This window comes from Urocitellus parryii, chromosome 8, assembly GCF_045843805.1.
Source record: "Urocitellus parryii isolate mUroPar1 chromosome 8, mUroPar1.hap1, whole genome shotgun sequence".
NCBI classification, from domain to species: domain Eukaryota; kingdom Metazoa; phylum Chordata; class Mammalia; order Rodentia; family Sciuridae; genus Urocitellus; species Urocitellus parryii.
The window spans coordinates 121,578,207-121,720,268 of NC_135538.1; the positions used below are offsets into that span (position 1 = coordinate 121,578,207).

Sequence of the window (142,062 nt, forward strand, 5' to 3'; positions counted from 1 at the left end):
ACAAGTTCATAAAGAAGTCAGCGCTTGGGCTGGGGATATAGCTCAGTTGGTAGAGTGCTTGCCTCAAATGCACATGGCCCTGGGCTCAATCCCCAGCACCACAAAAAAAAAAAAGAAAAAGAAGAAGAAAAAGTCAGCTCTGTTCCTGATCAATTTAGTGTCTGTCCTTCCTTTTTCTATTTCTTTTTTTTTTAATTTTATATGTGCAAAAAATAGAAAACCATATAAATTATAAATGAAGTAAAATATGGCCATAATTACCAAAAAAAGAAGAAAAAAAAAGAAGGAAGAAAAAGGGGAAATCAATAGCAACCCCCAGATCAAGCATGGTGACATCAATACCATGGCTGCTGTTAAGGAAGGTGACTATTCAGGAGGACTGTGCTGGTATATTATGATGCAAAAAAGAAAAGGAAAAATCTGGCATGCCATTTCATGGACTTAGAACCTGTTTAAGAGAATTCCACACTTCATTGCGGTCATAGCTTTGGATACCAATAAAGACTCTAATATTTAGTTACCACTTGCCCTAATCACCCATCTTCATCTTTAAAGGTTTTATATTTTTATTTCCATAAGAGTTTCTCCATAAGACATAAGCAGGAGTTAACAGCAAATGTACTGTCATGTTTTAATGGTTGATTTTTAAATTTGCAAGACAAAGTCTAGACAAATTATGTTCTAAAAACCTGGAACAATAAGTGTGGATTTTTTTTCTTTTGGTTTTATGTAATTTAGTGTAGAGAATGTCCTTTACATTTGATTTTGCAATTGCTGCTGAAAGTGAAGTTTACTGAGGGCTATGGATGTAACTCAGTGGTAGACCACTTGCTTAACATGCTCAAGACCCTAAGTTCAATCCCAAGCACCAAGAAGGGGAAAAAAAATTGAAGCTTATTAGTAAAAAAAAAAAAAGAAAAGAAAAGAAAAGAAAGAAAGAAAGAAAGAAAGAAAGAAAGAAAGAAAGAAAGAAAGAAAGAAAAAAAGAAAGAAAGAAAGAAAATTTTAAAGATTTTTGTTTTGGAAAAGAAATTTATCCCCCATGATATTGAATACTGCCTTAGTTAGCTTGCACTACCATGGCAAATTCCACAAACTGGGTGGCTTATACAACAGAAACTTATTTCCTCACTGTTCTGGAGACTAGAAATCCAAGATCAAGGTGTTAGCACATTTGGTTCCTGCTCAGGACTCTTCCTGGTTTGCAGATGGCTACCTTCTTGATGTGTCCTCACATAGCAAGAATCTTTATCTCCCTCTCTCCCTCTCCCTCCTCCTCCTCCTCCTCCTCCTCCTCCTCCTCCTCCTCCTCCTCTCATCCTCCTCCTCCTCCTCCTCCTCCTCTCATCCTCCTCCTCCTCCTCTCATCCTCCTCCTCCTCCTCTCATCCTCCTCCTCCTCCTCCTCCTTTTCTCTCTCTCTCTCTCTCTCTCTCTCTCTCTCTCTCTCTCTCTCTCTCTCTCTCTCTCATCTCTGTCTCCATAATGCCACAGATTAGGGCACTACTTATGCCTTTATTTAACTTTAATTGCCTTCTAAAGATCCTGTCTCCAGATCCAATCACAATAGTGTAAGACCTTATCATATGAATTTCAGAGGAGACACTGTTCAGTTCATAGAAGATACATTTAAATTATTAAATAAGAGACATGAGTGAAACAGGAGACTACTTTGAGCTTTACAATATACCACCCCCCCAAAAAAGATGTATTTAAAGTCTTTTTTTAATCCTATGAATCGTAATATAATATGAGCATTACATTTAAATCTGTAGATGCAAACACCAAGAGAAAAAGCTAAAAGTTGGAAGTTGTTCCCTCTGGAAAGCAGAAATCAGATGTTACAAGGAGTGGATGCATCAGAGCTGGCCAATTTTTATGAGGCTATTGGACTTTTTAAACTACTTCTATGGATCGCTCTGGAAAAACTTGGGGGAGAATATGTACACAGGCAGTGAGCAAGCAGCAATGAGGAAATGGAGACAGGGTTTATAGGGGATTATTCCAAGAGGCTTGGTGATGAAAGGAGTTGAAAGAGGGCAGAGCTGGGAAAGACAGGGAGATGGAAGCTGTAAGAACAGTTGTGTTCCAAAGTGGGGCCTCTGAACCGTGGGATCAGGGGATCCTGGGGAGCTTGTCAAAATCCAGACCCCAACCTCCACCCAAACTTACTGACCTGACTCAGGGACCCTACAGGTAAGGCCCAGGCACCCATTTTCTAGATAATTCCCTCCAGATTCTTCCTGTACACATTTCTTTGGCTGTTGAGGGGAAAGACCCTGGAGACAGAGAAGTAGAAATTGTGGGAGGTTGGGAGAACCCCATTGAGAAAACAGGAGGAGCAAGATGGAAGCCAGCACTCAGTTGTGGGACACTCCTCCAATGTAAGCAGGGGAGAATGGAAGGTGACAAGAGAGGCCTTCTAGACCTGGTAGTAAGATAAGAGAAGGCCGGCTGGCACTTTTGCACAGCTGAGGCTCTTTTTTCATTATGTGTCTTCTTTGTGGATGCCTTTCCCAGTAGACTATGAGCTGCCTGTCACTTGTTCACTAAAGTATCTTCCGACCTAGCACAGGCCATGACATAACAGGAGATGGCATGACATCCTAGTAAAGGTGTTATTGAAAAACAACTGGAAATAGAAACCTGGACTTCAGAGCAACGACAGGCTAGAAATGAGTGTAGAAGTAAGACATCTACTGCAGCAATAGCCAACAGGCTCTCAGAAAGGCAAGGAAGAGGAGAACAGGTACGTCTCCTGGAGTCCCTGGGATACAGCAGAGGGAGGACCCAAGAAACAGACACTAAAGGGGAAAGAAAAAGCATAAAGAATCATCCTCCCATTCATTCAGCCCAGACCTGTTTCTATCCATTCCATATCTCCCTCCCCACTCCCTTTTTATGGCAGTCGATGCTATAGTGGAGTGAAGGAGCCTTCTAAATTGTTTGGGGTTTTTTGTTTGCTTTTTTTGCAGTACTGAGGATTGAACCCAGGGGTGCTCTCTCCATGAGCTACATCCTCAGCCCTTTTTATTTTTTAATTTTAAAATGGAGCTCTCCAAGTTGCTGAGGCTGGCCTTCATCTTTCAGTCCTCCTGCCTCAGTCTCCCCATTTGCTCAGATAACAGGCATTGGCCACCATACCCAGGCGTAAATTGTTTGATATTGGATTTAAGTAATTAAAAAGGGAAACTTGTGCCAGGATTTGGGAGGCTAAGGTAAAAGAATCGAGAGTTTAGAGCCAGCCTCTGTAACTCAGCGAGGCCCTAAGCAACTCAGTGAGACCCTGTCTCTAAATAAAATATAAATAAGGGCTGTGGATGTGGCTCAGAAGTTAAGCACCCCTGAGTTCAGTCCCTCGTACCAAAATAATGATGATGATGATGATGATGAAGAGGAGGAGGAAGAGGAGGAAGGTAAACTTATAATTCTGGAAGAAAGAAGTCAGATTATAACTTAGCTTTTATATCTCTGCAGGCTAATTTCACTCATAGTCCCTGTAGCCCTTGGATCTGGGTGGTCCCTCCATATGTGTTTCTATCAAAGATTATGAAAACTGACTGATATTTAAATCTAGGCAGCATTTCTGGAAGGCATATTTTCATTGACTTGACCTTAGACTTGGAACCTAGCTCTGATACAGAAGTAAGGATGATATTGAAAGTAGGATTTTCAAGTTTGATACAAAACATTGATAAAGCAGCCACTATAGCCCTGGATTCTAAGGGAAAGAAAGTACACCTGCTAGTTTGTGTCCATGCTTATAGCTGAGGGTTGAAGGAAGAAGATAAAGATAGACTAGCTTCAAGGTGAAAGTTGAGGTCAGACTTATGGTCAGTAGGGACTATAGCAGTAGTGACTTTCATAGAAGTAGGGGTAGGGAGAGTTCATCTTTGCTTCTAGGGAAAAAAATGAGAATATACAAGCAGAGTACCTGAGACAGGATTCTTCAGACCTTTTGTGACTTCCCTGTCCTCTCTGAATGATTGGTAGATCATTCACTTACCAAGTCCCAGGATTCCAAAGAGAAGCAGTACCCAGAAGGAGGAGGTAGGAGATAATTTCCTTCGCTTCATCTTGAAATAATCCACATGAGAAGTTGTTATCTGGAATGCCTGGGTTCTAGAGCCAAGATGAGCTGAAGAGAGTAAGTTGATGCCTGGCCTCTCAATGGGACATGAAGTTGCAGGAAGAACTGAATCTTGCCAGGACCAGGGCTCTGAGAGGGGTAGGTTCTGTGGTAGCAGGGCACTGGGACAGCTGGACTCCTGGGTCCCAAGGTTGCTCCCACATGTGCCTGGCTTACTTTCTTTTCTCACTTGACTATAGCGGTAGCATTTATAGTTGCTACTGAGCAGGGAAGGCCACAACCTCTGGGTCCTCCTCCCTCTCTAGGGAGGGGCATTTCTCAGGCCATGCTTCCTGATAATATGTGGGGAGGAGAAGGGCTGGGGAGAACAGGGGGATCAAATCTTTTATTGGACAGGAGACACCCTCAGGGCCAGATGTCAGCAGAAACCTGTTTTGTCTGACAGTGTCTCATTTCTGGGACAGAGGCCTCTGTACCAAGCAGGGGGAGAGAAATGAAGTTTCCTGGATCCTAAAGCACTGGGTCTTGGTCCTAATATGTCAGCATTCACTCTCCAGGGGCAGCTGTAGGGAGAGCTAGGCACTGGGAGGTTAGGATGGAGAGCCTGCCATTATGAAGCCTCTTATTTGGTCTCAGAGGGCAATGAAAGCTGGCAGGAAAGAACCTGGCCTGGGGTACTGCTGGGTCAGAACAGGACTCTGGATGCTTATGGACTTGAAAGGGGAAACCTGGACTCTGGAAGCAAGGGGCAGACACTGACAGGAACCCCAATTTCACTGTTTCTTGGGTGATCCCTGTCACCACCCATCCACCCAGGTCATGCTGCAGTCTTACATGAAGCCTATTCCAAGGAGCAGAGCAAAAGGAGGGCATGGCGATGAACAACTCTGGCCCACAGAGACCGTGTGGTACGGAGAGGATCTGAACAAGGTGCCTGTCTGGGCATTGGCTTTCTCATTCATAAAAAGAGCCTATGAACAGGGAAGGATTGACAGATGCAGTGTCCGCGAAAGCACAGCACATATGCTTAGTAGTTTTCTTATGAATTTGGTGTGGCATTGGGAGCGAAGCCCAGACCTATCCATCTGGCTGATCCAGAAATTTTGACCCAGCAGAGCATGGGCCTGAAGAAGGAGGAGACCCGCGGGAGCCGCGGGAGCGCATGGGGTAGCAGGATCTGCTGCCACTCAGAACCGGATTCCAGCTAATATGCCAGTGCCCACAGAGGAGGTTAAGAGTCTCCAATCTGCTCTGCTAGGGAGAGAAATCTGAGGTGCGCTGGCCAGACTCAGCCTAGAGGGAAGGAGAGAACTCAGAGCCCCGGCTTCTCTGGTCCCCTCTTCCCAAGGACCGGGCTTCGGGTGTCTCCTTCCCAGATCCTGACCTCCCAATGCTCCCGGTCTTGGGCACTCACAACTGGGTGGTGACCTCCCCGCGTAGCAGGGAGCATAGGCTTATGAATAGCCAGTGGATTCCCTCTTGACCTACTCATGAAGTAATTATCCCTAGTGGGGACCCAGCCCAGAGCTTATTAAAGGATTTTCCTCTGGATTTATTTCACAGTGATAATTAGCAGGAAAGAGAGAGGCAAGAGCCTTGGCAGAAAACACGGTTCATAGTGGTGAGTGCAAAACTTCTGCTTCCCACCCTCCCTCTGATTCCCAGAGCTTCACTGGCACCTGGGCAGGAGATGGGGTAGGATCAGGTTGAATGTTTAAGACTCTAGGGCCAGAGGTGATTTAATTTAATTTAATTTTTTAAATTAGGGTGCAGACCAGAGGAGTTCAACGATTAGAGGCTAGGGTCAGGGAGTCTCTGCATCCCTCCCAGGTTGGTGACACTCCTGTCCTGACAGCCACCACATGCTGAGTCGCTATCTGCCCAAACAACTAAAAAAAACACATTCTCCCTCCTTTTCTAGCAGGCTCCTCAGCCCTGTCCCAGAATCCAGGTGTCCCTTTCTGCCTCAGGCCTTCATCAGGGACTGGCATGCCTCTGAGTCCCAGAAGGTCCAGTTTTGCCCTTAGCAGAGCCAGTGAAAGACTGAGAGACCCTCTGGTCTGAGGGAATGCTCAGCCCAGAGCTGGGTTCTGGCTAGCAACAAGGCCAGATAATTCATTGGCATCAATGTCAGGTTTAGGATTATTGTCCATGACAGAATTCCAGTTTTTCACAAATGGGGATGTTAAAAATAGCAAATGGCCCTATTGTTTGATTCTGAAAGGAGTTAAGATTAAAAACAGGTGTACCTCTCTTGTCAGCAAGGATGCCATCTTCCTCCAGTGAGAGTAAGAGCAAGGCTACACAGATGATGGCCAAGGCTCCACTGGGACTGACACATGGGCACAGAATAGTTTTGGAGCAGGTCCTAACATAAGCATGGGTATGGTAAATGCTTATAAATATTGGGTTTAATTCATTCGGTGTTCTTTTATAGTAATTTAGTTTTTTTTATTTATTTATTTATTTAATTTTTTTTTTAGTTTTCGGTGGACACAACATCCTCTTTGGTATGTGGTGCTGAGGATCGAACCCGGGCCGCACGCATGCCAGGCGAGCGCGCTACCGCTTGAGCCAAATCCCCAGCCCTATAGTAATTTAGTTTTTATAGTTGTGTTATAGTAATTGTCATGACAACTCTTGTGGAATTATTTAAATTTTTTAAAAATATTTTTTAGTTGTTGGTGGACCTTTATTTTATTCATTTATTTATATGTGGTGCTGAGAATTGAACCCAGTGCCTCACACATATGAGGCAAACGCTCTACCACTGAGCCACAACCCCAGCCCAGAATTATTTAAATTTTTCTGTATTTGTGTCTCAAGTGGGAACTATGTCTTATACTTCCTTATATATTATATATCCTCAGCAGGATATATAATGAGAGCTTTAAAATGCTTGCTTGTTAAACATCACATTTTTCTCCTCATTTTGTCACCATACAAGTAAACCCAGTGTGAACTGAGGCTCTCTTATCCAAACCCAGAAACAACCATTTTAGAAACAATAGATATTTGGCCTCTCCTCCTCCCCTCTCTCTCCAGCTTCGAAAAACTCCTGTTCTGCCTCTATCCCCTCTACCCAGGATCATCTGTAAGGTCACTGCCAGAGCCACAAAAACCAGCCAGTTCTCCCAACTGATAGTCCAATAAGTCTTTACTTTATAAATATGTTGCACTTTATTATAAAAAGACTGAGAGAAGGAAAGTGTCATCTGTCCACTTGTATTATTCATTCTTTTTGCTCTTTCCCCAAAATGCATCTTTCTTGCTTATCATCTCATTCCCAAACCAGTTTCAATTAAGAACACTGTGGATGGAGTGTTATTGCTGTCAACTGTATCTCTTCCCTTCTTGGAGTCCAGGAAATAGGAATTGTGAGTCTAATTCCTCATCCAGGAAAGAGATAGGAATGGATGCCTTCTAAAAAAAATCATGGTATGGAAGGTATTTGGCTAATGCCAAGGTTCTGCTGCTCCATCAGGTAGACTGGGTAGGAATTCGGGCCCTCATTTTCTTCTGGGTCATCGTTCTCCATGTTCTGGGTCAGTGCACGGCGTGTTCGAATCACAGAGAAGATCTGAGATTGGAACAAGAAAGGAGGAATGAGAATGATCTGCCATTCCTTCTGCTTTCCTCAATACCCACATCACAGGTTCTCCATTCTATTCTCCCTCAACCTGGACCTTTGGTTTCCTTCTTCCCCATGATTCCATCCAAGCCTCAGTCCTTATTCCAGCCCCAGATCCAATATACTAAGTCCCAGGTCCCATCTCCATATCTCCCCTTTGCCCTATTCTCCTTGTCCTTTGGTGCCCTATTCTTAATACCCAAGACTCTATCTCCAACCCCCCAATTTTTTGTGACCTTTTCGTCTCAGCCATAGCCTATTTCCTAATTCAAACTCTTCACATTTTGTGCATTTATTGCCTTCTCATCCCCACCACTTCTCTTTTCCTAGTTCCATTATTCCCTTTAACTCTAGCTCCTAAGCTCTCCTCAATTCCCTATCATATGCATTCACTTTCCAAGGGCACCACTGCCCCTTACCAAGAAGATGAGGCCAAGGAACAGCAGCAGAAGAATCACAGCCACCAGGACCACAATAACTATGGCCCATGGAGGGAATGAACCATTCTCTCCTGTCTCTCCAGCATGGAGACCTGCCTGTGAGCCACCATTATTCTGGGTTGAATGGCTCTTATTGCCTGGGGCTTCTGACAGGATGGAACTCAGGCGCACCCCAGATGTAGGGGATATCAAAGCCATAGGTGTGACATGGGCCCCTGTGGCCTTCTCATGGGCTGATGTGGTCTGTCCTCCATGTTCTATAGGTGTGACATGGGCCCTTGTGGCCTTCTCATGGGCTGATACAGTCTGTCTTCCATGTTCTATAGGTGTGACATGGGCCCCTGTGGCCTTCTCATGGACTGATGTGGTCTGTCCTCCATGTTCCATAGGTGTGACATGGGCCCTTGTGGCCTTCTCATGGGCTGATACAGTCTGTCTTCCATGTTCTATAGGTGTGACATGGGCCCCTGTGGCCTTCTCATGGACTGATGTGGTCTGTCCTCCATGTTCTATAGGTGTGACATGGGCCCCTGTGGCCTTCTCATGGACTGATGTGGTCTGTCCTCCATGTTCTATAGGTGTGACATGGGCCCCTGTGGCCTTCTCATGGGCGGATGTGGTCTCTCCTCCATGTTCTGTAGGTATTATTTGGGCCCCTGTGGCCTTCTCATGGGTGCATGTGGTCTGTCCTCCATGTTCTGTAGGTGTGACGTGGGCCCCTGTGGCTTTCTCATGGTCTGATGTGGTCTGTCCTCCATGTTCTGTAGGTGTGACGTGGGCCCCTGTGGCCTTCTCATGGGCTGATGTGGTCTCTCCTCCATGTTCTGTAGGTATTACTTGGGCCCCTGTGGCCTTCTCATGGGCAGATGCGGTCTGTCCTCCAAGTTCTGTAGGTATTACTTGGGCCACTGTGGCCTTCTCATGGGCGGATGTGGTCTCTCCTCCATGTTCTGTAGGTGTGATGTGGGCCCCTGTGGCCTTCTCATGGGCAGATGTGGTCTGTCCTCCATGTTCTGTAGGTGGGACATGGGCCCCTGTGGCCTTCTCATGGGCTGATGTGGTCTGTCCTCCATGTTCTGTAGGTATTACTTGGGCCCCTGTGGCCTTCTCATGGGTGGATGCAGTCTGTCCTCCATGTTCTGTAGGTATTACTTGGGCCCCTGTGGCCTTCTCATGGGCAGATGCGGTCTGTCCTCCATGTTCTGTAGGTGTGACGTAGGCCCCTGTGGCTTTCTCATGGGCTGATGTGGTCTGTCCTCCATGTTCTATAGGTGTGACGTGGGCCCCTGTGGCCTTCTCATGGGCTGATGTGGTCTGTCCTCCATGTTCTGTAGGTGTGACATGGGCCCCTGTGGCCTTCTCATGGGCTGATGTGGTCTCTCCTCCATGTTCTGTAGGTATTACTTGGGCCCCTGTGGCCTTCTCATGGGCAGATGTGGTCTCTCCTCCAAGTTCTGTAGGTATTACTTGGGCCACTGTGGCCTTCTCATGGGCGGATGTGGTCTCTCCTCCATGTTCTGTAGGTATTACTTGGGCCCCTGTGGCCTTCTCATGGGCGGATGTGGTCTGTCCTCCATGTTCTGTAGGTGGGACATGGGCCCCTGTGGCCTTCTCATGGGCTGATGTGGTCTCTCCTCCATGTTCTGTAGGTATTACTTGGGCCCCTGTGGCCTTCTCATGGGTGGATGCGGTCTGTCCTCCATGTTCTGTAGGTATTACTTGGGCCCCTGTGGCCTTCTCATGGGCAGATGCGGTCTGTCCTCCATGTTCTGTAGGTATTATTTGGGCCCCTGTGGCCTTCTCATGGGCGGATGCGGTCTGTCCTCCATGTTCTGTAGGTATTACTTGGGCCCCTGTGACCTTCTCATGGGCGGATGTGGTCTCTCCTCCATGTTCTGTAGGTATTATTTGGGCCCCTGTGGCCTTCTCATGGGCAGATGTGGTCTGTCCTCCATGTTCTGTAGGTGGGACATGGGCCCCTGTGGCCTTCTCATGGGCTGATGTGGTCTCTCCTCCATGTTCTGTAGGTATTATTTGGGCCCCTGTGGCCTTCTCATGGGCGGATGCGGTCTGTCCTCCATGTTCTGTAGGTATTACTTGGGCCCCTGTGACCTTCTCATGGGCGGATGTGGTCTCTCCTCCATGTTCTGTAGGTATTATTTGGGCCCCTGTGGCCTTCTCATGGGCGGATGTGGTCTGTCCTCCATGTTCTGTAGGTGGGACATGGGCCCCTGTGGCCTTCTCATGGGCTGATGTGGTCTCTCCTCCATGTTCTGTAGGTATTATTTGGGCCCCTGTGGCCTTCTCATGGGCGGATGCGGTCTGTCCTCCATGTTCTGTAGGTGTGACATGGGCCACTGTGACCTTCTCATGGGAGGATGTGGTCTGTCCTCCATGTTCTGTAGGTATTACTTGGTCCCCTGTGGCCTTCTCATGGGCAGATGCGGTCTCTCCTCCATGTTCTGTAGGTATTACTTGGGCCCCTGTGGCCTTCTCATGGGCGGATGTGGTCTGTCCTCCATGTTCAGTAGGTGTGTCATGTGCCCCTGTGGCCTTCTCATGGGTGGATGCAGTCTGTCCTCCATGTTCTGTAGGTATTACTTGGGCCCCTGTGACCTTCTCATGGGCAGATGCAGTCTGTCCTCCATGTTCTGTAGGTGTGACGTGGGCCCCTGTGGCCTTCTCATGGGCAGATGCGGTCTGTCCTCCATGTTCTGTAGGTGTGACATGGGCCACTGTGACCTTCTCATGGGAGGATGTGGTCTGTCCTCCATGTTCTGTAGGTGTGACATGTGCCTCTGTGATCTTCTCATGGGTGGATGCAGTCTGTCCTCCATGTTCTGTAGGTGTGACATGGGCCACTGTGACCTTCTCATGGGAGGATGTGGTCTGTCCTCCATGTTCTGTAGGTGTGACATGTGCCTCTGTGATCTTCTCATGGGTGGATGCAGTCTGTCCTCCATGTTCTGTAGGTGTGACGTGGGCCCCTGTGACCTTCTCATGGGCGGATGTGGTCTGTCCTCCATGTTCTGTAGGTGTGACGTGGGCCCCTGTGACCTTCTCATGGGCGGATGTGGTCTGTCCTCCATGTTCTATAGGTGTGACTTGGGCCCCTGTGGCCTTCTCATGAGCTGTTGTGGTCTTTCCTTCATTTTTTGTAGTGTTGTATGCTGGCATCATGGCTTCTGTGGCTTTTTCTGATGAAACCATAGTTTTTTTGTTCATCTCTGAAGTGACTGAGCTATGGGAAGGAATTGTGGCTTCACGTGGAGTGGTACTTTTCTTATCTAAAGTACTGATGGTTGTCTCCACAGGTCTTACAGTTGTAGCTCTGTTTGTTGGATTCCTCTTTGTGGTCCTACAAGTTGTTGTTCTCTTGGGTGCTGAGGTTGGGTGTCTTCCATCAGACAGTCCTTTTGGTGGGTTGGCAGAGTCAGGATTGATATCCCGTCCATTTCGAATAATTGAGTCTTTTCCCTGATTAGTGGTGTTTTGTTCAGAAGTGGAGGGACCTTTGTGATGAACTCCAGAGCTTTCATTGTCTAGAGTTTTGGAGTTGTTTGTAGGCTTGTGAATTGCTTTGGAAGGGTGTGTGGTGTTGCACTTGTGTTTTGGCTTATGGGTTTCTATAGATTTAGGGAAGTCTGGAGGCCTTTGTCCTGTATACGGAGGATTGTGGTTAGAGGGAGTATTATAAGTAAGGCCTGGATTGAGGGGGAATAAATGATCAGATGTTGGTGATTCACCAGTTTTCTGAAGTTCTTGAAATGAAGCACCTGTGGAGGAAGAGAGGCAAATAAGAAATTTCCCATGAGTTCTTCCCTGTCTCCCTTCATTTCTAGGGATTCTTGGTTCCTCGAGATATGTCTCCCATCTAGTCTCCTCAGAATACCATGCTATCAGCCAGTTACAGTGGCACATGCTTGTAATCCCAGTGGCTCAGGAGGCTGAGGCAGTAGGATCATGAGTTCAAAGCTGGCTTCGGCAACATAGCAAGGTCCTAAGCAATTCAGTGAGACCCTGTCTCTAAATAAAATACCCCCCAAAAAATGGGATGAGGGGTGCTGGAGATGTGGCTCAGTGGTTAAATACTCCTGGGTTCAACTCCCACTACCACAAAAAAAAAAAAAAAAAAAAAAAAGAAGAAGAAGAACACTGTGCTATCTAATCCCCATTCTTACCTCTAGCTTCAGACTCTTACTCAGGCTGTGCCTCCAGCAAAAATGCCACCTTACTCCTTTCCCACGTTTGTTTCTAGGCCCTCAATCACACATCCTTCTGGCATCTTTTCTGGTTCCTCTAAGTGGATAAGATCTAGCTTCATTTAGCTTCTCAAAATAGTCCATTACTCTTTCCAGTTACCTTCAAGTTGTTATTACATTTGCTGTATTTTTAAAAATTCATCCTTAGGGGAGGGGAAGGGGGGATAGGAAGGGCAGCAGAATAAAATAGACACTAGTATTGCTGTATGAATATATGTTTCTGTATAACCAATGTGATTCTGCAACCTGTACACTTGGAAAAATGAGAAATTATACCCTATCTGATTCAAATGTATGATATGTCAAGATCATTGTATTATCATGAGCAACTAATAAAAAAAATATAGTAACTTAGGTAAAGAAGTTAAGAGCTGCCTAAGGGTTAGAATGCATTCACCCATGAAGGCTTTCCTGCCATGAGACAACAAAGGGATATGGGAACAACTAAAATTATGCACCTTTATATAACCCAATAGGACACTGCAAATAAAACTTAGGTGATGTTAGGGAAGACTGTATACACCCCATAATACTCAGACAATGAGGAATTGGGCAAGGGACCTTGAACTCTACAGGTAAGATGCTGGATACATCCAAACTGTGTGTGCCTGCTCTCTCTGAGACACCTTGTCTTGCAAGACACCCAATCTTGCAAGATCATCATCAAAGTGAAACATCACTATTTGCTGTGTCTCTTGTCTCTTGATCCATTCTTTGAGTTTGGAGAGGTGAGCATGTTTCTCACATGTACTATTTTTTTAAATAAAGAATCCACTTTTACCAGTCAAAAAATAAATTCATCCTTTTATGATCATTTGTGATTTTGCCATTATTTACAAATTACTCCCATTTTTAAGATTTCTTATATGCATTTCTATTTTTCTACTCTTCTATATTTTGTAGTCTTTAGATTCTTTAAATTAGCTACTAGAAGATCAATCTTTTTATAACTTTTCCTTTTCCTTATTTGAAGCTTCCTAAAATTATCCCTCCAGGATTCACTAAAAAATAATTGCCTCCTTCAGGCATTATCTGAAATACTTCAAACATTAAGACTCTCAAAAGCATAAGAAATCCCATTAATATATTGAATGCTTACAGCCCAGATGAAATAGCAACCATATATGTATACATAATTCAAATGCCAGTTAACAATTTTTTCCATTGGCACTTCATTAAACACATACATCACACACATAATTAAGACAAAAATAAAATAAATTTCTTATTTTAAAAAATTTTCTTCAATCTGAATTTGTCTTGATTATGGTAGTATGTGATATAGTTGAAGAACCTCTATAAAACTGAAAGAAGAGAATGCTTTTATTAATTACAACAGAAAACTGACATGTAATTCTATTAGAATTGAACCTGGGCAAATAATGCTGTTATAAAATTTACATTTCTCACATTCAATGGGGAAATATTATATATTAGGGCTCTTCTTGGTGCTAATAACTAATTTCAGCAAAATTTTATTTTAAAAAATAGTAAGTAGCAATTAATATATATTCTTAAACTGTGTAAGATAAAGTTAGAAAGGCAACTGGTAACAACCAGTAGAATTAGAATCATTTTGTTGAACATTAAGAACAATATTTCTTTTTTAGCTGTTATATCAGCATACCTTTTTCATTGATAAGGCAAGTGCTGGCTATGGTTGCCACATGATTAGTAATTTTCTTCTTAAGTAACAAATACTTGACTGATCAAGATTCAAGTGAATTTTCTTTCTTAATTTTGCTGTTTGGCAATAGAAACATATACCTTTATCTTTTGTCCCAAGGGAGGCAAATAGGAAATACAGCTTGTAAATTTTCCCACTCACCATTAAACAAGGGCAATGAATTATTAAGAATGTCTCTGAAGTATTTCCAGTATTTACAGTAGTAGGCCTCGGAATAATTTTCAAAACTAATTTCTCATTTTAGTATAGGATTTGATAATCATAACACATTTGATTTGTATTTTCTTCTATCACCTACACTTTGCCCTCAATAAAGGTTGGTGTTATAGTTTCGAACTATTTCTGCATCTAGAGCATCTTTACATAAGTTTCATTTTCACTGAACTGAAGACTTTTTTTTCTCACTATGTGCTCAAGAAAGTTAATGAGCATACACATGCATATACTGGCACACATATATATGTCTATGTAAGTAAATTACTTTACCATTAGAATAAAACCAGACACTGGGGGGACAACCCTGAGGAACAGTTGGTCTTCTGTAGAAATGGTCCTCTGTGCTGAGGGAGGCAGGTATAGTTCACTAAGGGATGTGAGAGGCTGTAGGAAGTTTTATCATCATCTGTCAATCCTGCATTGCCAGCTGTCACCGCTCCGGCTACATGCACACCTGCTTCTCCAGCAACACTGGCTTCTAAAAGTCACATGTCTTAGAAACAAGATGTGGTTGGTTGGACCTCCAATGCTATTTGCAATCTTTCTATAACTTTGACTCTCCACTCTGTCCAATCTTGGTGTCAAAGTGACCATCCAAAAGCTCAATAATATTTCCCCCTGTAGAATGCCCACATGATAGTTTTGGAGCCTCTACAATTTCAGAAGAATAGATGAACACCTTCATTCCAGCTTCCCTCCACTTCCTGACTGCTGGAACTACAACTTCAAAAAACTCCGCTTTCATGCACCCAGCTATAAATGCTGCCCTCCACAGGTGGCCCTGCAGTTGTTTGAGCGCTGTGGTCTTTGGGTCCAAAGACATCTGTCAGCACAAGTTATCTACCCCATTCCCAGAAGCTGCAGATATTGGAACAGCCCCATCCACATGGGCATTTTCTTCAACCTGTTTTCTCAAAAGATTGGCACTCCTCCTCTTCCCAATGGGTCTGAATATACTCTTTAACATTTTCTTTAATGTAAGGAAATAAAATGTTCTTCGATATCTAACAAGATCACAATGACTTTAGCAGGCACCAAAAGCTCGACCATTTTTCCCTTCTAGCTGTTACCATGGAAATCCATCTGCTGCTAGAGAAGTTGGAGGACAGCGCTAGATGTGCCCCCAGGACAGTCTTGGGCTTCCAAGAGCCCCATGACAATCTCAGAGGTGGCAACCCCTGGGGCCTGAAGCATGCAGGAGAGGATACCTCTGCCAACTAGCAAGTGGAGAGGACCACCGCCCAGGGGTCAGAACTCAGGCCCAAATCTACATTTGTTTTTGAACCTATTAACATCTACTTCCAACCATGCCTATCAACTTACAAGGCTTTGAGAGCAGGGATTGACTGTCACTTGGCCTCACAGGTGCTCCTTTACAGACTTATGAAATGAAATCCTCTTTCCAAGGAAGGGGAAAGTAGCTCCTTGGGGGTCCTGACAGGAGTGAATGAGGTACCTGTATTCTGGGAGGAACTAACTATGTTTAAGGACAGGGTGTGAAGGAAAACATCCCTATCAATCGGCAGATATGGACTTTAATTCTATGGGAAAACAACCAGATGGGGACAGAGGACACGTCCCTGATATCTGACCAGAAAAGCGAGAACCAGAGATCACCAAAGAACAAGGGAGATCATGCTATTACATAACTGAGATTTCCAGTGTCTGTTAGCTCAAGGCGGTGACCAGAACCTGGAGCTGTTCCCAGCCATAGGAGACCATTTCCACCCACCTCTCTGCGATGAGGAGAATCAGGGGTTGAGGAACTCAGTCTTTGAATAACAGGTGGGACAAGAAAGGGGCAAGAGATCAGAGAGAAACCCAAGCCCCTAAAGGGAATTAAGGTTGGGAAAAAGGAGAAGGGCTGAATTATCAGGCTGTCACTCCCCTTCGCCAATTGTATTCTCATTCCCTTGGCAAAAAATTTAATAATAGTTATCATGTATTGGGTACCTTCTCTAGGTGCCATAGCTTGGATCTGGAGTCCCCCAAGGGTTTGTGTTTCGAAGGCATGGTCCCCAGCTTGGTGCCCCAATAGGACGTGGTGAAACCTTTAGGGGTGGGGCCTGGTGGAAAGTCTTCCATTCATTGATGGTGTACCCTTGAAGGGGATCGTGGGACCACAGCCTCTTCTTTGTCATTCCTGGTAAATGGTTTTTCTCTACCACATGCTCCCGCCACAATAGGCCGCTACAGGCCCAGAGCGATGAATCTAGTTGGTCTTTACTCAACCCTTCAAAACTGTGAGCCAAAATAAACCTTTCTTCTTCATAAGTTTATTATCTCAATTTTTTTTTTTTTTACAGTAACAGAAAGCTAACTCACTAGGCCTGGTGCTTGACTGGTTACACCACAGATCTTCTCTTTCGGCATTCTCTTATGTGATGATATATCTTCCAACCCTTACAGGGTTTCTTACATGCTGACAACCTCTCCTGTTTTACATCTGAGAACCAAGAGTTTCATGGAGGACAAGTGACTTATACACAGCCCTCCCAGCAATAGCAACAGCCAAGGTTTCTTGAGCATTTACTATGAGACATACATGGCCTACTAGCAAGAACAAACAAACACTAAGTTACTTACTTTTCACGAGAATCCTTTCATGTTGAGAACTATTTAGTATTCTCCCAAATTTATACATGAAGAAACAAGGTTCAGAGTGGTTAAATAATCTCTTTAAGAACACCCAGGAAATAAAAAGTGCAGCCAGAATTTGAACACACATTCTGGGCTCCCCAGCATAGTCTCTTACTGGTTACAACCACAGTGCACAACTTAGACATCAGTACAAGCTGTCTCTAACATTTTTAGAACCCCTGAAGTATAGAATCCACATATTTGTTTATTTAATCTTTCCCACAAACCCATAAAGTAAGAGTTATAATCTTACAATTTTACAGGGAGGGAAAAGCAATTCAAATAGGTGAGGAAATTGGTAAAGACTGATTTTCTACTATACCCCAGATGCTTTTTAACATTATAAGGAATGAATATCTGTAGAATGCATACAAGAAAGAGCAGGTAGCAATGCAGAGTGACAAATTTCACTGGCCTTAAAGAATTGGAGGACAGGGTTGGAGTCCAGGCTGTGTCCTCATCAGCTTTGCATCCTTGATCAAGTCACTTACATGCTCTGAAGTCTCATGTCCTCAACTATAAATAACAATGATGCTGACTGCACCAGCTTAACATGAGAGCCAAAGGAAGCATGGAGCATAGCAGTCTCTTTAATTATGTATTGAATTTGAGTTGTTGTCTGTAAGTCTGAGCCTGTGGCCCTGCACACCTGCCTGCAGCAGCCCAAGTTTCTCCTCTGACCCACCTGTTCCAAATACTTCGAAGGCCAACCCGGACCACCCTCTCCACAATGGCAGTGGCCTGCATTCCTGAGCTACTTCTCCTGCTGCATTTTAGCAACCTGGCACTTGTCCCTCTCCAGTACACAATAAATGCAGTTTAATTCCCACTGTGGCAGGGATTTTGATTTGTTTTGTTTATCACTATAGCTGAGTGGGTATTGACTAGTCCTGAAGATAAATGCTAGGGGGGACCCCAGAACTTTGTGGCAAGGGCTTCACCCATCCCAGGAGTCTCCCCCTCACGCCACATCCAGTATGGCTGCCAGACACAGCCATGGCCTTGAGACCTACTTGATCCCTATGCCACCCTGATACCAGTCTCAAACCCTCCCCATATCACCCATTGCTCTACATTCTAAGACCCCATCTCCTGCTTCCTTCCGTCTTCACTCTCCATCCCTCCCAGACAAGCTGTAGCAGGCACCTCCCAGGCTGCACCCACAGAACCCAGAGGCTCAGTTGCTGCTCCTCTGACCTGCGCCCTGCCTCCTGCCCTAGAGCAAATTTTCCTGCCAGGGCTGTGTGTCATTGATTCATGACTCAATCCCCTGTGCCCTATACAGGTTCCTCTTTTTCTCTGAGCTGCAGAAGACAAAAGGTATAGAGAGCAACTGTCTCAGAATGGGAAGACAGGTAAGCAGGATGGGGACACAGAAGCTGAGGGCAGCTCTGGTGCTTCCTAGACCCTTCAAGTAAAGGGGACAGGCATGAAGTCAAGGCATGGATAGAGTGCACTGTGGAACCTGTCAGAGGCAGCCCCTGCCCTCTCTGGCCCTAACAGGACACTGAGCTCAGGGAAGGAGCATTCTCTAATATCATCCCCAGTCAAACAGTATTAGAGGAAGACACTGCCTGCTGTGCCCCAGAACCTGCCTGAAGCATCTCAGACTCCACATCCTCAGCCCTGGTTTGGGGTCATCACTGCCTCCACCTTTGCTGACTCTATCCCAGATGTAGATACTCTCTATGAATTGACATATTGTCTCCCGTCTACCTCATAAAGTCCCTCCTCCTAATCACCCAAGGCCCTCCAAATCACACCTGGGTTTGGCATCTCTGCTCCCTGGTCCAGATCCAGAACTGTTTCTTAATTAAGGCAAGTGAAACAATTTAGCAATTTCATCTTATTCCATAGGATCTGTTTTGCTCATTAAATATTTTTCCATGCTCATTTTCTCATCAAAGCCTTGGGATGCTTCCCAGCTGTAAGATAGGGACAGAACCTTGTTGAGTTGCAGTGAGAATTAAATAAGTAAATACGGATGAAGTGCCTAGAACAATACCTGGTGTGGAGCAAATGCTGAATAGGCACCAGCTCAGGGTATTGACCAGCAGTGTCCTTCCCATTTTACAGATGGAGTAGAGGTCCAGATGAGCTAAGTGACCCAGAGTCAGGACAAGAACCTAAGTCTGCACATAACAGCATTCTCAGGAGAGAAATTCACCCCACCTCCCACCCCATGCAGCTGGCAGTGTGGAGTGGTAGAGTTCCTGCTTGCCCCTCTCTAGTCCTGTGACCTTGGGCAAGCCCTTTAGATCTCATTCTCCTCAATTAGAAGCTAGAATGTTAGTAAATCCTCTCCTCATGTTGAGAAGGTGAAGTGAGATGAAGTATCATGAGCACCTGTGAGTTGCTTGTGTGAAACAGGTACTCAATGAACGTCAGGTCCCTCTGGGTACTGTGACACATGCCTATAATTCCAGCTACTCAGGAGACTGAAGCAAGAGGATCACAAGTTTCAGGCCAGCTTCTGCAACTTGGTGAGACCCTGTCCCAAAATTAAAAAGGACTGGGAATGTAGCTCAGTGGTAAAATACCCCTGGGTTCAATTCCCAGTACAAAGAAAAGTGGGTCCACACTCCTGCCCCCTTTGGGTAGGTGCAGCTCTGTAGGCCAGGTCTTAAAGAGCAGGCTGGATTTCATTTCCTACACCCCTTAACTGGCAAACTTGAGCAGTGAATGCCCCAGACAACTGTACACAGCAACCCATCCCCCACATCCCTCATTCATTTATATGCTTATTCATCCAACCTTATGAATCAAGAGACAATCCCTCTCTGAGTTCCATCCCACTGTGTAACTGTGACTCCTTTTAACCTTGCAGGTATCTTACCTGCCTCCCAAGGAGTTAGAAGAAAGAGAAGGCAGCACTGGAAGCCAAAAGTGAAATGGAGGCCACCGGCTGGCTGGGCCATGTTAGAGCTGGGCACAGTTTGGGGACCATGGCTGCAAACCTGTTATATGAAGCCAAGTCTGACGTCATGGGGGCTGGGGCCCCTCAGGACTAAGCCTTAAACAAATGGAGCTACCGCACCCCACAGAGGTGGCCTGATAACAGGAGACCGCAGCAGTTGCGTCATAGAGCCAGGTACCAGGGTACTGTGGAATGGGTGGGATCCCAGGGCAGGCAAAAGGACCCAAGAGGGGCAGACTCCTGACCCAACCCCAACAGAGGGGAGGGGCTATGGGTGAAGGTGAACCCCACCTGAAGAGGCAGGGAGCAGATGGCTGAGTTCTAGAAGAGCTGAGTTCTAGCTGGGGACAGGATGGTTGGGGCTCTGGGAGGAGGTTCATGTTCCAATCTGTCCCCAGCTTTACACTCACCCTCCTACATCTCTCACGTCAGTAAGCTCCACACCCCTTGCTCACACATGGTCACTCTGTTCTGGGTGGAGCTGTCTCCAAGGACCAGGTGAAAGAGCAAAAGGGAGAGAGCACTCACATGGTCCACATGGTGATTCGAGATGTCCAAGGCAATACAACAAGCTGTGGGGTCAGTGGAGAAGTGACAAGGACAAGATAGACATGGAGTCCAGGGACCCACATCACACAGCTCTCCAGGGATGCATACAGCTCAGGCCACCCAGAGTGACAGAAGCTGAACTCTTTGACAGGAATGTTCAACCTATGGGGGCTTCTGCCTTTGCTCCACCCCTTCCCCTCTCTACCACCCCAGCCCAACAGCCTCCTCTTTGCTTCAAAGCCTCCATCTATCCTGATCAGAAATGCAGACCTAGCCAGGCATCGTGGTGCATGCCTGTAATCTCAGCAGCTCTGGAGGCTGAGGCAGGAGGATTGCAAGTTCAAAACCAGCCTCAGTAACTTAGTGAGGCCCTAAGCAACTCAGTGAGACCCTGTCTCCAAATGAAATATAAAAGAGTGGGGTGTGGCTCAGTGATTAAGGTCTCCTGGGTTCAATTTCTGATTAAACACACACACACACACACACACACACACACACACACACACACACACACACACCACACACAGAAATGAAGAACTCTCATTTCTAGGAGTTCCCAGGAGTTCCTCTTCCCTCTTATTCTCTGCCTAAAATAAGCGTTAGCTCACAGATAGTCACTTGTCTCCCCAATGATAGTGCCCGGGGCTGGACAGGAGCCACCACCTCTTCTATTGCTTGTTGTGGGTCTCTGCTGAGGGGAGATAAGTACCCTGTGGGCATCGTCCATGCCTCCATCAGTGCCGTATCCCCAGCACCTGGGACAGCGCCTGGCACACAGGAGGCCGTCAGTCAATACATGCGACTCCTGGGTGGAGTGGGAGCCGGGCTGGCTGCCTTTCTGAGGGAAGTGGAGCAGGCAGAGGGAGTGAAAAGGGCTAGGACCTGGAGGGCAGGAGGCCAGGCCTCAGGCAGCAGGGCTCCCGAGAGGACTGAGGGCTAATCACGTGGACTCCTCACATTCCCTGGCATGACTGGTCCCTCAGCCCCAGGCAGGACTGGAATGGGTGGGCAGAGGAAAGGTCAGCTGCTCACAATCAATTAATGGGAGATTAATGAGGCTCTGTGGAGTCAGGCCAAAGAATGACTGCTCAGAACTGGGCAGCCTGCCTCTCAGGAAATGCATCTCACAAGCTGAGATTGAGGCAGAGGCAGGACTCCCCTGGCAACTCCATCTGGACTTGGGGGTGATTGGCAACCCTCTGTCTGCTAGGCCTCTCACCCCACCATTTCTCCAGGGACCCCCAACCTCTAATACAGTGGTTCTCTATAAGGAACAATTTGCCTTCCAAAGGACATCTGGCAGTTTCTGGAGATATTCATGTCACAATTTGGAGAGGGCCCTACTGGCATCTAGTGGGTAGAGGTCAGAGAGGCTGCTAAACATCCTATAATGCTCACAACAGCCCCTCAACAAATAAAGATCCATCTCAACACATCAATAATGCAGAGGTTGAGGATTCCTCCTTCAGAATAAATTTTAATCAGCATTTATAAGTAAACACTCCCTCCCTTCTTTCTTAGCCACAACTCCACCCAGAGGACCTAGGCATCTGGAGAGGAGGAACCTAGAAGCAGATGGAGACCCTGGATGATCTCTTAAAGTCAGTGTCTAAGCTGGAGGCTGAGGGACCAGTCACTAAACAGACTGCCGATGGCGTGGCAGTTCTGTTGATAGAAGCACCTCACCTATGAATTACAGCCATGAGGTTGGCAATGTCATCCTCATTTTCTCAGGACAAACAAATCTTGGATCAAGGAGTGTCTTGCCCAAGATCCCATACATAGTGAGTGGCAGAGACCAGACTTGGCCTGTTCCTAGGGACCACAAAGCCCATGCTGGGAGACCCGTAGAGGGAGTGCCATTTTATTTAGTAAGGATTGTGGCCACCACCCTCCCAGAATGGCCCAAGGGAGCACCACAAGGCAAGGTTCCTCATGGGTCCTGAGGGGAGAGAAACAGGGGGTGCAAGGGGGTCAGGATCCAACCTGAGGGAGCTCCCTAAGAAAGGAAGGGTGAAAGGGAACCTCCCCCCCACCTGCTCCTGTGTCCCCAATGACTGGATCAAATTGTCCTCAGATAAGGACCTTGTCTGATACCTGGTGAGAGGGGTGGGGATGGGAAGAAAGGGTGAATGGTGAAGTTTCCAGCTGCCCTGACCCAGACTCCATGAGGGCTGGAAGCTTTCTGACCCTTCCAGCCCTGGCCCTTCCTTCTACAGATGAGAAAACTGCCACTGTGGGTGCCTTTCCCCAGTCCATGGGGATGGCAGCAGGGAGCAGGGGGAATCAGAAATGGAATCCCAGCTCCCAGTGGTGACTGACTGCAGACCTCCCTGGGCCTCCTTGGCACTGTTGGTGGAAGAGACCTGGGACCCAGTGACCTAGGAACCCACCTGCAATAAATGGCCCCAGAGAGGGGAGATGGGACAGGGGCTCCTGGGAGAGGATGAAGATTGCAAATCAGCCAATGGGGTAGGGGTTTTCAGCTATCCTGGCGCATCCCTTCATTTGATGAACTAGAGATGGCTCATGGTCATATCTATAGAAGGTCACAGAGCCATCACCACTCCCCAAATTCAGCTCCCTGTGGAACTGGAAAGCCTGAGATGAGAGATGAATAGGATGACTTAAAAATCTTGGGTCTGCATTACCTAGAATTATTTAGCACCTCCAGGGACTGATCAGCCATTGGCACTGCCCAGCCTCTTTCAGTGGCCCCGAATCCCTACCCCTGCCAGGCCAGTGCTTCCTCCCAGCCCCTCGGGTCAGGTTCCTTGTCCCCTCCACACTTCTAAGCTATCATCCTCCTCCCTGAACCCCTGTTCTTCTCAGAGTCCTAACCACCAGGTTCCAGTCCCACTGGACTTGGGGGCAAAGTTGGGCCACACTCATCCTTGATTCCATACATTAGGTTGGCAACTGCTGTCACTAGAAAGAGTTATCAGCATGATGTCCCCAGTCGATGACAGAGCCCTTCTCCTGAGCCTTCATGCCTGAGGAACAAAGATAGGGACAGTGATCAAGGCAAGAGGGTCCTCTAGTTCCCACATCTCTACTGCCCCCCTGACTTTACCCCTTTCTTTCCATGTCTCCGAAAAGACATCATTCCCTCTGCCATTCTCTCCTATCATTTTGGCATGAGAACTGCAATGCCGTGGGGGTTAAAGGACTTAAGTACAAGCCCCCGTCACCTCTTCCTCAACATCTGGAAACATGTCTACTTGTCCCCAGACTTTTTTGGGGGGGTACTACAGATTAAACCCAGGGGCACTTAACCACTGATTCTATTTTATTTGGAGATAGGGTCTCCATGAGTTGCTTAGGGCCTCACTGCTCAGGCTTACTTTGAACTTGCAATCCTCCCTGTCTCAGCCTCCTGAGCTGCTGGGATTACAGGCATGTGCCACCTTGCCTGGCTAGACAATCCCCAGACTTCTTGCTGATATCTGCCTCTCTCCTCTTTCTGAACCCTCCTCCTTATCTCAGGCTCTGCTTCTGTCTCTCTCAAGCTTGTGCCTTCTCTGCACTGAGAGTCCCCAGGTGGGCAGTCTCCTTCTCTGAGCCCCAGCCTTCCTTTTTCCTCTCTCGATTCTGGTCCCTCAGGGATACCACAGCCTGTTGTCCCATCTTCCCTCCATTTATTTCCTGTCCTCAGATTACTTGGGTGATAGACTCCTCAAGCTCACCAGGAATGAACAGAAGGAAAAGAGGAAGACAGGGGGCAGAAGGAGAGCAAGATCTCTGGAAGGGTGCCTCCTGCCCTGGGCAGACAGATTGGGCCATGAAGAAGAAAGACCAGCCGGAAGCAGTGGTGCATGCCTGAAATCCTAGCAGCTTGGGAGGCTGAGACAGGAGGATTGCAAGTTCAAAACCAGCCTCAGCAACTGAGCAAGGGCCTGAGCAACTTAGTGAGATCCTGTCCCAAAATAAAATATTAAAAGGGCCAGGGATGTGGCTCAGTGATTAAGCACCCCCGAATTCAATCCCCAGTACCAACAAAAAAGAAAGATAGAAACCTTTCAGGTACCAGACATCTGCTCTTAATCTGACCCATGTTGGAGGAAAACTGTGATCCCTATAAGATAACAGGTATTATTTGTCTGAGGAGACAAACTCAAAATACAGTGGAAGGGAGGTGCTAATGGCTATTCTCATTGTTAGAAATACCAAGGTGCTGCAAGAAATCAAACATGTGCTGGAAGGTGGGCGGGCAAGGTGTTTACTTCTGACAGAAGGAGGGGCTACAGAACCTGGCTAGCAAGTGCATCTGGATGGGAAGTCCACCGGTTTATATCCCTAACCTAATACAGTGCTGCCCTTCACTCTGATTGGAGGCATTCAGGGTTTCAATTAGCAATTGGTTGATTTTAAAATTGGATTGGGCAAAGGGAAAGGCTATAATTGAAATGGCCACAACTGGATCCAATTAAGATACTATATTCTGAAAATGGATTGTGGACTTTCTATTTCTCATACCATAGTCCTCTCCAGAATCCAGAGGGTGGCTGCAGGGGAATAAGAGAGAATGGGCCTGATGATTATGTACAACTATAATGATCCAATTTAAAAAAATAGGGAGAGTGGGGGAGAGAATGGTCCTAACATTTTACTGGAAGAAACAATCACCTAATACCGGCACATTATGACATTTTGGTTAATGACAAACCACATATATGAAGGTGATCTCATAAGATTATGATAGAGATGAAAAATTCCTACCACCTAGTGTTGTAAGCATTGTAAGGTAGCACAATGTATTTGACGTGTGTGTAGTGATGATGGCATAAACTACTGTCACACCACCACTTATAAAAGCATAGCAGGAGTCAGGCACTGTGGCACACACCTATAATTCCAGCTGTTAGAGAGGCTGAGGCAAGGACCACTTAAGTCTAGGAGTTCAAAGCCAGCCTGAGAAACACAGCAAGACCCTGTCTCAAAAAAAAAAAAAAAGTACAGCACATACAATTATGGTTAGTGCATAAGACTTGATAATGATTAGCAACAACTGTACTACTGGTTTATGCATTTACTATATTTTTATCATCATTTTAGCATGTACTTCTACTTTATTGTAAAATGGTCTGCTTTGTTTTGCTGGCAATAGACATGTACATCTCCAATTTACTGCATTTTTTTTGAACCACTGAGCTACATCCCCAATCCTAACACATTTCTTGATTGCACCAGGAGGCCACCTCAAGTGATTGACCCATACTATTTAGGCTTGCATAAGTACACTCTATAAAGCTTACACAATGATAAGATTGCCTGAGGACCCATTTCTCAGACTTATCCCTGTTATTAAGCAACAAGCAGATGTGAGAGTGCCTCACTGGTCCGGACGCTGAGAGCGGCAGATGGGGTGGCCACTCCAGCCACTGTGGAAGTGTAAGCTTCTGAGATGACCACACTTGACGCAGAAGTCCCTGGCATGATTGGGGCAGTTCCACGGTCTGTAGGGAGGAGACAGATCCTAGGTGGGCAGAGGGAAAGAAATGATTAGAAGAGATCCAATCTAGAGCAAAGCAGAAATCATCTCTAGTGCATTCTCTCTCAAGATCCTAGTGAGCTTTGGGTAGTAATTGAACTGATTTTAGCCAGGCATGATAGCGCATGCCTGTAATCCCAGAAACTCCGGAGGCCCAAGAATTTAGCAAGATGCTGTCTCAAAATAAAAAGAACTGGTTAAGTGCCCCTGGGTTCCATCCCTAGTACCAAAAAGGGAAAAAAGAAAAGAAATTGAACTGATTCTATAAAAATCTAAGGACTGAAAATAGCCAAGATGATTTTAAAGAAAAACAGAAGTGGAGGGCCTACATTCTCAGATCTCAGGGTTTGCCACAAAGCAGTCACTAAACACTGTGGCACTGGAGTAAGAATGACCAGATAGAGGCCAGCACAGAGCCCAGAAATAGAAGCATACAGATCTGGTCACTTGACTTAATTGAAGTACTCTTGCAACTTGAGGAGAGGAGAGGGGAGAGTCTAAAATAAATAGTTCTGGGTGCCTGGATAACCAAAAGGGAAAATTCATGAATCTTGCTTTTTCTCTACTTCACTTCATACACAGCAATTAATTTGGGATGGATGGTAGACTTAAATTTGAGAATTAAAATGATTTAAGTTTCAGACTGAGGCTTAGTGGCCGAGCACTTGCCTGGCATGTGTGAGGCATTGGGTTCGATTCTCAGCATCACATATCAATAAATAAAATAAAGGTCCACTGACAACTAAAAAGTTATTTTAAAAAAAATGGTCAAGTTTCTGGAAGAATGCATACGTCAGTGTTTTCATGACAGGGGATGCTGGGGGGCAACTTAGGCAAGTACGACATTCACCAACATAAGAAAAAGTTGATGAATGGAAAAACAGAAAGATGGGCCTTTGTTGGTTTTGTTTGTAGTTTGTTTTGGTTTGAGTTTGGGGGGTTGTTTGTTTGTTTGCTTTTTTTTTTGTACTAGGGATTGTACCCAGGGGTTCTTTTCCACCAGTTTCATCCCTAGTCCTTTTATTTTTTATTTTTAGACAGGGTTTCACAAAGTTGCTGAGGAAGAGAGGCTTCTGTAGAGCCACAAGAAGCCCTGGAAAACTGCTGGGCTCCACTTAGAGCACAAGAATCCCCACTCTGAGCCACCAGTTGAGCCTAAGTTCTCTAAATGGATGAGCTCTTCATGTACTAGCAACCTACCCCCCACCCCAGCCAGAGTTGGTCCTCAGCTCAGCCCTCCTCAAAACAGGCAGTCCCAATTATACTATCCTAAGGTTCTCGTCTCACTCCTAAAAATACAACTACTGAGGGTCAGAACATAGGGGTCCCTCAGGAAAGCAGGATTTGGGAATTGATGCTGCAAGGAGAGATGGTCAGGCCTGGGGACTGTGCACCTGACCTTCAGGAGACCCCAGGGTGGAGTGGGAGACTGGATACCTGAGGTATCTTGTTATTGCACTGGGTGGGTGGGACCAGGTAGGTTTTACCACTCACCTTGCTCCACAAATACTTGCAGTCAAATTGGCAAGAAAATAGTTTTATTCAAAGCCAGATCTAAAGAAAGATAGAGGAAACTTTTATGTTTCAAATCACCATCTTCAGAAAACTTAAGAGCCAGGATGGGGCTGGGGATGTGGCTCAAGCGGTAGCGCGCTCGCCTGGCATGCGTGCGGCCCGGGTTCGATCAAAAAAAAAAAAAAAAGAAAACTTAAGAGCCAGGAAAGCTTTTATAAGCAGAGGCAGCAAAGTAGAACAAACAGCAGGAAATAGACATATGTAGATTAGCTAGACAGTGTGACCTAAGAGTAAGTCGGTGGGGCGCACGGTAGTTTATATTCTCAGTGTAAAGAATTTTAAAAATTAAAACAATTTGGAGCTTTAATTCTCCATATGAGAGATTTTGAGTCTGTTTCAATCTCTCACCTAGTCAGCTGCAGCCTGCAAAGTTTCCTGTCCCCTTGGCAGAGAAGGGGCAAAGGAAGAAGAGGCACACCAGGGAAGGCACTTGTCATGTTCAGGCACAATGTACACATCCCTGAATTCCAGAAGTTCAGCTTTGGGGCTGAGTCTGCGGTGCGGGCATTTACCACTGCTGAGCTGTGGATCCTCAGGCATCCTATCTATGTCTTAGATTCTCCACCTATAAACAGGGGTGATCTGGGACTCACTACAAAGGGTCATTATAGAGTTGAGGATATAGCTTAGTGGTAGAGCACTTGTCTAGCAAGCACACGACCCTTTCCCAGCACCACAAAATAAGTCAAAGGGTCCTTATAACTGTTAAAGGAAATAGTGTTTGTAATAAGCCTAGCACACAGTCATTTTGTCTATGGTTATGTAGAAAGAGGGGAACACCGGCTGGGAAAGAAACAGGGTGCTTCTCTCTCAGGAAGGTCCAGACACCCTAGTGCATCTGTGTCCACCCTTCTTCCCCTCCTGTGTCTGCTGCTCTTTTTGCCCGTTTTCCTTCCCACTGGGTCTTCCTGCTTCCTCAAGGAAGCATGTGAGTCCCTGGAGGTCTCACTGCAGGTTTACTCCAACTCCCTGGTCTTGCTTTGCTTTTGGCTTCTCTCCCTGACTCTTCCCAGTGGTCCCTCTGCCTCTACCCCTCAGCACTCAGTCCCACTGTTTTTGGAGGAGCAAAGGGTGACACAGGGAAGAGACAGAAGATGCAGAACCTGTGCCCCTGTGTGATCAAGTGGGTTTAGATGTCACTTGAGTGTCAGTCTGTTGAGCATGTTCCTGTGTGTCTAGCATCATGAGGGACTAATCCCTCTGCTACTGACCTGCTAGGTGACTTTGGCAAGTCATTAACCCTCTCTGGGCAGTTAGTTTCCTAGTTTTTAAAGAAGGGCAGTAAAATAGATAGGCCCCCAGCTCCCTCTGTGCTTGCCCTTCTGCCTGCGTGCCTGTGCCCCTGGGTCTTGGTTGGAGTATGTAGTATGCCCCAGAAATGGGGGAGGATAGTGGATGAAATGTGTCTCCACCTGAGTATCTAGGATGCGTTAGAGCAACTAACTCAAAACATTCAAAGATGAAAGTTTACACATTACCCCATTATCCTCACCTAGAAAGCAGGATACCTGGGCTTAGGAAGAAGCCAGGTTTAATCCACCCCTCCCTTTGGGGCCCACATTCCTGAGCCCTTTGGTGGCAGGAATGATGACAATTAACAGTAGTTAATAATTAATCCCTAATGAGAGGCTGGACCTGGGTGGGATCCAGACACCTGCAGGCAGGACACCTCCCTAGTTCCCTGCTTCCCTCTCCATTTCCCTCTTCCTGCCCCCCAAGCTTGAAGACATGGAGAAGGGGTGGGACACAAGCTGCACTGCACACAAACAGATTGCACCACTGGATCTCCAAGGGGACCACTCTACTTTCCCCAAGAGCCCAGTGAATGGCCCTCTCCAGGGTCCTCAAAACCTTACAGAGAGAACTGGAAAATCCAGTTGCCCAGACCCCCACACCCTTTCTGCCAAACACAGGTGCTAAGGACTGAGGGTAAGGAGAGGCCACCTGGGACTTCAGATATCTCCTTACAATAGAGTTGTAAGGTGGCTACGATGAGATCTGCGCTGCCCTTCTTCCTCCTCCTGGCCCTTCTTGGCAGCTCATATGGAGCAGGTGAGTGCTAGACGGTGAACACCTGGGTCCTCAGGGCAAGGAGAATCAGAAGAAGGTGAGGGGGACTTCTTGGCCTCTGGAAAAAAAAAATGGAGGCATATCAGTGCTGAGCTTCTGAAAAATCAGAATGAAACCCTGCCCCAAGAGGGAAAGTGTATCACAGGAGGGTGCCTGCCTCCTTAAAAGTTCACTGCTCTGACTTCTGCGTCCTTTTGGATCCCCAGGGCCAAGCGTGACTTTGCAAATGAAGCTGAAGGCATCTTTTCTGGCAAATGTCTCCCATGACTCCAGCTTCCCGGAATTGCTCAAGAGGGTAGAATCTGGGGAGGGGAAAGTATGGGGTTTGGGTATCTCTGCAGGGGTCTGGCTGTCTCAAGGGTGAGAGTAAGGAGCCATCCTAAACCTCATCCTCTATCCCTTTCTGTTCCCCAGCTCTGCCTTCTTCTCCACCTCCCATCAGAGACCAACGTCACCCTCCATCATGAAGGAACCCCGCACAACTTCACCTGCAAAGCCTGAAAATAACTGAAGCCTGTGTTGGCTAAGGGAATCAGTCCCCTGGGGTGCAAGGTCATATCCTGACCCTGTCTTCCAACAGATTCTTGTCCTGTTGTGTGCCAATAAAATGCTATATCCAATGTCTTGACTTGACAAATCCATGAACAAAGGGCGGCAGAAAGTGGGTGTTGGATGCCCAAGTCTCTGACCCTCCCCACTCCTAAGCAGAGTGTTCCAGGATGAACTCTCAACACCACAAAGGTCTAGAAGGAATCTGAGGAATTAATTAACTATTAGGCATGGGCACATGCACGCATACACACACACACACACACACACACACATTTCCAGCAGAAGTCTTCAGAACACCTGGGAATAAAGGAAAGTAACAGTTATCAAATTATTTATTCCAATTGTTTATTCCAGGCCTCATGCTTTCCCATCTTAATGCCTGTGACAGTCTCAAATGTAGCCTAATAGGTATCATATCCTATTTCACAAATGAGCAAAAAGAAGCTCAGAAAAGACAAATCACTTGCCCAAAGTTTAATAGTAATGGAGAGTTCAAGCATCAGCCAGATATCTTGGTTTAAGCAAAATTTAAATTTCATCTCCCTTGGCTTAAGCTTTTAGGGCCCAGGAATATCAGACAGGTATGTGGACAGAACACCCCCCAGGACATGGTCCCCTGGCCCAGGGATCCACACAAGCCAATCAGGGTGAGGACAGGGTGGGAGGCAGCTAAGAGAGGGGCAGGGGCTTCAGCTCCAAGAGGTTGGCCGGCCTGGCCCAAGTTGTGGGACCCTTGTTAGGTGAGCTTGTGCCAGATAATCACATGAATCTGTAGTCACACAGGACTCCCTGAATCCTAAAAGGTTTTTATTTTCTGTGAGCCTCCAATTCTTTACCCATAAAATGGGGACAACAACAGTGCCTGTGCCATAGGACTGTTGTGAGGATTACATGGATAAGCTCCCTGGGGACATAACAGAGCATATCACACAACCATGCCCATGTGGGTATAGTCAGGAAGTACTGGTTTTATGGTAGAAATACCTAGTCACTTCAAGAGTTCAGGTACCTTTACATTCTATTTTCTTGATACAGGCATTCACATAACTCCTCTCAAAATGATTTGGGTTTTGCCTAGAGCAATGTTACACACCGGTAATCTCAGCTACTCAGGAGGCTGAGGCAGGAAGATCTCATGTTGAAGGCCAGTCTCAGCAATTTAGCAAGACCATCTCTCAAAACAAAAAATAAAAAGGGCTGGGGATGTAGCTCACTGGTCGCTCAACTGGGTTTCTTACCACTTCTCAAGACACAAGTTTGAAGCCCAAAACTGACCCCTTATGGGTGTTATGATTGCTTCCTCTCTTCCCCAGTACTTGCCTCTGCCCACCATCTCCACCAAGTCACCATCACCACCATATGAGAGGAGAGTCTGGCTTCCCTAGAAGGTGGTGGGGAAGACAAGAGTTGAATAGTGAACATACCTGAATGTGATGAAGCATAGAAATGGAAAACAAAAACAAGTTCCTCTACTATCCTTTTTAACTGTCCTGAGACAGCCCTGAGAAGAGGTAGCCAGGGGGTCCCAAAGGAAACCAGTGTTTCATGACTTGCCCCTAGTCTGAACTAGTGAGCAGGTGACCCCCATGGTCCAGATGTGCACATCCCCAGGCAAGTTTGGGGACTGGATATCTGAATCCCTCTCTTGGAGAAACAGATAGCAAACTATTCCCCAACCAGGTTCCTAGATCTCAGGGCCTGGAATCACCAGGGCATGGTTTCCAGATTCTTTTCTTCAAGAATTATCTTCCTAGATTGGAAACAGAGCAGTTCAATGAAGAGAATGCTTTGGATTTCACTGGAACTGGGGGTGACAGAGATGGCTAGCCATCCCCCTAATAGTCATTCTCATTTTGGACATTCACATACATCTTAGTTCGGGCACATAGCTCATTATGTTACATTTCCCAGCCTCCCTTGCCAATAGGTATGGCCATGTGGTTAGGTTTGTCCAACAGGATGCAAATAGAAAGGAAGTGTGTAATAAGTTGAAAGAAAAGGGCTTCCACTTCAGAGAGAAAAAAACTCAGGTTTTAAAACTGCCTACAATACAATGTTTTTTCCAACAGAACTTTTTTTTTTTTTTTTTTTTGGAGGAGGGCGTACCAGGAATTGAACTCAGGGGCACTCAACCACTGAGCCACATCCCCAGCCCTATTTTGTATTTTATTTAGAGACAGGGTCTCACTTGAGTTGCTTAGTAACTCACGATTGCCGAGGTTAGCTTTGAACTTGTGATCCTCCTGCATCAGCCTCCTGAGCCACTGGGATTACAGGCATGCACCACCACACTCGTCTCTAAAGAACTTTCTGTGGTGATGGAAATGTTTTATAACTATGCTGACCATGTAGTAGCCACTGGCCATCTATGGATATTAAACAACTGAAATGTGACTAGTGTGACTAAGGAACTGAATGTCTCATTTTATTTCATTTCAATTGTATTAAATAGTCAACCATTTTGGACATTACAGCCTTGAAAGATCCTGAGCCTTCCCTATTCCTCACTGCCTCCCTCAGCTGCTGACTTCACCTCCCTGAGCCTCCCTGAGCTGGCTGTGCCCCACACACTGGCCTCCTTGCTACTCTGAGCACCCCGGGCATGTCCACACAAGCTCTGGCTTTTCACATCATCTAGAACATTTTACCTGAGACATTCACTTGGCTAATTCCCACACCTGCCACAAGTCTTTGCTCAAACTTCACTTTCATAAGATCAACCCTGCTCTCCTATTTAATATTACAGAGTTGCCTCCTACACAACACATTCAAGTCCCCTTACCCTATTCTACCCTTTCTTCCCCTATTAGCATTATAACTTTCAAAAAATGCTTTATCATTTACTTATTGACCCATGTTACTTATTTCTGATAGGTACCAGCACATAGTAGGCATCAAGAAAAACTTGTCAAACCTGAGGAAAAGAAATAGGGGACTGCTCACCCCTTCTTTTTCTCTTTCCTCCAGGGAGGGACACAGACATGGTGGCAGGAGCTGGAGCAGATCTTGGACACAGTTAGAAAGCATATCAGAATGGTAGGAAAATAGGATTAAAATGGACATGGACTCCCATTATTGCAAAACTCTCCTCTACTTATGCCCAGAAAGAGAAACATCCATCTTATCTAAATCCCCATTAGGAGGTTTGATTCCAGCATCCAGAAAGGACCTGCAAGTTATAAGGTTAAATAAATTGGGTTAAATCCCCATTGATACCTTGGATAAGTTACTTTCAGTCTGAGCACGTTTCTTTATCTCCAGAATGAAGCTAACGCCCACTTCATGAGGTGTTTGGTAGGATTAAATGGTATTATACCTGGAGCACCATGGAGGACCCAGCCCATGATCAACTTGCCACAAATAGCAACTTAGAGCTGCTGAATAGAATGGAATTTGGGTGCAGAAGGGCTAGTACTTCTAATTCCGCTGATATGAGACAAGGGTGTTTGGGGTGGGTAGGGTGGCTAGTTGTGTATCTGCACATAACTCAGTCAGGGTTTGAGCACTGTGACTGTGGTGCTCAGGTCTCAGTTGCACAAAAGGCACATAACTCCCAATGCACCCTATAGCCCTGCAGGCTGAAGGAAGTCCCTGCAGCAGCCAGGACACTGCCAAGGGTTGGGCCATGGTCATTGAGCCTGTGCCCTGCCCCACCACTGGAAAGCTTCCCTCAGCAAGACAGGTGCCACCCAGCACCCATACTCCCATGCAGTCAAAAGACCCAAACTAACAGGTAGCCTTCGTCTCCAGACCAGGCTATCAGGGAATAATGGACAGGCAAGAAAGTCACCATTAAGGGAAAGGGAAAAAAGGACCACGGGCAAATGTGTTTGGGATTTTATTTTATTTATTTATTTGTTTGTTTGTTTGTTTCAGTACTAGGGACTGAACCCAGGGGCACTCCATCACTGAGCTATATCTATAGCTCCTATTATTATTATTTTTTATTTTGTGACAGGCTCTTACTAAGATGCCCAGGCTGGCCATGAACTTGCAATCCTCCTACCTCAGCCTCCCCAGTAACTGGGATTACAGGTATGTGCCACTGCTATCTGACTCTTGAGATTTTAAAAGTTTATCTGAATTCCTCATTCCCAAATGTCCTGGCTAATCCTGAGCAAGTGTAAGGCTCAGGGGGTAACCAGTGCATCTTGAGGATACTCATGGTGACCAGGCCAGTCTGCTTCCTCATTTACAAAATGAGAAAAGTGGACCACTAGTCTGAGTTCTCATCAGACCCTAACCACTGACAGATCTGCTGTCCCCAGATACAGGTCTAGGAAGAAGGACTGACAGGGCTGGTGAGTTAGAGCTCAGAGCTCCTGGGGCTAGGAGACTCATTCATCAGCTGCTGGAGGTGAAAGGCTGCCTGGTCCAGTTTTGACAATTCCAGGCGGAGGGAGGAAAGCTGTAAGAGGAGAAGGTGAGGATACAGTTCATCCTCCCAGCCCAAGCTCCCTCCAGAACTCAGGTTTCCAGGGTGGCCACCCCAAGCCTCACCCTTCGCTGCCTCTGGGTCTCTGCCTCCCCTTCTGATGGGGTCCGGGCCATGAGGCCATCAAACTGCTTTTGCAACTTGTGCCTTCGGGCAGCTAGCAGAGGTAACTGGGTCTGGGGGTCCACCAGGCCCTGGGGAAGAACAGGGAAAAAAGGCTGAGACATCTGCAGCTTGCCCAGGCCTCCACCTTCTCCACCTCTTCCTCAGTTGTTCCCTTCCACCCAGCATTCTCCTCAATCCCTCCAGGCCCCTCTGATCACCTGAAGCTCCATGTAGACCTGGATGGTGTCACTGAGTGAGGCCTGGGCCCAGCCAGAGGGAGCTGCTGCATCTGGTGGTAGGAGACCAACAGCCCCACAATGGCCCAGGGTGCCCAGGGGCTCCAGGAAGGCCTGGAAGAGACCCTGCTCCCCTGGCTCCGAGCTCTGCAGCAGCACTGGAGAAGGAGAGAATGACATGGCTCCAACATCAGCTGCTCCTGCCTCACTTTCCATCCTGTACATCCAGACCCTGGAGTCTGACCTCCAGGCTGTTCTCTTCCCCCATTAATCCCTTCTTCCTGCAGACACCCAGGTATTCAGGAGCCACCTCACCTCGAGGCCGGGCTTTGGTGAGCTGGTAGATGGCTCGGAGAGCCCTCAGAACCTGCACAGCATCCTGCACCTTGGAGAAATGTCGCTCAATTTCGGGCTGGCGCCATTGTTCCTGGCAAGGGGGGATCCAGCATTGGCAAAGGGGCTCCTGGGAGACTCAGCATCAACATTCCTGGCTGTATCCTCACCCCATCCATGCCCACCCATCTCCTTAGGGCAACAGATCTGTTCTCAACAGCACATAAAATGCTCCACTTCCAGGAATATGGTAGCAAGTGAGGAGCCATCCAAGGTTTGATGACTGTTTAGTTGCTCTGACTGAAGACAGCCAATAACCAAACCTAAATTAAAATTTAAAACACTATTCAAAATTCCAAATAAATACCAAAATAAACAAATAAACTTTAAAATAATTTTTGGGTGAATCTGTGGTGCTTATCATTCTTAAGTTATGAAAGCTACTGAGATAGCTGATCATGGTTGTGCACGCCTGTAATCCCAGTGGCTCAGGAAGTTGAGGCAGGAGGATCGCAAGTTTAAATCAGCCTCAGCAATAGTGAGGTGCTAAGCAACTCAGTGAGATCCTGTCCCAAAATAAAATACAAAACAGGGCTGGGGATGTGGCTCAGTGGTCGAGTGCCCCAGAGTTCAATCCCCATTACCCAAAAAAAAAGCTGCTGAAATTATGTTGATAATCTATTACTACCTCATCTAACCTTTATCACAACCAAGACATATACTATTACTATCACCAGTTTAAAGATAAGGGAAACTGAAGCAGTCACATAGTATTAGTCTACCAAAGGTCCTGCTCTTGACCATTATGTTAACACTGTCCTCAAGACCCTAGAGTTTTACCAGCAATCTGGCAGTAACCATCCTCCCAAACACCCACAGAAAGAACAAACCACACAGCAGTAACCCCACAGTGAACCCTATAAGGCTGCTCCCAACTTTGATCAGGAGTCCCATTCCAAGGTACCATGTCTGTGACTCACCAAACTGCAGGCACTGGGGTAAGGGGCCACAGAGACACTGGGGGGAGAGGGACTGCCAACCCTGGGGGGCAGCCTCTGCCAGAGCTCTTCAGCCAGGAAGGGCATCAGTGGGGCAAGGAGGCGGAGACCAACATCTGCGCAGGAGAACAGGACCTGAGGAGGCTCTGAGGGGCGGGGTATGTGTGACAGCACTGGCTTCACAGCTTCCTAGGGAGGAAGTCAAGAGATCAGAGGATAGGCCACAGACACATCCTTCGCCCACAGATGCTAGCATACCCGTGGGGAGCTCTGGGAGCCAGCAGAAACAGTTTCTTGGAGAGAGGGACAAGCAGGAGCACCTAGCATGTCTGAGACCACTAGCTATCCCTAGACATATACTAGAGAACATGAAGAGGGGAAATCCAGGACAGTAATTCTCACCAGTGGGCAAGAATAAGATTTCCAGGGAGATGTGAAGTTTGGGGAAGGGGGAAAATCAGTTTTTAGCTTATTCAACCTCATTGTATTTTAAAATTTTTCTTATTTTCTCATTTATTTATGAGGTGCTGGGAATTGAGCTCTGAACCCTGTACAAGCTAGACAAGCACTCTACCACTGAGCCACATCATCAGTCTTAACCTTATTTTAATAATGTTAAGAAATAGTAAGCTACTAATTGGTCCACAGCCAGCAGCATCCCCTGGGACAAGAAATGAACATTTTCAAGATCCAGCCTAACCCACTGAAGGAGCAATGCTGGGTGTGGACAGGAATCTGTGGTCAACAAGCCCTCTTGGTGAGGTGGGACACTGAGGCAGGAGCCCTGGTCTACAACTCTCTCCTCCCAGGCCACTCACAACCTGCCCATAGTCTAAACAAGGCAATCATGGGGGGAAAAAAATTCCCCTTGCCTTCCATCACTGATTTGTGAAACTTTTTTCTAGAAGTCTCCCTTCCTCCTGTCTTGCCACAACAAGTGCCTGGCTTGACAGTGGCTGTGCTACACAGGCCAGTTCCAAGGAAGATGTGAGCTAGGAACCCCCTGGACCTTCCTTTCCTATCTAAGGAAACAGTAAGAATTTGTTAACGCATTTTTGGCCACTGGCCCCAATTTCAGCAGAAACTAGCAGGAGTGCCACTCACTGGAGTACTACCATTGGCCAAGCCTTGAACTGGCCACTCACCAGGTAGACATCACAGAGGTCATGGAGCCAGAAGTGGTGCAGGGTGTGAGTGACGAGTGAGAGCTCCCTCGTGAGGAAACCCCGCTCACACTCCTGGGCAGCAAGAGCCAGGCGGCTGAGCATCCAGGTGTCCATGGGAGAGGAGGGAGAGATCTGTGGGCAGAGGGAGATCAGGAGCCAGATGGATCGACCTCCCACTCCCCTACTTCCTCTCCTTGGAGGTGCTCCTTCAGCCTTTGGATATGAGACCTTCCCCACTCCAAGCACCACTCCTGTATCTCACATGCTCTGCAGGCTGAGGTACAAAGTTCTCCCCTAGGGCATTGAGGATAAAGCGCAGGGCATTCCAGATCTTGTTGCAGAAATGGCGGCAGCTTAGGACCTCAGAGACAGACAGGTGCAGGTCGCCCCCTGGAGGGAAGAGAACAAAGGAGTTTTTATGTGGGCAGCAGTATGGGAAATCCTAGATCCTGCCTGCCTCTCTTGCACAGGTATTTGGCTACCTTATGCCCAGTCCACCACCCCAGGCTCACCCAGGGCTCCATGGGAGCACAGTGCAAATCTCAGGGCATCTGTCCCACACTCAGGGATCCCATGAGGAAAGTCCTTTTTCTGCAGAGGAAAAAGATGGTGACAGATGTTTACAGGGCTAGAAGTATGGGCTGCAGAGGAAACCCTTGAACTAGAGGCTCAGATGGGCAGGCGTGGCATCTCACCTGTGCTGCAGCTGCAATGGCCAGCTCTGCAGGATCCAAGTTCCCATCTCTCAGCTTCTCCTGTAGCACCTGGGGATGCATGAGGAAGCCACTGACCTAGGTCAAAAGCCTGCCCCTATTAAGACTCACACCTACTGTCCCTCACCCCTCTTGTCCCTTCCAGCTGGCCCCTCTCCTCAGATTCCCCCAACTCCCAAGCCAGGGCATTCATTCTCACCTGTAGCTCCACCCCACTGATGATGTCCCGTGGGTCCAGAACATTCCCCAGGGACTTGCTCATTTTCCTGCCCTGTCTGTCCCGAACCATGGAATGAAGAAGTACCTAGGGGGATAGAAGAGGTCAGCAAAGGAGCTCAGATCTTTCTGGCCTCTATACTTTATGGTTAGAGTAGGCAGTGGATCAGAAAAAAGGGAACACAGAAAATGTATCAGGAGCTAGAAGGAAGGAGAGGTTTGGGGAAACCTGGGGATCTACAACAAGGGAAGGGCATTGAAAGACTGTTACCTTGCTGAAGGGGAGCTGCCCAGTGAGCTGGGTCCCCAGCATAACCATGCGGCCCACCCAGAACAGCAGGAGATCACTGCCAGTTTCTAAAAGTGACAGTGGGTAGAAACGAGCAAGGTCTGGGGTCTAGGAGGAAGAGATAAATAGTAAGAAGCCCAAGCCCTTGCCTGGGCTCTTCTCAACTCTGTGGGGGCCCAGCTGTCCACCTTCTTCATTATCTCCACCTCACCTCTTGGGGCCAGCCCAGGGCAGAAAAAGGGAAAAGAGCTGAAGAGAACCATGTGTCCAGGACATCAGGGTCTGGGAAACAGAACAGGGTTTGGGGACAATTGGAACCTCAGCATCTAGCACCTCAAACCACTGATGCCCACCCTTGCAGGCCAATACACCCCAGAGACCAAGGGGCTTACTTGTTACTCCATTTCCAGCTTGCCCAACCCCACCTCTCCAGCTGAAAGACCCAGCCATCCTGCCCTCCCCTCAGGCTCAAGCACTCACCCCTCTCCAGGGTCAGCTCTGCGCCTGGTCTCCCTGTCAGTTCTGCTGCTACCTCTCTGGCCTCAGCCTCTGAACGTGCAACCACCCAACAGTCCTCCCTGTCATCCTGAAAAATCAGGGGGTGGGGGAGAGCGAGGACAAATAACAATAGACAGGCATAAAATGTCTCTTAGTCTTCATGTTCTCTCCAGTGTCTTAGAATGACTGGTCCCCTCTGGGCGGTGAGAGGAAGAAACTCCGGTTCAGGGAGCCTTTGCCACATGAGGCTACATGACCAAGACCATAAAACACATCAAGAGGCAGGTGCTGGGACTGGCAGTCCTCTGACTCCTGGCTATGGTTCTTTCCTCCACGCCCAGCTTCCTCCTACCAACCTTCACATGCTCCCCGATGACCAAGTAGGCTGGAATCTGATGACCCCACCACAGCTGCCGGGAAACACACCAGTCTCTGCCAAGAAAACAGGACATCAGTGATGTTTCAGCATATGAAGAGGATCTCCATCCATCTTCACAAGAGCTCCTCTGACCCTTACCCAATGTGGGCAAACCAATGCTGCCAGCTCTTCTGGTGAAAGGAGGGAGACAGCTCCAGGGCCCCTGACTCCACAGCCTAGAAGGGAAAAGGCCTTTAACCAATGCTCCCCTTCCTGTATGCCCACACCTCCTGGGATGAGACAGGTTGCCTCTGAAGTGTTTTTAAAACTCAGAAAGGACCTCAAAAGCTTTCTAAGGAGATTCTGGGCTTGAGTGAGACTACAAGCCAGCCATCCATGGGCCATCTTTTCTCTGTCCCACACATCACTCCCCTCAATTACCACAGCTCTAGATCTTTGGGGCAGGAAGTTCTCTGGCCTCTAGTTTCTTTTTCCCAATTATCAGAGAGCTCCCCATTCCCAGGGCCAGTTGTTCCTCATATTGCAGCCTCACCTTGGCAGCTCGGTCCCCCATTTCCCGGCAGCGGACAAACCACTGGCTCTTCAGTAGGTATTCTACCACGTCCCCAGAACGGCTGAAAGGTAAACAGTGATCCCATCATTCTGCAAGCCCTGCGCCTTCTCCCAGGGACTCTACTCCATGCCAGGCCCTCATTATTGAGGATGCAGCAATGAATAAAACCAACAGAGTACCTGTTTTTTGTTTTTTTACTCCAGTACTGGTTGGGGGGGAGGGGTTCTACCACTAAGCTACATCCCCAGACCTTTCTGTTTTTTATTTTGAGATAGGGTCTTAGTAAGTTTCTTTCAACTTGCAATCATCCTGCCTCAGCCTCCTGAGTAGCTCAGATCATAGGAGTGTGCCACCACATCCAGCTCAAAACCTGTATTCTAACATAGGGTGCAGGGCCCATCCCGTTGACACTCTTAATCTTCATCTACTCCCTTTTGGGCATGGCCCTTAGTAAAGGAGTTAAAGCAGGACTACCTGCAGATTGGCAACACCATGGGGTGTTCCTGGAGACCCCGGAACAGGCCCTGCTCCCTCAATGCAGACATAATCTTTTCCCGGGCCACAAATCGGTGAAGACCCTAGGGAGAAAATGGAGACAGCAAACATTAAAGGCCTTAGAGAAACAAGAAAATGGGAAAGGAAGACAGGGCAGAGAGTGCCCCCAGAGGATGGATTAACACCAAGATTAGTCCCACCTGCAGCCAGTCCCCACAGAGAGAAGTCATGGTCCCATCCTCCGCAATGACACTCAGGGGACTCAAGCCATGTCGGGCCCCCATCTCAGCATCAGCAGGACTATGAGCAGGAGTCACCTTCACTGCCCCTGGGGGAGCACAACTGCAGTGAGCACTGATCCTGACCTTGGCCTTTGGTTTTCCAGATGCATCATCACCCACACCTCCCCATGCCTCCCATCTTCTGTCTACCTCCTGTTCCTTCCCCTCTACCCATTCATATTTCACTCCTCTACTTTCTTCCTTCTCCTAGTTCACTCCCCTCTCCCCCAGGGCACCTCCCTCCGAACCCCTGGCCTCTGCTCACCTGTGCCCATATGTGGCTGAACAGCAGTGTCTGTGATGAGGGGAAGAAGATGTCCTGTCAAGGGATGGCGAAGCTGTCGTCCATGTAGATGCTGAAGGGAAGGGATAAAGATAGGCAATCAGGAACACGGATGGGCACATGTTACAGGAAGGACAGATCTGGGCATGAGAAACTTGGGAACAAGAGGGTGGAAACCAGAAGGTAAAGAACTAGAGCAAGGTCAGCCAACTTTTCTTTCAGGAGCCAAAAAGTAAATATTTTAGGCTTTGGAGCCAAGAGGAAAATTTAGTCTCTGAGTATCAGTTAAAAAATTTAGAAAAAGGGGAGAAAAAAATTAGTCTCTGAAAAATTACTCCATGCTGTCACTGTCAGTGTGGCAAAATTAAATGAAACTAAATACAATTAAACACAACAGAAGCCATAGATAATACATAAACAAATGAATGTTGTTCATACAAAAATAGGCAGCAAGCTGGGCACAGTAATGACCTGGGAGGCCAAGACAGGAAGATCACAAGTTCAAGGCCTACCTTGACAATTTAATGAGACCATTACCAACTTAGTGAGAACCTGTCTCAAAATAAAAAATAAAAAGAACTGGGGGTGTAGCTCAATGGTGAAATGCCCCTGGGTTCAATCCCCAGGCAAAAATAGGCAGTAGCTAGATTTGGTCGATGGGCCACTATAGTCAACACTAAGAGCTGAGAAAAAGCACAACATGAGAAGGGAACAGGGTCACAGCCACTGCTGAGCTGGGATGAAAGAAAAAGTCTTACAAACAGAAGTAGGAAGAGGAGAGTAGAAGCCAGCATCTTCAGAGAAAGGAGGGTGAACCATGGGGGCAGGAGGGCTATTGTGCAGGCAGCACATTTTGTATTAATTACTGTGTATCTGGAGTCCTCAGGGTGAATGGCCACAGCCACATCTCCAGGCAATGTCTCTGGCCTCGTGGTTCCTACTATGACCTCTGCATCTAAAGACAAAAACATTCAAGCACTTACAGTTGGTCATTACCCTCACCCTTCACTCCCAATACAATTAAAGCCAGGAGAACTGGAATTGGCAAGGGAAGGAAGCAGACAAGGTCAACAGGCCCCTCGAAATAACAGAGAATTAGAAGGCATGTCTACATGGGCCCAGGTTTCCTGTAAGCACATGACCAGAGGCCTGAGCGGTATTGGTACAAAGGAATCCTCAATAACTAGACAGGAGAAGTGGGGATGGCATTAATAAAAGCAATCAGAATCCTGCTGGGCACCCAGAGGACCCAAGGGTGTCTCAGATCCTAACTGCAAATGCTGTGCCTTCTCCATGGCTAGGGCCAGACCCCCTGCAAAACACTTCCTCAGATTATTCTGCTCATCTCTCTCCCCCTTTTCTGAACTACAACTGATTCTTTGTCTCTTTCCTGAGTAGCAGACTCCTGCAAAATTACACTAAGTTCCCAAAAGGCAAGGCCAAATATGCTTTTCTTTTCTCTTTTAATTTTTTTTGTAGCTGTAGATGAACAGCATGCCTTTGTTTTATTTCATTTTTATGTGGTGCTAAGGATTGAACCCAGTGCCTTACATGCTAGGCAAGTACTCTGCCACTGAACTACAGCTCCAGCCCTCTTTTTTTTTATGTTTTTTAATTTTTTTTTAGTTGAAGAACACAATATCTTTATTTTATTTATTTATTTTGATGCAGTGCTGATATAACCCAGTACCTCAAATGTGCTAGGCAACTGCTCTACCACTGAGTTATACCTCCAACCCCCATATATGCTTTTCTTAATCCCCTAGGTAAGTGTCCACAATGGTGCATACTCTACTAGGCCACTACACAGCCCAACATGGGCTAGAGGAAAACAGGAAAGTGGGCAACCCTTCAGAGGAGCACACTCACCAGCCTCTCCATCCACAGGGAAGGCGACAAAAACAAGGAGACCAAAAGACACAGGAGTGGGGCAGCCGGGCAGTCGGAGCTCCGTGCGGCCTGGGAGGGACCGACTCTCCACCTGGAGAGGTCAAGGCAGCCTCTCTGTAAAGCTCACACCTAGAATTCCTCTCCCCATTGATATTTATGCCCCAACCTCCCTATAATCCATCTAAATCCCATTCAGAAGAGCCACCTCCCTTTACCCTCACCCAAATTTTGTTAGAGTAAATATTCACTGAGCACCTAAGCACAAATTCTCATCTAAACTTTACAACAGTCCCACAAGGCAGGCATTCCATCTCTCTGATTTATAGGTTAAGGAAGTAGAGACTGAAAGAGGCTAAATAGCATGCCAAAAGTCACATAGCTGGTTGTGGCAGATTTGAATCCAAGCAGTCTGGCTCCAGAGTCTGAGCTCTTAACTACTTGCCTACCCTGCCTCGGAGCTCTCACAAACCTGCTTGTCTTCTTCTGCCTCACCTCAATATCCGAGATAGCTGATCTTAAAGCACACGACCAGTTGACAAGCTGACGGTTCCGGTACAACAATCCTGCATTGTAGAGTCGCACAAAAGCTTCGGTCACAGCCACTGAGGAGCCCTAGAATGACCTGAGTGTCCACATCTAGCAGCCCCTTCTCAGAATGTCTCCCTTCAGGGACCTGGTCACTTCTACTTCCCTTTCCCAATATATTTAATAAGCCCCCTCCCACACAGATCTCTAACCACACTCCCCTCCAACATCCACAGAGACCCCAGTGTAGGACACTCACAGCATCCATGGTAAAACACTCTCGATCCCAGTCCAGGGAGGCACCCAGAGCACGCAGCTGCTCATAAATCTCTCCTCCTTTCCTGCACCCAGAGAAATACCTGTCAGCAGACATATCCCAAGCACCTTCTAGGTACCAGGCCCAGTGCTGCCTCCACCAACACCAAGTATTGGAGGAAAACAAAAGTGCGTATAACACAAATCATCTAGCCTCTAGAAGCTGATGGAAACAGACCAACAAACCAAGTGGAGGGCTTTCTAGGACATTAAAAGAAGCATAACAGAGGAGGGGAAGCCAATCTGTGGAAAATCCAAGAAAGCTGCACAGAGAAAACAGCAAGTGATAAAAGACCTAGAAGAATGAGAGAAATTTTAAGGGTCTGGAAGTTGGGAATGGGCAAGTAGGAGAGGTGATGAAATCTAAGCAAGAGAAAGTGAGAGAGTGAGATAAGTAGACAGAATACATATATATACACACACACATACACAAACATCTATACAAATATACACACAAACACATCTTTTTTTTTTTCTTTTTGATACTGGGGATTGAATCCAGGGACACTTTACCACTGAATCACATCCCTTGCCCTTTTTATGAGAATGGGTCTCACTAAGTTGCTAAAGGGCTGCTAAATTGCTACAGCTGGCCTTAAACTTGCAATGCTCCTGCCTCATCCTCCTGAGTCACTGGGATTACAGGCATGCTCAGCTCAAACATATACATTCTGATGTATATAAAATACATACATATACACATACAAAGCTAAGAGACTTCACCCAATACTAAGGGGCTTCAGAGTTCCCATCTCTGAAAAGTGAGAACTGTGTTGAGATGAACTGAGGTCTACAAGTTAGGAGAGACAGTAGTGGAAAACCAGAGCTCAACCTGCCAACACTGGGGTGGCCCCTGCAACCCAGATCATCACACTCACGCCTCCTTCCACTGCCACACCACCCTAAGGAAGTCTTCTCGGCTCAGCTCGTGTCTCCTCACTCCCTGCTCCTTCCACAGTTGTTTCTCCACCACAGCCTGCAGTAGGTGTAAGGCAAATGCATAACAAAGCAAGTTGCTTTTGGAGAAGATACCACTTTTGCCTGAGAAAAGGAAAATGACAAAAAGACCTACTTGTGTAGCAATTCCTGCATGATCTGAGCCAGGAACCCACAGCACTTGATCTCCCCGCATCCGGTGCCTGAAACAGAAATACCCTCACTTGAGACCCTGAGTTCACATGGTTATTTTCATTCATTCCTGCACTTTTTATTTCCCCTCCAAGAACTGCAGTCCCCATTCCCCTCACCAGCGCACGAGGGCATCCTGTATGGCCACTGTGAGTGCATGGCCGATGTGCAGGGAACCAGTGACATTGGGAGGTGGGATACACATGGAAAAGGTCTCCCCTGTAGCCTGGGGCAGTTGTGCCTAGAAGAAAGTCAAAGGAGAGGACTGGATATTACCTGGGGCAATAGCACCCTCTGGTGCCTCCAATGCAGAAAGAACTTCTAGGAAATAACAAGAAAATGTGAGGCCATAAAAAGAAAGCTATGAAATATGAGCTCAATTCAGAGGCTATTGTGCCCAACCTCAAAGGCCACTCTGTCCTGGGAACCATTTAGTAACCCTCTCTTCAAGACACTAACCTGGTATTCTGGTTTGAAGAAGCCCTCTCGCACCCACCACGGGTACCAGGCAGCCTCAACATATCGGGGGCTGTAAGCAGGAGGCAGAGGCCCAGAAACATCTGTGGAAGCAGAAGGGCAAAAGACTAACTATTGAACTTTCTTCCAGGCTGCATTTCAGCAGACCAAATGGGCAACAAAAATATGAGAGATGGCCTTCAGATCCCCTGGTTACCTTTCTTTTCACCAGGTTTTGTAGGGATTTCATACAATAGTATCTCTTTAGGACTCCAGGCTTTAGTGGATTCTGCAGATGACTGGTGGGATGGAACAGAAAAAGAGTTTGTAATTTCCAGTATACCTCAGCCATTTGGATCCCAGTCGTCTCCTCCAGCCCCCTTCCAAGTTTCAAACCCAAGGACAGACTGACTTCTAACCTTGCTTTTCCCTGCAAGTCCAGCCTCCAGAGCCGCCTGCTTCTCCCGCAGACGCTTCTGTTTGGCTTCACGGTTCCTCCGGGAAAGGGAAGATCCATAGGGCTCTGACTGTGTAGAAAGGGAATGGGGCCTAGGGAGGCCCCATGAGGGCCTCAGGCCCCACAGTGGTGGTCGAAAAGAGGCCAGAGGCAAATGAGGCATGAGGAGTGTTTGGGAAGAGGTCAAGATCTGTTTTGGATAGACAGAGAGCACATAAGGATTCGGGATGCTAGAGAGTCACACCCACCAGTCAGTCCCTTATTTCCTGCCTCCGCCTAGCAGTGCTCCCTCATTCTATCTCCTTCCACACAACTCTGCCTCCTTAAGTGCCTGAGTACATTGTATCGGGAGATATCGGACCCTGCAGTCAATGGAGACTAGGGCGCTTCTGGAGCAGGGTCGGAGAGTCTCTGCCCCTCGACATCTGCGACACGACGCTGACCGCTGTCACAAGGAACAGAGAGGTTTCAATAGTTTGAGAGGTGATGAGCATCCGCGCGCCTAGGAGCGGGTAAGAAGCCCCGCCACAGACACTAGGCTCCCCGCCTGCCCTGGAGCCACCCATAGATCCCCATCTCCCGCGGACCAGTCCTTCCGCTAGGCCCACATTGTGCGCCAGATCCCGTTGCCCCTCCCACCTCCTGGGAGACACCCCATTGCACGCTTACCCCCACGATCCCACCGCTATCCCAGGGCGCCCCGCGGTGACAGGCGCCGGCGTACGGACCTCGGAACGTGGCCGGCAAGCCCCGCGCACTAGGAGGCGGGGCCCCGCGAGGCGCATGCGCGGAAGCTGTCCTCCCGCCACCTGCAAGACTTATGGCAGCCGGAGCCAAGGAACCGGTACAGTGCGTCAGGGGAAGCCCGCGAGAAAGCGATGCGAGCCAGCCGCAGAGCTCATTTCCACAATTTTATTAAACAAGATAAGCCCTGGCGTGTAAATAAAAAAGCACCTGAGTTGTGAGGCCGCGCCCTCCGTCATACGGCCGTCTTGCCCGCCCAGCCCGGTCCCGCCCGCCCAGGTCCATGGTGGATTAAGCTCTTTCAGGAGCTGTGCTTCTGCCGCTTCCAGAAGCGCTTCACGTCACTGTGCCCGGCGGGGGTCACCACCATGAGTCGTTTAGCCGAGTTCTCGAACACAAGCACGCCCAGCTCCCGTGCATGTGCCAGCAGCAGCTCAAAGTCCACTTGCGACAGGAACTGGTTATACAGGACACCTGGGGTCGGCAGGACAGGAGGACCGGGATGAGGGGAAGAGAATGAGGCTGGAGACCCTTTATTTAGCCCCAGGAGTCTTAAGGCAACCTCTGTGCTTGCCCCACAGCTACTTTTAAAAACAATTGTCTATCCTTGTCTGCCCAGGGCCTTAACACTAGTGTTCTCCAGCCATATTCAGAAAGTCAGTATAAAACAATAAGAAAACCCGTGAAGGTCCCTGAAACCCAGGAAAATGACTGAATTAAGCCCCCCCCCCCCCACTTTCTCTCTCAGTCTAATCCACACTGCACTGATTTGGATCAATTTTTTAAAAAAATATTTATTTTTTAGTTGTAGATGGACACAATATCTTTATTTTATTTATTTATATGAGGTGCTGTGAATCGAACCCAGGGCCTTGCACATGCCAGGCAAATGCTCTACCACTGAGCCACAACCCCAGCCCCTGGGTCAATTTTTTTTATTGCTACTAATTCACCCCTGCCACATTCCATCCCCCAAAAAAGTGTCTTGCCAGATTTTCTCTCCCTTTCTGTGCAGTGCACAAAAAATGAAATGCACAAAAACTCCTCTGCTCATCAAGACTGCCATTCTTTTGGCCAATGACTTAAACTCAAGAAGCCACTCACCCTCAGTGAACCGTAGTCTGTCCCTTTCTAGCTCCCACAGACGAATCTGGTCAGTGATGGTAGGGGGCAACACAGGGGTCTGCAGGAGCAAAGAGTAGGCTGTAGGGATTTAAAAAATACTGCCCCAAACAACTCCAGCCCTCTAATCATGTCCAAGATTTGGACCCTTTTTCTTTTCCATCATCTGCCAGGTGCCAGCCCCCTGGCTTATTGGTACTTGTCCATACCTGTTTGAGCATCACTGGGTGAGCCCTTGTCCTTAGGAAATGGATTATCTAGGAAAACAGACAAAAATGAGATGAGGGCTCAAGCGAGAGGGCAGAAAAGTCATCAGAGTTCTCACCTGTCTCGGAACACTCTTAACTCTATTTAACTCTACTCAACCCATTTCTGTTCAGCTGTTATCCCAAGTTGCTGCTCCCGCTGATCATGTCTGCTATTCCTTCTCTGGCACATTTGCTCTTTCCATAGTCTTATTTATTCTTTCTTTAAAATAGCAGTAGCTACTATATTTTGAGCACTTACTGCTCAACAGACTCCAAGTTAAAAGCTTTACCTCTAGTCTTCCACTGAATCCTCCCAACAACCCTGTGAGCTGAGAAATATCACTTACCATCTGAGGAGACTGAGACTCAAAGGTAAGGCAACTATGATCAGTTTACACAGCTAGAAATAATGGTGCTGAAGCACAAATCCAGAGCTATACCTTCTCCCTCCATGTATTTCTCCCTCAAGGGTCTCCCTATTCCCACAACTAAGGCCATGATTTCTCCTTACATTCCTTGTGCTCAAACACAGACAACTCATCACCACAACTGTGACAGACTTGAGGCTTGCCTTCCATGATGGGCCACTCTATACCCCAAGGCCCACACACAGCCCATCTTCACACCTCTGTTTCCCCCAAGTGGGGATACCTGCTGGGCTGTGATGCCACTGGCAATGGCCTGCTGCACACTCTCCCGGGTCACCTGTGCCACAACCATGTTGGGGAAGCGGTAGAGCATCTCAGAGAAGAGGGCAATGAGGGCAATCTGCAGCTCCGACTCTGACCCAGGGATAGGAAGGGAAGATAAGAAAGCTACCCTCATATTCGGACTCCCCTGAGCCCTTCCCTCAAACATGAGGAGAAATATCAGAAAGCTCTGTAAACCACCAGTAAATGTAAACATAAACTGCATCCCCTCCCATTTCCTTCCCCTCCCACTCCCACCCTTAATCTGCTCTCCCTCTGTCCAGTCTCACCCGTGTAGGCATATAGTCGGTAGTTGGTTTCCACGACAATGAAGCCTGGCTGATGCACAGTGCCCCCAGCCCCAGAGACACCTGATGAGAGATTGATGGCCAGGCGTGTGGGATAGTAACGTCGAGATTTCCTCTGGGAAGGACAAAGGGAAAGACAAAGGTCACCTGTCAGTTGCCCTACATCTTCCTGCTTGGGACATCAGATCCCTCCCAGTGCACAGAGCCTCAACCTTCAACTTCCTCCCCAAGTGACCCAAGTACTCAGTCCTGGCAACTGTTTCCTGCTGGTGCCAAGACCCAACTTCCCTAGAAGCCATGTATCTGGATGTTCATACCTTCCTCTGGAAAACAAGTCCAAACTCTCGTAGATGTTGCAGGAAATTCAACAGAGAATCACTCATACCCTCCACAGAGTAATCCTGGGGAAAAGGTAACTCCTTTTCAAAACACATCCCTTCCTCCCTCCCTCAGTACCATAGACTCATTCCCTCCTCCCCCTTCTCTGGTCATTCTATGTTCCTTCTTATTTTCTCACTCTACTGCCCCAACCTGACTTCCCCTTCCCATCTCCTTGTCCTCTAGCCCCTTACTTACCTTGCCCAGAGTAGAGAAGCTGAGCTGAAAGAGGAAGGAAAGAATCTCCACTAGGTCCATACCCCGGCTCTGGGAAGAAAAGGACAGAAACAAATGAGAAATGGGAGGGGGAAAATGAAGGAGAAAGACAGGGAAGAAAGAATAGAGAACAGCCTATGGGTGGTTATCTCTCAGTGGGATGTAAAAAGATCAAAGCATGCTGGCAAGGAGCCCTGGCCTCCTCACCTGGGCTGTCTGCAGATACTGTAACATAAAGTACCAGAGTTGGGCAGGTGTGTCCAGCAAGAGGAATTGGAAGCCAGCAGAGGTAATGCAGGGCGGCTCTCCAGGTTCAGTACTAGACACAGAAAGGGACAATGACAAAGATATGCATAGAAAGACTACCATCTCCACATGTCCTCTTTTTTTAAATATTTATTTTTTGGTTGGACACAATATCAATATCTTTATTTTATTTATGTATTTTTATGTGGTGCTGAGGATCGAACCCAGGGCCTTGGACATGCTAGGCAAGTGCTCTACTGCTAAGCCACAACCCCAACCTTCCATGTGTCCTCCTATGCTTCTTCTAGGTATCTCTGGATATATTCAATCAATTCCCTCCAATCCTGACTCACCCTGGACACCTATTTTATCAGGGCCCCAAGGAGATGGCACAGCAGCTCCCTCAGGCTTCCTCACCTCTTCATGAGCCCAGCCTGGCTGAGGAGCTGAGCCAAATCCTGGCTGACAGCTGCACTGGGAGAGCCCACCATGAAGTGTAAGACCACCTAGAAATGGAAGACAACAGAGAGACCAAAGTATCCACAAACCACAGGAAGTAGAAACACAGTAGAAATACACTTAGATGCCCATGTCCTCACCTCCCATCGCTCCTCAGCGTACTTGTCAAGTGAGGGAACATCCCGGGCATGCTTGTCCGGTCCCAGTTGACTTGTGTCATCAGACCAGGCCTTCCCCCTATGGCCAGGATATGCCAAGAATAAGGAGGCCTATCTCTTTCCTGCTGCCCTTCAATCTTTCACACCTTTAACCCATGGGTCATACATCCTACATCCTACAGCCATATCTGGTCCAACTTATTCCTGAATGAGCTCCCAAAGGTCCCAGGACCCTAAGGTTCTGAGGCGGCTCCTCAGAAGTTCTCCTCCAGCATGTAATTAGCAGTTCCCCGGCCTAGTTTAGGAAGAGACGGAAGTAACATACCCACCCAGAAGGGCAATGCGGAGATTCTGGCGAAAGATGGGGTTGAGAATAAAGCCCTGAAGACCACCAGGGAGCAGCTGGGTGTGCCAGATGCGGAGGCCACTCAGCAGCCCTGTACTTTCTTCCTGAGCCCTGGAACAGAAGTAGAGAGGTGAGTAGGGTGTCTGAAGAGCAAAAAGAAAGCCATAAAGGCCTCCATTTCTGCCTTTTCTGAACTGGTGATCCTTGAAACAGTTCTACATAGTCAAATTGTGCCTTCTTTTTTTTTTTAATATATATATATTTTAGTTGTTGAGGGACCTTTATTTTATTTATTTGTATGGGTGCTGAGAATCGAATCCAGTACCTCACGCATGCTAGGCAAGCACTCTTACCACTGAGCCACAACCCCAGCCCAAATTGTGCCTTCTTAAGATAAATGTCTTCACTGAAATGCCTAGCAATCTACAAGAGTCTCATTATTGACATCCCAATTCTCCAAGAGGGAAAATATAGCACAGTTTCCAAAGTTTATTTAATGACAAGTTTTGCAATACACCCATTAATAAATTAATATTTCCTGGAGGGAGTGGGGCTGTAGCTCAGTGGCAGAGCACATGCTTAGTGTGCATCTCAAGGCCCTGAGTTCAATCCCCAATGCCCAAAAAATATATATATGCATATGTGTGTTTATGTGCATATGTGTATGTATGTATGTGCACATACACATATATATGTATATGTATGTGTGTGTGTATATATGTGTGTGTGTGTGTGTGTGTGTGTGTATAAAACTTCTTGAAAGTGTTCCAAAGAACAGGAGTTTGGGAAATCTAGAGGTTGAGAAATTTGCGTTTAGCTGAAAATGCAGTAGAGACTCACTTGCTGAATTCCTTCTTCACCCACAGGGCTACAGCAGCTTGTGGCAAAGGCTGCTCCAGAAAGAGCATCCGCATCACCCAGTTTTTAGCTAAAGATGGGAGCTCCCTGTAGAGGGTAGAAGTCAAATATTAGTATCAGAAGCTGTCCCATAACTGAATCTCTGCTTTCAACTGCCTCTCAAACATCTCATCTCATCCCCATATCTTTACCAGTCCTGTTGCCTACACAAGCTCCATCTGTTTTGGCCTTCCACATTTGGGAGTAATCTCCAATACCCCTCTACCATCACTAGGCCACTAAGCTGCTACCCATGATAATTATTCCAGTCTGAAAGCCCTATTACATTTCCCCACCATGATCCCTGACACAAAGAAGTCTCCTCACCTAAAGACAGCCAGACATGTGGCAGGATGCCCATACAATCGGTCCAATACCCCAGGGCTCAAGCCCCCTAAGAATTCCTGTAGATTCCTGCATTGTAGGTGTACTCGATTCAGTCCACCCCTTGCAGGGGTGCTCTCCATCACCTGAGGGATGCAAATGTTAGACATACATCCAACATGATCCATGCCACTGTCACCCCTAATCTTTCTGTTTCCAGATCCATCAGCCCATAACCCCATCTTTTCTGAGGTTTCCTCTCCCACATCACTTATCTCTTATTTCTCTCAAATTTCACCAACCTCCAACCTCCCTGCCTTTCCTGCTTCCCTATCCCAGTTCTGCCCTAAACTCCAGTCTTCCCTCGGTTGTCCTCTCAAAATTGCCGTGTGCTTGAAAAATCATTTGGTATTCGAATGACTTGTCTCATCTTTGCTAAGCAGAGACAAAGAGATTTGTGTGCACCCAGTACTATCCCCGCTTCTCTTCTACTCCTCCTAGCCAGATCACTCTACAAGCCCCAACTCTGTCAATCCTCCCCATATGGCAATAAACTGCCTCTTCCCTCCATGCTTCCCAAATCTAAATCCACCTCTATCCCCTTCCCTCCCCAAAGTCTACTTCACCCTCTCACTGAGAACCACACCGTCCAATCTCCTAATTTCTCGCCTCTCACTCAACTGTCTTCATAACCCTGGACCTCTTGGGCCCCTTCACCACTATGTCGATCCCCCTCACGCACCCCGGGTCTTGAACAGTTGCTTAATCAAAGCCAGTGTCTCTCATTAGCTTCCAGAGAAAGAGGAAAGGATGGTGAAAAAAGCGAGAAAAAGATGCGGGAGCGGAAAAACTTCAGACAGGAGCCCAGTGTGAAGTATTCAGAAGAGAAGCGAGAGCAGGGAAGGAATGGAATGGAAGAGTGGAAAGGATGAGAATAGGGGCTGCACTTGCCCGCCGCGAGGCATTCTGGGAATTAGAGTCCTATCCTTGCCCATGCTGGAGCGGGTCTGAGGAGTGTCTGACTACAACTTCCGAAAGGCACTGCGGGAAAACGGGGAAGAGAGTGGCTGTCTTTTAATTGACAGAACCAGGAACACCAGAAGCCTGGGTACTTCGTTCCGCGGCATTCTCGACCCAGGCTGCTAACGGCCGGTCTAACCGGCTGGAGCAGGAGGACCTGAGGGTAAAAGTAGCCTGAGGGCTCCCAGTGGGAGGCGCGCTGAAGTGACCCGGTTGCTTGGACAGCTGGGCTCCTTGAGCTTAGTTATACCATAAAATTGGTTACTGCACATGTAGAGCATTGTCACCAGTTAACGATCTAGTGCGCCTTACTTGGCAAGTAAGTACTCAATAAATCTACATTTCTGCCTCCGCCACGCTACCAACCCCTATGTAGTTCGGGATTGATACAGGTTTTTTGTTTTGTTTTTGTTTTCCCTGTACTGGTGATTGAACTCAGGAGTGTTATATAATCAGCTATATATATAGCTGGGTTTTATATTCAGCCGCCCCCTCAACCCTGTTTTGTTTTGTGCGGGGCGGGGGTGGAGGTTTGTTTTGTTGAGAGGGTTTCTCTGAATTGTCGGAGCAGGTCTTGAACTTGTGGTCCTCCTGCTTCCAGCTTCCCAAGTAGATGGGATTGCAGGATTGCTCCACTACACCAGTTTTTTGGTTTTTTTTGTTTTTTTTTGGGGGGGGGGCGGTGTGTGTGTGTGTGTGTGTGTGTGTGTAGTTCTGAGGATTGAACCAGGGACGCTTTGCTACTGAGCTGCATCCCCAGCCCTTTTTAATTTTTGAGACGGGGTCTCGCTAAATTGCTGAAGCTGGCCTGGAATTTGCCATCCTCCTTCCTAAACACCCCGCCCCCTCCAGTCGCTGGTGTTGTAGGCGTGTGCCACCGCGCTCAACTCGAATACAATTAGTAAAAAAAAAAAAAAAAAAAAAAAGGCAGTTGTTTGCTCTGATTTGATTTATGAGTTCTGCAGGAAAGTCAAAGGAAAGCCTTCAGCCTAAACCAGAACTACGTTATTTCCCCCAAAATTCCTATAAAGCAAATTCTGTTATTCTCACTTAACAGAATAGAAGGCCAGAGCCCAGCAAGGCTAAGAAATTTGCCTACAATCAGACAGCTAGAAAGTAAATCTGGGATTTGAAGTGCATTTGCCAGCGACGGTTTACCAAAATGGTAAGGGCTGTAAGACTTTGTTACACTTTGTAGCACATGTGTTTTGTTATTCCCTGTTTCTTTAGCAGACAGTGTTTTAAGTTTCTCAAAGAACAGCACAAAACTGACAGTGCTTCTTTATGGCAAACACTAAGTAAAGTTATAAAACAAATTATACAGTCTGGGGAGAACTGTTTGTTAAAATAGACAAACTGCACAAAGCTCTTACAAAGCAATAAGAAAAAGAAGCAGAAACATTAGCAAAAGATAAGCAGCAGAAGAAATACAAATGCCTTTTAAAGAGATTTTAAAATTGTCACTTCAGTTGTAATTAGGGAAAGGAAGTTAAAGTAACAAAAATACCAGAAACTAAAGGAGCAAAATTAAAAAAAAAAAAAAATCAAGGCTTCATATTGGCCAGGCTTAGGAACATACTCAGACTCTTGAAAGCTGATAGAGACACACCCACACACTGAGATTGGACCCAAGGAACTCTAACCACTAAGCTACATCCCAGCCCTTTTTATTTTTTATTTTGAGACGGGGTCTCACTAAGTTCCCCAAGCTAGCCTGGAATTTGCCATTCGCCTGCCTCAACCTGCCTAGTAGCTGTGAACATAAGCATAAGCATGTGTCACTCACTGCACACAGCTTAGTCTCACCTTTTTTTAAGGAAAGTTTGTTCATGCAGTAGTCCCCCTGTGTTAGTCAGCTTTCCATTACTTTAACAAATGCCTTAAGTAATCAATTTATAAAAATAAAAGATTTATTTTGGCTCATGGTTTTAGAAGTTTCAGTTCACGATCAATTGACCCCATTGCTTTGGACACACGGTGGTACATTATGGAAGGATTGCAGAGTAGAGCAAAACTGCTCACCAATGATTAGGGAGTGAAAGAGAAGAGGAGAGCTGGGATCCCATTGACCCCTTTAAGGGCAAACTCCCTGTGATCTGAAGACATCCCATTAGAACCCACATCTTTAATTTCCACAACCTTCCAATAGCACCGTGCAGGACCAAGTTTTCAACATACAGGGGATGTTCCAGATTATAGCTTCATTCCCTCCCCCATTTGTAGTTTTGCTTTTTTTAGGTTTCAGGTGCTTACAGTCCATTGTGGTCTGAAAACATTAAATGGAAAATTCCAAAAGTAAGCAATTCATAAATTTTAAATAAATTTTATTATAGTATATTATAATTGTTCCTTTTTATTACTATTTATTGTTAATCTCTCACTGTATCTAATTAATAAATTAAACTTTATCATACTTAGGTATATATAGGAAGAAAGAAAGTATATAGAGAGTTTGGTACTATCTGGGGTTTCAGGAATCCACTGGGAGTCTTAAAACATATCTCCCAAGGATAAGGTTAAACCCTTGTTTCTACTAACAATTTTGTTTTGTTTTATTTTTTAGTTGTAGTTGGACACAATACCTTTATTTTATTTATTTTTATGTGGTGCTGAAGATCAAACCCAGGGTCTCACACCTGCCAAGAGAGCGCTCTACCGCTGAGTCACAACCCCAGCCCTCTACCAACAGTTTTTTTTTTTTAATTTTTTTTTTCAGTTGTAGATGGACACAATACCTTTCTTTTCCTTGTTTATTTTTTGGGGGTGATGAGGATCAAACCCAGGGGCTCATGCATGTGAGGCAAGTGCTCTACCACAAGCTACAACCCCAGTCCCTCTACCAACAGTTTTAATGTGACTATCTTTTGACCTGGAAACTCCACCTTTGGGAATGTGTCATATGGAAATTCCCCCACATGGTACTGAGTTAAGCACAGCAAAGATGTTTACTAAGGTGTTTTTCTAGTATTAAGAGAACAGTGCAAACGGCCCAAATGACCATCCTTGTGGGTTGGTTACATAAAATGTGGGTCATTGCAACAATGTAGAATACCGGGCAGCCTTTAGATAGGAGGTCCCTGTATGCACACTGGCCTTGAACTATCTACACCAATCATCAGGGAAAGAAAAGCAAATAAAAAGCAGCATACTGGGAAAAGCTGGGAATGGAACCACCATTTGATCCAGACTCGGACTATTCCCTGAAGTCCTTAAAAGAGCATACTATAGGGATACTGCTACATCAATGTTCATAGCAGCACAATTCACAATAGCTAGACTGTGGAACCAACTTAGATGCCCTTCAATAGATGAATGGATTTTAAAAATGTGGCATTTATACACAATGGAGTATTACTCAGCACTAAAAAATGACAAAATCATGGAATTTGCAGGGAAATGGATGGCATTAGAGCAGATTATGCTAAGTGAAGCTAGCCAATCCCTAAAAAACAAATGTCAAATGTCTTCTCTGGTATAAGGAGAGCAACTAAAAACAGAGCAGGGAGGAAGAGCATGAGAAAAAGATTAACATTAAACAGGGACGAGAAGTGGAAGGGAAAGGGAGAGAGAAGGGAAATTGCATGGAAATGGAAGGTGACCCTCACTGTTATACAAAATTATATATAAGAGGATGTGAGGGGAAGGGGGAAAAAATCAAGGGAGAGAAATGAATTACAGTAGATGGGGTAGAGATAGAAGATGGGAGGGGAGGGGAGGGGGAATAGTAGAGGATAGGAAAGGTAGAAGAATACAACAGACACTAGTATGGCAATATGTAAAAACGTGGATGTGTAACCGATGTGATTCTGCAATCTGTATACGGGATAAAAATGGGAGTTCATAACCCCCTTGAATCAAATATATGAAATATGATATGTCAAGAGCTGTGTAATGTTTTGAACAACCAATAAAAAAATTTAAAAAATAAAAAGCAGCATACTCCATTCAATGGCATCAGTGTAACACCAAGAGAAGCCATATGCTTCATTTTAGAGGGAGCAGGCAGGAGGGACTGGACAGATCATGTCACAGTTCCCTACACTCTAAGGCTGTGTTGTCAAGTATTGTAGCCACAAGCCACCTGTGGCCATTTACATTTAAATTAACTAAAATAAAAATTTAAAGCCAGTCTCTCAGTTACACTAACCCTGTTTCAAGTACTCAACAGCTGCAGGAGGCTGGTAGCAGCCCATCGGACCATAGGGATAGACCATTTCTATCCTGACAGTTCTTTGGGAGAGCACTGTCCTAATGGATATGGGCAAGCTGTCTGATGGTAGGAACTAAACTCAGCCTGAGTTTCTAGAATTGGACTTGAGGAAGAAAATCATCTTGATAATCCAGCTAGGCCTAAGAAGGGAATTTAGGAGCTAAAATTGTGCAAAGATCACAATTTCATAGCCCTGTCAAGCACAGGCTTGTCCTGCCTGTACTTGAAAACTCCTGAGATAAAACATCTCATAACTCCTCCCCTCAAACAGCATCCTAGAGGAAAGAACCTGGAGACAGGCCCACTTCCTACCAACTTTACTATTTACTGGCTATGCTGCCTTTGGCGTAGCCTAACAGAAGTTAATAATTTTAACTAATTCATACATTGTGTTAAATAAGATATGTGTAATAGTATTATATGTGGTATATAGTATGTGCTCACTAAAATATTATCATTATCTTCTATAACTTTTTTAATCCTAGTTCTCTTAAGTGCACAGAATCATGTTAGCCCTTCACATGTTTAATATAATTCTTTCTTTCAACCAAGATTTATTGAGTCATGTGTTCCAGGAATTTGCCCTTGTGCAGCTTACAGTCAAGTAAAAGAAGCATGTGTTTTTTTAAAAAAAATACACAAACACATGTAAAATCACACCTATGATAAATGCTACAAAGAAGGGATTCATGTGCTCTGAGAGTGTCATTAGGGAATTTGACCTGGTTGGGTAAGATTGCTGAAGGGCAAGCAGGAGTTAACAAGGCAGACTATAGGGGACATTGTTCCAGGTGGGGGGACAACATGCTACAAAGCCCATGTGGCCAGAAGGACTGGCCTTTGGGGAAAACTAAAAACTCAGTGGTACATGGGGAGGGACAGAAGAGTGCTGGGGAGGAGTACCGGGACCAATCTTAGCCAGGAAGATTTTGTTCTTTAAACCTTGATGGAGGGCTGCGGGTGTAGCTCAATGGTAGAATATTTGTCTAGCATCTGCAAGGCCTTGGATTTGATCCCCAGCACCACAAAATAATAATAATAATAATTTTAAAAATAAGGATGATAGAATAGACATTATGATTGCTGTATGTATATAGGTGACTCTATGACCAGTGTGATTCTGCAATTGGTACAATCAGAAAAATGAGAAATTATACCCCAATTGATTCAAATGTGTGAACTGCCAAGATCATTTTAAAATTTTTTAAAATAAGGATGAATAAGAAACCACTAAAAGGTTTGATAAAGGAGTAAAATCAGATTATGCGTTGATGATGATGATGATGATGATGATGATGATGATGATGATTCTGCTGGGGACCGAACCCAGAGGCACTTAACCACAGTGTCATATCCCCAACCCTTTTTTTAAATTTGAAACATGATCTCACTAATTTGCTTAGGGACTTGCTAAATTGCTGAGGCTGGTCTCAAAGTTGTGATCCTCCTGCATCTGAGATCACAGGCATGCACCACCACACCCTCTAGATTATGTGTTTTTAAAGATCACAGTGTTTGCAGGGCCAAAAACAAACCAGAGAGTGCTCTCCAAAAGTGAGATAACCACTTTGGGTACAATTACAGTGGTCCAGGGAAGATGGAGGAAGTATCAGGAGGGCAATCAAGATGAAAATGACAAGTTCCAAGAAGACTGGGATGGCAGAACCAAATGAGCTTTGTACTGGATTGGCCATGGCAGGTAAGGGTAAGGAAGGAGGGTTGTCAAGGATGATACCTTGTTCAGCTGAGTGGATGTGGCTGCCACTCACTGAGTGAGGATACTGTGGAGGAGGAGGTTTGAACATGTTAAGACTGAAGTTCACGTGAACTTCAGGTTGCATTATAGGTCTAGAGCTTGAGAGTCTGGGCTTGGAGATTTGGGCATTATCAGTTTACTACTTGGCCTCTATTGCTTATTATTCTGGGTTCTGGCTTCTAAATTCTTAACCTGCCAGTGCCCATCTTAAATTACAGTGCACAGTGGTCTGACCTGTGTAGGTTTTTGCAGGATTATTAGATTTGTGACCAGAACCCTGAGTCTATTAATTCAGTCTCAGAGTCTATTAATTCAGTCTATTAATTCAGTCTTATTGTTATCCTCATTAACCATTTGGCTCATTTTGTGAATATCAAGGGGCCTTATTTCACATGAACTGCTATCTAGACAGGTCTGCCTCATCCAATATCTGGAACTGATCGCTTATTTTTTAACCAAATTCAGACTCCTCATTAAATGCTTTCTTAGGACTTGTGGCTGATCTCATCCTTCTGGGCCTCAGATCATTTAGGCTTATGGTTCTGGCTTCCAACTAGACAGCTCACACTCAATCATTTGCACACTTGGTCAGCCTGATCCAGGGGTCTCACCTTCCCCAGACCCTCAGGGGAAGGGAGGGTCCTAGAATTTGAGCAAGAAAAAGAAATTAGACTTTTTTATTTTTATTAACCTCAACCTCTAACTAAAAATTAGCATTTCCTTCAATTATAAATGCAAGCAAAACCCCCACTAGTATCAGTCATACCTGGGACTTGTCACTAATAGAAATATATTTTTATATCCTACTACAGTGGTTATAAAATTCCCAAAATAGTTTGTTCATTACTAAGAGAAGCATATTTGTTACTATCATAATTTTTTAACATTTTGGCAAAGTAAGTCAGTTGGTAATGCTTCAATCTTATGATCCATATTTTATGAATTTTGAAACAATCCTGGAGCTAGGAGCGGTACTGCATGTCTGTAATCCCAGTGACTCAGGAGCCTGAGGCAGGAGGATTGCAAGTTTGAGTCCAGCCTCCACAATTTAGCAAGTCCCTAAGCAATTTAGCAAGGCCCTGTCTCCAAATGTAAAAAAAAAAAAAAAATTTAAAAGGGCTGGGGATGTGGATCAGTGGTTAAGCACTTGTGGATTCGATCCCCAGTACCAAAAAAAAAAAAAAAAAAAAACAAAAAAAAAACCCTATACACATAATCCTGTAGGGTGCAGTGACATACACCTCTAATTCTAGCTACTCCTGAAGCTGAACTAGGATGATCACAAATTCAAGGCCAGCATAGGCAACTTAATGAGACCCTATCTCAAAATAAAAAGGGCTGGAAATATAACTCAGTGGTAGAGCACTTATCTAGCATGCACAAGCCCTGGGTTCAATCTCCAGTAGAAGGGAGGAAAAAAACAAACATAATTCTGAGGAAGGGTCAAGAGACACCTCCAGACTGCCAACAGGGTTCTTGGCACAAAATATGGCTCAGAATCCCTGGCCTGAGTGAGCTCCCCCAAGACCTCCTGCAGAGCACCCCTCCTGAGTAGACAAGGTTCCTGAGTTCACATATTCATGCAGTCTCATGAGGTCCCACTGGCAAGGGCCTGGATTATGTGGAAACAGGCCACTGTGCTGGACAAAGGTAGGTGGTAGGAAATAGACCAGGGAGAAAGAAGAAAGGAAGACAGGAAATAGGTTGGTAAGAGGCAGATTTTAGCCCAAGAAACTCACTCAGAGCTGTGGAAAATTCAACCTTTATTATTACCTGCCTAATGCAGGGGATTAAAGTTGTCTCAAGCTAGATCCATATATTAGTGTAAAAATCTGTGTCTCTCCCCCCAAAAATGTACAAACCCCAAGTGATTATAGAAAAACCATTTTGGCAGCTAACAGAGATGTCCAACCCCAAGGCCAAAGGCCTTCACTCCCTCTTTTCCCCTAATCCCAGTTTACTCCACAGAAATGTACAGGTTTAGAGAAGTTCTAGCTACACACAGGTGGCAGGTGGGTAGTAGGGAATCCCCAGGTCCAGTGTATTGGGGATGGAGGAGGAAGCCAAAGCTGAGAACAGTTCCAGGGTAGGCTCAGGGAACAGCTTTCTTCCCTTCTTGTCCTTTCTACCCCCTAAATTCTCAGCCAGTGGGGTCCAGTGTGTGACAGGAAGAGAGAGGCTGGGGACACAGCCAACTCCCCAGGAACCAGTGTTATCCAGTGGGACCCAGGTGTTCAACAGGCCATGTCCAGTGTCTGCCCTGCATTTGTCCCCACCCTTCCCCAAAGGATGGTGAAAGAAGTCAGAGAGGATCCCATCCATAGGGCCAGCTGGGTGGGTGGCAGGAGCTTCTAAGGAGGAGATGGAAGGAGAAACAGGACGTGGACATGAGCATATGTCCACTGAAAATGGAGTTATCAGCTCCCTGGGCAGGCCCAGCCCACCTGTTGTCACACTGCCTCTCTTGGTGCTGGGCAGCTGGAAGAGGGTGAAATGGGGATACCATAGGCTCCTCTTGTTTTAGTATCACTGGTTTCCCTTGGATTGCTCCCCAAGGGGGTGGGCAGCTGAATGTTGTGATTCACACTGTATTGAGTGCATCTTCTGCCAGGAACCGATGCAGTTGGGAAAAAGGGGGTCGCTGCTCAGGCTCCCTGCTCCAGCACTGAAGCATCAGCTCATACAGGCCCTGTGGGCAGGCAGGTGGCCGGAACAGGTACACCTGTATTGTGGCAACATGGATGAGAGGCAGGGAAGAGGTTCTTCAAGTCTCCAAGATGACATGCTTTGCCCTTCCCAGTCCTCCCCACCCCCACTGCAATCCATCTCCCCTCCCTCTGCTCTGACCTGTCGTCCCTGGTCCCGGAAGAACTCCCCAGCATTCTCGATGACTTGCTCGTCGGTGAGCTGCCCAAAGGGTTGGGCCCTACAGAGCATCAGCACCTCCCACAGAGTCACCCCAAAGGCCCACACGTCACTGGCTGTTGTGAACTTCCCCTGGCACAAGGAAAGGGCGACAAAGGCAGAGAAGGGCACCAGGCAGCTTAGCTGTGCAGAAGCCCAAATCCACCCAGCCTGACTCCTCCCAGCCTCAGGCTCTATTCTCCTCAGCTGGTCCCTTTCCCAACAAACTGGTCCTCTCTCTCTAGAGTTCTGCTTCTTCTCCCATGCTTTGGTTCTCTCTTCCTTCTACTTATCCTTTGACTCCATCTGTCCCCCTGACCCTGAATCTTCCCCCAGGTCCTTCTGACTCTAGTAAAAATATGGCTCAGAATTCCGGGCCTGAGTGAGCTCCCCCAAGACCTCCTGCAGAGCATCCCTCCTGAGTAGACAAGGTTCCTGAGTTCCTATATTCTTATCTCTTATCTCTCTGCTACTCTGACTATCCTCTGTATCCACTGCTCTTGGTGCCTGAACCCATCATACTGCTGTTCCTCATTTCTCCAGTCCCTTGAGCCAGAGAGACCCTCATTTTATGGATGAGGAGACTAAAGCCCAGAGAAGCCAAGTGACTAAAGGAGCCACAGAACTGAGAATGGCAGCTGGTTTCCTCCACCACCACCCTACCTCTCTTCAGGTTGCTTACCATGAGGATGCATTCCCAGGCCATCCACCGGATGGGCAGTACTGCCCGGCCCTGCACACGATAATAATCCCCAGCATAGAGGTTTCGGCTCATGCCAAAGTCAGCAATTTTGATGGTGAAATTTTCCCCAACCAGGCAATTCCGTGTGGCCAGGTCTCGATGTACAAAGTTGAGTGTGGCCAAATAACGCATGCCTGAGGCGATCTGGGCTGCCACATGCAAGAGCATCGGGTAGCTGAGCAAGGAAGGCAATTATTGGGAGTCACTGGGAGTCATCCCCAGACTCCTCCCTTCTTCAAACATCCCTGTCCAGGAGAGGAAGGGAGCCTAGCCCCAGGACCACGTCACTTCTGCTCCCAGGGAGGAGAGGGAATACCCATGTGTAGGCCAGTGCAGGCTCCCACTCAACCTCTCTAGCTCATCCAACCCTGGGGAGCTTGTGTTTTGTTAGGCTCTGCCATCTGGACTCAGGAGTGATAAGGCTGAGGGAGGGCAGAAAGGAATTCATAGCAGCGTCTAAGTCCCTTCACCACACTCAGTAATCTCCAGCCTTTCTGGCCAAGTTTCTGGATTACTATGGTCCCAGTTCCTCCTGAAATCTCTATCTGCCTCTCTTCCCCCATGCTCCTCTCTTTCCCTCAAGACTGAAGTTGAAAAGAGGAGGAGAACTGCCTGGGAGTTCTCAAGGAAGTCCTTGCCTGGGTACATGGGTACCTGATGGTGGGCCCCTGGGCAGCCTCCCCATCCCTGGAGGCCCCTTCGGCTGCCTTGTCTTCCAGCTGATGGGCACTGAGAAACTGGTTCAGGTCTCCATTCTCCATGTAATCAGTAATCATGCACAGGGGGTCATCCTGCACACACACACCCAGGAGCCGGATGATGTTTGGGTCCTTGAGTCGTGACATGATCTTCACTTCCTTCAAGAAATCATTCCTGGGGAAGCAGGAAGAAGGTGGAGGGAGCACCAAGGGGTGGCCTGCACCTTCCCTCCTGCTCATAAGGAAAAGTTGCCTCCACCCTCAGCACACAAGCAAACCTCCCACCCCAGACACCAGTCCTCTCTTGGTCCATACCATAGTTCTCTCTACATTGCTCCCTACTTTTCTGGGCCTCCCTTCCCTTCTTCCAGATACTATTCCTGATATTCACCTGGCATTCTTGGTAGCATCTGGCCGTAGGATCTTGACAGCTACCAGCAAGGGTTGTCCCTTGTGTACATTGACGGGGAAGTCAAGACTGACCAGATCTTGAGGGTTCTCTACCTCACACAGGTGCACCTAGAGAAAGAAGGTCATTTCCTAGAAGGTCACAAAATCAAATGGAGTAACATTGCACAGATGGTAAGGTTTTTGGCCAAGCAGGCATGACATCAAAGCCCCCAGTCAGGGCAGACATTATTGATGGCCAGGCAGGCATCCTCCTTACCTCCCCAAACTGGCCCTCGCCAAGCTTCTCCTTGAAGCGGAGCCGTGACCGAGGGAAATCCACTCTGGGGGGCCCATCCCCAACCGCCCCTGGGGGCAGTGCAGGCACAGCATAGGTGTTGCCCCCGGTGACGCCCTGCAGGGTAACAATGTCAGCCTCGGCATAATGGGGGACGCTGTTCTGGGGAGGTGGGGGCAGAAGCGGGGCACCTGGCTTCTCAGGCTCCATATAATCCCCATTGCAGGCTGGAGGGGTGAGGAGAAAGAAAACGGGACAAGGCATCAGGATCAACCCCTAAGAGCCACAGTTCACACCCCAGCCTCCCCAAGGCCCTCCATGTCTTCCATTTGGGTGAGAGACTGAATCCACCCTGTATCTCCCCAGTATTCCAACCACCAACCTCAAACCAAAGAAAGCACTGGGGTGAGATAAGAATTAACTACTCTAGGGGATTTTTCAAGACAATGAAAATGGTTGATCAAAAACTATTATAAAATCTTACTGTCTAGGGATCTCCCAGCATAGCCTAAGAGACCATGAGATGAGTCTTGGATGGAAGAGGAATTCATCTACCCACCATCAAAGAAGGAGGGTTCAGCCATCCAGTCTCCTTCACTCTCCAAACCCTTGTCCCACTCACCACCAACTTCCTCTTGTTCACTTATCTGTTCTCCCACTTCTCATAGCCTGACTTTTCCCTGCCATGGTTACCCAAACTCCCCAACCCAACACACCAAGCTCAAAGACAGGCAGAGACAGGGGCACACAGAGAGGGAAAAGGGCAACGGTTCCTTACAGCCCCCAAAACAATTGTCTACAGACAGGGAGGGAAGCAGAGCTATCCCCTCTTGGTGCTGGGGAAGGGACCACAATGAGAAGGCAACACGGAGGAGGGGAGGAGAGACAGGAAGGGTGGAGTGTGAGCCTTCACCTCTGGGACTGCGAAGAGAGGACACATGGGGGAAGAGGGCAAGTGCCCAGGGTGAGAGGCCCTCCTTGCAGCTCTAGAGAAAGGGGAGAATAAAGGTGTTACAAGAGAACCTGGGGTGCCACAGCAACCTCCTCTCCAGCTCTGGAGAGCTGTAGAGACAGGGTATGAGAGGAGGAAGGGACAGAGCCAAGACCGATAGGACTACACCTCGGCTAGAGGGGGAGGCCTTCAAAAGGAGCAAGAAGCAATAGTGGTGAGTGAAGGGCACAAGAGCTCTGCCAGGGAGCTCAGGAGAGCAGAAGAGGCCACAGTGGGGAGGAGAGGGAGTGCAAGGTGTGAGGGCTTCTCCCTGCCCCAGTGGAGGTATGGGGAGCCTGCTGGAGCCCAGGGGCAGAGGGGCTTACCCTGGGTGTTGGTGGGTTTGGCCCAGGCGGGTGTGGGGGGGCCCGGGCCTCGAGGGGGACGGGCGTAAGTGGCCAGAAGGAGGCGGTAGGCTGGATTGGAGAGCAGCAGCGCTGTCGGGAGAAGGAGGGGGGAGACACGGGGAAGGGATGAGACTCAAGGCTAGACAGACAGGGAGACCTGGAATAGGGCAAGACCAGGGTGATGGGATTGAATGTACTAAGAGAGGATAAAACAAGGACCTGGAGAGTGGTGGAGAGCTGGTAGATTGGTGATTGACGGACAATAGATGGGGATGATAAACAGACGATTTGATGGATATATAAATATAGATAAATGGATGGATGGTAGTATGAATGTATAGATAGATGGAAGGAAGGATTAAACATGGTGAGTCTAGGAAAAAGAAGAGAGGGGTCAGGGAGACACAATAGAAAGTAACAGAGAATATAGAGAAATGTATGTATGATACAGAGACAGAATGAGACCACTGGGGATTATGGATAATAGATGGGAAATCCTTCAGGAAGATTATATGGTCGAGACATGGAGTGATGAAGAAGGTGAACAGAGGCACAGAAATAAGAAAATAAATTGAAACTAGGGAAGATAGGAAAAGAAAAAATAGGAGAGAGAGAAAGAGGGATACAATAAGAAGACAGGCAGAGAGGATGGAGGTAGGACTGGAACAAAGAAGGCCTTACCAGAGCCACCGGGGACACAGGGAGCAGAGTGGGGTGGATTCCCACGAGGCCGGGGCTCCTGGTAAGGGGGTGGTTCTCGGGGACCTGGGCGATTGTTGATGAGGATGGTGTCCCCAGGAACAGAGAGATGAACTGTCAGCTCCTCTTCCAATACCCGTCGCTCAGCCTTGTTAGAGGAGTGGGCAATGTTAAGTGTTGCCCCTGCGTAGCACACATTTCCTGGCACCTTGTAAGTGCTGTTCCTATGTTCTCCTCTTTAATCTTCACAATAGTCCTACAGTTGTAGCTCCTACATATGCCCAATTTCACAGGTAAAGAAACTAAAGCTCAAGAGCATTTAAGTAACTTCCCATATTTATCAACCTTAATGTGTACCAGCACCTTGGACTTTCCCAAGAAGACAAGGACTTGGGAGAATCCAAGCATCTTCCATTTGCCCCTCTCACTCTACTCTCCATCTTTTCCCACCACTCCTGCCCCAACAGAATGACCAGTGTGGACTGCCACTAGCTGGTTAAGGTTGGTAAGAGAAGAACCCCAACCAGAGACTGAAGGGAGAAAATGATGTCAGGGGATTTACTCTCCCATCCTCTCCCTCGGGACTGGACTGCCAAAGCCTGTATCCCTGTTCTAAAGTCCACCCCTCAGCTCAAGACACCCTCTCCAGACTCACTCCTCCCAGGGATTCGATACTGCAGCTTCCTCTCGCCCTAGCAGGACCACAGGAATGGGAAAGTGACCCGCTCCTTATAATGCCCTGCATCCAACTCACACCTTTGAAAGTGGTCTCTAGTTACACTATTAGACTTTGCCCTGCCAGCCCTGCTGGACCGTGATATGCCTGTGCCTGGACAGTGAGGGGCTCTATGGGAGCAACTTCTCCACCCTCATCCCACCAGCACCACCCACCTTGCTGAGGAGCCTGCGCCAGTGCAGCCGCCAGAGCATGAGGGCAATGATAAGCAGCAGCAGCAGGATGATCGCCACCAGGCAGCCTATGAGAATGGCAGTCGGGCTTCCCTCTGCCTTGGCCACAGGCTGCTGGCCCCGGGGCTCCAGCTCTGGCAGAGGCAAAAGGGTCAGCACCCAGAAGGGAGGCCCAGGGAGGAAGGTTGGGCAGGGTCCACATCCCTGGGAGGGGGCCCCACGTAAGAGCCTACTCACCCAAGCTACTGAAGTTGGTGGGAGGTGGGCCAGGAGGCCACCAGGGGGCTGGTGCAAAGGTGCCCCCCAGAACCTGAGAGGAGTCATTTACCACATCTGGGGGAAAGGAAGAGAAGAGGCAATTAGAAGGGGAGGAGGAAGGGACCCCCTAGAGGTATGTATGCGTGAAACCTAGGGAATTGAATAGAAGCAGGGGTGACAATATAGGCCACCATTGGTCAGTCAGAACACCAATCAATCAGAGAACATGGTGGAACAGAGCCCCTGGCTATGGCAGATGTTAACCCCTTAGTCACTGAATGGTGAGGAAATGGAGGGCTTCCCGCCAAGTGGATGGTGATGGGTATCAGGAGGTTTAGAAAAGAGTGGACTCAACTAATACAGAAGTATTTCAGTACTGTCCAAAGGACTGAATCAGGTTCAGTCATGAGTGAAAGGGTCATAAAGAAAAGACAAACAGATACAGGGAACAAGGGAAAAAGAGATGCCAATTATTTCCACCCCAGTAGAGAAGTTTCATGGGTGTTGAGACAATATAACGCCAAGAATGGATATTCTGGGGGTACTACAGGGTTAAGAATTAAGTCAGCTCGCAATCCCAGGGGCTGGGGATTGGGCATACTCCAGGGACTTACCAGAGATGAAGGAAATTTCACTGAAGAGTAACCAGGGCCCCGCAAAGAGGAAGCGGCACTGCAGAAAGCGACCCACTCGGCCACCTAGGGGCACTGAGATAGCCCGGGCTCTGGGGTCCCCTAGGCTGCCTCCCAGGGCATGGCGCATGGGCTCCCCTTCCCAGGCCATGGCAGGGCCCCGCTTGAAGCGACACTCCACCCCACCTGGCAGGCGGGCTCCCAGTGTGTGCATGTTGTTACAGTGTACCTGGGAAGAAGGGAGAGGGACACAGGGTCAGAGCCGGAGAGCCCTGAGGGTACCAGAGCAGCACCCACCCTGGCTTCAGAGCCTTCCCAGAGAGGCAGACTCACTTACCTGCATGGCCTGGAAGGCCCTCAACTGCTCAAACTCAAACTCCATCTCCACATAGCCACTGGGGAAGCTATGGTTACTCCATCCCACATAATCATAGCCTGGCCAAACTCGAAGTTCCTGGCTCTGCCTAAAGTCATCCAGCCCTACCACACCATCTGCCAGCTGGCCCAGACCACCATACTGCAGCCTGGAGAAGAGGGGAACAAAAAGGGGAGGTTGGAAGGGAAGAGGGTGTCAACTACCCAGGTGCTTTACACACCCACCCCAGTGGCCTGGGCGGCCTGGCTCCCATCCATTCATCCCATTCCCACACCACCAAACTTCTTGCAGCTCTCTCCTCTAACAACCCACCACACCAGGCCATCACAGATACTTTGCAGATGACACACTGCACAAAGGCACCCTCTGAGGTACACTATTCAATCACTATTATGATAATTTCCATAATAAGATGATCTTAGCCAAAGGGTGCCTTTTTCTAATTTTTACTGACTTATGGGCTAATAATCATCTTGCTACCATTTATTCCATCCCACCTAACAGATCTCTCTCCCCAGTTCTTCCATTTTACTGCCCAGACTACTTACCAAAACCCCACACACACTCTGGCCTCCCACCCACCCCAGGCTCCACATCCTGCAGGGCCCATTCCTCTCACCCGCCAACAGTATATCCATCATAGGTGGAGTCGTTGAGGTGCACGGCTTCAGATAAGTACATCGTTTGCCCCACAGGGGCTGTGTAAGACAGAAGTCCATCTGGGACAGGTGGGAGGAGGGGTATTAGAGGCACAAAGCCTCCATTCCCTACCCCTGCATCAGGCTTGGGAGATTTCAGTCCCTTTTTTGTATCCCTCCACTGGCCCACTATCATGGAGGAGGCAATGTTGACCAGTCCCCTCCACATCCAGAGGGACAGCTTCCCAATAGGAGAAAGGATCCTGGGTGCCTTTCTTTACACTCCCCACCCTCAGTCCCCAGAACTGAAAATGGATTATTTGGGGGCTGACCTACTCACCCCTCCAGAGGCAGCCATAGAGCTCCACTCGCAGACAGACACTCATAACACGGTCAGCCCGGGGGTAGAAGCGAACCAGGCGGGCCACCATGGGGGGCCCAAGGTCCTTCAGCACCACTCCCCCAGGGTCCTCATTACCTGAGATCACCTGTGGGCCAGGAAATGGGGAGGATGGGTAGGAAGGGCCCCGAATCAAATCTAACTTCCCAGCTAATCTGCTGCTCCCTGGACCAGCCCACAGTGGCCACTGAAAAAACCATGAAGGGTGATACTGAGTGCACAGTACTGTGGGGTGCAGCCAGGCATTTGTAAATATGGGTCTGCAGCAGAGATCTCTGACATCATGGCCCTGGTGGTCTGACCTCCAACTCCATTCTCAGCCCCCTCTCCTTGCCTGGCTCCATTTGTCTCCAAGTACTCATGCTATTATTTCCAGATCCTAACCAATCCCTCAGAGCCCTGCACCCCACCTCAGCTTCCCCCTCTTGCTTCATCCCATTCCTTCTGTTCATTCAGCCAAAACTGGCTGAGTGCCAACTCTGTGACACTCATATCGTCAGTGGTAAACATCAGTCCTTCCCTCCACAGAACTGAGATTTACAGTAGGAGAAATAGCTATGAGGAACAAAAGACAGTATGTGGGGACAGAACAGTGAGGCAGGTGGTCAGCCAAGGCTCTCGAGGTAACATCTCAGAAAATGGAGCAAGGGGGAGTCTGTGGGTATCTGGGGGAGGAGCTTGCCTGGCCCAGAGAACAGTAAGTAAAAATGTCCTGTCATGTGGGAATGAGCCCTGGCTTGTTCCAGGAAGAGCAAGCAAAGCAGTGAGGCCAAGGAAGAGCAAAGCATAGGCACAGAGAGAGAGAGATCAGGCTAAAGTCAGTGCCCACTCAAGATTAGTTTTTGTTCTGGCAGAGCGGAATACCAGTGGCAGGCCGAGAGCTGGGATGATATGTCTGATTTACATTTTTTTAAGTTCTGCTATATGTAGCATGGAGGTGGAGATTTCACTTCAGGAAGAAAGGGGCAGCAAAGCAGGCAGAACAGTTTGGAGACTGCTGCATTCATCTAGCTGTCAGGGGTGGCATTTGGCCTAGATCAGTAGAGTCGGGAGAAGTGGTGGGATTCAAGAAATGCCAATGGAGGTAGAGCAGGCAGGCCCTGCTGATGCTTTGGAAGAAGGAGGTAAGAGGAAGAGAAATAGGGAATATCATCTTAGCTCATGGTCTGGGCAACTCAGCAATTTTGTGATCTGAGAAAGCCGGGGAAGAACAAGTTGTCTTTTTTTCTTTTCCTTTTCTTTTTTGGTGGTACCAGGGATTGAACCCAGGGCCTTGTGCGTGTTAGGCAAGTGTTCTACCACTGAGCTATATCTCCAGCGAAAGGACAGGTTTAAGGTGGGAGTTCCACCTGGGAAGTAAATGATAAGTATGAGATGCTCAAACACCGACTTGGCAAGGTCCAGGATGTCCTCAGTTTGCAATACTGAGTAATGCTCAAGGGAGAAGCTGGCACTGAAGATGCTATAACTGGAGCATCATCAGTGTTCAGGTGCTATTTAAGTGTCACTGGAGGAGAGAGGAGTCAGCCTCCCTTGGGCACTGCCCCAACCAGCCTCACCTCCTGACCCCAGCGATCCTTCCAGTCCATCCAGCGGTGGCCGTCCCGGGAGTAACGCAGCCGGTAGCTGCGGGAGAACTCTTTGCCCAGGCCCCCAGCATGGCGTCCCTGGGTGCCCACCAGAGCCACGAGGTGTAGCCGCCGTAGATCCACCTGTAGATACTCCTCCTCCTTGGGAAACACTGGCCCCGCAGGACACCATGCCCCATCCCCATCACTGCTCTCCAGCCTGGGAAGGGGAAGGAGGTCACAGGGAACATATGGCAGTAGGTCTGAATCTGTCTCTAATATTTACAACCTGCTCCCACTGGACTGCTGGGATTTCAATGGTAATGAACCTCTCAAAAGCCTCTTAGCTTGGTCAGATGGTCTGTAAGGGCAAATAAAGATCCCAGAGCAGCCCCAAATGTGCCAGATACCTGCTGTGGCGAGCAGCAGTGGAGTCTGACCAGGAGCTGGAGACAGAGATGTCACTGTCTGGAATGGTGCGGTCTTGCATGCCCAGGGCGTAGCGGCACTTGGCTGGATGAACAGAGCATGTGATGGGTCAAGGCCTTCAACTCCTTACTCCCCACCCCAAGCCCTGCCCGTCAGGGACCCAAGATTCATTCTTCTCACCAGGGTCAAAATGTCCCTTCATGTCAGCATCTCCAGTTGCTACCAAGAGCAGTAGCAGCAGCAGTAGAGATGAGAGGACCTCTGGCCCCATAGCTCCTGATCCCTCAGGCCTAAGGGGGTGGGGGCAGCATCTCTGCAGGGGACAAAATGGATAGGAGGGTAAGTTAATAAGGGGGACTGAGTCACACCAACAGCAAAGACAGGGTGGCTGTCTTGGGGATAAGAGCAGTAAAATGACAAGAATGGTCATTGTTGAATAGCACTGGCTCTATTTTTAGAATGCCTCCCATGTCCCAGACACTGGGCTAAACCTTTAAACAGAATCCATAATTTTATCTTCGGTCACTTTAAAAGGTAGATTCTGTTACTATCCATATTTAACACATGAAGAAAGTAGTCTAGAGATCCATTAAATAATATGCCTAGAGCCCCATCCCCCCTATAGAAAAAGGACAAAATACCCCATTTACAATGGCTTCGAACAAACAACAAATTTTCAAAAACATGTAGACAACATGTAGAACAGAAAAATGGTTACAGTTACAATAAACAAAGGACCCTTACAAATCAACAAGAAAAAAGTATATAAATAATACAATAGAGAAGTTGCCAAAAGAATTTGAATAGTCATTTCATAGAAGAGCAAAAAGTCCAGTTGCCAACAAACATTTGTATTTTGTTGTTTTATTTTGGGTTTTTTTGGTACTAGGGATTGAATTCAGGGGTATTTAACCACTGTGCCACAGCCACAGCACTTTTTACTTTTAATTTTCAGACAAGGCCTCACTAAGTTGCTTAGGGCCTCTTTAAGTTCCTGAGACTTACCCTGAACTTGCAATCCTCCTGCCTCAGCCTCCTGAGTCACTGGAATGACAGGAGTGTGCCACCAAACCCAGCCAAACATTTATCTTTAAACAGTGAAAATCACTATAGAGTCAGGGAAATATAAATCAGATATAGGGTCTGGCTATGTTGCCCAGACTGGTCTCCAACTCCTGGGCTCAAGTAATACTTTTGCCTTAACCTCCAGGAAAAAGGACTATAGTAGCACACCACTGTACCTAGCTTAACAAGATATTCTCTAAGGTTTTAATATTTATAGGTAGTGAGAGTGGTGAAAAGGGAGCCACCATGCTAGACAGTAGGAATTTAACATCATCATCTACTACTAGAAAACAATCTAGTGGTATCGTTATATTTAAAAATTCACTTCCCCTGAAATCCCAAGTTCCCCTCCTGAGGATCTAATAAAAAGGATGGGAGAAGTCTCAGAAGAATGGTTTTACAAAGATGGCATCTTTGTAAGGACCCAAATTTGTAAGCCATGTAAATGCCTACAGGGGACCAGATGAGAAAAATAAATAAGGTTCAGTGGGCTTCTGTGCAGCTATGAAAAGTAACAAAGAAGCAATAAATTTCTGACTTGGTATGATTTCCTTGTGCCATGGTTGAAAATGAAAAGCAAGATACAGAAGTATAAAGAGTTATCCTTAGGGCTGGGGATGTGGCTCAAGCGGTAGCGCGCTCGCCTGGCATGCGTGCGGCCCGGGTTCAATCCTCAGCACCACATACCAACAAAGATGTTGTGTCCGCCGAGAACTAAAAAATAAATATTAAAAATTCTCTCTCTCTCTCTCTCTCTCCTCTCTCACTCTCTCTTTAAAAAAAAAAAAAAGGGTTATCCTACTTTCTGTAAGCAAAGAATAAACGAACTCCTGTGTTTGTACACATGTGTATGTGTAGAGAGGATACGCAACAGAACGTGAGTTAACATGAATAGGCCAAGAGTTGGGAAAGCAAACAAAAAGGGAAAAAAGATATGCTAATGATACTATTTTACTAAAACAATACTTATACATGTGTGTAAAGTCATGTGATATGTATAAAAGAATATAAAATCATTTTGAGCCAGGTACCATGGCACATGTCTATAATCCCACCTACTTGGAAGGTTGAGGTGGGAGGACCTTGAGTTTGAGGCCAGCATAGGCCAACTTAGCAAGAACACAACCTAACTCAAAGTAAAATAAAACAAAACAAAATAAAAATTATTTTAATTTCCAAAAAGCAAAGATACATCTTTTTGATAGTGTATGCCTATAATCTCAGTGGCTCAGAAGACTAAGACAGGAGGATTGCAAGTTCAAGCCAGCCTCAGCAACACAGTGAGGCCCTGGGCAACTTAGCAAGACCTTGTTTCAAAATAAAAAATAAAAAAGGTGGTTAAGCACTCCTGGGTTCAATCCTTGGCACAAAAATAAATAAATAAAAGCAAAGACGCTCTAGGAAAGGTTGAGCAACACCTTGTTAAGGATACAATAAAATTAGACATCAGATAAGCCTGGACCTGCTGACCTTGGGCCCCTCCAACCTTGAAGCCCAGAACCTAAGAGAAGTGCAGGATCCCAGCACCTTCCAATCCCATTGTCCCCTGCAGCCCTCAAAGCCCAGTGTGGACCCTAGACTAGCAGCCTCAGCATCTTCTGGGAACTTTGGAGAAAAGCAGACCCTCAGGCCCCAGAGACTTTCTGCATTTTAACACCATCCCCAAGTTATCTGTGCCCCCTAAAGTTTCAAAGTCTCGACTTTGTTCCCCTGGAACCCAGGCAGCTTACCCTATCTCAAACCATTCCAACTGGCATCTCCTTACACACCCAGGTATCCACTGTCCCCCACCCAGGCTTCAAGAAAAGCTATCTTAACCTATGGCTTGCCAGAGCTCTGCACATCATTCCAGGCCCTGGAATCTTGAAGGACCCTATTGACACCTCTCACACCCTACCCCACCCCCACCATCAGGTCCAAAGCATCTTGCCCCCAGCTTTCCTTGCTGGGCCTGACATTCCATCCCCTCCAGTTCCCACTTTCTAAAGGTAGCTGCTTCTGAAGGAAGAGCCCAGGGCTGAGGAAAAAGCTGAGTTGCCTTGGCAATGAGGGCGGGTCTAATGACAGGGAAGTCAGGTCACCCCAGGAGGTAAGAGGAGTGGGGGGGATAGTCCCCCATCCCTTTGTCCTCCTCCAGCTGCTCCCACAATGCTCGAGGGTAGGAATGTAAGAGGCAGCTGAGACCCCATAGCCATGAAGCAGCAGCTGAAGGGGATGACTGTGGGGGGTCACTTGGTTATCAAAGGAGAACCTGGAACCAAAAGGCACCATGAGTAGTCCCTTGGGAGTCCAGCACCCCGGTGCAGGGGAGCCATCTGCCAGAATCCCAGGATACTGGCTGGGAATTTCTGGGTGCTGCTCTCCACCCCCACCTCTCTGGGAACAGCGGAGCCCTTGTTCCCCAGAGTAACCTTCATGCCTATCCCAGATGAGTCATCAGAGTCAGACAGAACAGAGAAGAGCCTGGGGCAGAGATACAAAGACTGGCAGAGGACAGGAGACAGGGGGAGACAGAGCAGAGACACAAAGCAAGAGGTAAATGGAACAGGCTCAGAGTCTCAGGGCACAGGGCCAAGCAGAGAAACAAGGAGAAACAGCAAGGTCTGGGGCAATCTGTCCTCCAACACCACAAATCTCTATCCATTGGGTCTGGCTTGACCCCACAGTCAGACACCCAAAGTCCAGACCCAGAAGACCCACACTGCTATCCCCTTTACAACCAATTACAAGCCAGGAGCCAGGATACCCTACCTCAGGGCCTTCATTCTTCTCTCCCAAACCCTGCCTCCCACCCCAATATCTATCTCTCTCTCTCTCTCTCTCTCTCTCTCTCACACACACACACATACACACACACACACACACACACACACACACTTCTTGAGTGGGGTGTAAACACTGGGGCTAAATGTAGCCCAGGCATACACACACCTGTGGGTAGACAACCCTTCACAGGCTTTCAGAGGCAGGGCAAATACCAATACTCATGCACACATCCATCACATCCACACCTTGGCATTCTTTAAAGTCCAATCCCAGTACTTAGTGAATGGCCACCTTCAGACACCTGTAAGTACAAAATGGCAGATGCCTGCTCCTATAGAAGACAATGTAAGACACACTAAGGTCCTCAGGCACAGGAACCAAACAGAACTAGGCACACCTCTTGATCATATACATGGGTGACAAAGCCAGAAGGAAGTCAGCGGGGTGGGGGCAGGTGGAAACCTGGATGAGAAGAGTAACAGTAAGAACAAGAGCTATTTCTCCATTTCCTCATACATTCTGCTTTCACCTGTCTCAACAGTACCACTAAATTCTGGACACACCTACCATCCCTTTAGCAACAGTAAGTCCCAGTGCCAGTCAGACACTGGACCTGTAAGGTGAAGGCTGGGGACGAAGGGGTGGGACTCTGAAAGTGTTACTCACTGGGTAGTGACCTCATCTCATGGCAGAACCAACCAGCCATCCAGCCGATTGTCCCTGGTAGGTTAGGTGTCAAGCCCTCTCCCTGCTGGGCTGTGGTCAGGTTGTCCAACTGGGAGTTGCCCGAGTGGAGGCTTAACAGTTATTAGATGCCCACAGGACTGGCCGGCTGCAGATCGAGCCGCTTCTCCCAGGACGGGTGAGATGAATCAGTGGCGCCACATATGCGCACCTGTCCTCCCGGGGATCAGTTCCGCCACAACGAGTACAGAAAGGGGTCTTCCCCATGGCTGGGACACTTTCTCGGAGGTCAGAGAGTGAACCAGAGCACTGGGACCGCAGGAAGAGACGGAGTTCCCCCGCCGGCCCTCACCCTCAGGCGCCGCCCTCGCCCCCCGCCGGCGTGGTCCTCCCGCCGCTCCCCCTACCTCTCATCGCTCTTCCCAGCAGAACCGCAGAACCAGGCGTCCGAGCCCGGAGTAGGGCCTCCTTGGCGGCGGGGCGAGGGGAGGGGGAGCGGAGGGAGCCAGGAGCCGGGAGCGGGAGGCGCCGGCGGGGCTCGGGTGTCGGGAGGCGGCTCCCGCGAGCAGCTGTCGGGGGCCTGTTCCGGGGAGAGGAGCCAGAGCTGGGGCGGCTCGGGCCCAGGCGCCGCCTCCCCGCCCTCCTCCTCCCGCCCGCGCTCCCTCCCCTCGGCCTTCGTGCCGCACGCTTGGGCTCGCCGACCTCCCTTCCCCCTCCCGGGCCCAGTCGACCCCCGGCTCCCACGCCCTGCGCAGCCCTCGCGGCCCCCGCGCTCCTCTCCGCCCCGCCACGCCCACCCCACATTCCCCTGCGCGCCCGGCCTTCCCCAGGTAACCCGTCCGCCACCCCCTCCTCGGCGCGCCATCCCCGCGGTCGCCGGTCCTAGCCAGCAGCCCAGTCTCTGGCGCTGCGGACCCAGGCCCGCTCCCTGCCCATCCCCCGCCGCCCTGAGTTCCCCACAAAGAGCACCGCCAGGGGGCCTGCTGCTACCCGCTCAGGGCCCCCTACACGCAGGCCCCAGGAGGGGTTGGCGCCCCTCCCTACTCCCCCTTTTCTGGGCCTGGTTCCTGGAGAGAGGCGAGGGGGAGAGCCCTAGGGCACTGGGGAAGGAGCGGGTTCCCACAGGCCCGGCGCCCAGCCCAGCAATAGGAACCAGAAGGGGGAAGGGAACAGGGCTCACCTGTCCAGCCAGACTCGCTCTTTTCACACCACCAACCTTTGCTTCTCTCTGGCGCTTTCTGGGGCCCCGTCCTCCACAGCCCTACCTAGATTGCCCCAGATCCTGATGGAGGGCCACCCTCTTCCAGCCCCCCTCCTCTCTTTATCCCCTCCTTTCAGTTCCTCTCCCTGGCAGCCCACTCCCCAGTCTTCTCTGGATCTCTGGAGTGTATATTATCAGACCCTGGTTCCCCGCTGCGCAGGCTCAGAAGTCCTCCTTAGGGCAAGCTTTCCTTAGGCCCAGCCAGCTCTGGCCCTGGTGGGGACAGGAGGGTCGGATCACTGGCAAAGAGAAACTAGAAATGGAACCAGGACGAATTTGGTGGTGGGGAGGAGGAAGAGGAAGGATACTGGTAACATCTGGTGCGGGCTGATCTTTGTTTGGGGCAGTACTGGAGATTGAACCCAGGGCCTTGAGCATGCTAGGCAAGCATTCTACCACTGAGTACATTCCCAAGAGGAGGAAGAAGAGAGAGACACACTGAAAACCAGACACAGCCAACAAAGATGAAAAGATGAAAGCAGAACAGATAGACAAGAGAGAACTGCTGGACAGTGAACAGGTGAGGTGGGGGACAGAAGAGCTTGTCATGGGGGATGTTTCAGCACCACCTGTCAGCCCTACCTCTCTCCACAACCCCACACCTGCCAACCACCTAGACAATGTCAGATCACAGTAAGGTCTCTGGCTGTATTGCTGATCTCCACCCCATTGCACCTCACAGCTGATATAAACTCACACCCTGTGTACAGTTTCAAACAACAGTCCCATCAAAGAAACATGAGGTCCCAATCGGACAAGTACACAAAAGCACTACCAGGAAGAGACTGACCCTTTGGAAAGGCCAAGGCATACAGGGGCATAGGTTCACAAACCCAACCTCACTCCAGCTGCCAAGGGACCTGCTAATAGCCCCATGGTCACTGGGAAAAGTGCCTCTTGCCCTCCCCCCAAACCCCCAGAGATTCCCTAGAGCACCTACCCCTGTGCGCCAGCTCTGGGAAATCTGGGGCCGGAGAGGCGTGCCCTGGGTGGAGCCAGGCTGGGGGTGGGGCCAAGGCTTCCCCAGTAACTTCACCTGGGTCTGCACTTAGCCCCTCCTCCCAAGAGCTGTTTTCTGGGGAAGCCCTGGGAAGATTGGCCAGGCCTAGCTACAGCTCCTCACATCCTAATGGGACATTCCACACCCTAGGCCCATGCTGATATGGACAGAAGTGTCCACTGGGGAGAGTAGAGGATGCCAGAGAGTCCTGAAAGCATTGCCCACTCTTCTCATTCTCCCAGATGAAATTCCTAGTCAGTGATGCCCACCTCACCCAGCCCAGGGCTGGAGGAGTTGGAGGGATATAGGGCTGGGGCCCAGTGGAATCAAGTGACAACGGAAAGGGGGCTGGAGCCGGCTGGAATGCGGGGCTTGGAGCCGAGATTCCCAGGGGCCAGAGAGGGAAATCCCAGCCATCCTGGGGCCCACAGAACAGCACCAAAAGCCGAGAGTTTCTGCCGGCCATCCATAGCTCCCAGTGCCCATCCCTCATTTCTTATACTACTCTCAACCACAGAGGCCCCATCTCCTCCAGATCCCCAAAGGACCTTCCATCCCTCCCCCAAGCATGCCCTCTCAGCCTGGGCTGCCCTTCCCTTCAAGCCTATGGCCTCCTGCTGCCCAGGAAGGAGAGGAGGGGTAACAGCTGAAAAAATGTGAGGAGAGGCACGTAGAGAAGAAAGCCCAGCTCTGGGCCTGCAGAGGCCTGCAGACCACCCGAACACTGCAGGAAAGCCCAGCAGGACCAGTGAGAGGGAGGATGGACCAGATGGGCCTTACAAAACACACACACAACATACACACACACACACAATAGTCCCTTCTCTGAGATGCAACTGCCTCTGAGGGAAGCAGGTTGGGTCAGCAGCTGGGGAGAGTGGGAAGAAACTGGTAGGGGGAGGGGGAGGGAATGCGGAAGGCCCTAAGTGTAAGTCATAACTTAATGTCACCAAGTTTAAATGGGAAATCAAAGCCTGGAGTGTGAAGGAGGAAGAAGAGATGACCTAGCTCTGGGAGAAAGATGAGACAGAGTTTAGCTGTGGATAGCCTTGGGGAGGAAGAAAGACTATGGGACAATAGTGATGGAACTCAAAGAGAGGCAAGAGAGAAACTGAGGCCTAGGCTGGGGAAACTGAAGGTGAGAGAGGGGGAAAGGTGGGTGAGGACAGAGAGCACACACAGCAAAAGGGGGCTCAGGAGGAGACTGAAGTCTGGGGAGAAAAGGAATAGAGGAAGGGAAGAAACACAAACCTCAGAGAAGTGCCCTGGGAGGTAAGCAGACAATGGAGACATGAATCAAGGAAAAGGGGAGAGGAGGGGTTGGAGTGAAAGTGACACAGGGGGAAGAGGTGGGAAGAAACAAGACTGAGGCCCAGAGCTTGAAACCAAAGCACACACAGGGATGAGAAGTAAGAGGATGAGGAAGGAAGGGCCACTGCGGGACAGACAGGAGGGGAGCGGGGAGATGAGGTCCAAAGATGAATCCAACCTGTTTCTAGACTACTGGACCCAGAGGCCCCTCCCCTCCCTTTGGGGACATCCAGCCCCTCAATCTATTTGCCACATGTGGCCCCCATCCATCCCTTCCTCTCCATCTCTATTCCCCATCCTTCCCTTCCTCCCACCACACCTCTAGCCAGGCCCACCTGGTAGGTAACTCCCCACAAAGGGGGAGGGGGGCTGAGCTTCAGTGCCTACTTCTGCTTTCTCAGTCCAGCTCTGACTTTCTCCCTCTCACCTCCAGCTCAGGATTCTCCTGGATCCTAATCTCCCCAGCCTCGGGCCTTTGGGGTCCCAGCTCTGGGGCTGCTGAGGCTGCCTGGCTTTGTCCAAGCGTCCAGGGCCCGGGGCCCAGGAGCAGCTGCCCGGGCCAGCTGCGGCTGGCTTCAATGTGACCATGGCAACCCAACCGCTCCCCTCGCAGAGCCTCTCGGCCCCCGCAGAGAGAGGGAGGGGACAACCAGGCTGGGGAGAATGGGAGAGGAGGCTGAGAACTGTGAGACTGAGCCAAATGGAGACCCCAGACAAAGAGACCCCAAACAAAGGAAGGAGAATAGGCGAAAAGCAGCACTGACTAGCAGTGACTTAAGGCAGCTGCATCAGGTCCTGCAGAGAGGGAAGAGTGGAGCGGGACACTAGAGGAGGGAGAAACCAGAATTGACTAGGGTGGTCCATCCATTGGAGACCTCTTTCTGGGTCTCTGACAATGCACTTCCTCTTTGTGGGATTTTGATTTTGCATCCTGAAAAGAAGCTGAATCCCAATATATTTGGCTGCTCTCAAAGTATGGTACAGTGAGAACCATCCCCAATTGCACCATGGCTATAGAAATTATCTTAAGCCAGAAGGCATCCTCAGATTTCAGGAACACCTCCCCATTTCAAACATCCAATGACCTATCACCTGTTAAATACAAGCAGCATCTTCAGACACTGCACTCCAATTCTTGGATTGGAAACTGTGATCCTCAAAGCCAAATGCCTGATTGGACTTGGAGAGAGTGGGGCCAGAGGGAGGGAGTAATGATGCCTCTCACAGCATGTGAGAGGAAGCCAAGCATCTAATGGGGAAGGGAGAAAGCAAGGCTTTGCCAACTGAGAGGATTGAAATCACCACTCCCCATCTGGCTCCCCTATACCACAACCTTCCCTCATCAGTAGGATGGAGACCCAGGAGTCTGTCTGGGTGGTAATGACGTAACATCTGCAAAGTACAGGCCTATCTGATAAAGCAACCATTCAAACTCCACTAACATCAGCTCTCTCTGTGGCTTTCTGATGTGTCACTTGAGGCCTCTGAGTTCCACCTCCCAATTTATTCCACAGTTATTATTAAAGTGTGCACAAGGCAAGACTCTAACAGCAAGAATTATGAGAGAAAAAGGAGGAAATACAAGAGAAGCGTGATACATTCCACCATGGGGCACTTACAGTCCAGAGGCAGAGCCAGGCATGTCAGGACTATAATGGCTGAAGACAGGCTGGCTGAGCTGTAGATGGAGCTGGAAGGGACTGTGAAGCCAGAAGAGGGCCAGGTCAGGTCTCATGAATGAGGTAGAAGGTGAGACTGAGAACTGGGCCTTAGATCAGATTCAGATATGTAGAGACTAGCGAGGGCAGGGAGGTACCAACCTCGGATGTGAACATGCAGCTATGACTAGAAGCCGTGTCCATCCTAATGAGTAACATCAGAAAGGCAGTCTTGGACTCTTCTTCATAGTTTGGCATATTCTGAAGGTAAGGAGGAAGGGATTTGGGGTTTCAGCAGGGAAATGACATGATTGATTTGTGTTTTTTAATAAGTGGTTTCTGGGAACAGCATGTGGGATGCACTGTTCAGGGCAATGGCTAAGGGGAGGGAGGAGTTAATCCCATCTGTGTCCTACCCACATCCTCCTGTGGTTTGCCTCCAGCCCCCAACCAGGAACATCATGAGGAAATGAACATCTTGAGGATCCTATGAAGGCACTGCACATACTGGGTCTTTTCTCATTTCCTCACCTATCCTGTGATGTCTCCTCAAGGACCTCTGACCTTGGGTGGAATAATGGCTGTTCACAAAAACAAAACCAGGACCAGAGTGGTTGGAACTTGCCCTAGATCTGTGGCAAATTGTCACTTCCCTCTCAGGATTTCCAGATTCTTTTACCTCCCTCTTCCAAAATGGATGGGGATCTAGACCAGCTCCCTGAGCTGCTGAACTGCACACACCCCTGATGGGAGGCCCCACCTTTGATGGACTTAAACCTTTAGTTTTTGTGGGCTTCACAGTCCTTGCAATTGACAGGAACACCATTGGGGGGCGCTCGCTGCACAGGTGACTAACGTCGACTACTGGCGGGCGAAAGTGAAAGTCCTCAAAGGCTGGAAAACCTAGGCCGTGAAGAGCCTGGAGCCACGGATCCGGAGGACGTTTGAGAAAGACTAACCGCGGGACTAGTTAGATCGCAATACACTGATATTCAGATATTTTGTCTTTTTTAAATATTACTTTTAGTTGTATACTTTTATTTATTTATTTATTTTTAATGTGGTGCTGAGGATCGAACCCAGCGGCGAGTGCTCTACCCCTAAACCACACAACTGTAGCTCCAATATGTTGTCTTTTATAGACAGAATCAGTTCTTCACTTTCTTTTCTGCTGTTCTTTGCTAAAAATCTTGTGGCTTGTTAGGATTATCCAGCCTCATCCTGTGCCAGGCTCTGCTCTCAGCACTTTCCAAATGCATTTTATTTGACCCTCATAGGAGCCCTGTGATGGGGCATTTTGATATATACTCACTCCACAGGTATAGAAACTGAGTTTAGAAAATTGAGTACCTTGCCTCCACTTCACACACAGAGAGACATACACACACAGTCACACTCACACACTCAGTAACTGGCAGAGATGGATTCAAACCTGCATCTTTTCCACTCCATAGCTAAGATAGAAGGGAAGTTCTTAGCCATGGTTGTTATGGTTGTTTTGCCTGCTCTAGAGGTCTATAGTAAGTTCTTATCCCTTCTTCCACAATCCTTGAAGTCTTGGAAGAATTCATTTAGAAGAATGAAAGACAGCATCCCAAGAATACTGGTACCCAAGTCATTCTTGTTTGTGTAAAAAAAAAAAAGAATGTAGAGAGAGAGTCAAAAATGGCAAATGATTTGTTTAAGGTCACCCTGGAAGTCAAGGTCAGCACTAGGATACTAATTCAAACTAAAGCCTATGGATTCCTTAAGGACCCACAAATATCCTGTGAAAATTATGAAAGCCTGTGTTTTCGTTCCTTTGGTAATTTTTGAAAACTATTAGAAGCATATTTGGATCATATATAACTGATCCTGGGCCCACATATGAGGGGCTGATTAATGCTTGTGTTTATTCATTTATAGCTTCCATTGTCTTGGTTGTGTTTGTACCAAGTGAAGGGCAGGAGACAAGTACTAACATTTCTTAGCAATTTGAATAGACACAAGAAGGGGAAGAGTTGAGTCATTGACAAACACACAGTGGAATATTGTGCCAAGTTCAAAAGAACCTGCGTTGGGCAGCACATGTTCATGTTGCCAGCAGCAACTTCATTTCAGAAAAACAACACTATTCATCACATTAAATTAATGTTAATTTTTAAATTGCCTTTCTACTGTTGTTCTATTAATTGCTACTTTGTTTTGGTTTCATAACTGCTTAAATGCTGAAGCATAAAGAGTTCATAGCTAGCTATGTTCCCACACATTTAAATTACAAAAATAACTTAAGCCCACAAAAACTGATTTCCTTTCCATTCATACATCAAATATCCTATGAAAATTATGAAAGCCTGTGTTTTTGTTTTTGAAAACTATTAGAAGTTTTCATAATTTTTGAAAACTATTAGAAGCATGTTTGGATCATATATAACTGATCCTGGGCCCACATGTGAGGGTGTGACTAATGCTTGTGTTTATTCATTTATAGCTTCCATTGTCTTGGTTGTGTTTGCACCAAGTGAAGGCCAGGAGACAAGTACTAACATTTCTACCCCTCCCAATGCGGCTAACATAAACCTGGGTTTCAGGAGTCTCCAAGGAAAACCTGTAATGATGGATGGAATCCTTAAAGATCCAAAGCCTTCTCCACCCTCAGGACCAATAAAGACGTTAGAACCAGGGGTTTCTAGGCTACTGAGTGGAATTCACAGAGGGAGGAGGTCATAGGACAGACACCTGGGGGTGGGGGACAAGGAAAATTTACAAGATAGTATCAAGAATTGTGGCCAAAACCTCCATCTTTCAGTAATTTACCAAAATGATGAACACAAAGGGAAAGAGAATAAGTACCATTTATATGTTTTCTATGCCTTTTAGAAGACATGGTGTTATTACCTTGGCCACATACAGGCAAATCTACAGAAGGGTGATATTGTAGACATTACGGAAATCGGCACTGTTCTGAAAGAAATGCCCCAGAAATGTTACCACGGCAGAATGGGAAGAGTATATAATTTTGCCCAGCATGCTGTTGGCATTGTTGTAAACAGCAAGTTAAGGGCGAGATTCTTGCCAAGAGAATTAATGTACATATTGAGCATAGTAAGGACTCCAAGAGCTATGATAGCTTCCTGAAAAGGGTGAAGGAAAATGATTTCAAAATTAGAAAGCCACTGGGCACGGTGGTGTACACCTGTAATCCCCAGGTTTGGGAGGCTGAGACAGGAGGATTGTGAGTTCAAAGCCAGCCTCAGCAAAAAGCAAGGCACTAAGCAATCAGTGAGATCCTATGCCCTTCTCTCCTTCTCTAAATAAAAGATAAAATAGGGCTGAGGATGTGGCTCAATGGTCCAGTGCCCGTGAGTTCAATCCCCGGTACCAAACACACACACACACAAAATAAATAAATAAATAAATAAAATAAAGGAAAGAAAGAAAGAAAGTCAACAAGAAAGCACCAGCCTGCCCACTGGAAGTAGTATTTTGTGAAGACCAGTGGGAAGAAGCCTGAGCCACTGGAATATATTCCTTATGAATTAATGGCAAAATAAATATTTAAAAATTCTTGAAAATTAAAAATAAAATACCCTCTGGACTCTTTTTTTTAAAAATCAAATATTGAAGTGAGGTTGTTTAAATTTTTCCCCAAATAAGCATACACAAATTTTTTAAAAGAAATGGCTTTTTTTTAAGAGAGAATTTTTTTAATATTTATTTTTTAGTTTTCGGTGGACACAACATCTTTGTTTGTATATGGTGCTAAGGATCGAACCCGGCGTGCCAGGAGAGCGCGCTACCGCCTGAGCCACATCCCCAACCCCAAGAAATGGCTTTAATCTAAGGAATAAAATAGAAAAAGAGCTGGAGACTAAGCTCAATGGCAGAGTGCTTGTCTAGCACACATGAGGCCCTGGGTTCAATCCCCAGCAACACAAAAAAACAAAATTATATTTGAATTGGGCGCAGGTGGGGCACACCTATAATCCCAGAGTCTTGGAAGACTGAGGCAGGAGGATCACAAATTCAAAGCCAGTCTTAGCAATTTAGCAAGGCCCTAAGCAACTTATCGAGGCCCTGTCTCAATATAAAGAGGGCTGGGGATGTGGCCAAGTGTTTATTGTCCCTGGGTTCAATCCCTGATACCAAAAGGAAAAAAAAAAAAAAAAAAAAGACTTGGGGGGGAATGTTCTCAGAATGCTTGCAGCTGTACGCATTACATCCACAAACATGTCCAGAGGCAGAAAGCCTTTCCCAGAAGTATCCCTACGTATTTCCCACATATCACTATCCCAGAGCCCACTCCTCCACCCATATGGAGGAAGAATAGAAGTGATAAGGATGGCTTAGATCAATTATAGTCATATACGCCTTTAGGCTACAAAGGGACCTCCTTCCCTGAATATAGAAGAGGACAGAACTGAAACAATAAATAAAATTTGTGAATACTTTGTAATAAGGAAATAGAGGATGGCTATTCTGTGGGCTCTGAAAACATCTTCTGCAAAGAGCTTTCCTAAAACTGAACTGGCTATCTTTAAGGGACTTATCTACCATGCCAAGAAGGTTGGATTTTATCCAGCTGGCTGTGAGAAGTCTTTTTTTTTTTTTTTATTGTTGTGCATGGTGGTACACACCTGTAATCCCAATGATGCTGGAGGCTAACACAGGAGGATCACAAGTATGAGGTCAGCCTTAGCAATTTAGCAAGGCCCTCAGCAACTTAGCAAGACCCTATCTTAAAATTAAAAAATAAAAAGGGCTGGGGATGTGGCTCAGTGGTACAATGCCCTGGATTCAATGCCCAGTACCAAAAAAAAATTTTTTTTTTTTTTTTTTTTTTTTTTTTTTTTTTTGCGGGGATGGGGCTTCCAGGGATTGAATTTGGGGCCTCTTGACCACTCAGTGACATCTCAGCCCTGTTTTACATTTTATTTAGAGACACGATCTCATCGAGTTGATTAGGGCCTTGCTAAATTGCTGAGGCTGGCTTCAAACTTTCGATCCTCCTGTCTCAGCCTCCCAAGCCACTAGGATTACAGGCATGCACTGCGTCTGACCCCCTCAAAAACATTTTTTTAATAAAAAAAGAACTTTAAAAAAAATTAAAGCTAGTCAAGAGGCACATGCTTACTATCCCAACAACTGGGGAGGCTGAGTCAGGAGGATCACAAATTCAAGGCCACCCTCAGTAACTTAGCAAGACCCTATCTCAAAATAAGAACAGTAGGGGCTGCGAATATGGTTCAGTGGTAGAGAGATGTTGTCTAGTGTGGGTGAAGCCCTTGGTTTGATGTCCACTACTGCAAAAAACAAAACAAAATAAAACACACAAAAGAAAAAAGGCTGGGGGTCTGTGGATATAGCTCATTTGGTAGAGTGTTTGCCTTGCATGCACAAGGCCCTGGGTTCGATCCCCAGCACCCCAAAGAAAAAAGAAAGAAAGAAAAGAGAGAAAAAGGGTATGGTGGGTAATTTAGCGGTAAAGTGCCCCTGGGTCCAATCCCCAGTATCAAAAAAAAAAAAAAAAAAGAAAAGAAAAATAATGGCGCCTAGGCATGGTCAGATAAATGATGATAGGAAGGAAAGTGAGACTAGAGGCGGGGTGCCAAAAAGAAGGTTATTTGTTGTGGGCTTTTAATTCTAAACCATGAACATAGTAGAAAACCAGAACTAGCAGGTAGGTGAATATGCCCTTTGGGTCATAGCACCAGCAAAAGTTCCCACCTGGAGACTCCCCTCCATGAACTTCACAGCTATTCATCATGGATAGAGCTGACTGAAGTACAAGATGAACCGTCATCCCTGACTGGGGTCCAGAACCACCTGGTGGTGGGAAGATGGAGCCTGTCCTGAAAGTTTAGAGGGTAAGGATGGAGGGGCTGAGCATAGGTTAGTAAAAGGTGGCTCATGTGAGCGCTAAAATCTGCCACTGCACTCTCCCCCAACAGACATTGTGTCCAATCTAAGGCCCCAAAGTGACAGCCTAAGATACCTATTAGCTTGATTTTGTCCCTAAAGTATTCACCTGGGATAGGGGTAGTAGGGCCCAAGGGGCATCTCTTTCTTGCCTCTCACCCAGACTCCACAGAAACCACTGGCAAGGACTTCATAATAACCTGCCCTCACCTAAGGGTGATAGTGATATGCGGGCAAGATGCTCTGTGCTGCCCAAGCCCCACCACCACCACCCTCCTGTTCATCAATGAAACCACCTACCCCTACCCCACAACCATGTGATCACCAACTGAGAGTCAAAGCTCACATCATGCCTCTATGCATTTAAACTTCCACTTGCAAAGTCACCTGTTCACTTGCCCACAGCCCACATCATGGCCACGTGCAGTCCATGAGCCACTTTCTGGAGGCACTCCTTCAGGTCAGCCATGTGCTCCATGAAAACCCAGCACTGAGGACTGGGCAGTTGGAGGTAGGAGATGGGGGAGGTCATTGGTCTTCAGCCATCTATCCTCCCACAATGGCATCAGCCTCTTAAATTATTTTTTTTAATATTTATTTTTTTAGCTTTCAGCGGACACAACATCTTTGTTTGTATGTGGTGCTGAGGATTGAACCTGGGCCGCACGCATGCCAGGCGAGCGCTCTACTGCTTGAGCCACATCCCCAGCCCCTCTTAAATTATTAAACTGACTTTATAACATCAATTCCAGAATATTCTACTTGTAAATAGAGTCAAATCATTCAAATTGGGAAGGCATCTCTCACATGATCCCATTCAGTAGCATGGTGTCTTCATATTTTTGAGGTCTGTGTTTTCAGATGGATAGACACATAACAGAGGGAGGGACTAAAGTTCCTGTGTTCCAAGTCACAGAACTGTCGGACTGAGCTGGGGCCTCAGCTGGGTGTCTCTGGGCAATGACTCCCCATCTTCAGCTCCTGGGGTCTGTAACTCTGGGCTATAGAGCAAAGTGGAGATTCAAGGTGGGGACTGAGGGTAAGAGGAGAAGCAGGTGGAGCTTAGCTGGACTGTTTGTTCATAGGATGTCCATGAGATCCTTCCCTTACTGTAGGGTCACAAAGGCCAAAACACATCTCCTGTAGGTGCCATTAGGGAGTTGGGGAGACTTCACTCACACACACACACACACACACACACACACACACACACACACACGAAACTCCAAGGAAAGTTGATTCTCAAGGTTTTCAACATCAAAATCCAAACAGTGCAGTGTCTGGTGAAGAACCAGTCGCTCCCTGCCATACCCCACCCTGCCAGGCCCTTGGGCTTCTCTGGACCCTGAGAGAATATCCCTCCTAGACCTCCCTTAGCACTCCTTCTTCAACCTTCTACCTTCCCCTTCCCCTTGGTGAAGCCTCCCTTGAAGAACCTTCCCCCAGAGTTTCCCATTTCCTCAACATCCCTGCACTGAGCTCCCTTCACCTGCTGCTCCCCCAGGATCAGCAAATCCCTGGCCTCTTTCTGTATTTGTGAAGTCATCATAGTTATGCCTGGCTGGTCTCCACCACCCGTTTTTCTGCTGCTGGGAATTGCTGGGAATTTGGAAACCATAGTGTAGGGTGGAGAATAAAGAGCTGTCCTGGAGACAAAGTCAAGTGTTTTTGTTTGCTTGTCACTGAGGGTTGAAACAAATTCTCGACACCTTCAGCTCTGCAAGAGTTAATCTGCACTAGGCCCCAGCAGCCCAGCAGCAGGGGGTAGGGACATTTGCCTCCCCACAGTGAGGCTGGCTGTCAGGGTCTATTTGTTTGAGAGTTGACAGGCTTTACACAAAAAACTCACCCAAGCACAAGCAGCATCCAGGCATAATGAACTTGACCCAGTAACAAAGTCTTGAACATTAAACCCTAAGTGCTTTTTTAATTTGGGTGTGTGTTGTTTTTGGTCTTGCACAAGACCATAAACTCTGTGAGTGCAGAGACCATGTTTATCTTGTACTCCATGTGGCTAGCATGGAAGAGGAATTCGGGAAGCATTTGTTGAATAAAAAAGTAAGTGTGCCTTGCTTGTCACCATGTCTAGTCTTGTCCTGCCTCTGTGCTTACCGAAGAGAAAGCTGAATGTCCACATGGAAGCTCCACCAGACCCTGAGCACAGAGCCAGTGCTTGGGCAGCCCTTTAATGAAGTAGAAAACTGAAGAAAGGGAAAGGCTTTCCCCACTGGGCAGATATTCCCCTCTCAGCACAGAATTGGAACCTGCTCAGCAGGAGCTGGTTGCAGTGTGGGGGGGGGGGGGCTTCCCCTAGATCCCCAGAAATACATAAGCAAAGAAGGGTATTTTGCAGGTGTTGAGAAAAGACCCTGAAATTTCTGTTCTTACCTTAAGGTGGTCCCATCACCATAGGTGAGTGAGACCCAAGAATACCCAGGTTACGATTTTGTAATCCAATCTTGAATCTGTTCCCCTGACTAATTATTACCACTAGAATGAGAGCACTGATCTGTTGGAGGTGGGGGATGGGGTGATGTTAGTGGAGTCCTGCTGCATGTAGTCTTAGGTTGGAAGTTCAAACAGAAAGAGAATGTGAAGCCAGTTTAGAGCTTCAGGGGATGCTAATTCCTCTGCAGTGCCCTGGAAGACAGAGGGCAGGGGAGTAAGATTAGTATCTGGGAATCAAACAGTGGCTCTTAATTAAGATGAGCTCCTCAAGTTTAAATCTCTTCCTAAATAGAAGAGAGGGGGATAATGAAGGAAGAAGCCAGAATCCTCAGGTAGTAAAACACCTGTGCATAGGGACTGGGGATATAGCTCAGTGGTAGAGTGTATGTTCAGTATGCATGAGGCCAGGAAGGAAGGGAGGAAGGGAAAGAGAGATGAGACACACACAGAGAGAAGGGACCTATAGACAGGAGTAGGAAGAGGAAAGCTCTCCAGCCTCTTGAGAAAATCAAAGACAAGTATTTCCCTTATCTCAAGTCTAGGGCAAAGGCCTTCAGTGGCTGGCTTGTATCTAGAAGTGCAAAAAAAATAAAATAAAAACAAGATGCTAGCTATCCTCCCCTGATGGTAGAACAAGGGAAGTCGCTGGGTTGAGGTGCTGCCAGCCTTCCCAGAGTTCCCTGGGTTCCTGGACCAGATGTGGGACCAGTATAAGAGATCTGGCACAGGATTATGTTAGATCCAGTCAAAAAGTGTCACCTGTGGGTCTGGAGTTGTGGCTCCGTGGTAGAGCACTTGGCCTGGAATGTGTGAAGCTAATTTTTTTTAAAAATTAGCCCTTTAAGAAAAAAAAAAAGTGTCACCTGAAGGGTCTTTAAAGAGCAGTGAATTGTCAGATTCTTAGAAGCTGCAAAAAGACATATGATTGACTAGCCTGAGAAAAGAGATTTGCTTACATCAAGAAACCAAATGAGAACTTCTAGTAAAGGTATAATAAGAAAGAAAGAAAGGAAGGAAGGAAGGAAGGAAGGAAGGAAGGAAGGAAGGAAGGAAGGAAGGAAGGAAGGAGGAAGGAAGGAAGGATGGATCCCAGAAGTTGTCTTATAAAAGGAAAAATCAGCTTTGCCTGCCAACCCAGGGAGTGCTGATGCCCCCTCACAAGAGCTCTACCCAGAGAAGTCTTCTCCAGGCCCTTCCCTCTTACCAATCCATCACTGAAGAGGCCAAGATAGGGAAGGAAGGATAGAAGCACATACACAAAATAAGCCTGTATAGGTGGTACTGGTTCAGCTGCTGGGGACAGAGAGCTGTATGTTAATTTTGTGTGTGTGTGTGTGTGTGTGTGTGTGTGTGTGTGTGTATACACCAGGGATTGAATCCAGATGCACTTAACCACTGAGCCACATCCCTGTCCCTTTTTAAATTTTGAGACAGGGTCCCACTAAGTTGCAAAGGCTGGCTTTGAACTTGTGTTCCTCCTGCCTCAGCCCCACCCCCACCCCAGCCACTGGGATTACAAGTGTGCTCCACCGCACTCAGCTGGAAAACTGTATGTTACATAAAAGTTAAAATTATTTCTCACATCATAGTTTCAACAGAAGGAGTCCTGCTCTGCATATAGTGACTCCATGGTTTTGGGGACCCCAGTTCCTTCTATCTTCCCTAGAATCCTGTCATTCCTTTTTTTTACTTGAAAGGTTGACATCAATTTTCCACATCAGCTGGGTACCTAGCTTACCTGTGGATGAGGACAAAGGGAAGGTAGCATCACCCAAGCCATTTGAGGGTAGAACAAAGGTTGCTCTTATCAATTTGACTTCAACTCTGTTGGTCAAAAGTGATGCAACCGTGTCTAGCTGCAAAGGATGCTGGTAAAGGTAGTCTTCATTCATGGTGGCCAGGAATCCAGTGAAAAGTCAAGAGTTCTATTAGTAAGAAAAAAGAGGAGAATGGGTACTGAGGAACAAAAGCAGTTTCCGAAACAAAGCACAAAGTGGGAAGAGAGAACTCACCACACATCTCGGTTCCCTCTGAGGGCAGCTGGTCTGTAAATTGAGCAAAGAAAGGGGAAAAGCTTTATATTTAAATAAAGTTTGAAGTTTTTACAATTACTATGACATGGACCACTTAATTACAGAAATATGTGTGCAACTATAGTGACCATATTACTTACAAATGACCAAAAATGTCAAGAGACCTGCTCTAAATTTGATCTACAAACAGGAGAAGAAATTCCACAAAATGGGTTCAAAGGGATAGAGAGAAATGAAAATAAACTTTCCTCCTGATTCTGCCCTCCCTTAATTATGTTAGGCTAAGCTGTGATAATAAAAAATCTTAATACTTCAATCTACAGTCTCAGTCTCCTTAGGACACTTCACACAAAAGGTGATTTGTACCGGGTACCCTGGAGTGCACCTGTAATCCCAGCAATATGGAAGGCTGAGTAGGAAGATCGAAATTTCAAGGCCAGTTTGGGCAACTTAGCAAGACCCTGTCTCAAAATTTAAAAAATTAAAATGGCTAGGAATGTAGCTCCGGAGTGTAGTCTCCCTGGGTTTGAGCCCTAGTAACATACAAACACACACACACAAAAAAAAATGGTTTCCTTAGCTAGCGTGCTTATGGTTGTCAGTCCTCAGACCTGTTGCTTCATGTTGAAGATTATACTTATTACCTGGACCTGAAGCAACAGGCACATACCTCTGGAATAACATATTCAGGCTTTCCACCACTCTGCCCCTTGGCTATTATTTTAAAACAAAGAAAACATATTTTTGAGGTGCAATTGACATATAATAAACTGTTCAGATTTAAAGAGTACACTTTGATAAATTTTGAAATATGTATATGCCTCTAAAATCATCATCACAGTCAGGTACTGAATATATCCATCAAACCCTCGCCCAAAGTTTTCTCATGCCCTTTGAAATTCCTTCTCTCCTGCTACTTCTATCTCCATTCCCAAGCAACTTTCTATCTCAATAGACTAGTTTGCATTTTCTAGAGTTTCATATAAATGAAATTGTACAGTGAGTACTCTTTTTTGCCCTGGCTTCTTTCCCTCTGGCTAACAACTTTTAAGAGACACTATTCTAAGAAAAGACCGTTCCACTCAGAGAATCTTGCCAAGAGTTCATGTTGCTTACCTATGCAGAAATTAGGTGTCATGAATTCTTGTTAGGCTATACAGTTTTTCTACACTGATGCCAAAACTACTTTCTGGTTAATGGATTTCTCTTCATCAGAATAAGAATAACTTGCACTGTTAATTTTTTGCCAAAAAATATAAATTTGAATGTCAACCCTCTTCCCTTCCCCCACTGATTGTTATCAAAAACTCAGTTAAAGTTGGGCACCATGGGGCACATCCATAATCCCAGAGACTTGGGAGGCTGAAGCAGGGGGATCACAAGTTCAAAGCCAGCCTCTGCAATTTAGCAAGGCCCTAAGCAACTTATCAAGACCCTGTCTCAAAAACAAAACAAAACAAAAAAACACTGGGGATGTGGTTCAGTGGTTAATCACCTGTGGGTTCAATCTCTGGTACCAACAAACAACAGCAACAAAAAACCTCAGTTAAGGGATTCTTTGAAGAATATGTAGTCAGTCCTTCCAAATTTGTGGATTAAGCAATTGCAGACATTTGCCACAATGTGAATTTAGATTGTACTATTTTAAACCTTTATAGAATCTCTTTAATGAATTATGCTTTGGCACTGTGCTCTCAGCTTACTGGGACTTGGTTGTAATGCTGAAGAATTTATGGATGAGATGGTATAATTCTGAAATTGGTTTTGAAATATCTCCAGTAGCCAAGTGTAGTGGCACATACTTCTAATCTCAGCAAGTTGGGAATGCTGAGGCAAGAGGATTGCAAGTTCAAGAACAGCCTCAGCAACTTAATGAGACCTTGTCCCTCGGTTCAATCCCAGCACAAAAGCAAAAAAAAAAAAAAAAAAAAAAACCTCCAGAAAAAAAAATGGTAGGGGTAGATTAAGTGAGTATGACCAAGTTAGAGCAGACATTAAAATTAAAGCTTTATGATGGATACAGAAAGATTCATTATTCTTTCCTCAGGGCTTTTGTTTACGTTTGAAAATTACCCATCATAGCAGAATTCTTTTAAACAGAAGAGATTCCTCATTGTCTTTATCATAGGGATCTTGTTTAATACATTGCTTACTCATCATTTTTCAAATCAGTAAGCTTTAGATGAGAAATTAAAGGTAATTTAAGGCTCAAATAAAAATAATACTTACCTTAATCCTGCATAATACAGAGTAAGCTCTCAATAAGCAGTGGCTTTTTTTTTTTTTTTTTGGTCTAATGATTTCATCAGAGTTGATTAATGGGTATTAGTGGCCAAACCTACTTATAACTTGGAGGTTTTCTTTGTTATTGGACATAGAGAAAAAATGTTTTTCTTCTGGAAGATTAGTTATAAGAGGTTTCTAGAAATATAATAAACTTAGGAAAAAAAAAAAACATTTTTTTTTTTTTGTACCAGGGATTAAATTCAGGGATGTTTAACAAGCCATATCCCCAGCCTTGTTTATTTTGCAGCAGTGTCTTGCTAAGTTGCTGAGGCTGGCTTTGAACTTGCAATCTTCCTACCTTAGCCTCAGAGCGGTTGACTAAGGAAATTTCTGAAAGAACCTTTTCAAATTTCCAGTAGCAATCCAGAAGGTAAATTTTTATAATTTTTCAATGAGGAATTTACTTAATATCCTCTTTTAACTAAATCCCCTTAATTGTCAAAGAGCAGCATTCCACAGGATCCAAGTACCTTCTGGGTTGCATTAGATCATCAAGGTCACAGATGGCTGGTTAATATTCACCAGGCTGGTGGATAAAATCAGCCTCCAATCTCCTATTTTAACTGAACAAATATCTTTTTGTATTTCAAAAATGTTGACAAATGTTTCTTATAACCAATATTCATGATCTCGAGTTACAAGGGCATGCTTTGAGCATGACTACAGAAAAATTATTAAACTGAGGTGTTTGTAAGAAGCTCTTATCAAAAGGAATAAGGAGGGCTGAGCACCAGAGCCCCTTGGGGTAACATGGGCAAGTGACATTCTTCCTGAACCTCTCTCCTGAAGGATAAGGCAGAACAATGGGCAAAGCAATGGGAAAGCACCCCTGGAGTGCAGATCTCTGAATATCCTGCTCCCCAGGGTCCCACCTGCACAGTGCTGCAAAGGGCCTTGCCTTTGGTACCACTTTCCAATGCTGGAAGCAGTCACTGCACACTGAGGACATGCTCATGACCCAAACTCTTCACTAAGACCGGCACCCACCCCCTCACTCCTCTCTCACAGATGGAACTTGTCCAGACCCTGATTGAATAACTTCAAGGGGGCATTAACTGTGACTCTCTTTCTCCCTTCTCTTCCTCTTCATTCTCTACATTCCAGGGAGGGAGTTATCTCAATATCCAGCTGCTCCTGAACAGCGAACAGCATTCCTTACAAGCCACGCATTTAAGGGAGAAGGAGAAGGAGATCTGAGGCCAATAGAGTAAGGGGCTCACTTGGAAGGGCAGCAAGGAAAGTGGCTAATAGGAAGGTAACCCACCTGGGCCCAGCCTGAGGCACCAAAAAAACCAACCTTCCCTAAAGCAGAGCTCAAAGGCTCTCCTGCTCTCCTGCAGTTTTTTCTTCTCAAAATATTCCTCCTCCCTCTGTTTGGTGGCACATGCCTATAGTCCCAGCTACTCAAGAGGCTGAGGCAGGAATACTGAGCCCAGGAGTTCAAGATCAGACTGGACAACATAGCAAGACTCTGTCTCTCAAAAAAAAAAAAAAAAATAGCACAATGCAGAAGGGTTAGGGTTAGGGTTAGGGTTAGGAATATGACTCTGTGGTAAGATGCTTGCCTAGCATGCATAGGGCCCTGGGTTCCATCACCAACATGACTGAGGAAAGAAAATGTTCTCAGAACCTACCACAGTGGGCCTCTGGTAGAGAGCTGAGGTCTCCTCTTCCTGCCTCCATGTGCCTCCTCCATGGACTCCTGACCAGCTCCCTAAGCCTAGTGGATGAGGCACCTTAACAGCCACGGGTGTGTGATTTGGGGTTCAAAGACTCCAAATTTGTCCCTCATCATGCTTCAATATGATTGATTTTTTTCCTTTATATTTTATCTCATATAGACATGTCACTTAATAACAGGGACATTCAGAGAACTGTGTCATTAGGCAATTTCACCACTTTGAAAGCATTTTAGAGGGTATTTCACAAACCTAGACAGTATAGGCCAATCACTTGACATGGCCTCTGGAAGCCATCAAGAGATGCGGCAAACAGGAGACGTATGAGGCTGCTGGTGCTATAAGTAGGAGTGCATTTTAAAATAATGGTAAAAGATGAACCCAACTATAAAACCCTAATAAAATAATTGTAAAAAGTATAATAAATAAATAAAACAATAACATAGTCATTTATTATCAAGTATTATGTGCTGTTTATAATTGTATGTGCAGTAGGTTTCTTCACACCAGCATCACCACGAACAGGTGAGTAATGCATTGTGCTGGGAGTGTAGGCTACAGCGTCACTAGGCCACCAAGCAAGAGGAACTTTTCAGCTTCATTATCATCTTGGGAAACAACATTGTATTCAGCCCATTGTTCTTCTAACATCATTATGGAGCTCACTCATGACTGTACACGTAAAACATTATTCTAGGGAGTTCAGAGGTTATACATGTTGCCAAGGAGCTTGTCTTGCTTTGGGTTCCTTCTGAAGCAGATCAGAAGACAGGGATTTTAAGTCAAGAAGGTAATTTGAGAGGGAATCTCAGGTACTGTTGATGGATGCGTGAGATAGAGGCAGAGAAAGGGCAGAAGCCCACACAAGTGCATGAATGAGCCCCTGTTGGCAGCAGGGGGTTCCAACCCACTGGGGCCCCTCCAACAAATGGCATAGAGCATGCATCAGAATCATCCTGCCCACATGGAAGCTGGGGTATTTATGTGACAAATCCATCTGATTGAGGGCCACCCCAAAGTATGGATTCCTCAGTAGTCTTAGCCTGTCCTCCCAGGGGTAGAGGAAGCCCTCTAGCAGTTTTAGGAGCTTGCATGAGGAGTGATATGAATGACAAATGTCCCGAGAACTTGAGGAGGCCAGTGTTGGGCTGGCCGGAAGGCACAAGTCTAGAATGCTAAGAATGTCTCAAAACTGCCTTTCTTGGGCTGGGGATGTAGCTTAGTGATACGGCACATGCCTGGCAAGTGCCAGACTCTGGGTTCAATTTCCAGCACTGTAAAAACAAAAACAAACAAAACTAAACCCAGAAACCAAAAAATTGCTGTTTCTTAGTATTGACTTTACTCAGCTCCCTCTGATGCTCTGCCATCTGCCTCCCTTCCAGTGTCTCCAGTGGATTCCCACTTCAACTCTCAGGAACGATGTGACTCTTCCCTATTCCCTCTCCACCTCAGGCTTTCTCACCTTAACCTGGCTGCTCCTGGCCTCTGCCCTCAGCTCTCCTGACAGCTGCTTAAGGGAGACTCTGACACCCTTAACAACCCAACCTATAGTATAGGGGCAAGAACATAGACTCATTAAGAGTGAGGATGAATGGTTAAATTAAAAGAGACCCCCTTTGAAATTAAAAGAATAAAATATAATAAAAAGAATAAAAACTTCTGCAGAGGATAGAGACACCAAGGAAGTAGAGACTGGCCTATTGTCTGGCTAACTGAATCTACATATGTCTATTTTCTGTCTTTTGTTCCACTGGGGCCTCCCATTCTCTTCTCTTTTCCCTCCTCTTCTTTCCTCTTCCCTCCCTCCCCGCCCCCCTTTTTTAATTAGGGATGGAACCCCAGGGTGTTTTGCCCCTGAATTACTTTCCCAGACCTTTTTATTTTTCATTTTGGGGCAGGATCTCACTAAATTGCTGAGGCTGGCCTCAAATTTGCACTCTTCCTGCCTCAGCCTCCCAAATCACTGGGGTTACCAGGATGAGCCACTGCACTCCAGTCCTCCTCTTCTAAGAACTTAGCATGCCCAGGAGTCCCCCAGAGATGGAGATTTGAGACAGAAGGTTCTCATCCAGCTTCCTCAAAGCTGGCTTTCAATAAACCTCTTTCCTTGCCAACTTGTCTCCAGAGTTTTTAATGGAGCAATGAGCAGTAAGGCCTGTCCCCCACAGTAAGAGTTTTGAGGAGCCAGGAGCAAGGACCCTGCGCTTGAATAACATGGCTCAAGCCGCAGCAATCTCTAGAGGAAAGGTGTTTTTTTTTTTTTTTTTTTTCAGCAAAAAAATCCCAGCAGCTGCCCAGAGACATTTTAAATCCCAAGGAATTTTCCCTTCCTTCCTGCTGCAGCCTCAACTACCTAAAAATGCTTTGTTAGCAAAGGAACGGAGGAGTCCCCTGGTGGATGTCACATAAGGATACACCCTGAAAATTTTATCTCTGAGGTTTTGGACCTTGAGTGGACCATTTTGTGGTACCAGTTAATATGAAGTAAGAAGCTCCCTCTGCCACTTGGGACTTAAATAATCCATTTGGTTTCAGGCTACCAATCAATGAGGGCATTCAAAGGGTAAAAAATCCCAACAATTATGATGGTTTGTTTGGAAACTCGTTTTGGGTTTGGGTTCAGTTGGAAAGAAAACATTATAACATGTCCTATATATCTAAAAGTGCACACTGATTTAATACAACTGTTTTATATGTTTGTTAATCTGACAGTTGGATTAACAGGCTAAATATTCTGATAACTATAACAACGGATTTATCTGCGTAAGATAGGGAATTACATTTCCCAAGCATGACTTCAGCCATCAGATGAGCTTCTATCAAAAATATGAACAAAATTTATCTGTGATTACTTTGTTTTGAGCTCATAGACTTTCCTTCTGATGAATTCACTTTTTGATTTTGCACAATTAAATTATATACTTTTGTTTTGTCTTCTTTAAAGTTTTTGAGTCTCTCTTAAAAAAAAAAAAAAAAAGAAAAAGTGTTCAAGGTTTGCTAGCCTGAGTCTCTGTGACATAAATGTTCTATCTGGCCTCAACTGAAGCAAATTTAAGATTTACAGACTGCTTAAAGCTATGTCAGATAACAGTATGGCTTTTATTTTTATCTTTAATTTTTTTTTTTTTTTTTTTTGGTATTGTGTATTGAACCCAGGGTGCTTAACCACTGAGCTACATCCCCAGCCCTTTTTTATTTTGGGGCAAGGTCTCCCTGAGTTGTTTTTAAACTTGCTAAATTGCTGAGGCTAGCTTTTGAACTTGTGATCCTCCTGCCTCAGCCCACCTTCCACCCCCAAGTCGCTTGGATTGCAGGCATGTGCCATGGCTCCTGGCATCATACAGTATGGTTGTTAGGTGGGGGGTACTGGAGATTGAACTCAGGGACACTCGACCACTGAGCCACATCCCCAGCCCTATTTTGTACTTTATTAGAGACAGGGTCTCACTGAGTTGCTTAGTGCTTCACCATTGCTGAGGCTAGCTTTGAACTCATGATCCTCCTGTTAATCAGCCTCTCAAACTGCTGGGATTATAGGCATGTACTGTGCCTGGCTTACAGTATGGCTTTTAATTAATTATTTATTTATTTAAAAAATATTTTTAGTAGTAGATGAACACAGTACCTGTATTTATGTATTAATTTTTATGTGGTGCTGAGGATCGACTCAGTGCCTCATACATGCTAGGCAAACACTCTTCCACTGAGCTATACCCCCAGCCCACAGTATGGCTTTTAAAACTATCTAATGAGCTGGGTATGGTGGGTGGCACATGCCTATAATCTCAGTGACTAGGAAGGCTGAGGTACGAGGATCTCAAGTTCAAGGACAACCTCAGCAATTTAGGGAGACCCTAAGCAACTTTGTGAAACCTTGTCTTAAAATAAAAAATAAAAAGGGCTGAGGCTATAGCTCAATGATAAAGCACCTCTGGTTTCAATCCCCAGTACCATGCCCCCCCCAAAAAAAACCTATCAAATAATAAATCTAAGCTTTGAGATTTTTTTGTGTGTACCTATGTGTTTATATGCTTATATCTTGTTTGTTTGTTTGCTCAGTATCAAATTAGCTTATAGATAAGTAAGCACATAACTTAAAATCTGTTAAGTTAGCCCAAGTGCCTTCTAATTCATGTGACTTTAGTATAACTATGACAAATAAGTTAATCTGAACTTGATGTTAGTAAGTATATCTTTAAAATTTGGTAACATTTTTTTCCAGGTCTGGTAACTGAAAGGGTAAAGTTTCTAAGCTGGAAAGCTTGAATGTAAAAGATTAGGTATTATTAAATTCCTCTGTTACACCCAAATTCCTGAGACAGTTAAGACAACGCCCTATTGGCCATTTAGCCTAGGGCCCTGTGCAGTTTGTCGCAGGGCCCGAACCAATCAGTTTGAATGTGTACCCCGCTTAGGAATGACCAATCACCCCCGCCCGATCTGTTCCCGCCAATGAATGTGCCAATCACGTCTCAGAGTTGTTGTTCAATTTCCCCGAGCCTCATGATGATTTGTTCTGATGTATGCAAAGCCCACCGCCCTCTCCAAAAAGTGTACTTAAGCTCTGCTTGACCTTTGCTCTGGGCTCTGGGCTGCTCTCCCTTCTTGAGTGAGCACAGAGTCCCAGCGCGCTGGAATGGATCCCAATAAATATCCTCTTTTGCCAACTGCATGGAGTCAGTCTCTTGGGTGGTCTCTCCCTCCGACGTTTCGCCGTACCTTTACAGTAACCAATTGAGATGTTTGTCTCTAGATATTTAAAATACAATGTTTGATGCCATCTATATCCATGGGTAATATAAAGATATTTATTAAAATGTATATATATTTTTGGTGGAGTTTTCTTTTGGTTTGTTTTTTTCCTTTTTCTTTTTGGTACCAGGAATTGAATCCAGGGTAACTTAACCACTGAGTTACATCCCCAGCTCTTTTTTGTATTTGAGACAGGGTCTTGCTAAGTTTCTTAGGGCCTAAATTGCTGAAGCTGGCTTTGAATTTGTAATCTTGCTGCCTCAACCTCCTGAAATGCTGGGATTATAGACATGGGCCACTGCCCCCAGGGAGTATATATGATTCTCTAATCAGCAATGTGATTCATTCCTCCTTATACTTCCAAGCTGTTAAATGGATCTTATTTCTATGTCTAATGTCAAAAATCTACTTTGCTTCAACTAAATGTAAAAATCTTTTTCACTGAAAAAGGGATTATTTGATAGTCAACAGAAAAGGGATTTTTTTTAAACTGGGGATTGAATCCAGGGGTACTTCACCACTGGGCTGCATCCCCAGCCCTTTTTACTTTTTATTTAAGACAAGATTTTTGCTAAGTTGCTGAGGGTCTTGCTATGTTGCAAAGAATGGCCTAAACCTGCAATTCACCTGCCTCAGCTTCCTGGGATGACAGGGCTGAGCCACCCTGCTTGGTTTCTTCAGGACATTTTGTTTTGTTTCATGGAGCTGGGAATTGAACCTAGGGGAGTTCGACTGACACTGATGAGGTGTCCAGTTGGGATCCCCAACAAAGAACTGAGCAAGACATGCAGAAGTAACAGGCAGAGCTTGGAATTATTGAAAGTGAAAATATGCATTGTTCTCCTCACAGACCTGATGGGAGATCTTGCCCTATTTGTTTTCATTTGGTTACTTTATTCTCACCTAATTAGAATTCAGAACTTGTGTTGGGAGTTGCTATGGTGATAAGCCCTCCATGGTGGGCATTGCCATGGTAGTGGGGCTTATCATAAACAGGGACATGATGACTCATCTCCTTGTCTTGTAGTCCAGCTGGCATTTTTCTTGTACTCTCTCCTTGCCACTGGATGTTCTTCAGGCTGGCCAGGGGCTGTCGGGGGTCACAAAACTCTCACACTACCTGGTCAAGGCAAGACTTTGAGGCACTCAGGTCCAATGGTGCAGTGGGGTTTGAAGTCCTGCTATAGGATCAGCTGGAGTTTGATGGCCTCTAGATGAGAAAAGATAAACTTTATTAGTACATTTATTAGGCAGGGTCCTAATCACAAAGACAGAAGGAGCATCAGAAGGGATTCCACCGAGCATAGTAACCAAGGCATCCAGTTCCAAATTTTGACCATTATCCCATATGACTCTGAGAGCTGCTGCTGCTGAATCCTCAAGAATGGTCTGCTAATTTCTTTGTTGCATCTTTAACCATCTCAGATTGGTTTACGTGAAGATAGCTTTTTTCCTCCAGGAAGAGACATAGTCCTCTCTTTTCAGTGGTTAATCTTATCTTCTCCAATTTTGGGGAGTGACTGCTGCTAATGAGTCTACCTGATTCTGGAAGGTAATTATCCCTTTTGATATTTCCTCTAGACTAACAGATCTCTAGACAAACCCTGAAGATAAGAGAGGGATATGGGTATTCCTCCTAACTCTGTGGCCACACCAATCCCACCAAGAGCGGAATTGGTTATATAACCCATGTGACTCTAATGGATGCCCTTACAAATGGTTAGAGGTTGATTATTAGTGGTTATATCTATGTTTAGGGCTAGATAATCATTCCAGCAAAAAAAAAAAAAAAATACAGATCAAATCCGTCTATGTAGGAAGTGAGGAAGATTGGTCAGTTTGTGAAATTTGACTCAAATGGACGCAGGACAAACTTGTGACTATCAGAGTCCTTGGTGGGAGTTATTAGGCTTTCCCACACAAGAATACTTTCTTTATAACCTCCCCATTTTACTTACTTTTGAGAGAATTGACACAAATGTATGTTTCATGTTATATTAAAAGAAACATTGTGTTTTTTTCTTTCAAATGTCCATGTATGACTGTGCTTTGGTTATACTTTCCTGTCAGGTGTTTAAGACCATGTTGGTCAAAAATAGACCTTACTCTTGCCAAGCACTGTGGTGCATGTCTGTAATTCCAGCAGCTTGAGAGGCTGAGACAGGAGAATCCTGAGTTCAAAGCCAATATCAGTAATGGCAAGGTATAAAGCAACTCAGTGAGACCCTGTCTGTAAATAAAATACAAAATAGGGCTGGGGGTGTAGCTGAGTGGTTGAGTGCCCCTGAGTTTAATCCCTGATACCAAAAAATGAAATAAGGGGCTGGGGTTATGGCTCAGTTGTAGAGTGCTTGCCTAGCACACATGAGGCACTGGGTTTGATCCTCAGCACCAAATTTAAAAAAAAAATGAATGAATAAATAAAAGAAAGTTTTTATGTCCATGTACAACTAAATTTTTAAAAAATAAAATAAAATAGACCTTGTTCTTATCTAACATTAGGATCAGTTGAGACTCCTCAAGGGACACTCTTGGGAACCTGTTAAAAGCCTCTCAGCTCCTTCAGCTTTTTCTCTACTAGTTGTGCCATCTACTATGATGGATTAGGGACTTGCTGACCACATGTCTTCCCTTGGAAGCATCAGTGACATTTCTCTCTCCAATGACTCTCCTTTGCAGAATGTGCACTGGTTGGCTTCCTGTTCTCTAGGGTCCTCACAATCCCCCTGATTAGGAGGTCAGATGACTCACCTGAGTTGTGGGGTCCTTTGAGAGGTCCTTTGAGAGGTCCCTGGGTCCTGGTTGACCTTAAAGGGCAAGAACCAAAACATTGCCTTGCCTATTCCTTAGTCCTTTATTTCCTTAATTTAGTCTCCAACTTTTGGTTTTAAACATCCAGCAGGCAAGTTTCACCAGTCTTGCAGTGGGAGTAATGGGTTAACATTAGACATTAATTTGAGTGTCTGTAATTGTACAGTTACCCCTTTCATGTAACTAGTGTCAGTATTAGTACTGGAAGTCAGCAGCATTATATTCTATTTACCCTATAGGTTATGACTTTTTATCTCAAATTAATTCAGGTCATTTTGTTAGAAGCAGCATTTCATTCTAAACTGCTTAATCAACTATTATGATATAAACTAACTGAAAGTCTAAAAAATAAACTGGAAAATTTACACTGATATTATTAAATTATCATTTGGATATCATGTTTTCAGTGTTAAATAAAGCATACTAAAGTAACAAAAAAAAAAAAAAAAACTTGGACCAGGTAAGTACTACTTGAATAACAAAGAAAGTTAGAATTGAAGAAAACAATAAAGATAACTAAATCTTAAATTTTCTTTCTTTAAGTAATTTTTTTTTAGTTATAGTTGAACACAATATCTTTATTTATTTTTATGTGGTGCTGAGGCTCAAACCCAGTGCCTCACATGTGTGAGGTGGGCGCTCTACCACCGAGCTACAGTCCCAGCCCTAAATCTTGAATCTTTAAAAAAAAAAAAAAAAAAAGAAGTAGAATTTCAGCAAAACACGAATAGGCAAAAGTTATAAAGTTTTACAAGGAAAATACAGAGTGAAATTAACAATAGCAAGAACATACTTAGTTTGTATACAATAGCTTTGAACAAATAAAAGTTTCCTGAGTCTATCTCTGAATATCAGTTACTTGAATTTATATTCAGCAGTTGATGTTTTGTATTTAACTTTGAAAATTAATCAGATGTCACCTCTAAAAAATACATTTATAAATGTTTACCCCATTTATGTTAAATCTAGTTTACCCATTTTTAACTTTAGGTTAACTTTAGGTTTCCAATAAAAACTAAGATATCAATCAGACAAGCCTAATTAATGTCTCAAGCCATCTTTTTCCCCCGATTAAAAAAGCTTTATTGCAATGGACATTATGAGGCCTCTCGCATATGAAGCAAGAGCTCTACCACTGAGTCACAACCCTCACCCAGAAGTAAAGATTTTAGTTTTTTACAATGTATTAGATATTCTCAGATAGGAGATAAAAGACCTACACATGTTTATTACACCTTGTCTATCAGATTTAACCTTTTAGAAATTAAAATAGTGCCTGTCACATATGTCCTTTGTGTGACAGTGAACAATAGAATATAGAATAAAGGACATAGACCTGAAGAGGACTGTACAGTTAGGGGTGTTGGAGCTGGGTCTGCCAGCCATGTATGCACACTGAGCCAATGGTTCAGGTGGCCACGTGTCCGTCCATGAGGTAGACCCATGTCAACCAACACCACTATTTATGCTACTTTTTAGGACCCTTTGAAAGGGATGATCTCTTTTCTTTTATAGTGTATTTTAGAGTTACCCCTTGATTAATTGGGCCCTGAATAAAGACAGCAGAAAAATGGGGGAGGGGGAGATGACAGTAAGACAAAATTTTAAAAATCAGAACAAAACAAACTAATTCAGGTTAGCAGAACCAAAGGTCAATCAATTCATCAGAAAAACCATGAGCTCAAAAAAGATGCTTTTAAAAAATGACACACATCCCATGATTGCTCTAGTAAAGGAGCACATATAATATCTATGTCACACCGGAGTGCACTTTGGATCAGAGTTAGTCCAGGTACTTAAAGAATGTGGGAGCCCTTGGGGTTCAGGGAAAGGCTGGACCTCAGGAAAAGGCTCTCAAGAAAAACTTGTAAAACAGCACATTTCTGTCCCACTGTGGCTTGGATTTAAGAGTGACATTTTCTCCTCTGGTCTCAAACCTGTTTAGGGCATTTCTTATGCAACTTACATTCCAGATGCAAGCTTCAAAAGGGTAGATATCAGGCAGCTAAGGAGTAAGGAAAGCTGCCATTTTGAGGCTGGGAGGCAAAGGGTATTGAATAGGGCATCCTGACCCAGAGATGGGGAGGGTACCTCTTTACCTTAGGTGTGAATTACAGTTCCCACTGATTTGAGCCTTGAATGAGGTCCAGGTCCCATGAAGTTCTATTGGTCCAGAGACAAAGATGAGAGAAGAAGAGGATGAGAAAGAGGACTCTTTATCCTACTGGGCATTGGGGTTCAAAATCTCATAATCACTGACCTTCGGGTTCTACAAGAATGTTACCCTTGCCAAGAATGTTTCAATTGCTATCAGGCAACATTTTTTCCCCCAAGAAGATCAAGGACAAAAGCCTCAATTCTTATCCCTAAGGGCTGTGGTATCTGAGTTTCAATCAAGAGATATTCAGTTTTTTACTAGAGTGTGCTCTAATCTAACCATCAATTATTTCAAGACTTTTCCTCTAGTCACCAAGAATCTGAGATGAAGAATGGAGGTTCAGAAAAGACTGAATGAAGAAAGTAATCAGAAACAGAGTTAGGAAACTGAGTATAACTGGGTATTAACACCAAATGTGACAGGGCATGGGACTTCGTGAAACTGAAGCAGCATAGAGACCCCCAACAAACCCCAGTTCTTGAAATCATGTCAGAAAGACCTCAGACATGTCCCTCAGAGTATTAGGCATGAGTTTATTAGAAGGTATAGGGAAAAGGGGTCGCCTTCAAGGGAGAGAGCGGGTCCTCTCAGAGAGGAGAAGGATGGCATGCCTCTCCTGCCCTGCAGTTCCAGAGAGTCCCGCTCAGGTCCAACTTTTGGCTTTTGACCAACTGTGTAGGAACTGGTGAAAGGGTAAAGTTTCTAAGCTGGAAAGCTTGAATGTAAAAGATTAGGTATTATTAAGTTCCTCTGTTACACCCAGATTCCTGAGATAGTTAAAACAACGCCCTACTGGCCATTTAGCCTAAGGCCCTGTGCAGTTCGTCACAGGGCCCAAACCAATCAGTTTGAATGTGTAACCCGCTTAGGAATGACCAATCACCCCCGCCCCACCTGTTCCCGCCAATGATTGTGCCAATCACGTCTCAGAGTTGTTGTTCAATTTTCCCGTGCCTCATGATGATTTGTTCTGATGTATGCAAAGCTTTCCGCCCTCCCTAAAAAGTGTACTTAAGCTCTGTTTGAACCTCTGCTCGGGGCTCTGGGCTGCTCTCCCTTCTTGAGTAAGCAAGGAGCCCCAGCGCGCTGGAATGGATCCCTAATAAATCCCCTTTTGCCAATTGCATGGAGTCAGTCTCTTGGGTGGTCTCTCCCTCCGACGTTTCGCCGTACCTTTACACTGCATGGACCACCTCCAAGAGTTAAATATTTAAGAAAATTGAGTCCCCCAGTTTTTGCCTCCATTTTCTGCTCCCTTAGTCAGTTTATGACCCTTTGAATAGCCCTCAGCAAGCTTTCTTTGTGAAGGTCTTGATATTTTGTTGCCAGGGTAATTGGGACTTATGATAGTTTTGGTGAGAAGAGAGGGTCCAGGCCCCACTACAAGTATGTTGTGGGCTCAGAATGTTTGGACAAGGAGGGGGTTGATATTACTATTTCCTCTGGTAAGTGATATGGGGGGGGATTGTTAGTGTTCCCCAAAAGAAGGGATACAACTCAGTAGAGGGTTCTTTGAGATCAGAGGCAGGAGCAGAGGCTTTTCTGGGGACTGGTGGATTTTTGTCTTTGTATAATAATGGGTTTTTGTATAAAGACCATGAAAGCTTGGATGCATGGGATTTCTGATCCATTTGCCTTGTCTTTTGCAAAATAGATTCAATTGAAGGACAGCATTAAAATTTCGGCTACCATTAACAGGCCATTTTCTGAGACTCCTACCTTAAGCAGCTATGGGGTCAAGCAGTATTGCAATAGAAAATGAAGCAGCTCTTTCTCAGGTTTTTCAAGATTGAAGCAGTCCCAGTAGCACAGAATACAGCCAACAAGGACTCCTGGGGTACCGAGGTAGTTCTTCCTCCCATGGTTGTCTGTAAAAGAAGGACCTTAAGAATCTTAGGACTAAATTCCAAATTCCATCCAACGCATCCTTCCAAGGAATGAGCTGTCTCTGACTTACACTATCCCTGGGCCATCCGCCAGGGATCTTAGCTTAGGTGACCAGACATCCCTGGCTCTTAGAGTGGGCACCAGTGCCACTGTACTTAGACTTAGTTCCCCAGAGCATATTCTTTCTCTAATCCCATAAGTCTCTTCCGACTGCTAAGTCTTATCAAGAAGATGAATGCCTTTGTGGACTGGCCTGGCAGCAAAGAATTGATTGCAAAATATAGGTGAAGCCTAGGGTTGGGGCAAGGGATAATAAGCCAACTCAAAGGCCCTAGGACAATTAAGTCTAAGTTTGCTTTGGGGGACACCTTTTTAATGTTGGGATGAGGTAGAGCTTTCTCCAAGGGCAGTAGCCAAGAATAATTCATGGGACTCCTAAACGTAGTACCCAACTTTGATCATCCTTTAACTGTTTTCATAAATCCAAAATTTGGCCTATCTACCCAAGAGGCTAAGGAGCACCCAGGCACTGATTATCATCCAGGCACTGATTAACCTCATTCCAGAGGCCTAATCTATTTCCGTTCCCTCCCCATATCTAAATGATAAAAGGAACTCCACACATCCTCCAGGTCTGGCTTATGCTCCAAGGCAGGGAAAACCACCAGAACCGGTAGACCCCAACTTCCCCATGAGGGTTGAGGGTAATGATTGGTGCAAAAAGGACATTTTGTCTACAGATGGAGGTACCAAGAACACTTCAGAAGAGGAGGAATTGGTAGCCTCGGCACAAAGGCCTCTAAGAGACTAATAAAGAAAAGTAGCCAGGAGCAGATGTGCATGCCTTTATTCCCAGTAGCTCGGGAAGCTGAAGTACAAGGAATGCAAGTTCAAGGCCAGCCTCAGCAATTTAGTGAAACCCTAAAAACTTAGTGAGAGCCTGTCTCAAAATAAAATATAAAAAGGGCTGGGGATGTTGCTCAGTGGTTAAGTGCCCCCTGGGTTCAATCCCTTGTGCCAAAAAAAAAAAAAAAAAGAAAAAGAAAGAAAAGTAAGGAGTCATAAGGCTGGGTTTAATGCCCACAATAGAGATAGAGCTCTTGGCTGAGCTATTTCCTTTGGGTGACCACAAAGTTGGGGTAAGTAGATCGTTTTACTGTGTGCCTGTGATGGTGAGCTTTCTCTTGACTCTGGCACAGACTAAATTTATCTGTGGCTCACAATGGCATTATCCTGTCATGGGAGTCTTCAAGCAAGGGGCACCCTAATAGCATTTAACTGCCCAACCTGTGCCACTGAGAGTGTAGCCAAGGGCCAAAGGTGTCTCATTGTCTACAGCCAAAGAAATTGTGATCAGAAGGAAGAAGGCAGTTTGCATTAAAATGAAAACAGAGAAAAATCTAGCAATCTCCAGGAACCCAGCACAAGAACATGGCAGGGAGACTAAGTGCCAGAAAGTCTGGCAAAGTTAGAGGGTTTCCACTCATTTGGGCTACAGAGTTCTCAACACTCAAATGGAGGTGCTCTTGTGCTCATCCTGAGGATGCCCTGGGAAGCATCAGTTGCTCCTCAGTCTGAATGTGGTACTGTCAGAGAACCTGATAGAAAAGGGAAGTAGGCTTAGGTGAATACAATGGGGAACACCCCAAAGGAGGGAGTGCTTACCTTGAAGATGGCTCCCTAAATGATTCTGTTGGGGGTCCAGGTTCTTGGCATTTCAGACAAAGAATTGAGCAAGACATGCAGAATAGGCAAAGCACAGATTTGTTGAAAATGAAAGTATACTTCTAAAGTAGAGCAGAGTGGGCCAAGGAGAGAGTAGCTCAAGGCCCAATGCCTGGGCAAGTCTTGTCTTATGTGCTAAGCTGTGCCTCATTCCCCTCCTCACAGATCTAATTGAAGACCTTGCCCTATTTGTTCCTATTGATATATTTTTTAATATTTTTAGTTGTAGATGGACCAGATATCTTTATATTTTTATGTGGTGCTGAGAATTGAACCCCCTGCCTCATATGTGCTAGGCAAGCAAACTACCGCTGAGCCATAACCCCAGCCCCCACCCCATTGATTATTTTTACCTAATTAGAATACAGAACTTGTGGCAGGAGTTGCAATAGTAATGGAATTTATCATAAATAGGTACAATATGAGTCATCTCCTTGGTTTTTACTCTAGACAGCATTTTTCTTGTACCCTCTTGATTGAGGACCCTATCTCACTATCACTGAACTATATATCCTGAGCCCTATTTATTTATTTATTTATTCATTTGTTTTTTTATTTGTTTATGGTACCAGGGATTAAACCCAGGGGCACTTAGCCACTGAGCCACATCTTCCCCCCCCCCCCTTTTTTTTATTTTGAGACAGGGTTTCTCTGAGTTCTTGGGGCCTAGCTAAATTGTTAAGGCTGGCCTGGAATTTGGAATCCCCCTACCTCAGACTCTTGAGTTGCTGGGATTACAGGTCTCAACCACCATGTCCAGTTTTCTATTATTTAAAATCTTTTATTTTCTCTACTTTTAATTACCGAAGACATAGAATGATAACATTTTGACGCTTTTATTAAATCTTAAATCAGAAAAATTTAAAGTAACTTTTAAAGTGCTTCTATAGTTAAGATCCAACAGTTTGACGATAATTGCTCTATTTTATGTTTTATCAAGATAATCTCCTACGTTGGTGGCCTCCTGGCTTCAGGAATTGTGGTTCAGGCATGGAGCCCAAAGGGCAATGGGTTCCAGAGCTCAAATGCATGGCAGCAGGAAGCTATGACCTGAGCCTAGCCCCAGGTGATACTGTCAAGCTCTTACAAAGACAGATCTATACCTGCCTGTCCTGCAGGTGTGAGCTGTAAGTCTGTTTCGTGGACATCGTTTTCACCATCATTTTCCCCTTCCAGTTTGAAGAGGTATTTCTGGAATGGAGCTGGGATCAATACTATGTTTTGTTCAATTCTAGAGACTATATTGCTGGGAGTTCTCTTCAGAATCAATAACTGATGCATGATGTTACAGAATCTTGCATGAAACCACCATTCAAAGTACAAGAAAGACAAATGGATTTTAATGTAAAAGCACCAGAAGTTCAGTAATATGGTTTCAGATTCCACCTTGCAACTAATCTAAAGAAGCTACTACTTATTTTGAGGAGGTTATCAGAGAAGAATATATACTATTTGCTGAAAAGGATACTAAAGTACTCCTCCCCTTTTCAACTATACATCTGTGTGAGCAAAGGTTTTGTCTATATACTCAACCAAAGCAACATATGGAAACAAATTACATGCAGAAGATTTGAGATGCTATTTTTCTTCTATTAATTGAGACATTGAAGAAATTTGCAGAAAAGTAAAAAAGGGGGGAAGGTAATTTTCCTTGTTTTCTGCTGATTTTATTAGGTTTTTGATTGCTTAAGATAAAATTAAGTCCTATAAGAGAGTTTATTCAAATCTTTATCTGTTCTAAAGCTTCTTTTTGGTGTATAATTTTGGTTAAACTACTATTTTTACAATATATGATATTTTATTAATATAAATATTCTAACACTTTAAAAATCTGATAGCCTGGATTTAATGCTGTAAATTGTGATTGTTAACATATTATAGAGATAACTAAATCGTTTTGCTAAATTTCTAAGCTATCTAAATATAAATTTCTAAGTTATCTAAGTATAAATAAAAAATATACTATTTATAGTCATATGAGATATCATGAGCCATGTCTCTCTAGTGTTATAAGGAGCAATCCCTCTTTATTCACCCTTCATCTTTTTTTTTTTTTTTTTAAAGAGAGAGTGAGAGAGGAGAGAGAGAGAGAGAATTTTTTTAATATTTATTTTTTAGTTCTCGGTGGACACAACATCTTTGTTGGTATGTGGTGCTGAGGATCGAACGCGGGCCGCACGCATGCCAGGCGAGCGCGCTACCGCTGAGCCACATCTCCAGCCCTCACCCTTCATCTTAAAACAAATTTAAGGTTAAGATTTTGGCATAGGAGATGTGTAAGACTGTTTTTTTGTTTTGTTTTGTTTTGTTTTTTTGTTTTTGTTATTTGGGGAAGGGGTACTGAGATTGAACCTAGGAGCACTCTGCCACTGAGTTACATCCCCAGTCCTTTTTTATTTTTTATTTTAAGACCATAATCTTATTAAATTGATAAGGCTCTCACTAAATTTCTGAGGCTGGCCTCATACTGTGATCCTCCTGCTCAGCTTCCAGAGTCTCTGGGATTACAGGTATGCGGCACCCTCCAGGCAAAAGTGGCTATAAGGTCTTTAAAGGTTTTCTTTAAAACCTTTGTTTTAAAGTTGTGCTGTTTACACTGTGACTTAGTTTACAAAATACACTTAAGTGTATATACATGTTCTTATAACTTGTGTTCAAAATTTTTACTGTTCTGAAAAATGTATCTAAAGATATTATAAAATATGTTGAACTTTCTACCCAGAGTACCCAGATGCTAACAAGTACTCTTCTTAGTGAAATGTGACAGGACTACCTTTATAGCAAGTTGATTTTCTTTGATTATATAAATATAGATTAGATAGAATTAAAGAGATTATGGTTATTAGCTTAACTCTATTATGCAACTGGCCAAATGTGGTAGCACACGTCTAATCCCAGAGACTCGGGAGGCTGAAGCAGAAGGATCACAAGTTAGAGGCCAACCTGGGCAACTTAGTCCTGTGTCAAAATAAAAAATAAAAAGAAGAGACTGTTTTGAAAAAAAAAAAAAGTTGTGGTGCTGTTTTGTGACTCAGTGGTAGACCATTTGCCTAGCATATATGAGACCCTGGGTACAATCCTCTGCACAACAAAATCCTCTGCTGTGGATGTAGCTCAGTTGTAAATCACCTCTAGGTGCAATACCCAGTACCTACAATGCAAATCTATTATGCAGACTGGATTGTTCTACTCTTGTTGATATTTTTTGTTTGTTTGTTGTTTTTGTTTGCTTTTGGCCTAAGAACTAATATTTCCCAAAACTTCTGTTGGTTAAAATAGGCTAAAAAGGGGTCTTCTGATACCGACTCCTAAACTGTCACTTTCCCTCCAAACCTGGGACCAATCATATCAAAAATCGGGCAATGGAGCTGGGGCTGGGACTTAGCAGTAGAGCGCTCACCTGGCACGTGTAAGGCACTGGGTTCGATCCTCAGCACCAATAAAAATAAATAAACAAAATAAAAGTATTGTGTCCATCTACAACTAAAAATATATATTTAAAAAAATCAGAACAAGGCTCCAGTTTCATGGGAACAAGGTGCTTGGCAAATAATCAGCAATGTCTTCATGGGAAATCCTTCAGAGTCAGAGGAAAATCATGTGGAATCCCTTGTCAAATTCCACCAAAAATAGTGGGAAGTCCAAGAAAGTGAGTTCTTATGCAATCTAACACTAAAGTTCTCCCCTAGGCAGAGCTATCAAGTGTTTCTGATTTTGCCTCCTTCAGAAATAAATATCTGACTCAGATTCCAGTTCCTTCATTGGGATCTATATACTGATCCAACAATAATAAACTACCATCCACATGACATGGAGCCCCAATTCCCTAAGATTAGGAATGAACTAAATAGGATTTGAAGCAGACCTCCTTTTAAATTAAAAGTTCCAAATTATTTTAACTTCTGAGCTTCCTCACACTAAGAATAAAAGCCTCATGCCGGGGATAGACACCAAGGAAGCACAGATGTACATGTTCTGGGGCTAACTAAATCTTCATATGTATATTTCCTGCATTTCATCCCATGTTGCCTCCTCTCTTATAAAAGATTTCCACACCCCTGAGTCCCCTGAAGATGGAGATTTGAAACAAAAAGTTCTCATCTGTCTTCCTCAAAGCTGCTTTTTGAATAAACCTATTTTCTTGGCAGCCCATCTCCAGAGTTTTTAGTGGAGCAATAAGCAGTAAAATATTTCCCCCATTGTAACAGGATCACTTATTATAAAATTAATTTGTGTTTTATTTTTCCTGGTTTTTCCTCACCTAACCCTGCTTTCCTCTGTCTTTGCATACCACTCTCCACTTCCAAGCCTAGACAAAGGACTTTGGATTCTCTCTGTTCAGGGAACCATGAGCTCAGAGGTTCCTTTCAGACAGATTTCCTTTTCAGACTTTTATTTGCTGAAGGCTGGAGTTCCTTGAGAGGATTACAGGTGTATTGGGGAGTGTCTCGAGGAGCCCAGGACCTTTGAAGGCAGCTAGGGAGAAAGAGTGTCCTGGACTGGAAATCAGGTGAGGTAGGTGGATCCTTCATGGGGCTGAGCCATTCCTCAGCAGGAGGCAACTCAAGGGCTGGTATGGCCTCAGAGGTGAAGAGTTGTTCCTGGGGCCCCAGGAAGCTGTACCCCGATACCTGGACTCCAGGCAAGTGCAATACCACTGAACTGTATCACCAACCCACACATGGACTCCAGAATCCACAAATATTCCTACACTCAAATGTGTGGGCATGCAGAGAAATCCATGCCTTCAGAAGACCTCGGGACCTTAACAATGAGAATATCATGGACTCAAATTGGACTGGAGTGGAGAGGAGCTCCAAAGCCATTTTGGACCAAGTGATCTCTCTGAAGATGGGAGGACTTACACTAGGATAATGGTGCCAAAAAAGACACCTGGGTACCTGAAGCCCAAGAAGCCTGGGAGGTGGTTAGATGGTAAGGGTTCAGCTCTGGGTTAAAGGATTAATGGGATATCACAGGAGTGGCTTTTCTATACAAGTGAGCTTTTTCTAGTTGCTTGTTCTTCTCAGCACCAAGTGCCCTGCTTTGCCTCAGGACTCTGATGAGAGTCCCTGCCAGCAAGAAGTCTCTCAGCAGATGTGCCCTTCAACATTGGACTCCCCAGCCTCCAGAACTGTAAAAAAAATTCCTCTTATAAAGTACCCAATTTGTAGTATTCAAATATAGCAGCAGAAGACCTCACAGCATATTCTAAATAGCACAACAGACAGCCTACTTGAGGAGGAACTGCGAAGACATGGCTGTGATAAAGGTCTTCTGTTCTTTATTTCTTTTCTTTTTTCAGCACTAGGGATTAAATTCAGGGGTACTCTCTACATCCCCAGCCCTTTTTATTCATTCATTTGTTTGTCTGTTTGTCTGTTTATTTATTTATTTATTTATTTTATTAGAGACAGGGTCTCCCTAAGTTGCCGTGAACTTGCCTCCTGAGTGATTGGGACTACAAGGCATTTGCCCTCACACCCAGCTTCTCTTTCTTTTCATATTTCCATTTCTGTTCAGGAAGGCTCAGGCTTTCTGGAAACAAAATAATTTGTTAATAAACATTAAATAAATACAAAAGAATATTTGTAAAAGAATCTTCATAACAGAAACAAAGAATAATACAAAGAATAACAAGATGAGCCTTTAAACTGAAGCTGATCTCATCTAAAACAACTCAAGCCACGAGGATCTGTTGATTTTATTATAATAACTAATAGGGAACCACAGTCACTCAACCTACCTACCCTGGCAGAAACCTTTCATGCTGTGATGACAATAAAGGGAATATCAAAATGGCACCCTGTATGATTAGAAGCTAATTAAAGTATCTGACATAGAAAAAAAGACTGAGGATATTCTATAAGAAATGCAGGAGGGAGAATTAATCTAAGTGCATCTATGCTAAATGCACTGAAGTCTTTTGCTGGTTGATAAGAATCCAAAAGTTTTACATCACAGAGCATGAATGAGGCCGAAGAGAAACAGACTTTCTTACACAGGGCTGGCTGTAGTGGAAATGCCACAATCTGTGGGGTCACTCCATGGCATCAGCAGGCAGATGCCTGGTCTAAGTATAAGACAGCTTCTCTTGCATTTTTTGTCACTTTTTTGAGGACAACCAGGTTCTACTAAGTGGTTTGCCAGAGTGCTGCATGTGGCCACTCCAGCATGGCAATTTCAGGAAATTCAAACTTCTTACATGGCAACTCAGGCTCCCATAGGATGATCCAAAGGACAGGAGGTGGAAGTTGCTTTTGGAGCCTGGGCTAAAGACTGGCACAGCATCACTTCCACCAATTTTTCTTGATCAACCAGCCAGAGCTCCCCAGATAAAAGGGCTCCCCTTCATCTCAATGGGAGAAGTAGCAAAGGACCTGTGGCCATCTTTAATCTCCTACAATGAATAGAATTAGCTCTCTTCCTGCAGGTGATTCATTGGTGGATTGAGGCTCACCTCAACAATAACATCTATGAAACTTGGTGACTCTGAGAAAGATACAAGGAAAACCTTAAACTGCTCATAGGGGTTGATGTGAGCAGCCCACAGCAGCAGCACAATATGGCAGAAATACATGGCAGAGAAAACTTATTTTACAAGCCAGGAAGCAAAGAAAAAAGGAAATGGGACTGGAGCCTCACAATACCCTTCAAGGGCACACCTCTGTTACCTGAGGACTTCCCACTAGGCCACACCTCTCAAAGTTTCCATCACCTCCCAATAGTACTACCCTCAGGACCAAACCTTTAGCACACGGGCTTTTGGGAACATTTATCCAAACCAGCACCATGTTTTAATCAGAATTCTCTAGAGAAACTGAAACAATAGGAATGGATGGATGGATAGAATGAGGAATAGGCTTATACAAACGTGGAAGCTGGAAAGTCTCACAATCTTCCACCTACAAGCTGGAGACCCAGGAAAGCTGAACTCCTTTCTAAATCCAAAGGCCTAAGAAAGAACTAGGGGAGCTAACAACAGTGCAAGTCTTAGTCCAAGGATGGGAGAAGATGGATGTTCCAGCCCAAGCAGACAATAAGAAAAGGGGATTATTCTTCCTCTGACATTTTATCCTGTTCAGACCCTCACACAGATTAGATAATGACCACCAACATTGGGGTGCAGTCTACTAAATATACAGATTGAAATGCTAATTTCATCTAGAAACATCCTCAGAGACATACCCAGAATTAACATTAATCTGGGCAACCTGTCACACAGGTTGATGTATAAAGTTAACCATCTTATCACATTGTAAAAATCATATCGTCTGTTCCATTTCAGTTTTCATTTCATGAAAACTGCATGAGAACAATTCAGGAAGCCATAGATTAGTGATTGAAAAGAATTTTGACTCAAGGAAGGTGTCACAGAAAGAGCAGAACATCCATGATTTAAATTCCACACCATCACCATCACCCCCAAGAGACAAGAGCAGAGAACTATTGTTGAGGGCACAGAGTATGGTGGGCGCTGAGATAATATAAGACCTTTACCACCACCCTCAATCCATTCTGTATTTTATTTTTCAAAGATGTAAATTTTACAGTTTTTTTCTGAACTTGAGCTTCATAAAAACAAATCATAGTGGCACACATCTGTAATCCCAGCAACTCTGGAGACTGAGGCAGGAAGATTGCAAATTCAAGGCCAGCCTCAGCAACTTATTGAGGCCATTTAGTAAGACCCTATCAAAAAAGCCTGGGGAAGTGGCTCAGTGGTTAAGTGACCCTGGGTTCAATCCCTGGTACAAAAGAAAGAGAGAGGGAGAGAGAGAGGGAAGGGAGGGAGGAAAGGAGGGAGGGAGGGAGGAAGGAAGGAAGGAAGGAAGGAAGGAAGGAAGGAAGGAAGGAAGGAAGGAAGGAAAAATATGTAACATGAGTTCTTGTGCATCTAGCTTCTTTTCTCTCAATTTTATGTCTGAGACCACTGGAGGCTATCTAAGGCTGTCAACAAAACTTCGGTTACATATCCTGCCCATGTGGCGGATGGATACTTGCTGCAGCCGGACTGCGGCAGATGGTGGCCCATTACGGGGAGCCCCGGGACACTCGGGGGTAAGTGACGAAAAAAAGCTGCCTGTCCATAGATAGGATGGGAGCAATCTGCTCGTCCCTAGGCAGATAGGGCTAGAGGAAAAATGGCCATTTCGAGAAAATGGAGAAGATTGATGCAGTATGTTTGTGTCTTGTTTTGTCTCAGTGTATTGTATTGTCTTTGCAATGAAAATATGGAAGGGGTGAGAAGTAAATTACTAAGGGAAGAAGACACCCCAATGAAACCAAGAATAGTTAGGGCATGTGTTGATAAAAGCCCAGGAACTCTAGTCAGAAAGAAAAAGAAAAAGAAAGTTCAGAAAAAAAAGGATTATCAGAAAAAAAGTTGCAGCAAAAGGCTATTACTAAATGCTTTTCGTTACCAGAGGGTGCGTGAATCTGTGCAGCGGCTGCCATGTGCGCAAGCAGGTCATGGTGCAGCAAGTACCTTGCAAGCAGCGGCGGCAGCCGGCTCTTCCACTGCTGGGAGCCCAAATCTAGACCTGACCTGGAGGCACAGTCTCCCAGGCTCTTGCTCCCTGTGTCCAGTAGCAGTTTGAGTCCGGACACTCCCCAGACTCTCCCTGGGGCCATCTGGGGCTGCCCAGGATGCTACAGCCTGCAGAAGATGCTACCAGCGTCCCTGATTTTTGGTCATTTTCAATGCCAATAACTAAGCTACAATGGTTCTCCCACACCTGGAAGCTAATGAGTAATGAGCACTATTAAGGCTTATTTCACATGTAACAAAACCTTGAAATAATGTACTAAATTGTTCAGAAGGTTGTTTTCTTAGTAGAATGCTACAAGATTTTCTTTAGCCATCCGGAGTTCCTGCCTTCATCCCAGTGCCAGTGAAAACGAGGGTGGAAGAATTTCCAGTGTTGCTGAAAACCGGAGGAGATTTCGGCTGACAAACAGATGAGACTTCGGATCAAGCTAGCTGCCTGCAGAACTTACCTGGACTGTGATTTAAGCTAGCTGCCTGCAGAACTTACCTGGACTGTGATTTAAGCTAGCTGCCTGCAGAACTTACCTGGACTGTGATTTACCTGGACTGTGAGTTATTCTATTGAGATACTGCATTACCTGGACTGAGACAACAAACTGTAATGTACAACAAATTGTAACTCGGTATCTTTGCAAACGGTGTCATTGCTGGTATAATTTTTCCAAGGGCTTCTTGCATGGAGCCATAAGTTGGCTTGTATTGTAGCATTTTGTATCCTCCCTTTCTGTTTGTAGCAGGTTATTTTTGGTGTTTCTGTAAAAACCACTATGGTCTTTATTTAAATTAAACAAAAGGGGGAATTGTTAAGGTCTGTAAATAAGTCAAAAATAACACCTGGTATTTTGCCAGAGAAATGTTAGAGTTCGTAAACAAGTCTGGATGGTGCCTGGCAAAATGTCAGAGGGAGTGGTTTGAGAAGTAACAAAAGCTAGCCATTAAGTGTGGAGATTCCTTATTGGTTGATTGATGTATCTAGTTTATGCTAATTAAGATAAGCTGTGCAAAATGTATAAATAGCTCTGTTGCCCTACAATAAATGGCTCCCATTCCTGCTGCATCAATCTACAGAAGTTATTCGTCACCCCCCGGCTACTTTGCTGCAGCTGGCCTGCGGCAGATACTAAACACAGATGACTTGGAAAAATCAAGAATTGTGACATGCTGTGGAGTCAAACTCAATTTAGTCATGAGCATGGGGAGATCTTCCAGAATTCTTTATCCCAGCAACCTCGGCAAAAAGGTCTTTATAGTAGAGTTGAAACTTAAAACACTAGACTCTGAGGAAATAAAAAAGGGGGACCTTTAGTTTTCAAGTCTTCTCATCCCTACTGCTGCTGGGGTGGCAATATTAATAATACCTATTAATTATAGGTATTTCAGCCTTTTTATATGGTACTGGGTTTTGACTCAACCCCCCTGTGCAAGTGGCAGGCGAGTACTCTACCACTGAGCTACATCCCCAGCCCTGGAATTAAAAAAAAAAAAAAAGTTGTAGATGGACACAATCCCTTTATTTATTTTTATGTGGTGCTGAGGATCGCATCCAGTGCCTCACACATGCTAAGCAAGCGCTCACCACTGAGCTACAATCACAGCCTTTCGAATAACTTTTAAACATTCTTTTCTATCTAAAAGAGTCTCTCTAGTAAATGCCCAGTGTTTGAGGGTTCTCCTTGTCACCTTTATTCCTGACCAAGTTGAATCTAGATGTAGGGGAGGAGGTATCAGCTCTATACATGGATCCCATGGGTCCTTTGGTCTTTAGGTCTCTGTGTTGTTACTGGACTTAGGTCCTTGGGTCCAGACATTAGAAACAAAATTGAACCCAGAAAGAATTTAAGCATAGTCAAGGCTTCATGGCAGTGGGTAAGGGGACCAGCTTGAACCAGAAGGAACACACAGCACCAATGGAGAGGGTCAGGCTGGCTCAAAGGACAAAGGACTACTTTTCTTTTCTTTTTTTTTTTTTTTTTTGATACTGGGGATTGAACCCAGTGGGGCTTAACCACTAAGCCACATTCCTGGCCCTTTTTGTGTTTTATTTTGAGACAGAGTCTAGCTAAGTTGCTTAGGGCCTTGCTAAATTGCTGAAGCTAGCTTTGAACTTGTGATCCTCTTGCCTCAACCTCCCAAGTCACTGGGATTACAGGAGTGTGCCACCATGCCCTGCTAAGGTGTACATCTTTTCTAGCAACTACAGGACCAGCAGGGACTCCATCTCTTGATGTGGTCACATGGAGATGGGAATTTTAGTTGCACTGCTCTCTTCTTCGTCTCATCTCTTTACACAATACACATCTCGTTCCCATCTCAAGTCTCCACCTTGAGGTGTGCATTACTCAGCTTTTCGTCACTGTAACCAAAATACTTGACATAAACAATTTAAAGGAGGAAAGATTGACTTTGGCTCATGGTTTCAGTTCTCGGTCAGCTGGCTCCATTGTTCTGGGCCTGAATGAGGCAGAACGTCAGGGCAGAAGGGTGTGGTGGCAGAAAGGTGCCCAGGTCATGGCAGTCAGAAAGCAGAAAGAATAGACTGGGCTGGCGACAAGAAATACCCTTTCAGAGCTAGACCACAGTGACCTATGTTCTTCAACTAGGCCACACCTCTTCCAGTTTCCATTATGTCTCAATAAGCCTTTTAAATTTTAATCCATCAAATGGATTAATCCACTGATGAGGTTATAGCTCTCACAATTCAATCATCTCCTAAAAGCCCCCATTTCTGAACATGGCTGCCTTAGGAATCAAGTCTTTGGGGGACACTTCATGGCCAAACTATAACACTGTGTGCATTTTACTAAGCTAATAAGGTATAAGTAACTAGTGACTGTTCTACGCCTGTGTTTGCCCCTCTTCACCAGGAACCTGCCCCTTATAATCTAGGAAAGTCTCTAATGCTATTTTCAAAACAGAGCAGACTATTGTCCTGTCTCAGTGGGTCTGATTTTAGTGACCTTGTCCTGTCTGCCACCAGCTTCTTGGCATTTCTGCTGACCACATAGTCTCAAAAGGTTGAGCTGATTTCTTAGCCTCCCACCTCTTGGCATGTTATCTTAGTTTACAGCCTTGAAGACTGGCTCACTTTTTAACTCCTAATTTTCTGGTATTGCTGTTAAACCCGTAAGATTGAGATCTAGGCTGGGCACAGTGATACACACCAATTATCCCAGCAACTAAGGGGGCTGAGGCAGGATTGCAAGTTCAAGGCCAGTCTTAGAAACTTAGCAAGGCCCTAAGCAACTTAGCAAGACCTTATCCCAAAATAAAAAATAAAAAGGGCTAGGAATGTTGCTCAGAGGCTAAGAACCCCTGGGTTCAATCCCCAGTACCAAAATAAATAAATAAATAAATAATGCCCAGAGAACTTGTTATCTCTTCGGCTCTCTACAAGTGCCACAGAAGATCAACAGTCCCTATAACCTCTCTTCATTCCTCCTCTTCCCATCTCCTACTCTTGTATCATCTCAACGTGAGCAGCACTATGTTGAACACTGTACTTTTTCTAGAAAAGTTTGGCATTTTCTCAACCTGCACCAGGGAATTCTCAGCCCCACCCATCCTGAAATTTCCTCAGTCTTGATTTCTTCTAACACCATCACCCCCAGCATTGAGACTCAGGTAGGGGTGGCAGAGGCTGTGCGAGGGGCACATTTTAAGGGAACCAGTGAAAAAGGTGATGCATGAGACTGACATGACGCTCCACTCTGCCTCACCCTGCTCAGCCTCTCTGCAGCCCTCATGGTGCCCTCTTCCCCTGAATTTCCTCCCCTGCTCTTCTATACCTGGATCAGCTCCTTCCATCCTCATATGTGGCCACCCTCTGCTCAGCCAGACCATATCTTCCCTGAGCAGGCCCAGAACCATACATCAGAGGCAGAGTTACCTACATTTCTAGGGCACCTGCCAAGAGCAGGATGTGGAATTGGCGGCTGGTCTGAGTTCTCCCATCCTATTGGAGGGCAGTGGAGTTAATCCGGACATCCAGCACTCACAATCCACCTCCCATGGCCCCCTCCCCCACTGTATGGGTCTCTCAACTTCAGGATGAGCTCATGGCCTGGTTATGAGATGAAACCGACTGAGTGACATTTGGGGAATGAAAGTTTATCACTCTCATTTCTCCCCACCCCACATTGTTGTGGGTGGCTGCAATGTTACATATAACCACAGTCACAAGTAAATCTGAAGCATGACAGAACCCAAGCCATGGCAGCAGATTAAGTTGAATATATCAATTAGGAAAGTTGAGTCATGCTTCTGTACTGTAATCACAGAAAAACTGAGATGTGCACACCCCACACACACATACTCAGAAGCTGAGTGGAGCCCCATAAATCCAAGATATGGAAAAGGCTCCCCCTGGTGGAGCTGCCCGAATTTCCCCAGGAACTACCAGCCCCAACTCAAGCCAAAACCCAAGCAATCTGCTATCTCATGCAAGATTGGAAGGCTATCCTTTACTTCAGGGCCAAGTTACACTCCTGGCATTCTCTGTCCTGAAATGACACCCAGTTCCAGGAAGAACTGGTTTCTGGGACAAACTTTCACAGACACCCAGGAGACAGTCTGGCTGAGCGGGTTGCCCAGTGTGTCTGGTGGTGGAGAACACTGCTGCTCAACCCCACTGGGTTGACCACAGGCCCCACCCCTGGCAAAGGGGAGCCAGGGCCACAGGGTGAGGGTGAACGCTGCTGCTCATGCTCCTGAATTCACAGCCAAGAAGAAGGAGGCCTCCCAGGACAGGGCTTTGCCCCATTTCTCCAGTTTTGATTTCACATTTTCAGTTACCCATGGTCAACCACAGCCCAAAAATATTAAGTAGAAAATCCCAGAAATAAAAAAATCTGTAAGTTTTAAGTATCTTTTATTACAGTATGTTGTTAAAATTGTTTTATTATTTTTTATTGTGCTTAACTAATAAATTTCATAACAGGTATATATGTACAGTATACAAAACACAAATATATATGGCATTTGTTACCCTTCAGAGGTCCATTGGGTCCTGGAATGTCTTCCCCAATGGATAAAAGATGACTACTGCGTATTTTAAAGGAGATCCTGCTTCATATGCAGTTCCTGTCTATAGTACCTTGCCTGTGCCACTGAGAAATATCCTAGTTCAACAGAAGGGAGTCAGCTGGGACCATGCATGTGCCCTGCCTTCATCTAGAAGCAACTGTTGACTGGATCAAAGTGGACATTGGACAATTTACTCTAAAAACATAACTACACATTGCCTTGGATGCATGCTGGTTTTCCAGTGCACCGCTGTTTTCTGAGGGAGAGGAGAGCCTATCACACATATAACTTCTAAACATTCATCCAAAAACCAGGTCATTTCCAGGTGCTGGATCTACCTTGGCTTGAGAGTTCATGATGATAGGTTGGCATGAAGCTCCGAAGCAGAATCCCCTCCTAGTGCTGCCACCCGGGGGCTCCTCTCACATGACCTGTGGTGGGCGGTGGAAGGGAGCATTATACCACTTCTTCAGTTCTCAACTTCAGTAACTTCTATAGAGCTTTCTCCTGCCTGATTCAGCTTTGAGAAAGTGATTAGAGCATGATTAGAGAAAATCATTAGAGTAATCCCAGAATACACAGTGAGCTACAATAATTAATGGTTATAGCAAAATAGATACACAAGTGAAACAGCATTGATAGTCTAGGAGCTTCCAATACAGAGCAATGATAGACACAATATTAGAGAAAACTAAAAAGCCATGTTTAACAAAGAAGTAATATCCCCACAAAATATTCATAGGAATGGAATATGAATGGAGAACATGAACAAAGTTAAAGCTGTATCTGGACTTTGGATCCAGCCAAGGGTAGCTGGAAGTTCAAATCCTGTCAAGCAATGAGAAAGAAATATATTGCCCAAAGAGATCCAGGACCAGCATCATGTTCACTACTCAAAAATCAGGGGCTGAGAATCACCTCTTCCTTACCCCTCTACCTCTTCAAGGGAGAAGGCTGAATAAAATAAGTGACGACTGACTTTGCCTGGGAAGGTGGTCTAGGGAGGCCTGCACATACCCAAAGGGCCTACACCTGGACTTCACTCAGCCTCTCAGGGCCTGGGGTTGTAACTGAGTCATCCCCAGGATAATCCCAGGGCAGAAACTCTGGCTGCCACATAAGATCTCACACTGGACACCTACCCCTGGCTAAGACAATTGCATAGTTAGTAGACAGGAAGAAATAAGACAACAGAGAGAGAGAAAAAAAAAATCCAGAATCCTGTCTCCAAGTTAAAAAAAAAAAAAAAAAAGGGTTGGGGATATGGCTCAGTGGTAAAGCACCCTGGGTTCAATCCTCCATATAAATAAATAAAATTAAAAGTAGGCAAGCCTAGGGCTGAGGTTGTGGCTCAGTGGTAGAATGCTTGCCTAGTGCTGGTGAGGAGGCATTAGGTTCAATCCTCAGCACCATATAAAAATAAATAAATATAAAGGCATTGTGTCCACTTACAACTGAAAAAGTGTTTTAAAAAATCAAGTAAGCAAGCCTAAAATTTAGGCACAAAGGCATTATTATTAAGTCCTGCAACAGAAAAATATTATTCAGCAAGTTATTTAGGAGAAATGATTATTTTGGGAAATACGTATATATGTAAATCCTCCTCTTATGTAATACACCCCAAAAAAATCCAAATATTTTTTAATCTCTGAAAAAGATAAGATGTTCTATGTTGGCTAAAAGAAGAAAATGAGCCAACAAAACAAAGGAATAGACTGATAAATCTGACCACAAAAGTTTTAATTTTTATACCTAATAGAAAAAAATGAAAGACAATAAACAAGGAAAATGTTGGCAGCACGGGCAGTGAATCCAGACTTTCCAGGTAAGACCTTGGACAAGTTATTTGACCTCCCCATGATCCTACATACAATGAGACTGATAATTGCCCTTGGCCTTGAAGTGGGTTAGGATTAACAGTTGCTACACACCCAGCTGGTAGAATAGTAACTAGCACATAGCAAGCACTCCAGAGCTATTTCTACTTTATTTTATACATGTGAGGCATGGACATTGCAATTCATAATAGAACATAACCAATTTACAATGATCATGAAAAATTCAATTTCATTCATAATTTTAAAAATGGTTTAAAAAGCAAGTATTGCTTCCCTAACTATGGGGGTCATATTCCTAAAAACACTGTGATTAAGAAAAACACACTAAAATGTATGGGGCGGGTTTTGTTGTTTTGTTTCGTTTGACACTAGGGGTTGAATCCAGGGGCTCTCGACCATTGAGCTTCATCCCCAGCCCTTTTTATTTTTTATTTTAAGATAGGGTCTCACAAAGTTGCTGAGGTTGGCCTCTAACTTGAGATTCTCCTGTCTTAGCCTCCAGAGTCACTGGAATTACAGGTGGTGCTACTGTGCCAGGCTCATATGTGTTTGATATTTTTAAAAGTTCTACTTTTTCATACTTTACTAAAATAAACTCATAAAGAGATTTTTTTAAATTTTTTTTAGTTGTAGTTGGACACAATACCTTTGCTTTATTTATTTATGTTTATGTGGTGCTGAGGATTGAACCCAAGGGCCTCGCATGTGCTAGGCGAGCGCTCTACCACTTAGCCACAATTCCAGCTCATAAAGAGATTATCAGTTTTACAGAACTTAGATTGGAAACTGTTATTGAGCAGTTCCCATCCATTAGCCTACCCTCACTGGGGAGAAGTCATCCATTGGCCTCCCTCTCCTTTAGATGGTGCACATTATTAAGTGGGCCTACAAGAAAGGACTATGAGGGGCTGGAATTGTGGCTCAGCAGTAGAGTGCTTGCCTAGCATGTTCGAGGCCCTGGGCTCGATCCTCAGCACCACATAAAAATAAATAAATAAAGGTATTGTGTCCAACTACAACTAAAAAATAAAAAGAAAAAAGAAAGGACTATGATGTTTGTTTGCAAAGGGATCTTCAATTGAGCACTCAGTGTCTCTCCAGTCACTGGTGGTTGTAGATAATGGCAATTATTGCAACAGAGAAAATGTGACCCAGGCAGAATGTGCAGAATGTGCCATGGAAAATTGTCCTCAGAGACACTCACCCTGTCTGGAATGAGCCAGTAGTCCCAGGCCAAGGATTCAGATTTGCTAGACCTGTGTATGGGCCAGGTTTAGGCCAAGCACATACCTTTACAAGGCTCCCGGGGTGGTTTCGATGTGCACCCACCTGTGGTGAAGTGAACCTGTGGATGGGGTCAGATCAGGGAAGGGAGAGACTTGGCTTCTACTCTTGCTCCTTCACTGCCTTGCAGTTTGGTTACAGACTAAGGTTTCCATTTCCTGGGTTTCAGTTCCCTCCTTTTGCTATAAAGGGGAAGAGTCGGGCTAAAGTGGGATCCTAATTCTGTTGCTGAAATCTCGGTCCTTGTCCCTGATGCCAATCCAATAATGAGGACATGGTTTTGAGAAAAAGGAAAAAGTTTGTTGCTTTGCTAGCAAAGGAGAAACACAGGAACTCCTGTCTCAAAGGCTGTGATTCTTCAGAGAAAATGAGGGAAGAGATCAGGCAGGAGAATATCAGGGAAAAGAAGATCAGGGAAAAGAAGACCAGGGAGAAGGTCAGGGAAAAGAAGACTGGGAAAAAGGAAAAAAAATGTAAGTTTCAAAACCACAAAAATCTCATCAAAGCATCAAGTGAACCCCTGTTACAATTCTATGACAAAGCAATGCAATATGTAAGAAAGAACTCATGCCTGGGAAGAGGCCCCTGGAACTGGTGTTCCTTCCACATTCTTCTTCCCCTTATAAAGAGGGGTCCTTCCTACTCTGAAATCTGTCTCCCATCTGTTCCTACCACCACCTGCCATTGCTCCTCTCAACTCATCCCCCTTCACTGAGACACTTTCCACAGCCTCCCAATTATTCCTCACCCATCCCAACTTGAGCTCCACCCTGCCAACTCACTGCCTCTGATGCACATCCTTCACTGACCCCGTCCCAAAATGACAATATCCCAGGTGCCAGAAGATTCTCACCTCAGTTCTATCTCGGCCTTTTCTTTTCTTTTTTTTTTTTAAAGAGAGAGAGAGAGAATTTTTAATTTTTTTTTTTTTTTCAGTTTTTCGGCGGACACAACATCTTTGTTTGTATGTGGTGCTGAGGATCAAACCCGGGCCGCACGCATGCCAGGCCAGCGCGCTACCGCTTGAGCCACATCCCCAGCCCCTGTCTCTGCCTTTTCACAAGGATGTATTTGTTCCACCTTACATGCCAGTCATGTTAGTAGATCCTCATGATCCTGGTAATCACTGGTGAGTGATTTACATTTTTTGTAAAGTGGTTCCCGTTAAGCTGCTTTCTTTTTCAGCTAATCTTCAATATTTTTTTTTCATTTGTATAAGAAATAGACCTGGCTGTTATCATGAAGGTTTGCCATTTTGACTTATTCTTCATAATCAACACATTTTTAATGGAATTCTGTTGTCAGTGGAAGCACACCTATACCATATATGGGCAATGGGTGCTCCCTAGGGTGATCATCTTGCCCCTAAAAAAAAAAAAAAAATGAAATTAGGCCAGGTGTGGTCATGCATGCCTGTACTCACAGCAGCTCAGGAGATTGAGGCAGAAGGATTTCAAGTTCAAAGCCAGCCTCAGCAAAAAGTGAGGTGCTAAGCAACTCAATGAGACCTTGTCTCTAAATAAAACATAGAATAGGGATGGAGATATGGTTCATGGTTGAGTGCCCCTTAGTTCAATCCCTGGTACAAAAAAAAAAAAAGAAAGAAAAGAAATAAAGCTCTGGAACTCTGCTTTATTTATTTACTGTTTATTCCCATCTCCTATATGGTGCCTGGGCTATTTCTTGAATAAAATGAATCCATCATGAATGAATGAGGTAAGAAATAATCCTTAGGGTCAAAACTATATAGAAGCATACAACAAGGACTAAATGTTTTCCGTTTCTCAGTCCCCTTCTTGCCATAACCCAAGTCTCACAAGCACCAAATCATATCCAAATATAACCAAAAGGGGCATCTAATATAAGATGCTTAATTCTACTCATCCTCAGACTCCACGGGTCAGCACTTCTCACAAGATGTGGTGCATATTTTAGCCCAAACTTATTATCAATAAACCCTTGTCACCCTCTTCATCCACTCTGGGACTCAGTGGCTCAGTATTGAAAACTTCACAACAGGGCTGGGGATGTGGCTTAAGCGGTAGCGCACTCGCCTGGCATGCGTGCGGCCCGGGTTCGATCCTCAGCACCACATACCAACAAAGATGTTGTGTCCGCTGAGAACTAAAAAAAATAAATAAATATTAAAAATTCTCTCTTTCTCTCTCTCTCTCTCTCCTCTCTCACTCTCTCTTTAAAAAAAAAAAACAACTTCACAACAAAGGAAGGTACCTGTTAGAGGCAGGAAGACAAGCTCACTTTGCATCTTACTCTTGGGGTAGCTTTTTAATACACTTGCAGGGAAAGGCCATCTTCAGAATTTCAAGGATAGAAAATGATTTGTCTGTACTTTGATGGCCAGAGAACCATGGAAATGTCAACTAGCACTTAGAACGACAGAGGGAATGTGCTTCCTCGCGGGCATTTTCAGCATTCTTTGGGTTTCTTTTGTTTTTTGAGTGCCCACCTCTTTTTTCTTTTTTTTTTTTCCTTTTGTTCAGTTTTGCCATCTAGTGGCCAAAATAAACTAGTGCAATTATACCGTCAGTGGGCTGGAATAGGTCTTTGTAACTAAAGAAAGCGTTCATGTGTCCTTCCCCCTCTTTATTTCACCCAGTTTCTATTAGAACATGTCACTCGATTCATAAGGAATACCAAGACCTTACCCTCAATGTGTCTGGATCCCTGCAGGGGTCAAGGTAAAGAAGTTTAGTTTTGGTACAAGAGAAGCTGGTTATGATAAAAGGGAAAAGAAGAACTAGTGAGTAAGTGAGGGATGGGTCCCATGCTCATGGCCAGTGGTGACTTCTTCCAGGTGGCAGAGGGAGAGCAGAATCCTTTACACAACTCTGGCTTCTCAGTAGGAAAGATGGCATTGACCAGAAAAGGGCAGAATGGTCATTGGTAAGAGGGAATAGGAGCCCAAAACCCAAAACAGAACATAAGAGAAACTTTAATTGCTCTAAATGTGTTCAAACTGGCTGGTCCGACACCCCAGAGTATCAAAACCAAGATTAACCAAGAATATTACCAATCACAACCTTCAAGGAACCACAGAGAAGCAGAGAGGTGTTCGAAAGCTGGAGATAGTGAAGCTCTGACTTCCAAACATGGAAAACAGATCAATGTCAAAAATGACTGATCAATGACCTTGACAATGACTTTAGGAAAAAACCCTCAAATGAGATTTAAAAAGGTGTTTTATGTATACTGAGAACTAAGTGTGGCCACCAGGGGGCCCTGGCAGATAAGGAAAGGGTAGGTCACACCAGCTTGTTCTGTCTTCTTGTCAGGGTCACTAAAGGAGGAGGCAGTATAGTAGTAGACCGAGGGGCTGTCTTTTGCTAAAGTCTTTCATAACATCCAAAATTATATTCTTCTGGAGCAGATGGAGAAATGGAATAGGTTAGAAGACATTGGAATTGGTTAAATGACAGTATCCCAGGTGCCAGAAGATTCTCACCTCAATTCTGTCCTGTTCAATATTTTTAGCATGTCTTGGGCATTATATAGAATGAGTATGTATATATATATATATATATATATATATAATGTAAAGAAATAGAAAATCCACTGGATTCTAGAATCAGTACACGAAATGGTCCTCAACAGACCAAATAGATAGTAATATGATGAAGTGAGTCTTTCCTCTCTACTTCAGGCCCCATGCTCTTGTTTTATAAGTTTTGCCTAGGGTTTCTCCTCAGTTGTCACCTGTGCTACAATTTCTCCCAAATCCTATCCATGGTGGGTGAAGAGCATCTTTCCCACCATAATATCAAAGATTCCTCCTTTTACCTCTCCAGTGATTGGTCCTCACCCAGTGCTGGAACTGAAGTGATTAGGCAGGTGTTCCTCACTCCCCAGCCACCTCTCAAGACCAGTGGAGACTCACCCCCATAAATACATCTTCAGCCTAATCTCAGACAATGGGAAACAATTTCCTGTTCTATATCAATCACTCTTCCTGGGCCCTAAAGTCCATTCTTCCCCTCCTCCTCAAGACATTACTCCATCATTAACTGCTCTCTTTCCAGCATCTTCAAGCAGTCCTCTGTAATGGCCCTACTCATTTTTTTTTAATGACTCTTTCCCACACCCACTTCTGAATCAAATTTTTTTTTTGGAGGGAAGGGTACTGAGGATTGAAGCCAGGGACACTTTACCACTGAGCCATATCCCCAGTCCTTTTTAAAATTTGTTTTATTTTGAGCCTGTAAATTGCTTAGGACCTCATTAAGTTGCTGAGACTGGCCTTGAAATTGCAGTCCTCCTGTCTTTGCTTCCCCTGGGATAATAGGCATGTGACACTGCACCCAGTTGAATCAAACTCTTGAAAAGACTTGTTTCCACCATTCTCTGTCAGAGACTGGGTTCTGGAGGCAGACAGTGAGCTGGGGATGCAAGATGCTGATTAGAAATCAACACCTTGGAAGTCATGACAAGGAAGAAGGACCAGGCAGAGGGAGAAGTTAAATCGAGCAGCAGGCCCAGCCACGTCTTCCATTACTCTTAAGAGAACTTTGAGGAGAGTCACCCATTAGAAAACAAACTCAAATGGGCCCAAAGAGCCAAGCACCTGGCCTTGCTTAGGCCCCACATGGGGCTGCCAGGATAGAGTGTGTGAGGAGGGCCAGGCAACTTTGCAGCAGAGGACCTGAAGGAGCTGGTGGATGGAGGCTGTCTGCTGACTGCTATCTCCACAGCTGGACAACATTCTCAATCCTTGAGAAGGATCTAAGCAGTGTATCTTCGTGACCACCATGTTCTCCTTACTTCTCATTTCTCTCTGGCACCATTAAACTCCACCTTCTGTCTCTACTTTTATTCTTTGCCCCACTCCAAATCCAATGGGCACTTTGTGGTTTTTATTGTACAGGAGAAACTGCATCCATCAAGACTTCTCTCTCGCTCTCTCTCTTTCTCTCTCTCTCTGAAATCTTGACTCCTATAGCTTCCTTTGGCTTCCTCTCCAACCTCTTCTTAACCTCCCCAGCCATGCCTTACTGGTTCCTTCAGGGGTCACGTCTTCCTGCACACCCTCTCAGGGTGATCTCACAACTGTCAATGTTTAATTCCCATTTATATGCAATGATTCTGAAATCTATTCTCCAGCCCACCCTCTTTCCTAATCTGAGTCTCCTATCCAGTTAGCTGCTTGGACATCTCCATGCTGAGGCCATTGGAAGAGGGAAGTTCTACTTCTTCTCACTGTGTTCTCACTCTGAAGAAAGCCAACTCTTTTCAAGTGTGAGAATTGAGGGATCCTCTTCATGAATTTGTTCTGTTGAGCTTCTCTTGTAGACAGCAAACCTGGCCCACTCCCATTTGGGCTTGTGTTTGAAAACATTTTGAACAATATCAAGGACTCTGCATATGGAGACTTGCATCACTAATATGTAAATAGCCGATGCTGGGTTCGAGCCTGAAAGAAGAGTCATCACCGGTTACACCCTCTACCTGCCTAATCAGGTATGAACCTCTGACTCAGCGAGTCCCCAGGAAATAGTTATTCAGAATTTCCTTATTATTATAGATGATGAAAGGTGATAGTATTGCTTATATTTCTTCTGAAGAAAAGAGTTCTTTCAGCAAATGGGTTTTAGCCATACTTTTTGTTCCCAAGCCTATACCTGTGTGGCAAAATAGGTATAAGAAAGGCATTTCTTTTTTTAATATTTATTTTTTTAGTTGTAGTTGAACACAATACCTTTATTTTATTTAAACTTTTATGTGGTGCTAAGGATCAAACCCAGGACCTCACACATGCTAGGCAAGCGCTCCACCACTGAGCCACAACTCCAGTCTCAAGAAAGGAATTTCTCAAGGAGAATTACCTCCACTTTATTTAAAAGTATTGTGTATTCCTTATACATTATTGTGTGTTTGAGATTATCTATCTCTCTCAAACACACGCACACACACACACACACACACACACACACACACACATATCTTCCTAAATTGGAACTCCAGCTGAATTCAGTGAATAATTAGTGAGCAAGTACAATGTGTCAAGGGCAGGGCTGAGTACAGGGCAGTCCCTGCTTTAAGGAATCTAAAGACTTGGGCAAGGACTGAGTCTTAATTAATGCAAGCACATGCCAGTTTCCCAGTGGTCACAAAAACCATAGCAACTTGTGCTATGGTATGAGTTCCAGAGTAGGAAAATGTCACCATCAAAGTTGACTTCATAAAGCCTTCTGAGAAAGATCAGATTCCAAGGAGTGAGCACCAGATAGAAATAAGCAGCAAACATCCTGCAGTGGTATACTTCTATAATCCCCAGCAACAGAGGAGGCTGAGGCAGGAGGATTACAAGTTCAAGTAATTTAGCAAGACCGTATCTCAAGATTTTTTTTAAATTAAAAAAATAATAATTAAAAAAAAAGAATTAAGACACACAAGGAATCAAGAGGAAGGAATGACATTAGGCAAAAAAACTACCAAAAGAATATCTTCAGAAAATGACAGAATAAACAAAGACCAATAATAGGGAAGTTTTCTCAGAGCCAAGGCCAAATTCTGGAACTATGGAAATACCCTGGGAGGTTATAAAGGGGTAAGGTCAAAGGAGAGATTACTAAAATAATATTGTTCTAAGGAAGTGAGTAGAAAAGGCCAAATGACTGTTCCCTTACCCTTTTGCAGACTCCAGCTCAGACCCAACTTCTTCTTGGACTTTTCTTTTCCATCATCATGGGCAGGATGAGCAGGACGGTGTTGATAGTTCCTTGACCCCAACTCCATCTAGTTCCCCAAGGAGGACAGTGTCCACCTGGAAAGAGATTGCTGGGATGTTCATCTGACTCTTCTGGTTGGGCAGAATGCTGTCTCTAATGTTGCTCAACTGGGTTCCTCCCACCTATCCTAGTTCTAAGTAAGAACACTCCAGTCCAGGGGCACTCTACCATTCAACTATATCCCCAGCCCCTTTTTATATTTTGAGAAAAAATTCTGGCTGAATTCCCCCAGGCTGGTCTCAAACTTGGTATCTCCCTCCATGCCCTGCTTAGTCCTTTTTCTTAAATTAAGGATATAAAGATCAAGGACAAAGACATTCTGGGCCTGACATCCTCACAAGGCAAGATGAGATGCAGAGCTTTCCAATTTGCTTTGGGAAGACCCTAAAAATAATGAGGAATCAGGTGCAGTGGTAGCACAAACCTGTAATCATAGCTTGGGTGAATGAGGCAGGAGGATTGAAAATTTAAGGCCAGCCTCGGTGATTTATCAAGATCCTGTTTTTAAATAATTTTTTTAAAGGGGTTAGGGATGTAGCTCAGGGAGAGAGTAACTACTCTAGCATGGGCAAAGCCCTGGGTTCAATCCCCAATACTGGAGAAGAGGAGGGGACTGAAGAGAAATAGGGATTCTGGTAATAGAACTGCTAATGGGTTTAGGGTTTTTTACACATTATGCAAAAAAATTCCCATTTTACAGAAAAGGAAACTGGAACTCAAAGATGCATTGTCCAATTCTCCTATGTGAGGAGAAGAGACCTGGGGCTAACATGGGCATCTTTTGCATATATGTATGGATTTTGTGTCTGGGAAGCAATCTGGGGAAGCAGCTTGAAGAGCGAGAGCAGATCAGACTCTGTTGACCCAGCTACATGGAGAAAAGTTGTGCTACTTAACCTTATAACCTTATATTTAGCTTCTGAGTAACAAAAACCCAATACAACAATGTAACCAAAAAGGCATTTAATTGTTTCATGTATCATGAAGACTAGGGTAGGCAGGCCAGGGCTGATAGAGCTGCTTAAAAGAGTCACCAAGTCCCAGCAGCTCAGGAGGCTGAGACAGGAGGATCACTAGTTCAAAGCCATCCTCAGCAACAGCGATGCGCTAAGCAACTCAGTGAGACCTGTCTCTAAATAAAATACAAAATAGGTCTGGGGATGTGCCTCAGTGATTAAGTGCCCCTGAGTTCAATCCCCTGTACCCCTTCCAAAAAAATGGAAGAGTCACCAAGGATTCAGGCTCTTGCTTGATGTCTTCACAACTATCTTTATTCTCCACCTTCAGGCCTCTCATTCCAGGCAAAAAGGAGGAGGGAAAACAAAAGATGCATTCCAGATGAATCTATTTCTTTGTTTTCTTTCTTTCTTTTTCTTCTATTTTTTTTTTGGGGGGGGGAGGTACTAGGGATTGAACTCAGGGGCACTCAACCACTGAGCCACATCCCCAGCCCAACTTTGTATTAGAGACAGGGTCTCACTGAGTTGCTTAGCGCATCGCTGTTGCTCAGCCTGGCTTTGAACTTGCCATCCTCCTGTCTCAGCCTTCTGAGCTGCTGTCATTACAGACGTGCACCACCACACCTGGCTTTTTTTATTCTATTTTTTTTTTTTTTTTTTTTTTTTTTTAGAGAGAGAGAGAGAGAGAGAGAATTTTTTTTTAATATTTATTTTTTAGTTCTCGGTGGACACAACATCTTTGTATGTGGTGCTGAGGATCGAACCCCGGCCGCACGCATGCCAGGCGAGCGCGCTACCGCTTGAGCCACATCCCCAGCCCCTCTTCTATTTCTTAACCAGAAAAGCAGTTCTCTCCCTGAAAGCTCTATCAAGTAGACTCATTAGCCAAACAGTCATGTGGCCACTTCCGGATGCAGGGGACTCTGGGAAATTATATCTAAGTAGGCACAATGACACCACAGACAAAATTGAGATCCCGAGGGAGAAAAAGATGATGAGTCTGAGGCCATCAGTTATGTCTGGCAGAGTTTATCAAGATGTGCAGCCAAAAGAGAAGACACAGGAGCTGCTGAAACAGGACATTCAGAGGAATGAGGAGGCGATACTAGAGTAATCTAGTAAGCCACCTGCAGTGGCTTGCAGTGGCTTGTCCTTTTCTGTGGGCGTCAGCATGAGGCTGACAGGAGAGAATGGGTTGTTTCTCTTGGCTCGGACTCCAAACCGTCACCCAGTTCTAAGTCTGGGTTCTTTCTGCTGCCCACCACTTTTGCAAACCATGTTCAGTAAACCCTTGGACATCCCCTGGAGGGGCCTCTGGGGGCTCTGATGACTCTCCAGGCAGGTGTACAGAAGGCAGGGCTCAATTCCTTGGTCTTCTTTACCTAAAGGTGTTTCCTTTCTAAAGTGTGTGTGTGTGTGTGTGTGTGTGTGTGTGTGTGTGTGTATTGTGGTGTTAGAGATAGAATCAAGGCCTCCCACATGCTAGCAAGAGCTCTTCTACTGAGCTATCTCAACACTCCCTTCTTTTTCTTAGGAGCTCATTATTGTACAGCAGTATTAGGTTCCTAGCCAAATAGGAGGCACAGAGATATCCCATATATTCCTGCCCCCACCACACGCATAGCCTTCCCCCACCAGAGTAATGTATTTGTTACAATTGATGGACCTACACTGACATCATTATTACCCAGAATCCATAGCTTACATTATGTTCACTCTGTTCTGCTCCAACGCTGCCCCTACTTCCTTCTTTCTTTCCCTTCCTTCCTTCCTTCCTTCCTTCCTTCCTTCCTTCCTTCCTTTCTTCCTTTCTTTCTTTCTTTCATCAGAGATTGAAATCAGGGGCACTTAACCACTGAGCCTCATCCCCGGCCCTTTTTATTTTTTATTTTGAGACAGGGTCTTGCTCAGTTGCTTAGGGCTTCTCTACATTGCTGAAGCTGGGATTACAGTCATGCACCACTACACCCACCTTAAATTTTATTTTGAGACATGGTCTCACTAAATTACCCAGGATCCCCTGGAATTTGTGACCCTCCTGCCACAGCCTTTCAGGATGCTGGGATTGAACCCAGAGGTGTGAACTACTCACATGGGGCTCCACAAATAGCTCTTCCCAATTTGGTGTCTGCATTAAAATAAAGCAAGAGAAATTAAAAGCAAACAAACAAAAAGGTGAGAGGGAGACATAAAAGAAGAACAAGGAAATCTAATTTTAATTTAAAGTTCTACATACTTTTTCAGAACTGTCACTCCCCAAGCCAGTCTCCCTCCCAGATCTGCTGCTCCTGTAACTCTGGAAAATTTGTAAATCTTAGTGTTACTGTAAATTCACTCACTTACAACAATGATGTTCTTCATTGTTAATTAAGCCACCAGTCAATAGATGAAGCAAAGAGAAATGCACTATTTTAAGAAATCTGTAATTTAGGGGACTTTCCAGTATTCTCCATTGATCAGATAATAAGGACCATGTCAACCTAAGAACCAACCTGATGTCATCTTTACATGTCTTCCCATACCTACCAAGTTTTCTTTAAGAGAGTCGGAATCCCCCCAAAATTCATCTTTCACTCTCAAGATAGTTCATATTCTCCCTCGAATATATATTCCTGGGCTGGGGATGTAGCTCAAGTGGTAGCATGCTCACCGGGTTCGACCCTCAACACCACATACAAAGATGTTGTGTCCGCCAATAACTGAAAAATAAATGTTAAAAAATTCTCTCTCTCTCTCTCTCTCTCTCTCTAAAAAAAAAGAAAGAAAGAAAGAATATATATTCCTTGCTTTCCTAAATAAATCTCTGAGCCTCCACTGTTGAAATTCTTTTCTATCAAGTATGTCAAGGACCCCCACAGGAATTCCTGGAGTAGGGGGAATGTGCATTCCCTCTTCCAGAAACATCTCTTCTATCATAAGAAAATGCTACTTTCTAAAATGAGGAAGCCAGAGGTCAGACATCTACAGAGGCAATTTGTAAATGAGCAGTGAACTGGGATATTCCAGAAGGTTCCATAGGGGAGTTCAGGATCTATTCCAGGTGAGGTGGGTTCCATCTCTTGGCAGCAGGTCCAGGGAAACGGCTTCCTAACAGAATGGGTGGGTCTGAACTGAAGAATAGAAGGTGTCTGCTTTCAGCTTTCTTTCATTCAGTAGTCTGAAATTGGTTGGCAGAAAGAAAAAAGCAATGGTGACTGGAAGGTCAGTGGCTCTCAGAACAAGTGGAGGAATTCACTACTGATCTCTGTGCAGGACAGATAGCTGTGAGCAGTCTACTGGGAACCTTTGTGTGCATTAAAAAAACAATAACAAAAAAAAAAAAAAAAAAAAAAAACCTGTCAGGTATTGTGGTAATCCCAGTGACTCAGGAAGCTAAAGCAGGAGGATAGCAAGTTTGAGGCCAGCCTCAGCACCCTAAGTAACTTAGCGAACCCCGTCTCAAAATTTTAGAAATCAATAAACTAATTAAAAAGGCTGAGCATGTCTTAGAATAAATAAATAATTTTTTTTAAAAAAAAGGCTGAGCATGTGGCTCAGTGGTTAAGCACAACTGAGTTCAATTTCCAGTACTCCCCCCCCCAAAAAAAAAAATCCTCAGGGTGGATAGAGTAGGAAAGGCACTTCCTCTGGGCATAGGCAGCTCACAGGCATACAAGTTTCGCAACAAAGTTTTGTGCAAGTTAGAAAGAGAGGCCCCTTCCTCTGGGCAGTATTCTTTGCTTTACACCCTAGTGTGAGGCCAAGGGAGCCCAGCACAGCCCCATCCACTGCTTTTGCTGGAGTTCATGGGCAGGACACATGCTCAACTTTCCTTGTGACCTGGGTTATCTGTTGGGGTGCATGACCAGCTAGGGACATAGCCTTGGAAAAAAGGAAGAAGAGGATGGGGATTCTTCCTTCTCTCTTTGGCCCTTGTTGTGATGTGGTGGACACAAGTTCACATGTACACACACACACACACACACACACACACACACACATGCACAGAGTCAGAAGTATTTGGGATAGAACTTAAATTATATCTAAAAATAGGACAATTGTCAGGTTAGGGGGGTTCTTACTACTCACAGTTCCTAAAATTAAATGTAATTACATCTTGGAAACCCAACAAATAGACAGCAAACATGAAATCAAATAATCAGAGTTTGGTAAAGTTTAAAGAAGCTCAAGTTACTCCCATAAATAAACAGAGAAGAAAGCCAAGGGTCAATATAAAGAGCTCTGTATAATTCTAAAGCTGTAAGCCTTCTGGAGGTAGGGAAGGGCCAACTTGCAGAGATCCAATATCTATTCTTCCATTCCTTCTTCTAATTGAACCCTAATTTTATTTGAAATAGCAAAATTCTATGTTTAATTTGTGTGTGTGTGCCACTGCCTGGCAAGAAATGGGATTCTTGAGTCAGCCAGGTGAAGCACACCTGTAATCCCAGCAACGAGGAAGGGTGGGGAAGGAGGATAGAAAGTTTGAGGCCAGCCTCAGCAATTTAGCAAGACCCTAAGCAACTTAGCAAGACCCTGTCTCAAAATAAAAAAATAAAAACAGCTGAGGATATGAATCAGTGGTTAAATGTCTCTGGGTTCAATCCCCAGTACAAAAAAAAAAAAGATAGAATCAGCCCCAAGAGTGGTGGTTTAGAAGGGTGGAGGGAGCCCAGAGTTGTAAAGTAGCAAGGATTCATTTTAATCAACTATGAGACATGCAGACACAAATAAGAAGATGACTGTCTGGAAGGAAGACATTTACGCAGTTTTCTAGAAACAGGAGGGGGCTGTAGGAGGAAGTACCTGGGTCAGTTAGAGGGCAGAGAATGAAGGGGAAATGTGAACCAGAACCTTTATTGCAGTTTCCACTGGCAGGAACTAGTGAGGCAGAGAGAGCAAGCAGTTTTAGGATTGGCTAGTTTGAATAATTTCAGCAGACTCGGAAACACAGGGCCAGCCCTAGTTGTCTGGTACTGACCCAGGTTGATGGGGTCAAGGAGTATAAGAGCCCAATAAAGAAGGTGGTCGGTCTGAGTCCCAGATTGGTCAATTTGCATATGACAGGTGAATTATTTACTTCTAGTAATTCCCTAGTCCTAGGATGCACAGTCAGTAAGGTCCCAAGGTTTCAAAGATTCATGATATAGAACTAGCAAACATGGTTAATTACTCTGGATTCTTGCCAAAAATATTGTGGTATACTAGAACACCTATTCTCACCTATTTATTTTAAATGCAGAAAAATTAAACTCCTAGTATTTTTATTTTTTAATGCCATGTTTTTCATGTTTCTATTGCTAATAGGTGGATGCTATCTCCCCTGTTGATTCTTCCTCGGCATGGCCTAGTAACCATTTCTCAGCTCTCGCCCATATAAATTAATTATTGGTCACACGAAACAAATTGCAAAACAAGGATTTTCTTTTTTTCTTTTTTCTTTCTTTCTTGGTGCTGAGAACTGAACCCAGGGCCTCCCACTTGCTGCTACTCAAACACTCTACTACTGAGTTACACTCCCAGCCCCAAGGAATTGATTCTTAAGAGAGTAACTACTATCATTGGAGCTCATGCACATCACTGTTGAAAAAAAAAAAAAAAAGATTTTTCATATTTTTTGAAGATTGAAGTTTTAGGATTTCAGTTTTAAGATTGGCTAATTTAAATAAGTTCAGAATTTTAGAACTGGTCCTGAAGTTATTTAACCTTATAGCAATGTATTAAATACTAACTTTACATGAACAAAAGGTGGAACAAGGATATATGGAGAAATGGGGGGGTACGGGAGGAGAAATGGTGGGAGACCCTAGGCTGTGTATAGCAAGGTTGTAAACTCCCCCACCTGCAGAAGCAAGGCAGGAACTGTAAATACGGTAACTGTGTGGGGGTAAGAAAAATCAAGCTCTTGCTGTCTCTTTTAATTACTAAATAAAATTTGTCTTCTACAGGAAAAAAAAAAAAACTGCTTAAGCTAAATGATAAATGGTAATTAGGGAGGCCAAAGAACACCATGTGGACTCCTGTGAACCAGGGTGGGCAGCCACTGCCCTGCTCCACTGATGACCAATGGTGAATGAGGGCCCCATGCTGCCAGTTAGTTGTTTTGAAGCTGGAATTCTGAATTGTTATGTGAAATCTACAACTCCTAAAAGTTGAGATCAAAGACAATATTTTGTGGGTTGTTTTTACTGTTGTTGTTTTGTTTTGCAGTATAAGAGACTGAACCTAGGGACGCTCTACTGTAACCAGGGTCGACTTTATGCTGTGAATATAGCCCTTGCTGCTCTGCCACTGCAACTTGTTTTTAAAATGGACATGTTTCTTTCTCCTCCTCTCTCCCCCTCCCAAATTTCAGGGGAAACAGGGTTATCTTTCTTCCCCATCCTAAATAGAGTTATCTGTCCTTGAGCTCACACCCATCACAGGAATTCAAAATTTGGGGATGGCACCAGAAGATCTCAGAAATGACTGAGATCAAGTGAATTACAACTCCAACAGAGAGCATGTGAAATGTAGCCTTTGAATCGCCTCTTTAAAAGCCCCCTGTTCCCCTTGATGGGCAGAATCACAGTCTCTGGAACAGGAACCCCTGTGTTTCTCCTTTGCCAACAAAGCAATAAAACTTCTTTTTCTTTTTTCTCAAAATTGTGTCTTTATTATTGCATTGGCATCAGGGACAAGGACTGAGCTGCTTTCAGTAATAATACCACTGAGCTATATCCTCAGTCCTTTTTATTTATTTTTTTTTGAACAAGGTCTTACCTAGGTTACCCTGACTGGCCTTGAAATTGAGATCCTGGTGCCTCAGCCTCACAAGTAGCTGGGATTATAGGTGTGCACCACAGCACCTAGCTAAAGATTTGTGTGTGTGTGTGTGTGTGTGTGTGTGTGTGTGTATGCAAGTGTGGATAGATAGATAGATAGATAGATAGATAGATAGATAGATAGATAGATTTCTTTTTTTTTTTTTTTTTGATGCGGGTCGGGTGGTAACCACAGATTGAGCCCAAGAGCACTTAAACCACTGGGCCACATCCCCAGCCCTTTTTTGTATTTTATTTTGAGACATGGTCTTGCTGAGTTGCTTAGGGTCTTGCTAAATTGCTGAGGCTGGCTTTGAACTCATAATCCTCCTGCCTCAGCCTCCAGAGCTGCTGGGATTACAGGCATGCACAACCATGCCCAGCTAAAGATAATATTTTGGATAAACATTCTCTAGCAAGTATGTTTCTGTTGACCAGATATTGAGGCAGCAGGCCATCTGTTTTCACCCTCTTCAGGGCTGAATAAATGAGATAAACAGTTGTTGCAAAGAAAAGAAGAAAAGTAAGAACCTATCTGAAAATATGACAAAGGGGTAGACTGTAAACAAGAGAACAAGATGGTAGAGTAAAAAAGAAGAAAAAACAGATGGAAAGAAAACTGTTGATGAATGTAACTTAAAAAAAAGATTGGGAGGGAATGAACAAGAGAGGAAGATGGAGAAGAAGGTGAGAAAACAGAGGAACTTTGAAGAAGTAGTAAGGAGTGGAACTGCTGTTGGTAGAGGGTGGAAATTTCATCATTCAACACAGTCGAAAATATGCAGGCACCATTGTAAGGGGGGGTCCGGCGGAGCGTCGGAGGGAGAGACCACACACAAGAGACTTACTCCATGCAATTGGCAAAAGGGGATTTATTGGGGATCCATTCCAGCGCGCTGGGACTCTGTGCCCACTTAAGGGAGCGCAGCTCAGAGCCCCGAGCAAAGGTCACGCAGAGCTTAAGTACACTTTTTGGGGAGGGCGGGAGTCTTTGCATAGATCAGAACAAATCATCATGAGGCACTGGGAAATTGAACAACAACTCTGAGATGTGATTGGCACATTCATTGGAGGGAACCGGCCGGGCGGCGGTGATTGGTCATTCGTAAGCGGGTTACACATTCAAACTGATTGGTTCGGGCCCTGTGAGGAACTGCCCTAGGCTAAACGGCCAGTAGGGCATTGTTTTAACTATCTCAGGAATCTGGGTGTAACAGAGGAACTTAATAATACCTAATCTTTTACATTCAAGATTTCCAGCTTAGAAACTTTACCCTTTCACCATGAAGAGAGAACATGGCTCTATATGGTGAAAGGGAATCTCTCAGTCATTGAACATCACTTTTACTTTTGACAGTCAAGTAACTCAGGCCCTTATTTTCTACAGCTTCAGGAAGTCCAAGGTCCTGGCCCTGACCCAGAAAGTGCCACCATTTTCCTGGACAATATCACCTCTTTCTTCTCATTTCTCAGTACCTTTCTTCCCTGACAAGCTGATGTTACCGCTGTTGACCGGTGACGTGTCCTTGCTTCCCCAATGTTGAAGAATAACACCAAAGAAGCATGCCGAGGCAAGGTCAAAGTAGAAATTAGAAGTTTATTAAAGAACAGCAGAAAAGACTTCTCCCAGAGGAAGAAGGGGACCCAAGAGGTGGAATCTGTGAAAGTGCAGTTGTCTCCCCTCTTTATAGTTCTTTCAGTGATGGAATGTAGGTGGGAAGGCCCGAGGGGTGGGACACAGGTGGGCCAAAGAAGTAATCTGGGCAGGAAGGACTTCTGAGTCAGCACCTTCAAGTTTGCTGGGGGCTGTTCATTAACACTTCTTTGGGATGGGCTCTGGCCTTGGGCTTTTTCCTGGACTTCATTAACATTCCATGAGTTGTCCTGCATTTCCCTGAATCATTCTCAGCATGGCCTCCATTTTAGATTTCACTTGATATTAGACCCGACCTAACTACACTGACTACCTAACTTTAAATCTGGCTTCACTGACAGTGGGCTAGCAGGTTACCTCAGCTTCAATGGGTAGGCCAGTCAAGAAAGGGAATTAAAGTTTAGAGTAGGGGATAAGCACTATTCCATATTAGAGAAGACTGTTGCTAAAATGATCTCTTCTCAGGGTGCCTCAGTCAGGATATATCCTTTGCTCAAGGAAAACTCCACTTCTCTTCATTGTGTTTGGAAATGGAGA

General features: G+C 45.5%; 4 protein-coding genes and 2 pseudogenes across 7 annotated transcripts; 2 read left to right on the top strand and 4 right to left on the bottom strand.

The window, feature by feature from the left end:
- Nucleotides 1-14,586: 14,586 nt before the first annotated feature.
- LOC113200765 (enolase-phosphatase E1 pseudogene) lies at nt 14,587-15,375 on the bottom strand (annotated as a pseudogene).
- A 14,113-nt stretch (nt 15,376-29,488) lies between these two features.
- On the top strand, nt 29,489-30,068 carry Sfta2 (surfactant associated 2). The gene is made up of 3 exons (XM_026414348.1): nt 29,489-29,549; nt 29,774-29,862; nt 29,982-30,068. The coding sequence occupies exons 1-3, from the start codon at nt 29,489-29,491 to the stop codon at nt 30,066-30,068; spliced, it is 237 nt and encodes a 78-aa protein (XP_026270133.1).
- Nucleotides 30,069-33,956: 3,888 nt separating this feature from the next.
- On the bottom strand, nt 33,957-46,629 carry Vars2 (valyl-tRNA synthetase 2, mitochondrial). Of its 2 annotated transcripts, XM_026414296.2 has the most exons (31): nt 46,540-46,629; nt 46,232-46,315; nt 45,833-46,060; nt 45,631-45,712; nt 45,417-45,517; nt 45,077-45,198; nt 44,902-44,968; nt 44,708-44,805; nt 43,774-43,855; nt 43,482-43,601; nt 42,969-43,080; nt 41,966-42,054; nt 41,082-41,172; nt 40,736-40,863; nt 40,515-40,618; nt 40,020-40,101; nt 39,626-39,702; nt 39,465-39,540; nt 39,091-39,196; nt 38,822-38,892; nt 38,593-38,718; nt 38,305-38,409; nt 38,088-38,156; nt 37,905-37,983; nt 37,655-37,782; nt 37,372-37,524; nt 36,209-36,415; nt 35,211-35,322; nt 34,878-35,053; nt 34,620-34,748; nt 33,957-34,527 (listed from the first exon to the last, which is right to left on the bottom strand). In XM_026414296.2, exons 3-31 carry the CDS (start codon nt 46,031-46,033, stop codon nt 34,426-34,428), a joined length of 3,195 nt encoding a protein of 1,064 aa, XP_026270081.2. In that variant the 5' UTR covers nt 46,034-46,060; nt 46,232-46,315; nt 46,540-46,629; the 3' UTR covers nt 33,957-34,425. The 2 variants fall into 2 exon arrangements, with proteins under 2 accessions (XP_026270081.2, XP_026270080.2); XM_026414295.2 differs by lacking the exon at nt 46,232-46,315 and having other exon boundaries at nt 46,540-46,609.
- A 152-nt stretch (nt 46,630-46,781) lies between these two features.
- Gtf2h4 (general transcription factor IIH subunit 4) lies at nt 46,782-52,932 on the bottom strand. 2 transcript variants are annotated; one of them, XM_026414297.2, is made up of 14 exons: nt 52,748-52,932; nt 52,009-52,151; nt 51,625-51,729; nt 50,764-50,895; nt 50,421-50,517; nt 50,239-50,327; nt 49,783-49,894; nt 49,558-49,626; nt 49,299-49,382; nt 48,964-49,096; nt 48,636-48,766; nt 47,946-47,993; nt 47,719-47,797; nt 46,782-47,088 (listed from the first exon to the last, which is right to left on the bottom strand). In XM_026414297.2, exons 2-14 carry the CDS (start codon nt 52,146-52,148, stop codon nt 46,916-46,918), a joined length of 1,392 nt encoding a protein of 463 aa, XP_026270082.1. In that variant the 5' UTR covers nt 52,149-52,151; nt 52,748-52,932; the 3' UTR covers nt 46,782-46,915. The 2 variants fall into 2 exon arrangements, with proteins under 2 accessions (XP_026270082.1, XP_026270083.1); XM_026414298.2 differs by lacking the exon at nt 52,009-52,151.
- Nucleotides 52,933-60,737: 7,805 nt separating this feature from the next.
- Nucleotides 60,738-76,539, bottom strand: Ddr1 (discoidin domain receptor tyrosine kinase 1). 2 transcript variants are annotated; one of them, XM_077801689.1, is made up of 18 exons: nt 76,190-76,539; nt 71,448-71,580; nt 71,249-71,351; nt 70,830-71,058; nt 69,211-69,358; nt 68,852-68,951; nt 68,194-68,380; nt 67,839-68,085; nt 67,204-67,299; nt 66,949-67,100; nt 66,040-66,205; nt 65,338-65,448; nt 64,003-64,247; nt 63,727-63,854; nt 63,292-63,510; nt 62,578-62,812; nt 61,839-61,988; nt 60,738-61,713 (listed from the first exon to the last, which is right to left on the bottom strand). In XM_077801689.1, exons 2-18 carry the CDS (start codon nt 71,536-71,538, stop codon nt 61,573-61,575), a joined length of 2,748 nt encoding a protein of 915 aa, XP_077657815.1. In that variant the 5' UTR covers nt 71,539-71,580; nt 76,190-76,539; the 3' UTR covers nt 60,738-61,572. The 2 variants fall into 2 exon arrangements, with proteins under 2 accessions (XP_077657815.1, XP_077657817.1); XM_077801691.1 differs by lacking the exon at nt 65,338-65,448 and having other exon boundaries at nt 76,190-76,538.
- Nucleotides 76,540-83,753: 7,214 nt separating this feature from the next.
- On the top strand, nt 83,754-84,545 carry LOC113200789 (large ribosomal subunit protein eL21 pseudogene; annotated as a pseudogene).
- The last annotated feature ends 57,517 nt before the right edge of the window (nt 84,546-142,062 follow it).

Bases quoted from the DNA above. Each gene is read 5' to 3' on its own strand.
- Sfta2 (XM_026414348.1), top strand. From the start codon at position 29,489: ATGAGATCTGCGCTGCCCTTCTTCCTCCTCCTGGCCCTTCTTGGCAGC. The intron at 29,550-29,773 runs GTGAGTGCTAGA...TTGGATCCCCAG, and splicing joins TGGCAGCTCATATGGAGCAG to GGCCAAGCGTGACTTTGCAA. The intron at 29,863-29,981 runs GTAGAATCTGGG...TCTGTTCCCCAG, and splicing joins TCCCGGAATTGCTCAAGAGG to CTCTGCCTTCTTCTCCACCT.
- Vars2 (XM_026414296.2), bottom strand. From the start codon at position 46,033: ATGCCTCATTTGCCTCTGGCCTCTTTTCGACCACCACTGTGGGGCCTG. The intron at 37,525-37,654 runs GTGAGATACAGG...CTCTGCCCACAG, and splicing joins TACCTCAGCCTGCAGAGCAT to ATCTCTCCCTCCTCTCCCAT. The intron at 35,054-35,210 runs GTGAGGTGGCTC...CTCCTTCTCCAG, and splicing joins CACCAAAGCCCGGCCTCGAG to TGCTGCTGCAGAGCTCGGAG.
- Gtf2h4 (XM_026414297.2), bottom strand. From the start codon at position 52,148: ATGGAGAGCACCCCTGCAAGGGGTGGACTGAATCGAGTACACCTACAA. The intron at 50,328-50,420 runs GTGAGGACATGG...TTCCATTTCTAG, and splicing joins ACGCTGAGGAGCGATGGGAG to GTGGTCTTACACTTCATGGT. The intron at 49,895-50,238 runs GTGAGGAAGCCT...TTCTGTGTCTAG, and splicing joins CAGGCTGGGCTCATGAAGAG to TACTGAACCTGGAGAGCCGC.
- Ddr1 (XM_077801689.1), bottom strand. From the start codon at position 71,538: ATGGGGCCAGAGGTCCTCTCATCTCTACTGCTGCTGCTACTGCTCTTG. The intron at 68,381-68,851 runs GTGAGAGGAATG...CCTCTTCTCCAG, and splicing joins GATGGATATACTGTTGGCGG to GCTGCAGTATGGTGGTCTGG. The intron at 66,206-66,948 runs GTGGGTGGTGCT...TCCTCTAACAAG, and splicing joins GGCGCAGGCTCCTCAGCAAG to GCTGAGCGACGGGTATTGGA.